Source organism: Meles meles, chromosome 17 (genome assembly GCF_922984935.1).
Source record: "Meles meles chromosome 17, mMelMel3.1 paternal haplotype, whole genome shotgun sequence".
Taxonomy (NCBI): domain Eukaryota; kingdom Metazoa; phylum Chordata; class Mammalia; order Carnivora; family Mustelidae; genus Meles; species Meles meles.
The window spans coordinates 35965017-36105928 of record NC_060082.1 but is presented as its reverse complement, the minus strand read 5'-3'; the positions used below and the strand labels follow the sequence as shown (position 1 = coordinate 36105928).

Sequence of the window (140912 nt, the reverse complement as noted above, 5' to 3'; positions counted from 1 at the left end):
TCCCTTGGTCTGTTGAACAAGACTTCTTGCGATAAAACGGAGCCTTCCTCGAGGCTCCAGGTTTCAATACTAACAATATTGGCGGGGCCGATGACGGGCTGTAGCCTGCAGATATCGGCGTTCTCAGCAATTCCCAACACACAGCCTGGTGTTTGTGCTCGGCCATCGGTTTAAAGCCAATATTTAAAAAAATGCTTACGACCTGCAATCTTTGTACGATTTTAAAAGAACAGGCAGACCTTTTAGAACTATTTTTGCAACTTTTTGTTCCAACTTTACTTTCTGTCCCAAAATGATCAGAATGCTCCCAGTGCCAGTAACAGACATCTTGTTCCATCTGCGTCTTATCCTATCTTCCCTCCTACACACTGCAAATCTCATCGGGCATTTTTTTTTTTTTTTTTTTTTTTTTTTGACCAGCATTGACATTGAAATCTCTCTTCAGCTCAGACCTCCAGTTTATTCCAATAGATGCATTATTTCAATAGCGGCTTTCTGGGGACCTACTGTGTACTAGGCCCCGGAACAAATAGTGATGCTATTATATATAATGTGATTTTAAAAAGTCTTACCTTGAGGTTTCAACCAAATTTGACTTCTTTTTATTGATCTCCTGTTTCCTTTTGCTTCTTTTCTCCCTTTCCCTCCTCCTCTGCCTTCCCTTCTGTTTCATCTCTTCTCTTTCCCTGCGGTTTCCCACTCTTTGGGGAGGGGCAGGATTTCCTGCTCCGAAGTTGGTTGGTTTCTGGGAGGAGCCAGAAGACCTGCTTTGGGCCTGGAACCAGCTGGTCTGCCACCTGATACAAGAAGGTGAAACCCAGGCCAAGGAAGAAGGGCCTTCTGCTAGGACAGAGCTTGCGGCCAGGAGGTGCTGGGAGAGGAGCCCCAAAGGGAAGCCAGAGCGGATCCGTGGGTCAGTCCTGGCAAGCAGGCCCAGGGGTCCAGGGCTCCCCAAGGGACAGAGCACCCCAGGGCTGGAAGTATTGAAAGGGTCCTTGTTGCCCTGGAGACTTAGCCATTCCTGTTGTCAGCTCTACACAGGCCAGAGGCACAAAGGCAGAGCCCCTGTCCCACCCTCAGCAAAAGCTCTTTGCTCCATCCAGCTCAGATCCCTGGCTTTGCCTCAGGGGGAGATACTGAAACAAGAACTGGGTTTTGAGCAGATTCTCCCTCCCCACCGGAAGAGACTTAAGGATCCAGTGTACTCTGTGAGACATGTGTATCTGCACATTTTTCATTTATGAACTCCTCAGGGAGTCATCTAAGTGACAAAAACAATTACGTTGATCACATCAACAGGAGTAGGGAGTAGACAGTGGAGGGGAAGACAGGAGCCTGCCACCAGATCCAGGTGGGGTAGGGGCTCCCAGTAATTCCAGCCTGATTCACACCAATTGATGATGGAAGCTCATTCCTCAGTTTAGAGGTTTCGTTCTTTTGGACTAAGGCATGGACAACCGTGTGCCCATACAATGTTTACTGTCTCTATCCATTTATTTATTTACCATTCAACAGATATTTAATGAGCGCTTACTCGATGCCAGGCACTAGGGTAGAAGCTGGGAATACAGGGTTAGCCAAGCTAGACATAGGCCTACCCTGAGGACGGGTATAATTGACATGGTCGCACAGTGGTGTCTGAGATTTGGGGACAGAAATTTAGAGGAAGGGCTGGAATTGTTGGGTGCTAACATCTCCCTTGAAACTGCATCACTAGATAGATTTTGGTTAGTCATCTTTCTGTTTCTTAGTCAAAATGGGACATCGTTTCTTTCAATAATGTTTCTCCTTGCAATAACTAACTGTAAGTATCCCTCTCTATAGGCTCCCAATTCTTAGAGGATAGACTTTTTAGTTCTGTTTTTCTTTCAAGGGATAGTTGTTTTATCTAGAGAACCTTAAGTCCTATTGATTTCTAGCTTATTTACTTTCTAAGTCTCTCTGAAAATGCCTAGCCACAAATTGGATATTCGGGATTTCAATTATTTTTTTCCTCTCATTAAATCTCCTAATTTATATTTGAGCCCATTAAAAGAAAGAAAAGAGAACTGAAAAAGACTAGTCTCCTTTACTTCAACTCTTGGGTCTACTCCAGAATACTCTTTGAAAATTTCCTGAAGTCTGTTTTCATTTTTATTTAATTTATAATTTTGAATCCTTGTCCACTGTCCCTTTAAAAGAAAGGCTTCTGGAATTATCTTTTGTACTGTATTTTCTATTTTTTTCTTGCTCTCTTAAGGCACTTTTTTCTTTCATTTTACATGACTGAGTTATTTAAATTTCTCCCTTCTTCCCTGCTGCTTTTATGTATTTTTCTCCAGCTGTAGTACTAACAATTAATTGAACTACTTGGTACAAGTCTGTAGCCCAGAGCAATAAGTACCTAATAAAACCCTATTTAACAAATGTCTACTCAACTTCTTTAGGTCTAGAAAAATCTTTAATTATAACTCTTAATATGGCTCTAGACCAGGGCTTAAATTAGATCTTTTTAAAAAAAAATTTTAATTTATTTAAGTCGAGAAATGAAACAAATAAAAATCCCTCAAAACAGTTCACCCAACTTCTCTACGACTGCTTTCTGGTTTAGCAAAGTTGCGATGTGATTGCTTTTTTCCCAGAGAAAATTCTGATGAAAGGATGGCTCATCTAAAAGATCAAGCAAAGATGAGTGGAAAGAGCAAAATGAAATAACGGTGGGTTTCAGAAGGCATGAGTCTTTGAGAGAGACCATAGTGGAATTAGAATTTTGCTTTTTAGGCCTCAGCCTATGAATTAAAGAAGCAAACTATTGATTCTTTAGATTTCTGGAGTCCCGCTTAACCTGTTATAGTTTATTCTGGGGTTTCTCTTAAATGAATTAATTTACTGATTTTGACATGTTGAAGTTCCTCCATGATGGCCATTGTTGTTCTAACTCAAAGGTTTTGTCCTTTATCAAAGTAAGCATAAGAGTTAAGATTACAGTGCAGCTTTACATGGGAAGGAGGAGTTCTTTCTTCTAAGAGGAGGTTGCGTTTTGACATGAAAGAACACAGAAAGACAAAAGAGGCTGTTTAGCAACAGTGTGTGCCTGCAAGTGGTATCTTGCATGCCCTTTCTAAGCAAAAGGTTAGGAAAGGGCCATGCAATCCAATGACCTGACAATGTTTGACCCCGGAATACAGACTGAAAGTGTATTCCTTCACACATTGACAAGACAGAGCGTGCTTTCCTGAAAGTTTTTTAGGAGACCCAAAGCTAAGTTTGGCCAATTACCTTTTCCTGAATTGGGTACCAGTCTAATGGATCTCCAGCTCTGATCCCCTAGGTCAACTTGGATTGGATTAGTGATTCATTGGGCCATTCCCTTTGGAACACTCCCTTATACATATATCAGAAATAAGGTATTCCAGAACAAAACAAAAACACAGAAGACAAGACATTACCATATAGACAAACAAAAACAAAAGTAAAGCGAGCAGCAGAGGAATAAGCAGTTTAATGACACAAATAGTTATCAAATAGTATACCTCCACACAAAGGGTCTAATGACATGTATGAGACCGGTGTCTAATTACTCAGCAGTAGACCTCCTAAACAAAATGTCTAATGACCTTATACAAAGGCCTAGGTATGATTATCTACCAGCATCAACACCCATCCACTAAAATATCTAGTTACTTTGTACCAAGACTGATGGTTTTATACAGAGGCCTACTTGGTTACAAATCACAGAGGTGGTGAGAACTCAGTTGAAACCACTGGCGTTCAGACGGTCCTCGGGACTGACTTAGCTGGCAGCAGGTATGAAGGGCAAATAGAGTTTGGGCACAAGGAACCTAGGAAGCATACTTGTTGGTTTTTGGGAAACACAAAATGCAGAGATTGGCATACTTTTCCAGGCGTAAGTGGGCTGACATTACCTTAGATGCATACTTATTGTTTGACTGCCCGGCACTCTGGAATGTATTTATGGGGTATTTCAGCTCCCGGTTGGTTGGCCCTCGGATGTGATGGTCTATCACTGGTTGGTTGGCTTGTAAGAGTGTGTCCGCTGAGGTGAGTTGCCATTGATGGAGCCAGTGGGTTTAAACTAGTTCTGGAGACCAGGGTTATAGAACAATCAGATTTGTCCTAAAGATGTGGCAACTTTTTGGTGTTCTCACAGTTGATACCAACTATGTGCTTTCATTAAAACATAGTAAAAGTTGGAATCTGATATAACACAAAATTATATATTTATCTATATTAATAGATCAGAGTTTTATAATGAACAAGGTGTCTTCTAAGTGTTGCATGATGACAAAGTTTGAGAACCATTAGGTTCAACCACCAGGTTAAGGTATTTTTTTAAAAAATATTTTATTTATTTATTTTACGGAGAGAGAGAGAGAGAGATCACAAGGAGGCAGAGAGGCAGGCGGGGGGGTGGGGTGGGAGGTGGGGGGCGTGGGGAGCAGGCTCCCAGCTGAGCAGGAAGCCTGATGCCGGGCTCCATCCTGAGGCTCAATCCCAGGACCCTCAGATTATGACCGGAGCCGAAGGCAGAGGTTTAATTCACTGAGCCACCCAGGCACCCCCAGGTTAAGGTATTTTTTAAGAGGCAAAAGCCTTTGTAGGATGAACTTAATTGGGAAATAGGGTTTTTTTTTTGGAATTAAATTCATTATTATTATTATTATTATTTACATTATAGTTAGTTAACATATAAATTCATTACTTTTAATAATCATTTAGTAAAAAGGAAAATATTTGTCAACATGCTGAGAAAAAGAACAAAATTGCATTGGAAACACAGAGAGGGTGTGTGTGTTGGGGGCGGAGGGAAGGGTTCAGAGAAGCAGGCTGGAATAGGAAATATATCCCCTATTTGGTGGTTGTACCAAATAGAATCCCAGCATCTTATAATTGGGTGGGACCTCAGAGGTCATTAGCCCAATCTCCTTTCCAAGTTCAGAAATCTCCTTTCCAGTTTATATCCAACTTCTGCTTGCATGCTTTTAGTAATGAGTTTACTGTACATCATAAGGAAACTCCTTAGGTTTTGAATGACTCTGATTTCTTAATGACCTAAGAACTGCTTCCTTGTGCTTCTTTTTGCCTTTAGTTTTGCATTTTCAAGCCACATAAAATAAGTCTATTTATTGGAATTTACTGGATCAATATGGCTGCCTTTCAACTATTTGGAGGTAAGGATGTGGCAGGGTTGTATTGTAATTTCTCTACTCCTCTATTCAGTTGTTCCGAATGTGACAGGGTTCTTGGATTTTTATATGCCCAAGTCCCTCTGATCCAAGTAGTTTTTGTTTGTCAAGGTCTCTCTTGAAATATAACAACTATCATTGACCAAAAGCTTACTGTTTGGTAGGTACCTGCTATAAGCACTTTACATGCATTGTCTCAGTTACTTTGAAAAATAATCGCTAGGGAGGCACTATTTTATAGATGGTGCTTAACTTAATTAACCTGAGGCAGAGAGTTTATAAGTAACTTGTCCAAGGTCTTAAATAGAGCAAATGGAGGAGTCAGAATGCAAACCCAAGCAAATCCTCGGGTTCTCTTAACTTTTTTGGTTTTCCACCTGCCAGATTATAAAGTAAAATAAAACTACCTCCTCGTCCCCTTTTCTGGACATACCACTCCTACTAATAAGATGTTAGGGTTTTTTCATTTTGTTTTTGTTTTTTTGGCAGACCCTTGTTAGCTTATATTGAGCTTGTAATCAGTGGAAACAGCTAGGTCTTTTTCATGTGATCTGCTGCTAGAACAAGCGTTCATAATTCTGGGGCCATGCAAGTGGATTTTTGGAACTAATTCTGTACTGTATTCTTCTTCTCTGTTCAGTTTCAACTGTGCTTCCAGCCTGTTGAGTCATTTTGAATCCTGACTCTACAACCTCAGCTCTGCATCAGTAACAGAAATGATATGTATACCTTCTGTCACTTCTCCTAAGTTGATGATAAAATTGCCAAGCAGGATAGGGCCATTTTTGTCCCTGTGCGAGGAGAGGGACTTCTACTGATAACTACTACAGTCTCTGGAGACCGCTTCAAAACCTTGATTCTGAAACTGTTAAGCAAATCTTTTTCCTTTCCTTTCCTTTCACCCAGGGCTTCTCGACCTCTCCCCTTCTGATTGACATTTGGACTGGGGAGTGCTGTGTTGTGGGTGGGTGTCCTGTGTCTTAGAAGATGTTTTGCAGCATCCCTGGCTTCTACTCCCTAGATGCTAGTAACAGTGCTCCTCTCCCCCTCCCAGACAACTAGAAACATCTCCAGACATTTTCAAATGTCTCCTGGGGGGACAAAATTGCTCCTCCTCTGAGAATCAGTCTCTGACTTCATAAATACATTACTTGAGCCATCAAGTATTTACTAAGAACCGATTATTTGCCTGGGATTTAATAATTTCTATGAACATTAAAGAGGAAGAGGAAGACAAGGAACTTGATCACAAGATTATACTCTGTTCCTGGAGGAAGAGGACTCAGATGGGAGATAACCTGTCTTTTCTCCTTTTTTTTTTCACCGTGTTTAATCTTCAAATAGTAAAAACATAAAGCTTTATGGAAAGCCAAATAATTAAGACTCCAAATCTGTACATATTCTGCAATGAAGAACACAGAAGTGAAGGCTATAGTCACAGCGCTTTAGCCAAAAAAAGCTACTGCCATCTTGGACTCCTCACATCAATAAAGTGATGCAGTATCTAAGCCAGGACAGCACAATAAAAAGTAGAATTAGCAATTGTCTCATCGACCTCAGCTGCTAATCTGAATGCTTAAAACCCCAAGATTTTAATTTTTTTAATTTTTTTTTTTTTTTTACCTGTCTTTTCTCCTTCTAACCTAGAGCTTCTTACTATGATTTGAGTTGAGGAGGGGGAAGGCTGGGTAGAGCCAGAGATCCATTTGGGCATTTTTGGGGCCTTGCCTTCTGTCTTCTGACCAGCTAGCTAGTTTTCTTTTTCTTTCCTCTCTCTCTGTTAAAATACAGTTAGGAAGAGGGGCATCTGGGTGGCTCAGTGGGTTAAGCCTCTGCTTTCTGCTCAGGTGATGATCGCAGAGTCCTGGGATCAAGACTCACATCAGGCTCTCTGCTCAGTAGGGAGCCTGCTCTCCACTACCCCCCCCACCCCCGGACTACTTGTGATCTCTGTCAAATAAATAAATAAATAAAATCTTAAAAAACAAAAACAAAAACAGGAAGAAAGAGGTATCAATCAAAGGAGCCTCTGGTCAGGTGTGAAATGGCAAATAGGTTTTTGCCTTGAATTAATCAGTATCTGCTATTAGTGTACTGTAGCCCACAAGCTGATTTGTCTTCTGATCCTAAAGTGCTAAGCCTGGTGGGACTCAATAAAACTCTTTCTGCCTCCCCTAACATGAAACAAAAACGAATCCTCCACATACTTATAAGCACGCAATATGAGTATCAGAGTCCCGGACAGTGACGCAAATGCTGCCTGCGGCTCAGGTAGCTGCTCTCCCCACAGGGCTCAGCTAAGACCCCCTTTGCCAGCGTGCTCACCCTCTCTGCTGTCCACCCCAGGGAAACATGCCCCTCAGGAATCAGATACTGAGACATAGTATAAAACGAGTTTTATTTCAAAATGCAAAATGGTGGTCACTGTAATAATTAATAATAATAACAAGAATATAAAAAGCATTCCCCACCTTGCACGCTAGTGCAAAGTGGTAGATGCACTCAGATAGCTCGAAGACCCGTAATTTCGGACATGTTATCCTGCAATGCTGCACAGCAGCAACACTTAATCCCAAACTCCTTTTGGTGGATCCGTGTGGTAGTTCAGGTCTGGAAGCGGGTGGCTTCTCAGATCTAAGTCCAAACAGCACAGGACTCCTGCTCTCTCCCTCTTGACCCCGACCCTACACGCGCCCTCTTTCTCAGGCTTTCTCTCCCCACCCTCCGCGGGCTCCCAGGGGTCCTAAGAGGCGTGCTGCCGGATGGAGAGCGCCCGACTGCAGGGGACCGCCTCCTGCTGCTTGCTTTTCTCCCGCAGGGTCTGGGTGGAGAGGCTCTTTCGCTCTTGGGCCTCCCGGAGCTCGGCCACAGCTGCCTCCTCGTCCCGCAGGCGGCTAGCGGCGGTGAAGGGGCTGCACACAGTCTCCACCAGGCCGATCACCACGCCGACGAAGGCCAGCACGCCGCCCAGCACGTACAGCTTCAGCACCTTCCGATTGGGCCTCTGGGCCATCAGCTCCCTGGCCAGCGGGATCAGCTCCTGCACCGTTTCCATCTCGGGGGCGGGAGTGACCTGCGGGAGGGGCGACGCAGGAAAGGGGACCGTCAGCCACGGAAGGATGGCTCCAGCCTGCCCGAGCTCCCCTCACGCGGCAGTCCCGCAGGAAGGGGGGCCCGCCCCGGACCCCGCCCCGCCGCGCTCTCTCCCGCTGGGCTCACCTTGGGGGCGCAGCGCGATCAGGAGGCAGCGCGAGCGGTCCGCGCGCGCGGGGGTCTGGCCGGCCGCTGCCTTCTCCTCCTACGCAGCCGCGGCTCTTCCAGGTGGAGACTCCGCAGCTGGCACCTCGGCGGTGCCCCGGGGCCGCTTATATCTTTTCCTCCGAGACCCGCCTCCCGGGCTCCCCTGGCCCGGGGCCAGCGCCACTAGCGCCAGAGGAAGGAGGGGGAAGTAGGGGGCGGGGGAGGGGCGGAGAAGGACCTAGGTGGGGGCGGCCAGGAGCTGAGCACGCCTGGGTCTTGTGAGCTGGGAGTCCCAAGCAGGGGAGACCGCGGCGGGCGTGCGGGGGGTGGGGGCTGCCGGGACGCAGGAGGTCCCCCTCCGGGTGCGCACCCCGGTGAGGACCCGGAGCCCTGGGAGGAAGCGCGGGCACACCCCATGTGACTCTTCCTTAGTGGTGTGGGTGGGTGGCCCAGCTTTCCTTGCCCTGGGTGGCCTGTGAGGGACCCCTAATGAGGACATCGCGGGGAGGGGGGCGTTCTACCTAACCGGAAGTTTAGTTTTTATTTCTAAGTGTTGTCATTTTACCACAGGTGTGGGGACCGGAGGGGAGAAGGCAAGGGGGAGGGATCCTGGAAGGAGCAGAACCAGGTTTCTGGGCTCTGTACGTTCTTGTGTTTCTTTCCGGCTTGACTGGTTTTACTCACAGGTGCTAGCCCTAATAGGGTCACTTGATAGATTACTACTTATTGAGGGTGCCCTTTTGCACAGGGTGTGTGTGTGTGTGTGTGTGTGTGTGTGATGCCTCTCTGCGCTTGCGCCTGCTTTTATATGTACTTCTGGGTATCATTAAATCCAAATTATCTCCACCCCTACTTGAGAAGTGCAGCTGGGAGTTACAGGGCAGAGAAGATGGAAGGGGACTGTCGATAAATTTCTTCTGCCGGTCTGGAATGCAAATAGCTCATGCTCTCAATAAACGCTTGCCACTTCCCTGGGTCTGGCGGTGCAGCACCACTGTGCTGGCTCCTAGAACCGGGCAGAAGGGTGAGAGTAGAGGGTTTGGGTAAGAGCTAGAGAGAGAACTCTTGGTGGGGGCGGGGGTAGGGGGTGGGGGGTGGTGGCACCTGGCTGGCTCAGTTGAAGAGCTTGTGACTCTTGATCTGGGGTCCTTAGTTCAAGCCCAGGTTAGGTGAAGAGATTATTTAAGTAGGACTTAAAAAAAAAGTCACTCTTGGAAGCAAGGGACGGGAGAAAGATACATTTTGACTGGGATTAAAATCATCCCCATGGGGTGGAGGGTGCAATAATTTAGCTTTGGTTATCCATTTACCAGAGTTAACTAGCAAGAGGTGAAAAGCAGAGGCAAGTGGGCCAAAGGGCTGCCAGCAGTTAGGGGGAGGAGGGGGAAATCAGACTGACCAGAAAATTGTGAAGGTCAGTGATGCAATCTTGCAATAGCCTCCTGTGGGGAGGGACTGGGAAAGGGGCTGTTTCAAAGATCAAGTGTTGGAGTCCTTGCATATTTTAACAGTAACCTTTTTTGGGGGTGGGGACTGAGGCAATTTCCCCGACAATTCAGTTAAAAAAGACAACTCTGCCAGCTACCCTTAGCCTTGGCTATTAGCATTTAAGGTAGTAAGATTTGTGTGGGCAAGGTTAGTTACACGCAGGTTTTGTAAAATTCTGCCTTTTACTCTGCACCTAAGCAGTCAAGGTGACATGGGGCCAAATAAGGGTTATTCCTACAGGTTGGTGAACACTGCTTATTGTTCTTTTAATGTTGCCAGACAGGAAATTTCTGCAACAAAGGACCAACTTGAGATTAATATCAATCTTGGCTTTTTCTTTCTTCTTTCTTTTTTTTTTTAAAGATTTTATTTATTTATTTGATAGAGAGATCATACAAGAAGTGGAGAGGGGCAAAAGGAGAAGGAGAAGCAGACTCCCTGCTGAGCAGGATCCTGATGGGGGGCTCCATTCCAGGACGCTGGGATCATGACCTGAACTGAAGGCAGAAACTTAACTGACTGAGCCACCCAGTTGCCCCAGTCTGGCATTTTTTTTTGAATCTTTCTTAAAATTTTGAAGACGTCTCTAATAACCTGGCAGAAATGATATGCAAACCTCAAGATTTGTGAGTGTGCCAAACACTGTGGCTTCTGGAAGCGTATATGATATATACCTTATTACCGGGGCTTTCACTTGGTTCCTTCTCTGAAGGTGAGTTAGCCCAGCATTGGTCGCAAAACTCCAAAGTTGACCTGAAATTGACTCCATCATAAGCATTTCCGGTATTTCTATAACTCAAAGAGGAAATCCACGTGCCTTCCACCGTCAGCAGACTGCAATTTATCCGGGGTTCCCCTTTTTTGTGATTTACTGTGGTAGAGCATGTTACTACCTGGATGAGTTCCCCTCTTTCCCTCTTTGATAATCTGACTTTGACCTTGACCCCCAAACCCACCAGCTTGCTGGCCAGGGCTTCCCAAACAGAGCAGCAGGTGGTACAGATTGGGGGTGCCAGGGCATTTGGTGTTTCTGGTTTAGGTGGTAGCTGGAGCTGAGGAGGAGGTGGTGGGAATAGAAGGGTGAGGAATCCAGAATCAATTTGTGTTTAGGAATTTCTGATGGCTCCTCTGTCTAGATGGGGAAAGAGAACCCAGCTTCTAGGGTAGAGGGTTTATGTAGGGCTTGGTAAACTAAGCACGTGCTTTAACAGTGCTGATGTCACTTTAGAGATGGAAAGCCTTATGTTGCATCATGCAGGTCAGACCAGCTGTAGGGTAATCAACCATTTCAGGGAGTCTAGGGCTGAGGGGTTTACCTGAGTGCAGGACTCACAGGGCTGAAACTCTGTGCTAATTGGGGTAGCTGGTCACCCAACCCTGGAGTCTATCCTAACATTTAGTTGTGCCATTTCTAGGAACGTAGGAAAGGTCAGTTTAAAATTTATTTTGCTTTCCAAATCCCTTTCTCCCAAACATTAAAATTTCACCCAGAGCCATCTGCAGAGGAGCAGAGGGGCAGCAGGTGGTCCTAGCAGGGAGTGCAGAAGAGAGAAAGCTGTCCCCACAGCTGTGCCTTGGGGATTGAAGGAACAGGAGACAGAGGCCTTCTGGATGATTGATTGTCTATGAGCCTCAGTCAGTAGTAGCATTACTTTGTTACCAGCTCTTTGCCGCCTACCAAAGTCACTGCCCACCCAGGTACTATGGGGGGGGAGGATCATCCATCATAGGAGACAAGATAAAATCATTTGTAAATCTTAAACTCCTCATTTTTTTTCTCGAGTTACTTTCATTTCATGTACACTACTTTTGGAGAGGTTTCTTCTCTCTCAAATATAAGTGGATGATTTTTGAATCTACATGTCCAACCTTTGTCTGGTTCTGGATTAGAGTTCCAGAGTCTAGACATTTCTGTGTGGATCTGTTGCTTTTATCACAAGCTTAACACACTCTAATTAAGATGCCCTGTATTCTCTGTACTCTTACAAACTAACTCACCCTCTCAGTATCCTTATTGCTAACAGGGGCGTCTCCACTGTACCTGTTCTCTGGGCTTGAAATACTGTGGCATTTTCGTGGCCTTTCCTGACCATTCTCTCTCACCATGCCCTACCCAATGCCCTGCTTTATTTTTCTTCATAGCACTTAGTACCTGACTTTATATGGATAGAACTGTTGCTTTGTTTTTATTTCTTTTCCATGCTCATTGGAGCCACCAGTGAGGACTGCCAAGCTTCATGAGGGCTGGGACTGTATTTTGCTTTTCACTGTGTTTCCAGAACCTCCTATGATCCTTGGCATATGGTAGGTCCTTAAGAGGTAACTATGGGGGGCACCTGGGTGGCTCAGTGGGTTAAAGCCTCTGCTTTCAGCTCAGGTCATGATCCCAGCGTCCTGGGATCGAGTCCCACATCGGGCTCTCTGCTCAGCAGGGAGCCTGCTTCCCTCCTCTCTCTCTCTGCCTGCCTCTCTGTCTACTTGTCAGCTCTCTCTGTCAAATAAATAAATAAAATCTTAAAAAAAAAAAGAGGTAACTATGGGATTAATGAATGTCTTCCCCATTGGACTGGCAGGAAGGGACTGTGTTTATTGGATTTGCATGCAGACATTTAGCAGATGCTCAAAGAAGCATTCAGGTTTTTTCTTTTTCTTTTTTTCTTCTTAAGTAGGCTCTGTGTCCAGCATGGGGATTGAACTCAACAACACTGAGGTCAAGAGTTGCATGCTCTACCAACTGAGCCAGCCAGGAGTTCCATTGTTTTTGTTTTTCGATAGTTTTCTTTTCTCTTTTGTTGTTGTTGCTGTTCTTCTTCTTCTTCTTTTTTTTTTTTTTTTTTGCCTTTAGTCCTCTTCTCTGTACTCTATTTCAGACACTACAACCAAATAAATCTTCCCAAAATTAAATTTTTATTCTTTTTCTTTGTTTAAAAAAAATTTTTTTTATTAACATATAATGTATTATTAGCTCCAGAGGTACAGGTCTGTGAATTGTCAGGCTTACACACTTCCCAGCACTCACCAAAGCACATACCCTCCCTAGTGTCCGTAACCCAACCAACCTCTCCCCCGCCACCTCAGCAACCCTTAGTTTGTTTTGTGATATTAAGAGTCTCTTATGGTTTGTCTCCCTGCTGATCCCATCTCGTTTCATTTTTTCCTTCCCTACTCCCCAAACCCCCCATGCTGGCTTTCAAATCCCTCATATCAGGGAGATTATATGATAATTGTCTTTCTCTGGTTGCCTTATTTCGATTAACTTAATACCCTCTAGTTCCATCCACGTCGTTGTAAATGGCAAGATTTCATTTCTTTTGATGGCTGCATAATGTTCCGTCTTCCTTATCCATTCATCTGTTGATGGACATCTAGGTTCTTTCCATAGTCTGGCTATTTTGGACATTGCTGCTATAAACATTCGGGTGCATGTGCCCCTTCGGATCACTACATTTGTATCTTTAGGGTAAACACCCAGTAGTGCAATTGCTGGGTCATAGGGTAGTTCTATTTTCAACTTTTTGAGGAATCTCCACGCTGTTTTCCAGAGTGGCTGCACCAGCTTGCATTCCCACCAACATTGTAGGAGGGTTTCCCTTTCTCCACATCCTCGCCAGCATCTGTCATTTCCTGACTTGTTAATTTTAGCTATTCGGACTGGTGTGAGGTGATATCTCATTGTGGTTTTGATTTGTATTTCCCTGATGCCGAGTGATGTGGAGCACTTTTTCATGGGTCTGTTGGCCATCTGGTTGTCTTCTTTGCAGAAATGTCTGTTCATGTCCTCTGCCCATTTCTTGATTGGATTATTTGTTCTTTGGGTGTTGAGTTTGATAAGTTCTTTATAGATTTTGGATATTAGCCCTTTATCTGATATCTTCTCCCATTCTGTCATTTGTCTTTTGGTTTTGTTGACTATTTCCTTTGCTGTGCAAAAGCTTTTGATCTTGATGAAGTCCCAGTAGTTCATTTTTCCCCTTGCTTTCCTTGCCATTGGTGATGTTTCTGGGAAGAAGTTGTTGTGGCTGAGGTCAAAGACGTTGCTGCCTGTGTTCTCCTCAAGGATTTTGATGGCTTCCTTTCTCACATTGAGGTCTTTCATCCATTTGGAGTGTATTTTTGTGTGTAGTGTAAGGAAATGGTGCAGTTTCATTTTTCTGCATGTGGCTGTCCAATTTTCCCAACACCATTTGTTGAAGAGACTGTCTTTTTTCCATTGGACATGCTTTCCTGCTTTGTCAAAGATTAGTTGCATAGAGTTGAGGGTCTATTTCTGGGCTCTCTATCCTGTTCCACTGATCTATGTGTCTGTTTTTGTGTCAGTCAGTACCATACTGTCTTGATGATGACAGCTTTGTAATAGAGGTTGAAGTCTGGAATTGTGATGCCACCAACTTTGGCTTTCTTTTTCAATATTCCTCTGGCTATTCGAGGTCTTTTCTGGTTCCATATAAATTTTAGGATTATTTGTTCTATTTCTTTGGAAAAAATGGGTAGTATTTTGATAGGGATGGCATTAAATGTGTAGATTGCTTTAGGTAGCATGGACATTTTCACAATATTTGTTCTTCCAATCCAGGAGCATGGAACATTTTTCCATTTCTTTGTGTCTTCCTCCATTTCTTTTGTGAGTACTTTAAAGTTTTCTGAGTACAGATTCTTTGCCTCTTTGGTTAAGTTTGCTCCTAGGTATCTTATGGTTTTGGGTGCAATTATAAATGGGATTGATTCCTTAATTTCTCTTCCTTCTGTCTTGTTGTTGGTGTGTAGAAATGCAACTGATTTCTGTGTATTGATTTTATATCATGACACTTTTCTGAATTCTTGTACAAGTTCTAGAAGATTTGGAGTGAAGTCTTTTGGGTTTTCCACATAAAGTATCATATCACCTGCAAAAAGCGATAGTTTGACTTCTTCTTTGCCAATTTGGATGCCTTTAATTTCCTTTTGTTGTCTGATTGCTGAGGCTAGGACTTCTATTACTATGTTGAATAGCAGTGGTGATAGTGGACATCCCTGCCGTGTTCCTGACCTTAGTGGAAAAGCTCTCAGTTTTTCTCCATTGAGAATGATATTCGCTATGGGTTTTTCATAGATGGCTTTGATGATATTGAGGTAAGTACCCTCTATCCCTACACTTTGAAGAGTTTTGATGAGGAAAGGATGCTGTACCTTGTCAAATGCTTTTTCAGCATCTATTAAGAGTATCATATGGTTCTTGTTCTTTCTTTTATTAATGTGTTATATCACATTGACTGATTTGTAGATGTTGAACCAAACTTGCAGCCCTGGAATAAATCCCACTTGGTCTTGGTGAATAATCCTTTTAATGTACTGTTGGATCCTATTGGCTAGTATTTTGGTGAGAATTTTCGCATCTGTGTTCATCAAGGATATTGGTCTGTAGTTCTCTTTTTTCATGGGGTCTTTGTCTGGTTTTGGGATCAAGGTGATGCTGGCCTCATAAAATGGAAGTTTCCTTCCATTTCTATTTTTTGGAACAGTTTCAGGAGAATAGGAATTAATTCTTCCTTAAATGCTTGGTAGAATTCTCCTGGGATGCCTAAATTTTTGTTCTTGATTACCTGCTTAAAGCCTGGATCATTTTTTTTTTTACGATTTTATTTTTTATTTATTTATTTGAGACAGAGAGCAAGAGAGAGATCACAACTAGGCAGAAAGACAGGCAGAGAGAGAGGAGGGAAGCAGGCTCCCTGCTGAGCAGAGTCAGATGCAGGACTCCATCCCAGGACCCTGGGATCATGACCTGAGCTGAAGGCGGAGGCTTTAACCCACTGAGCAACCCAGACGCCCCAAGCCTGGATCATTTTTTATTGCCTTCATGGACTCCTGGATTCTGCAGATTGGATTTACTTGATTGGTATTCTTGGAATCCAAGACTTCTATGATCTGCTCTTCTCTACTCATCTGACTTTATATTCCATTCTTCTCCAACAAGAATCCTTTGCTCCACAGGCGGTTTCTCATGGCCAGAGAAACAGTCCATTCTCATTTCAGCTGCCTCACCTTTGCTCATAATCTTCTTCCTACCTGAAATGCTGTTCTCATTCCACTCTGTCTTCCTCTCTCCCATTCATGTGCTCCAGGAAGCCAGCAGCACACCCTGATCTCTCCTTTCTGTGAATTTCAGCCGCCTTTATGGCTTGTCCTGCACAGGTCGGCACTGTGTTGTGTGCTGTTTATACAGCTCTCTCACTGTTCCCTGTGGGCTTGCCTTGCCTCTATGGAAGACCAGATCTTTTTACCTTTCGTGGTGTAGCGTATAATCGGGGCTTAATCAATACTAGTTCCATTGACCTGAAAGTCACTATTGAGATAGAGATTGCAAAATGATCAGATTCTCTGGGGAGGTTATTTTAGGCACGGTGGCTTGTCCTTGGCATGGAGCCTGGGGGTGAAGATTGCCCAAGACCTGGCAGCTTGGCTTAGTTCCTTCCACTCTGGCTTCCTCACCTTTCACTTGCATTCCCAGCTTAGTGTCTGACATTGCAGCGATTGGCTTACTCTGGGGTGCTCCTCCAGCCTGCTCCTGGGACCCCAGGGCCTTGACAAATCCACACTGGTGAACAGACCCCTTGTAGACAGTTTGCTTTGGTCCCTCATGGCTTCTGGCTGAGCAGAGCCACCATCTGCTGAACCACATGGCGTGTGCCCGGAACAGTAGCACCCTACAACCCCTGTCCCACTTCTGAATCTCACTACTCTACTCTGCAAGTTAGAATCAGCAGAGAATTTTCCCAAAGCTTAAATGCCAGTGCAACTTAAGAGGATAGGGCTCTGGCGTCAAATAGACTTGGGTTCATTCAAGACCTGGTTCCTCTTACCAGCGTCTGACCTTGGACAAGTGATTTAGCTTCTCTAGTCTTGTTCATCATCTGTAAAGTGAGGGTGATGATCACACCTATTAAATGAGGTGTGGGGAAGCCTGAACGAACTGGAGCACTGGAAAGGGCTTAGCAGGCTGACATGAATGAAAGCAGTCAGTACATGTTACTGATTCAGTCATTATTCTGTTGTCTTTGTCCCTTGCTCAGGTCAGCCATTCCTGTGGTCTTTTATCCCCAGGCCCAGGTCATTCACATTCCCTAGGTGACATACAGGCAGGGATAAGGTCCAAAAATATTTGTTAAAGTCGGCCATGTATCTGATACTGTATTTAGTTACAGAAAGCAGAATACAACACTGTTTTTGCCCTCCTGAGGCTCATAGTCAAGTAGAGGTCTCAGACCTTAAGTAAGTTATTACAGTATACTGAGATAAGCACAATAATAGAAATAGACACCAAGTAAACAAATTGAATAGAATGAGAAATATATTGAAATATATTGACTGATTCAGTTTGGGGATTCCTTGACCAAGGAAGGCTTAAAAGTGGGTGATGCCTGAGCACCTGAGCATATTAAAGGATGGATAATGTTTACCGGGTGACTCTGGAGGGAGTGGGGGTTCAGGGTTAGGGGAGGCCTGCAGTGAGAGAGGGCTGCATATAAAAAGGATGGGATGCATGAGAATACATTGCATGGTCCAAGAGAAGTTAGACAAGACTGGAGTCAGAGCATAAAGGATGGGTTTTGGGAAATGGCCGGAAATCAGGGGGAAGTAGCAGGCAGGAGCCATAATGAACAATTACCTAAATGATGGCCAACATATGTGGTGTCTAGAAAGACATTCTCCTTGGCTTCTATGTCATCATATGCTAATTTTCCTCCTGTTCTATTCTGGACACCCCTTAGCTTCCCCCCCCCCCCCCGCCTCAGTTTTGCCTTTAAAAAAATTTTTAAGTAGACTCCATGCCTAGCATGGAGCCCAGTGTGGGGCTTGAACTCATGACCCTGAGGTCAAGAACTGAGTTGAGGTCAAGAATCAGACAGTTAACTGAGCCACCCAGGTTCCTCATCCTTTTGCCTCATATATGACCTCTAAATATCAGCAGTTCTCAGGACTCAGTCCTGGAACCTCTTTTTAAACTTTACATAGTCTCTTTAGGTGATTTAGTTTACTTGTGAGGCTTCCATTATGCCTCTGTGCAGATGACGTACATGTCAGAGCTCTAGACCTCTATATCTTCCTGCCCAGGAAGATATCTTCCTACATCTTGACTTGGAAAGCTATCAAACTTTCTATGTCTGAAGCCAAAGTCAATATTTCCAACCCTCAAATTTGCACCACCATCTTGCTTCATCTAGACTTCATCATCTATCTGGTAGACCAGGTCCTAAGCCTCAGAGCCACCCTTTTCTCCTTTCTCTGTCACCTCTCATACACAATCTCCAAGACTTGTCATTCCACATCTTAAATATCTCTTGACTTTATTTGCTTTCTATCCCCCTTGCCACCCTCCTAGTTTAAGCCCTCATCATCTTCCTGGACTAATGCTGTGGTCTCACAATTGGTGTCTCTGCCTTGGGTCTTGAACTATCCAATCCAATCCAATGTAAACTTTAAAAAAAAGAAAGAAAGAAAAAAGCAAACCTTATCATGTCATTCTTCTCTTTAAAACCCTTCAGTGGATCCCCATGTTGCCCTTTAGATCATGGCCTGGATTCTTAGCATGGTGTATAAATTCACCATGATTTTCTCCTTGTCTGTTTTTCCAGTTTCATTGTATGTCCCTCAACCCTTGCTCTCTTGATGCCAGCCACACTGTTTTGGATCTTTCACAAGATCCTTCCATGTTGTTCTCTCCACCTGGAACACTTATCATTTCCCTTGATCTTATGAACTTATACTCACTCATCCTTCAAGTGTCACTGTCCTCTCACTGCCTCAGGGAGGACTTCCTTGATGCTTAGGTGAAGGAAGCTCCCTGTGCTGCATTTTACCACAGCCATCTCACTTTCCCTTTCATGACTCTGTTGTGTGTCTCCATCACCAGACTGTAAGCTCTGTGAGGGTGGGACGATCTCTGTCTTGTGCAGTGTTCTTAGAGCTAGCACCATGTATCATCTATTGAATTATCTAATCACAGCTATCACTTTGTCTTATATTGAATTGGTTATGCTCTAGGCAGTTGGAAAAATTGATGAATCCCAGGCCGCAGAATGGTTCAATAAGACTGTGTTTTAAGGAGATCACTATTGGCAGAGTGAAGAATGTATGAGTGGAGTGAGAGTAGAGGCAATGAATAGGATGTTGTTAGAGTAATTCAGGTGGTGAGGGACTGGGCTAAGACATAAGTAATGGGGATAGAGGGAGACAGATTTGAGTGATGCACTGTAGGTAAAACTGGAAGGCTTAGTGCTGTAGAAGAGAAAAGGAGTCAGTGATGACTTCCAGGTTTGGAGAAGGAAGAAGGAACACATTTAGAGAAGAAGAGAATGAGTTCCATTTTAGGTATATTGAGTTTGGGCTCTTTATGAGACAAAGGTGGTCATTAAGCAGTTGTATATGAATCATGAATCTGGAGCTCTGGAGAGAGACTGGGTTGTGAGTTGAGGATCTGAGAGGTTTCAGTGAGCTGGGGGTGGCTGAGATCTTGGGAATGGCGGAGATAACCCATGAGGAAATAGAGAGAGGAGATGAAAATATGGGGATCAAGGAATCACTGATGCTTGCCTGAGGCTGGTGGTGAAGCAGAGCAATAGGTCTTATTTCCTGAATCAGCTTGCAGAGTAGTTCAGTTCTAAGAGTATTTAATCACAAAATCTGATTTTCTTCATTCACATCCAGAATCTAGGCCAGAAGCCCTCTTGGACTAAAGGACTCATTTTTAATGTAGTAGATAGAATTTTAAGATGGCCCCTGATGTACAAGCCCTATAAAGCCCCCCAGGATTTGCAAATATGATGGGGTAGTCACTCCCATGATTAGGTTATATTATATGGACAGCTGATTTAATAAAATTAAAAATTCAATTCATCAGTCACTTGAACTACATTTTGAGCACTCAACAGCCATGAGTAGTTAGTGGCTACCATATTAGACAGTACAGATACAGAACATTTCCATTGTTGCAGAAAGTTCTATAGGAGAGCACTGGGTCTCAACCCATGGAACTGTAGGAAACATCTGGGAAGTGGTTCTCAATTCTGGCTATAGATGCTGCCTGAATTCTTTGTTTCTCTTCATATCTAAAACTGTTCATTAATAGTTGTCTACAATCACTGTATCCATTTCTTCATCAACCATTCCCTCTTTTGCCTACCTTCATCTGGCTTCCATTATCACCACCCCCACCAAAAGCTAATGGGATGTTTATTGAATGAACTGGATTTTATCATTCAACAGATAATAACTCTTTCTTCCTTCTAGAAACACCTTTTCTCTTTGCTTTTCTTTTTGCTAGATCAGTTATATCAGAAATCTCTCCAAGTAGGACCCAAAGATCAGTAATGTTTAAAGCTGTAAAAGTGATTCTGCCACGGTAGTGAATTACTGCTCTTAAGGTTGGGGGTATTCTAGGGTCTTACCATGATCCCTCTTCTCCAGCTACATTATTTCCCTAGGTCAGTGGTTCTCAATCCTGGCTCCACTTTAGAATCATCCTTGAGGGTTTTAAAAGCTATCATTGCTGGGGAGTTCCCAAGATGGATCAACTCTGAATTCCTGGGGATGATTCTAATATCTCCTGGGGCTGGAGAAAGACTTTAGAAAGCCCTGAAAAGATTGAGTTTTCTACCCTGCCCATAGAAATCAAAATAACAACAATATTAAATCTTAAAAAAAAATATATAGGGCGGATATGCAGCCTTCTAATTTTGCCTTAGGTGTTTATTTCCTTGTCTTAAAAAATATTAGATATAAAATTTTTCCAAAATAAATTTTGGTACTTCTACCTTGCTGGCACCTTAAATATATGTTTAGCCTGTCCTAGGAAGTCCGGCCCCAAACCTCATCCCAAGGTCACCTCCTAGGAGAGACTTCTCGTATCCATTACTTTTTTTTTTTTAAAGATTTTATTTATTTATCTGACAGACAGAGCACTCAAGAGAGCACAAGCAGGGGGAGAGACAGAGGGAGAGGGAGGAGCAGACTCCCCGCTGAGCAGGGAGCCCAATGATGTGGGGCTCCATCCAGGACCCTGGGATCATGACCTGAGCTGAAGGCAGACGCTTAACCAACTGGGCCACCCAGGTGCCCCTTATCCATCCTTTCTAAAGTGGCACTTTATGGGTCATCCCATTAAAAAATATTTCATAGAAAGTATTGACATTTATAATTGTTAGATTTATTTTTTGGCTTACTTGTTTATTGTTTGTTACCTCCATGAAGGCAGGGTCTTATCTTTTTTGCTGCTCATCTAGCACAATGCCTGGTACAAAATAAGTGTTCAATGTATATTTCCAGAATGAATGAGTGAATGCACCTAATGTATGGCAAACAGCAGTGAGTAGAGGAATCCCAAGGCAGGTAGGCCACCTTGGGTTGTTACCCTGTAAACGACTGTCTTTGTAGGGTTGGATGGGAGAAGTGAGTTCATGAAGGGAGGTCCTTGTTTCCAGCAACCTGATCAAGGCTTAGAGTAGCAGGCACATGCCATGATGTTGATGGATGCCAGCTGGTATTTATTTTTAGGATGTAATTTCTCTGTGTCACCTCCAAATTTTCAGTAAAATTTCTTCAACTCAAGAGCTATGTGTTTTGTTCTTAAGGGAATGGAGGAAGGACTATGTGTTCATGTTTGGGGTCAAAATAGGCTGGCGAGATGCTTAAAAGGGAACTAGGAGTTCTCGAAGACAAACAGCAACTGGAATGAATTTGTATTAACTGCTAGCATCTCCCTAGAGTTGTCAGCATTATGGTTATTTGAATAATCGACAAAAGGGTGATTTGGATAGCTAAAAAGTTGAGATCATTCTGGTTACATAATTAATAAGTTATTTGGTAATTCTGTGTTCAGTGCCTGTGTCCTATGAGACAATGGCTTGCCTCTGGGCAGTGATTCTGTGTGACTTGTTTATTCCTGGTCAGTGGATGCCTTGGCTTGGTGGGTGCTCAGTAAATATTTGTTTTGCAAATGAATGGTTCTGGATGTTTCTGTGTTTCTGGGTCAAAAGTCAGAAGGGTCTGCTGACACATAATGAGGAGAACTGAAAGAAAAGCCCAGGCTCTGAGAATGAGGACCCGGTAGAAGCTGGGGGTGGGGAGGGGTTATTCTGTATGGACTGGTTTGTTGGGAGGATTCAGATCCAAGCTCAGGCCCCCTGGATGGCTAGAGGGATAACAGGACACTATTGATCCCTAGTCAGTGGACTTGAGAACCAGGTATTCTGAGACCCTGTTGGGTTGTGGGAAGGGGTTTCTTAATGTCTTGGGCTTGGTGCTCATTGGCCCAGGGTTGGGATGGGCCTAAAATGACTGGTGGGACACATTATTTTAGATGGCACAAGGATAGGCAGGAACTGCCAGACCTTTGGCTGCACATGTTCTCTGATTCTCTGAGAGTGACAGAGAACCCTTAAAGATGTCGAGGAGTTCTTGTGTCCTAAGACCCTCTCTCCATTTGTGCCCTCCTCTCCCCTGACCCCACTTCCATCACCTCTGCAGGTTCTAAATCTGGGTCTTGTATGCTTAGAATGCCTAGGTTGATGGTCTGACCACAGAAGTATTTCAGTTCCCCAAACCAAAAATACTGTGATTTTGATTCCTGGCCTTTCTATCCCCAAGGACCAGCCATGGTAGATGGAATAGGAGGCCTAACCTTGGGAGCCTCTTGACCAGTGGATTAATTCGTCATGAATTTTCCCAGGTTCTAGATCTCAGGAGAAAAAAAATGTTTAGGGCGCCTGGGTGGCTCAGTGGGTTAAAGCCTCTGCCTTCAGCTCAGGTCATGATCTCAGGGTCCTGGGATCGAGGCCCGCATCAGGCTCTCTGCTCAGCGGGGAGCCTGCTTCTCTCTCTCTCTGCCTGCCTGTGTACCTGTGATCTCTGTCTGTCAAATAAATAAATAAAATCTTTTAAAAACAAAAACAAAAACAAAAAAAAAAAAGAAAAAAATGTTTATTTTTCTGTATGATTTTCTCTGTATGTTGTCTTGACAGAGAGTTATGCAGTAATATTCATAGGATCATATTTTTCAACACTTTTTGTTAGGTGTTCCCTTTTCCCATGGATCCATACTAATAAATCAGTATTTGTTTACTGAGCATCTACTATGTGCAAACACTGGACTATATGCTCATCCAGGGGTAAAAAGAATGGTCAAAGGTTGTTCCTGTTCTCCAGGAGTTTATAATCTGGGTTTGGGGACAAATCACAAAATAACTAGAAGCTGAATAACCATAAATATGTAAATTTGACGTGAGAGGGATTTACAAGCAGGAGAGAACTGATTGGTACTTGAGTTGCATAAGCGCTGCTGCCGGAATTTGGAAAGAATCTATAAAGAATAGCAGAGAAGTCATCACTGGTCCAGGAACCGGATCCCAGTCTTGGATTTAGAGCTTACCCAAGTGCATGAAAGGTGGAGACATCAGTGTAGACAGGCAGAGCTGGATGAATTGAGCCTAAGTGCGGTCAAGAGAATGGAATGGCTGGATCAGAGTATTGTGTGAAGGGGGCTGTGGGAGATGAGGTCAAATGTGCCTCTTTTTAAACAGGACCCCGAGAGCCTAGCCTGGCTGTGGACTTGAGATTTTAATCTGATGATGGAAAGCATACAGGTCAAAGTGCAGTACCAAATCCAACTCAGCAAATGAACCACCAGGCCAATGCTAACAGGATGAAATGTACCTTGGAAGAAGTGCAAAGGCGTGTTGTGCATCTGTGTGTGTATGTGTGTGTATGTGCATACACCTCTTAAGAGGAGCACAAATTTGAGACGGGGACAGCTTGTTTTAGTAGTATTTGACTTGAAACAGATAGAGGTGTCTCTCTCTATGTCTGTCTCTATCTCTAGCTGATGTCTCTGTCAGCTCCGTTTGGGTCCTTGGTGTGATCTGGCCAGGAAAAGCCTCCTGCACTTTGGGCTTCAACAGCAGGAGTAGAATCTCCAGAACCAAAGTCATACCGACATGCTATTTTCTTACCCCAAGTCCTTGAAGAGGACTACTTTGGTAAGATGGCCGATATTCATAGAGGAGCTTCCTGAGTTCTCTTCTGGGGGAGAGTCTTATTCTCGTGTGCTATTTCCACTCAGGTTTCTCTAGGACTTAGAGCCAACCTGACTCCCTCAGACCATGGTGCATCACCATGCAGAGTTCACTGGGCCACCTGAGGTGACACATTCACACCTTGTCTGGGAGAAAAAGGATCGATGTAGAATCTGGTGAGCAAGCATTTGTGTGGGACGAAATGGTGCTCTGAGATGTGGAATTCTAGAACTAAAACAGGGAGAATCCTGGAAAACTGCAATAGTTGGTTACCTACAACATACCAGAACCTTCTTGAAGATTTGCCCCCACACCCAGTGGTTTTTCTCTCAGAAACTGGAGCAACACCTGCCTCATAGATGCTTATCCTCTAGGTACAACTCGCAGAGAGCTCATGGTCTGTGTTTCTCTGGTTTTCTAAGGGGGCAATCTTGTGATGCTTCAGGTTTGCAAAGCTGAAATATTCACCAAGGCCATTTTTCCTGTCTCCTTGAGGTGTCATATTCTACAAACTGTCCCATATGACTTTCCCTTTTTGTGAGGGAAAGGGTCTTCCCTTAATCTTGGGAAGACCAGATATTGCAATGGAAAGACTATGGATTTTTGATACTTTAAGATCTTCTGGAGGATTCTGGTTTCACCATATACTAGTTGTGGTAGACAGTGCTGTGTGTTCACACGTTCTACTGTGTTTTTGTCTTCTGAGCACATAGGAAGATCACTTAGGCGCTCTTGAACAGTTCTGGCCAAATAGGTTGTAAGCGGAATGACTGTGTCACTTTAAAGCTGAAGCATGGAAGAGGAGAGAGCGTCTCCATGCTCCTCTATCCCTGCTGTCATGAAGCCCATGTGTCCTTGTTGGTGGGGCTACAAGACGGCAGAGTCACTGAGTGACTGTAGGACAGAGGACCTCTCGCCTCACCATTGCCACCCATCTTACTCTGTGCCGCAACAAATGAGTGTTTTTTGTGTTAAAGCTGATGAGATTTTGTGGTTATTTGTTTATTACTGAAGCATAACCTGACTCAAACACTAGTTCCCTGTCTTCCTCCCCTTGGGTTACCCTAATAAAATGCCATGGATTGGGTGGCTTAAACAACAGACATTTATTTCTCATGGTTCTAGGGGGCCAGAAGGCCAAAATCAAGGTGCTGGTGAGAGCTGGCTTCCTGGCTTCAGACATGTAGCTGCTTTTTCTCTGTGGAGGCAGAGCTCGGGTGTCTCCTCCTCTTCTTCTAAGGGCAGTAATCCCATTATGAGGACTCCACCTGCATGACCTCATCTAAACCTAACTGCCTCCCAAAGGCCCCATCTCCTAACATCACACTTGGGGAAGGGTTTCAACATATGAATCTGGGGAGGACATATTCAGTCCCTAACACCTTGTAAGCTTATCAAGCTACCTTATAATGCTGAGGTTATAAAAAAGGGAAATAATATCTCTTTCAAAGAACCATCTTGGGGTGCCTAGGGGCTTAGTCGGTTAAACGTCTGTCTGCCTTCTGCTCAGGTCATGATCCCGGGGTCCTGGGATGGAGCCCACCTCAGGCTCCCTGCTCAGTGGGAAGCCTGCTTCTCCCTCTCCCTTTGCTCATCCCCCCGCTCCCGCTCTCTCATTCATTCACTCTCTCAAATAAATAAAATCTTAAAAAACAGGAAAAAGAGCCATCTTAGGGGCTGCATAAATGAGATACTTTAGATGTGTTTAGAATGGTTCCTCCTGCATACCAAGAGCAGAAAAATATTTTGTTCCCTTCTTTTCTTTTAGCAAAATATACAGGTGTTTTTTTCTGGAGTAATACTTAACCACAGGAGTGAAGACGACCTCTCCTGTCCGGAGAAGCATACACAGTCTCCAGATGACGCAGGTAGGCCCTTCTCTGTAAGCGGAATGACTGTGTCATTTTAAAGCTGAAGCATGGAATAGGAGAGAGCGTCTCCATGCTCCTCTATCTATGGTGTTTGGTTCTTGGTCTTTCACCTGGAGTGGTCTTTGATCAAGGGACCCATGCCCAGAACATGCCACCATGATGTCGGACATTGGACACCAGGACTCCCTTCTGTTCACTTTTTTTTCTTTAAGATTTTATTTATTTGTCAGCACAAGTAGGGGGAGCGAGCAGCAGGGAGAACAGGCAGAGGGAGAAGCAGGCTTCCCACCGAGCAAGAGCCTCAATCCCAGGGCATTGGGATCATGACCTGAGCTTTAGGTAGCTGCTTAACCGACTGAGCCATCCAGGCATCCACCCCCCTCCCCGTTTCAATTCTAAGCATCAATGTTAGGGAAATTGTTGACAGGTGGGGAACTTTTAGAAGAAGGGGGACAGGTTAGGAAAAGCCTGGAAGCCATGGGGATGGGTGGACCACCTACTACAAGTAAGGTTGTCAGATTTAGCAAATAAAATGTGAGAAACCCGGTAGCATTAGAATTTTAGATAAACAGTGGGTCCCATTTTAGTATATAAGTGGCATCATGCAATCTTGGGGGTCTCCTTATACTAACAAGGTATCCCTTGTTTATCAGAGATTCCAGTTTAACTGGGATCCCTGTGTTTTATCTGGCAGTGCTAGCTGCGAGGATTGTTGAGGACAGTGCACACACCTCAGACAGAGATGCAGCATCATACTCAGGAACACAAATGTGTATTTATACTTGGCTACCGGGAGCTGCTGGGTATGCAGATTTCTGAGCGAGCAAGGGGGAAGTTCAGAATTGGGTGTGCTATTCTGGGAGAGCTGCATGGGAGAGGCAGATCGGGGTGAGGGTAGGAATTTTGGTCATCACCACTTCTTCCTTCCCCTCAAAATATAGATAGATACTACATCTTGCTTTTGATTTGCCCTAAGACATACACACGGGAAGATAAGGTGCTGATAGTTACATAGTACTTCTGCCCCTCCCCCTCTCTTTTGGTCTGTCCTTCCTTATACATTTGTTAGTACATGCATTTACCGAGGCACTATGCTAAGGGCTTTCTTTCTTTCTTTTTTTTTTTTTTTAAGATTTTATTTACTTATTTGACAGAGAGAGAAATCACAAGTAGGCAGAGACGCAGGCAGAGAGAGAGGGGGAAGCAGGCTCCCCGCTGAGCAGAGAGCCTGATGCAGGGTCTGATTGCAGGACCCCAAGACCATGACCTGAGCTGAAGGCAGAGGCTTAACCACTGAGCCACCCAGGCGCCCCTGCTAAGGCCTTTCATGACAGAAGAAATCTAATAGCCCCAAGAAGCAGTATTTCTTAAGAAGGGGAAACCGTATCTTACAAAATCAACAATGATTTAGACAACTTCTAGTGAACTCCCTGGCAGACTGTGCGTCTAGTGGAAGGGGTTCAGGGCACAGGAAGGAGCAAAGAGAGGATGATTCATAACTTGTAGAGGAACAGAAATTATCACCCTTATCCCGACACTTTTAACTTCATGTTTACTGATTATTCTAGGAAAAAATTCTCATTATGGAAGACAAGGGCATGAAGAGAAATAGGAGGAGACAGGAAATATTATTGTGTGGATATTTTCTCCCTGTCTCTCTGTGAGTATTAGTTTTCTTTACAGTTAAGAAGATTTTATGTACATTTATTTTCTAATTTTTGCCTCCCACTTAACAGTATCCCATAAACATGTCCCTCTTTATTGGTATTAAGTCTTTTCTCGGTATTTTAGGTGAGAAGGGGGCAAGTTTCGACTCAGTTTTCAGGGGAAGGAATGAGATTGGATAAAGACTCATCACTCTTGTCTTCTAGGATATGGACCAGATATTGAAGCAAGACCCCAGGAAAAGTAGGTGCCTTTTATCTAGAGCCCTCAGACTTGCAGGGCAAGTTAAGAACAAAACTTCTGTCCAGATTTGCGTAGACTCCTATCTTTATCAAGTGTTGGACTCTGGTTTTACTAAATCTTGATGGCCATAAAATAATAAGTCTGTTTTGCTTATGCCTGTTCCTCTGCTCTCTGTCCTCTGTTTGTAAACATTCCCCACCCCCTACTGTCTGTCCTTCCTTCTCCAAGAATGCTGGAAGCACCCCTGCTCTTGGGAGCTTAGCTTTGTTGGCCCCCAGAGTGTCCCCTCATCCCTTCTGGTCCAGGTCATGGCTCCTGAGGAGTTTGCGGCCCCTAAGGAATAGAGGGGAGTGCCCAAAGCATTCTCGGTTTGGGCCCTGGAGCCTTCACGGATGGCTCACTGCCTGGTAAGTGAGCTATGGACTATCGGGGTGGGGGTGATATTTGTTTTGATAAGAACAACTGCAGATTCTGCTAATCAGAGTCCTTGACACCTGCGTGTGATGCACACGTGGGTATAGACACCCTTTATGGAGGAAACACCTAGCCAAGCCAGAAGTTTGCATTGTTTCCCTTAATCTTTACAAGGATCCATGACGTAGATGGCTAATATTCCCTGTGGAGGCAAGTAGCTTTGGTTGTCCAAAGGCATGCAGCCGGTGGGTAGAGAACCAAGACCTTCATCTTGACCACGCTCACTCTGAGGTCCAGGCTTTAACCACGGTCCATCTCGGAGAGCAGAGCATTCTGGAGCTGGAGGAGGCTTCAGAGGAGATTCAAAAACATTGACTCTCCCAGCCGCTCTATATGCCAGTCACATTTTTGAGTGGGGCCTGGCTTAAGCGTACAATTTTGTAGGTTCTGCAAGTAATTCTCAGAGGCAGCCTGCATTAACAATCAGTAAAATCCAACACCTTTTTTATAAATGATGAAAATGCAACCCAGTGAGGGGCTTGTTGATGCATTTATTGAATAGCAGGCCCAGAGCTAGGTCTAGGATTTCCAGGATGTCCAAGTCCATACTCAGACCCTGTGTGACCGTGAGCACTGTAGGGAGATGCTGATTAAAAACCGTGAGGGGGGGCTGATTCCAGACATGAAGCCAGATACACGCACGCTCCCTTTCCTCTCAAACCACAAGGTGCTCATTTCCCCAGACTCCGACAACAGACGCTGATTTGAACATTTGGATATTTAGTTTGTCATTCGACTGGCCCTTTCAGGGATCTCCTGGTGCAAGTGCCCACGTCCCTCACAGCCATTCCTCCCTCTTCTCCAGATGGTTCTGGCCTGCCACGTGGCTGCAGGTTGCCCCCTTCAGGCATCTCTCCCTCACCTCTCAGGCTGGGCCACGGCCACAAGGCCAGCCTTACATGGCAACTCTGTGGCCAAAGGTCTCAGAAGTGGACTTGGGTCCTGAGGGTAGAGAGACAGAGGTGGTCAGGGCTTGTGGAGGGTGTGTGAGCAAGAGCTGGCCTGTCTGCTGGAGGAAGGTCAGGAGTCTGGGAGGGCAGTAAAGGTGGTAGAAATGCCAGCATATTCTTCACTCTGCTCTGGGAAGCCAGCCAACAATACGCCAACCATGGGCCAGCGTTCTCCTCCAGCAAGCCGCAGGGTACCCTGGGCTGCACCCCTCGGGAGGGAGGGGCTGGGGCATTTGGGGGTGTGCCATGGGAGGTAGAACAGAAGGAGCTGAGGCTCCTGAGGTGACCTGGGAGCCTGACGTTGGGAGGGGATTCCCCCTTCCTGTGGTGAGGCAGAAGTTGTGTCATCCTGTCACAGACGTTTTGTTTAATCTTGCTAGGTCACTGTGACGTTTGTCCGGCTACCTTCTCTTTCCATTCCTTATGAGGCGGTCCTGTCGTTAGTCAGAGCAGCTCCAGTCAGCGTGACAGGGAACCTGTGCCTATAGGTTTCTGAGCCTCCGAGGTGAGGGATTTGGAGGCCAGCCCCTCCCCCATTTCTGCCCACACAAGAGAGACTGTCAATTTGAAAAAACAAACAAGAAGGCGCCTAATGGTGTCTTCTGGATGTTCCTACAGCATCAATGTCTCCCCAGGAGTCCCCAGCTGACACCAGTCCTCCAAGAGCTGGAGCAAGAGCTCGAAGAGGCCTTTTCGGGGAATGGGCCTTGGTTAGGTTTGGGGAACATGAAGTTCGGAGTCTGGTGGAGTTGGGTCAAGGATTAACAAAGGGAGAAAAGGGGATCTGGAGGCAACGTTAGTATCTAAGTGGTGGTTAAAAATATGAATGCTGGAGCAAACTGGTCTGGGTTCAGGTGACCCCTTCGTAGCTGGAAACAAGTTACCGAAAATGTGCCTCATTTTCTTCAGTTGGAAAGTGAGGATAATTAAATGTTACCCCCCAGGGATGTAGTGAGTATTGGTCGAGTCAGTACATACACAGTGGCGGAACGGTGCTGGGCACACCCCGGAGCCCCAGGTAAAATGTTAGCTGTAGTTCATCCAGACTGCCTGCCTCATTCCTCCCAGAGCTCAGGCCCGAGCTGATGTGTGCCCTTGTCTGCTGGGCAGATGTTCAGGTTGAGGAGGGAAGGGTGGGGGGACAGAGAAGGGCACCGAATGGAGTCCCCCAATGATGGCAGGCCATGCTCCCCAGGCTCCCATTCTGGTGGCTTCTGCCCCAGGCTGGGTTCCTGTCTGTGCTCAGTCACACAACAGAGGCACTTTCCCCCTCTGGTTTTTGGAGAGGAGCGCAGAAGAGGGGTCAGTGTCTGGGCTCCTGAGCTGTTGTGGAGGTGTGGAGGGCCACGCCAGCTTGAGTCAGGTGGCGAATCCCCAGGGATGTTCCTGGAGCCTACCCTGTCCCACAGACGTGGACTCAGGCGTGACTCATAGTACGCAGGTGGTGCCTGGGCCTGAGTCACCCAGTGCCCCTTCCTCCAGCACCTGCGACCTAGCCTGGACCTGGCTCTCCTGGCCTCTTTAAACTCTCCTCTCCCTTCCTCTCCCCTTCCCTCCTTTCCTTGTTCTCTATGCCTTGATCTCATTGATCAGATCTTGGCTGATCTCCCTGACAGATGGATAACGGAGACAGGAGCATCTGATGCCACCCCCACACCCTGTCATGCGTTGCCAGGAATGACTGAGAAGCGTACAGCATTCTGCCTCTAGCAGCATGGTGGCTGTAATCTGAGGGTAGGTGTCTCCAAAACGACCCCTCTCTGCGGCTGGCTGCTGCCGGAAATGCCGCTCTCAGCCACCCGTTCTGGGGACAGGGCCCCCAGCCCGTCCCTTCTGAGAATGCAAGTTCGCCCGCAGTGCATGGGGATTCCTAAAACTACCTCAGATATTTACCATGCATTGTGAACCTCTTCGCTGCACGAAGCGGGAGCAACTACTATGTGCCCAGCACTACTCCCGGCCTTGGAAAACAGTAGAGACAAAATGGACAAGAGTCTCTACCTTCCTGGGTGTTATATTCTGGAGGGAGGAGTCATAAAGTAAACAGGATAAATAGGTAAGTTATACAGTTGGTTTATAGGTGGTTACGTGTTGCAAACAACAGCAAAAAAGATCCAGCCTACCCAGAATGAGGGCAGGTGGAGTTGGGAGTGGGATCTGGTGGGGAAGTGGGTCAGAGTCATTGAGAAAGTAGCATTTGGACAAAGACTTGGAAGAGGTGAGGAGATAGTTAGCCTTGCAGAAGCAGATGCCCAGGCCCACTCTGGGCCCAGGGATACAGTGTTCCGAGGTATCTGGGGCCAAAGCCCGAGGACAGAAGCAGCCCGGTGATTTGAAGGGCATGCATCTGGGGTGAAGGGAGCAAGGGGCAGAGACAGAGAAGTAATGGGGGTACTTGGGTCATGCAGGGCCTCACGGACTCTCTCCGAGTGCTCTGGCATTGACCCTGACCATAATGGGGAGCATGTGCAGGGTTCCAAGCAGGGGAAAGATATGACCTATAGTGTGGGGTCTGCTGGAGACCAGTTGGAGGCTGTTGCAGAAGTCCGGGGAAGACAGGCTCAGGCCCAGAGGGTGGAAGCTGCCTTTGGAAGGGGAACGAACATTTCCTGCAGCATGAGCGGGTGCGAGAGAAGCAGGAGTCAGGGATAACTTGACTAGCCACTTCCCTGAGCACAAGTTCTGATGAGCCAGGTCTGGGGCCTGGCGGTGGTGGTGCTGAGGCTGAGGGCTCCACAACGGGGTGATGGGAAGACCAGAGTGGGGGGGGGCTGGGCACTGTTGTGGTGCCCCCACCTGCCCTTTAGCCCTGGCCAGGTCCTAACCCAGCCTCTGGCTCTGTTTTAGCCTTCTTGTCTCTGAACAAATTAGGTTCTGAGGTTCAAAGCCTGTCTCTGGGGCCATGCCATCCCTGGGGGGTGTGGGATGTGTCTAGATCTCTCCCTTCCCTCCTGGGGAGTGCTCAGTGTCCCTGGGGAGGGGGGCTGACTGGGCTAGCCTTGGGGTCTGCAGAAATGCGGTGACTGTCCCGGATTGGGCCCTGTGTGTGTGTGTGAGGCCCAGACAGAGCAATTGCCACTTTCCTCTGTGAAGCCAGACCCCTGCTGGGATCTGCCCTGGCCTGTGAAGTCTGAGACACTACAGGCTTATTTACCTGGGTTCCTGGCCTCCTGAGAGAGGAGAAGGAGGGGGATTTGAAGGGCTCCATCCAGTCAGTGTGCGGCCCACTACACACCAGGCCCCGCCTCGTCTGCGGATCTGGGATCACCACACCCGCTCCTTCTGCTGGTTAACTATTAATGAATTCTTTGTCACATCCTCTTTCCTGGTAGTGGGCTGGGGAGGGGGCAGTTCCAGGAGGGAGAAGGCTTCCTGGAAACCTTGAGTTCAGGGAGCTGGAGATGTGGAGAGAAACCAGACCGGTGGGCTCAGAACCCCGGGGTGGGGGTAGGTTTGGCAGCAGTGATCTTTCTCTGGAGGATGTGATGGGGGGGGGGGGGGGTGTCTCTCTGGGGTCTTGTTGCAGCGGCTGGTGGATGAAGGAAAGCTGCTCGTGCTGATTGGGGCTGGCCGAGTTCAGCCAGATTTCATTGGAATTCTTACAGGGGGTCTAGACACTAACATTTAGTGGCTTGTCCTTTCCGCATATAAACAACTTAATGCCCATTTGCTAATTACACTACTTCCTCTGCCCATCCAAACTTAGGGGATTAAATTAGAACCTAAGGATTAGAAATGTACAGTTGAATCCACAAAAATCCTCCATTTTCCTCTTAAGGGTTCTCAAACCATTTCTTGGACTTAACCCTCAAACCATAGAGAACTTTCTGCTTGGCAGCCACTGAAGCCTGGACTGGGTAGTTAAGAGTCGTCTCCATTAAACAGAAACTTGGAGGCAGTGGTGTTTCAAAACCATACCATGCAGGCTCTTCTGCACTGCAGGGCCAAGACGGACTGGGGGACCTTCCAACCTCTCTCTAAAGCCCCCTGATCCTAACCGGGACGAGTGTCCTCTGAGACCAGCCTCTCGTTCTAGGCCTGTTGCCGCCCTGTCCCTTGGCCCTCAGGCAGCTGTGCCCTCAGAGCCCCACACAGGGAGTTGTGTTCTCAGGCCTGGTGGGGGGCAGGCAGAGGAAGTTGGTCCGGTTATGCTTCAGGTCAGGTCTGTTTTCTGGCCCTCCGGGCTAGCATTCCTGCCAGGGGAGGGCAGGGCTGGGAGACCAGCCCTTAGGAAGCTGGGGGCATGACTCACAGGTAGTTACCTGTCCCAGGGCTCCCTGCCAACCTGCGGAGGGATCTGGAGGGGAGACATTTAGAGTTTACTCCTGTTTATTCCTCTTAAGCTTTCCGTGGGTGAGTTGGGTTTTGACCCCCTTCCCGATGAACGTAAAGCTCCTGCAAATTCCCCCAATGCAGGGATTTTCCATTTTTTTTAGTTTTCCCTTGGGAGGGGGTCTGGTGCTTTCCAGGAGTTTGCAGCCCAGTGACAGGTCTGGAGCAGCCCAGTGACAGGTCTGGGCAGTAACAGCCTACATACGAGCTTTGTGTCCTCTGCTTAGTCTTCTGTCCAGGGCTGCCCAGGACATAGGACGAAGCTGACCCCTGTGGGCCTTGGAGAAGTGCCAAGTGCAGTGGCTGTGGCAAAAGTGGGTGCCCTTCCCTGGCCCCTGGGAGTCACTGACATTCGTCTGGGGCTTTCAGTTTGCAGTGGCTCCCTTCACCCCTACTCCCACCCCTGCCCACCCCCGCAGGCACCCACAGGCCGCTGGGACTGATGAGCTTGCTGTGAGGCCTCTGAGACGGACCCACCTGCCCAGTCCTGTCCTGGGGGGCCGGGGGCGGGGGGGTGCAGTGACGGCACATGGGCGTGCCAGACGCTGGATTCCTGAGACTCGCCCTGCAGTGGGTGACGCCCAGCCGGGGAGTCTCCAGAGGTGAGGCCTTTCTTTAAAAACTGGGAGCCAGGAGAAGAGACCCCACATTCAAGGGGTGCTCTTAGAGGCCACCTGGAGAACGAAGAGCAGCGGCACGGAGCAAGGTACGGACCGACCTTCCCCTGCGCGGTGGGGGCCAGGTACGGGAGCAGGGCTGTCTTCGTCTGGGGTGCCTGGGGCCTGGCTGCAGGGCCCGATTCATTCCTGATTCCTTCCTCCTTCCGGGAGGGCACTGAGCAGGCGCACTCACCTGCACAGGCTAGGGTAAATGTCTGCCATTGTTTGGGTTGCTTTTTCACATCTGGTAAGTGTTTCAGTGACTGGGAAGGAAGCAGCTTCAGATCTGGGCTGAGCACAAAGAGAAGTGGGAAAGTGTGGGCTGGCCCGGGCTAGAGCTCTTCCCAGGGCCACCAGTACCTGGCTGTGCGGGATGGCAGCCTGGGGGCAGGAGTACAGAGATAGCACTGCATGAAAACCCAAAGTGGGTCTTCTTGCCGGGCCAAGAGGCCTCAGCCACCTGCCTCTTCCCAGGGCCCATGAGTCTTCCAGGAGAGGTTTGGAGGGCATGATTTCCAGGCACTAGCCTGTGTAATGTAGATGCTGGCAGGGCCCCAGCTCCCTCTCTGCTCCTGCCTTGCCACCCCCCCCCCCCTGCAGCCAGAGGGCTCTGTGGCTGTCCCTGGAGCAGAGCATGCGTCCCAACCAAGTCAGAAGTGGGCCCCGCAGGAGCAGGGGTGGGGCCTGCCTCCACAGCCTAGTATCCGGCCTCAGCTTCCAGAATCCCAGGTCTGCACACCCCTGGGCCATATGGGAGACATTTTGAGATGCTTCCAGTTCCGATGAAATCCTCACTCCTTAAATTCTGCCAGGCTCATCTTTCTCCCCATCGTGTCCCAGCAGCCTGTTTAGCTCTGAGTTGTGGTCACCAGAGCCTCCCCCTCAGGGAGGCCCCTGGTGGTACTGGAGGCCATGCAGGTGGCTGAGAGGCTTCGCCTCCAGGCCCTCAGCCACTCTGACCCACTCACCTTCAGGCCTGCAGGCCTGAGAAAGGCCAGTTCTGGGGGCGGGGGCTGGCAACAAGTCCTTGGACATCTTAATAGCTCCTCTCCTGCGAAGGGCCCAGCCCTTTTCTGCTCCCCACATTGTCCTTACAAATGTGTGGGCCAGGAAGGGCCACTCCTCTTTCCCGTCTCCATGGGGGAAGATGAAGTCTGGGAGGGGATGGCATTTTCCCAGGGTACAGTATGCATCACCTGCCAGCTGGGACAGGGGTCCAGGGCTCTGGCATTTTGCAAGCTTTTGGCGACAAATGAACCTGCTGCTTACAAGTATCCTAGGTCAAGACCCTAAGTAAAGGGGGCTGCTGTCCCTTAGGGTTTGTATTGTTTTATCTAGGCTGCTTTGCTCTGTCCCGGGTGAGGTCCTCTGAGGGGAGTCCCCTGTTGGCTGAAGATGAGGCCATTCCTTCTCCTGTGCTTTGGTAAGTCTCCCTTCCCATCCTTCCAGGCCCTGTTGTGTGGCTGGGAGGGGACAGCTACGCAGGAGGAGAGTGTACCAAAGTGTGAGCATCATTTCTCGGTCACCCCGTCGTCCTTCAGTTTGGAACACTTGTCTCCTGGGGCCCCCATGGCGTGTCCCTGCTCTTTGGGCCTTTGGGAAAGACGATGGCCTCTCTTGAGAGGCTCCCAAGTATCTTCTTACTGCTGTGTGAGGTTCCTGTGGTTCCCAGGTGCCCTGCACAGCTCATTGCCCAGTCTTTCACTCTCTCGCGGGTTCCAGAGCCAGCACGGCTGGGTTTTACAGGGGACTGTTGCTGGGTAGTCACAAAGTGTGGCCGGGTCCCCGTGGCAGGTCAAGGAGCAGCAGGAGTGCCAGCATCTCCCGGCGGTGCACGCGGTGAGCAGCCAGCCCCGCTCTGGCCACTGACCGAGGCGGCTGCAGGTGAAGGGACGAGGCATGTGTCCCCGTGGCCGAGCATGGGCCTGCGACATGATCCTCAAAGCCACATATGGAGGCCACATTTCAGGATCATCTAGGGTTTCCTGTAGCCAGTGCTTCTCCTCCTTTCCTTTTTAAATTACAGGTTACTGAACATGAAATCAGCTTCTTCTTCTTCTTTTTTTTTTTTTTTTTTACACCAAACAGCATCAGGATTCCAGTCTTCAGAGCTACCACTGGGTGGGAGCATTAGGGAAAGGGTCTAGGTTTGCTAATTTATGCTTCCCTGGGGGATACTGGGGTGGCCTGGGGGGCCCTCCTTTCGCTAGGCTATTCCCCAGCTCCCCTGTGATTTCAGTCTGGCCCAGCCTCCTGTGTGCCCAGCAAACCTGCTCCCGTGGGGCCTGCTATCCACCTGTTGGGGACCTGCTCCTCGGAAGAACCCGGTTTCTCCGAGCTTCATCCACCTGCGGACTGACCAAACCTGAGACCTACTGCACCCAGTATGGTGAGGTAGGTCCTAGCACCATGGCCTCCAGGGCTGGAGAAGACGAGGTGGGGTAGGGTGAGGGTGCCCTTTGTTCACAGAATGCCTGAAGTGTGTTTGGGATAGCCACAGCTCCATGCTCTGTGGAGAGTGCAAGAAAAGCCCAAGGCCAGATCTGTGCCTCCAAAGAATTTTTTCCTTCACTGGGCGAGAGAAAACATCTTCAGAATCAGCTGAATGGCTCGATAAAGCTGGAGTCTTTCCTCAGTCCTCGGGTATGGGCAGCATGGTTTTTCAAGTCTTGGGAACAGACAATCAGATGAATGTTGATCTTTTAGCACTGAGAGCTGGCGTGTCGTCTGTGGGGGACGAAGGCAAGGCTGACAGAGCAAGGTGGTGGAATGAGTGCACTGGGTTGTGTTATTGCCATGAGACGAACTGAGTGGTGCCATGGTCACTGCTGGCCACCATCTCTTTGGCCAGTGTTGGGAAGTGAGTGTAGACAGAGCTAGCGGCAGAATATTTGATTGTCGGCTGGAGTATAAAGAGCCAACTTACTTACCTCTCAGCCTTGTTGGTCCCCTCGGGCAAGTAGGAAACGGCCCGGCTGCTGTTAGAGGACATAAATCAACAAGATAGATGCGGAAGTGATGAGGCCAGCGAAGGGGTTCAGCGACTCAGCTGATAAGTAAGAACCTGAGCTGCACAATCGAGAAACCCAAACACTTTGACCTAGGTCAGTTAACATTCCCTGTTTAGGCAACCGAGTTCTCCAAAGACCTGTTGTGATTTTTCTTCTACACGGCTCTGGACCTATTTTGGAGGAACGTTGACTTCCTTTCTTTTCTCTTCAACAAGGTGGGGGTCATTCTTGGTGCCTCATGTTTACCAAAGTTGAAACCACTTAGTGTTAACTTGTTTTCCAACTGCATGTCTCATTTGGCCATTTTTCTGCCCTGAAACCAAAGGTTTGGACAAAGGAAATGTGTGAGGGAGGTGTGTTCCCCAAGTCTTCTAGTCTTTTCAGAAAAAGAGAGAAAGAGAGAAATACAGAAAAAAGGGAAGTGAGAGAGACTGGCTGCATGAAGGAGACTTGGGTCGTCTGCAGTCCTCTTTTCAGACTGTCCTTGTCGTTGGGACAAGGGAGGTGGCATCGGCTACTGCCGCTGGGCCCCACCGCGCCCTTCTAGTCCAGTGTTCTTTGGCTACTTTTAATGGCAGATGGCGCTGAGTCGTGGCTTTGGAGGTGCAGAGCAGAGATAGCTATGGTTCCTGACTCTGACACAGCTGGACGTGGGAAAGCCAGTCTGACAGTATTGGGTCAGATGGCCAGTGTTAGGCCAGGCCTCCCTGTGGACCCAGATTTCTCTACAGGCATCAGGGGGCCTGGCCGTACTGAGCTTTCTAGGCAACATAATGGTGTTCTCTGCTCCCTTCCCACACATGCCCTAGAATCTGGTGCCACTGAGCCATGTCTAGACCTTGCAGGGAGGCTTCTGCTGATTTCCTTCCTGGAGCCGACCTGCCTTCTGGGAGGGGAAGCAGGAGAAATTCAGAGCTCCTGTGCTGGGACGTCCCCTCAGCCCCTGCTCTGTCTGGACAGCCTCTTTCCCCAACGCTTTTGCCTTTTGACTTCACCTTGGCCTGCCCTCTGCCTCTGTCAGAGGCTGCAGCCCACCGCCTCCCTTCCTCGCTCTTAAGCAGGCCCCTGAGGACAGAACGGTGCTTGCAAAAGAGAAGTCTAGACTTTTGCAACTGTGGGGATGGAGACATCCTAGCTATTTTGGCTGCTCTGAAACTGGGGACACATTGGCTTTTCCCCCTCTTTTCTATGAGAGGGAAGAAAGCCAAGCAGCCTCTTCTTGCGAGTAGAAGGTGGGGCATCTTGAACGCATGTGATCTTGGGCAACGCAGACCCCCTCTCTAAGCCTTAACTTCCTCTTTCGTGAGTGTTCGATGAAAAGGTCTGAAGGTTTGCTCTTGGCCTTGGGTTTCTCTGGGAATGAGCCGACTGCTGAGAGGCCCCCACCCTCCACCTCTCCCTTCTTCCTTTGCCCTTTCTCCCTCTTTTCCCTGCCTACTTCCTGGAGGCTATTGGTTGACAGCAAGGAAGACACACCCCCAAAGCGCAGGGCTGCACCCTGGAAATCATGCAGGGCATGAGGCAGAACTGCATTCCTCGTGCCTGCCCCTCTCTCTTCTCGCCTCACCCCTTCCTACCAGCTCCTGGCCCCATATACACACCTTCTTTAAGTTGAAGCTTCTGGTTAGTGCCTCTGTTCTATTTCTGTGACACGGTGAGCACTGAGCCAAGCACGACTTCATCCCGCACCTGCCGTCTGCCCACGGACGTGGTGCAAAGGCAAGTGCACCAGAGATTTACAACTCTTGGACGTTCCGCACCGCTCATTCCTCCGCTCTTAACCCCAGCAGGACTCCGTGGAATGAGAGTTGCAGGAGCCATGCGGACTCCTTCCAGTTCCAAAATTGTCTCTCCCAGCTCCCGGTGTCAGAGCGTGGCTCCTATTCGCTTGCCCTCTCCTCTGCCTGATTTGGTCTCAGTGGCTAAGTCCTATCAGCCTCGAGGACTTGCTTCTGTGGTTTTGGGGTCCAGGTTGCAACCCTTGCAATGACGTAGGACTTGGTCAGCTTTGCCTTGGGGTACCCCACCCCCAACTTTGCCCCTCGTAGGACTGCCTGCCTTGACTGCTCTTCAACTATCCAAGCTTGGGCCCAGGCTGTTCTTTACCAAAATGGCCCTGTCTCCTTGTTCTCCTTCCTTTAGTCCCTAACTAACATCTGGGTAGACTCACTGTTCCCTAGAGCTTGAGGCATGTCTGTGTTGGCTCCTTGTCCTTGTCCTCTTCTGTATTTTCTCTCAGCATTGGCTCCTCGTTTGAAAACTGAGAGTCATGACAGTACCCAGCCCAGTGAGTGGTTGTGAGGAGCGTGTAAAGGAAAGAGCAGAGTGACCATGGCTGGTGTCTGCAAGACACTGAATGTTCCTTTCCCCTCCCCTTACACAGAGCCACGTCCTGGCGCCAGTGTCTGCTTGCAGAGGCCACCCCATCTGTGAATCACACTCCTGAGCATTTCTGCCCTGATTAGGATACTCACTTGCATACTTATCGAAATCAACCCATCCTTGGGCCAGCCCACTCTGCTCTCAAGGTGGCCGCTGTAGGTCTGGTCTGCAGTGGACTGTTGGAGAATCTGGAGGCAATCCCGGTCAGTGAGGTTGTCCTGCCTGGGGGTGGGGACTCTCTCAGTCTGATCCTGGTCTGACCCTTAGATGAGGGATGTGACCTTGCTAGCTCCTGGGTTGTCTCTAGACCACCGTGTCTCCATGTATGAAATGAAGGAGTTGGGTTAGTGGGCCCTTGTATTTGCTCAGCTCTAGCATCTCTGCCTGCCGCTCAGAGATAGCTGGGCTGTGCGTGACCCCATGGGTTCAGCATGGTCTCTGTCAGGCAGGGGCTTCCCCACTGGCAGGGGCTGAGCTGTGTGTGCCCTTCCGGTCATCTCTGGGCTGCTTCAGGCAAGAAGCAGTGCGTTTTGCCCGGAAGCTTTCCAGCCCTGATTTCTGCTTCTGACAATGTGTCCTCCAGTGTTGTGTTTGCTCCCCTAAATGCTTTATTTATCGCCCACTCCCTCCCTTTCTGGGGGAAAACTTAATTACCCAGCTGTCTTAATAATAGTTTTACACAGTGCATTCCTCAGGTTAATTAGCTGTGTAAATCCAACAGCTGTCATTTTTATCTCTTGGAAACAAGCTGAGGAGCAGTAGCCAGTTGCTATGCCCTTCACCCCAACACACACACACACACACACACACACACACACGCATGTCAGTGCACCCACATGTACATTCCCCAACGACCACTGTCTTTCTTTGTTCGATGGTTATCTGTTTTCTGGACCTTTGGCAGGGCTAATATGGAGGCAGAAGATATATGAGCTCCTTATGTCTCTGTACTTTGAGACTGCCTCTGACTAAATTGTCTGTCCCCCTGTTTCCCCAGAAGTTCTCAGCAGTTCTGAAACTTCCAAAGCTCCTGCCATTGGCCAGCCACTCTTTTGGATGAAGCATTGTTGCGTTCTTTGTTTGAAATACAAATACTCTTGAGAAAGACACCATATCAGTCTATCGTAGACCACTATATCTCAGCCAGGGTTTGCTTATCAGAAAACTAGCTGTGTTGGGGAGCCTGGGTGGCTCAGTGGGTTAAGCTTCTGCCTTCGGCTCAGGTCATGATCTCGGGGTCCTGGGATTGAGCCCTACATCGGGCTCTCTGCTCAGCAGGGAGTCTGCTTCCACCCCCCTCTTTGCCTGCTTGTGATACCTCTCTCTGTCTCTGTCTCTGTCTCTGTCTCTGTCTCTCTGTCTCTCTCTCTCTGTTAAATAAATAAATAAATAAAATCAAAGAAAGAAAGAAAGAAAGAAAACTAGAGGTGGCTTTTGTGAAGGGTTCCAAGAAAGTAAAGGCCAAGATGGGTAAGTTTTGAGGGATAGAAGGACATGGAGAGGGACATTGGGGGAAAGTGTTACCATCAAAAGGAAGAAAAATGGGTTGGTGGCATGTGAGAGTCTTGGGTCCTGGTTGTTATGGGCTTGGGAATACAGCTCGTGGGGCTAAAAGGATCGAAGAGGGGGAAAGCTGTAATGGGAAGGCCTAGACAAACCCAAGTGGCTTCAAACTTTTCTGGCCCTTTGCTTTTGGGGTTCAGGCCTCCAGAAGTTCTGGCAACATTTTGCAGACCTACTTTGCTTCTTTGTCCTCGGGAGCTGTAGGAACCATTGTTACTGGCAGAGCCTGCAGAGGTCCGACAAGCAAAGCAATTCTCTGCACTCGGGTCTAGGGAAATATCTCTGCATCTGGAGAGGACCAGGCTGGGGCCGAGGCTGTCCTTCCCAGGGAAGAAGGGAGGGAGCATCCTGACAACCAGCTCTGGTCTCTGCCAGTGGCTGCCAAGTGACCTCTGTGTCCCTTGAATTAGAACTGGCCGAGAAGGTTTAGGTGCAGACATCCCGGGACAGAAATCCCTGCTTTGTCTCTTCCCAGCTTTATGGACTTGGACTCGTTTCTTAAATTCTGTAAGACTTGCTTTCCTATCTGTTGAATGAGTATACGCATATTTTAGTGGAAAATACCGACCTCAGAGATTTGGGGAGGAGGCAATGAGGTAATGTATGCACAGTGCCCAGGAGAGAGCCTGGTGCGGTGTCATTTCTGGGTGTGTGGTGCCCATCATCTCCAGCCAGCTTCAGAGTCAGCCTACTGAGCTTGGTTGGGGTGCGAGAGGGCAGCGCGGAGTGAAGGCTTTGGTGAAGGTGTCACTTCATGACAAGAGAAAAGATGAAGTTGAAAGTGCCTGATAGCCCTGGGGCTTTCCTCCTCAGCACCCGGCGGAACCTGACTTTTGACCTTTGTCGCCAATATCCACTGATCTAGAAGGGCTGAGGCTTGTGAATCCCAGTGGGGGCCAATGGAACTCTTGCTGACCGAGGGCTGTAATGGCTCCTTCTTCTGTTCACTTAGCTGAGAGGTGCATTTTTCCAGTACGGCATCTGGGTAATGTCCTTTGGGGTTTTTTTCTTCCTTCCTTTGCATTCTTGTTCGGAGTGTTTTAAACTTCTGAGCAGATAAGCCGGAGTAGGGGAGAATTCCAATAGCTTGTTAGAGCAAGAAGGAACTTCATTATCTTATTCCATGCCTGCATATTACCAGTGAGGAAGCTGAAGTGGAGAGGATGCCTTTTCTTGCAGGCAGCTGGATTTTTTTTTTTTTTTTTTTTTTTTTTTTTGGTCCTGGCTTCCTTTCTTTAGGCCCTGGCTGGCGGCCATGACCCTGATGCTATCTCCTTAGATAGACGCAGGCATTCTCTGGCTTGCTCATGGGAGGGAGCTGGGCGGTGAAAACGAGAGGCTGTTTCTACTTCCCCCTCGAGTTCGCTCTGTGTTCTACAAAGGCGCAGTGCTTAGATTCGCATTTACCTGCCTTTCCCACCGATTTCCACTGTGATTCAGGTTCCTGCTGGCTATCCTCTCCTCTGCCCTCCCCCAGCTCTCTGGGAGGCTTTGTCTTCTGGCCAGACTGCTGAGCTTCTAGAAGGCTCCAGGATAAGGGAAGAGGCCCAGCCTTTCCAGATGGAGAGCAAGTAGGAGCCAAACTGGCTGGAGGCCTGACAGGCTGAATTGATAATAAGGCCGCGTCTCTGAGGTAGCACGGCCGGGAGAACTGTTGGCCGGTGGACGCCAGAGATGGGGGCTGCTGCCGCCGAGGCCTTCCACCTCTGGGAAGGACGGAGGCACGAAGCCCACGGGAGGGGAAGAGCCTCGTGTGGAGAGTCACGCACACGCATTGATATACATCCTCACGCAGGCAAATGAGAATAAATAGAAAGGGAAACTGAGGCCCAGAGGGAAAGAGAAAGTTAGCAGCTTGTCTTCCTGTGGGCGCCTGCCGTAAGCCTCTCTGCTTCAGGTCTCCAGACAGCTGGCTGGCTGACAAGCAGAGCCACTTAAAATACCTGTCCCCAGCCTGTGGGCTCAGCCTGTCTCTAAGGATGGCAGTAAATCCCTCCTTCAGCTGTGTTTCTATGATAAGCAGCACGTAGGTTTTAAGCCCACGAGGGCATCTCATCTCCCATCAGTGCCTGCACACGTGGAAGGACGGTGGGGTGGGGGTGGGGCACCCCTGGGCTCACTGGGACGCCTGAGCCAGGAGGCAGGGTGAAAAGCCCATATGGATATTTTTTAGTTTTCTTTACTTTATAATAATGTCTCTTTTCCTGAGTATAAAAGCGAGTATATATCCATGGTATTAAAGTTGGAATATTATTAAAGAGTAAGGAAAAAAAGCTCCCTGTCATCCTATTACCCAGAGATATTCGGGTCAGCTGCTTGTGGTGGTCATTTTTGTAGGTCAGATTGGCTGAATAGCAGCCATTTCATATGGTTCAACCTAATCTTTTGGGTGTTTCCTTCCAAACACTTTCTGTTCCTTTTAATTGACGTATTTGAGAACATGACAGATACATGTTTATGCCCGCCTTTGTTCTTCATAAAACACTAGAATGTCAGCATTTCCCCCAAGTAATGAAAGGCTTTCTGTGAGCAGTCTTTTTAATAGTTACATAATATTTCATCCTTTGGGGACCATGAAGGTCATTTCCAGTTCCAGGTTGAGGCGTTCTAGCTCCGGTGCCCCAGGCCTGAGGAAAGAAAGAGCCTTGTTTCTGACGCGGTCTTGGCCAGGGAACAGGCCGGGATCAGGTCCCAGCAGAGCTGGGGAGAGAGCTCTGGTGACAGGCGGCCGGAAGGCAGCTGGCCCTTGTCTCTCAGCGGGACATGTGCTGAGTGCATACAGAGGCTGGGCAGTGGAAAAGTTTGCCCCCGAGAGGCTGTGCAGAGTGGGGAGAAGGGCACGCTCCCTGCCAGGGACCAAAATAGGATTCTGGAGGAGAGTCAGATTCCAGCAAAAGACTTCTCTTGCCCAGAAAGGATTATTTTATGTGCTCAGGTATTTATTCCAGCACTGACACATCTACAGTTTCTGTGTTAACTGAGCCGGGTCAGCCTGAGGAGCCAGCTTTTTTCCCAACGTGCTCTCTCCACCTCAGCCTCCCCCATGGTCAGCAGCGGGGTCAGGCCAAGCCCTTTGAGTGAGACAGACATTGTCACCCTTTACCGTGCTTCCTGTGATGTCTGTGCAGCCACCTGGTTTCCTAGCAGAAGTGAGAGGATGACACGGAGGGAGGGGGAGGGGGAGAGCGGGAGAGAGAAGGGGGAGGTGGTAAGGGACCCTCTCTAGAGTTGGTTGGTGCTGGGGCTGACATGGCTGTCAGTCAGTAGAAGAGTCACTAACCTTTTGAGCCCCATCTTTTTGATTTGAGTTCACATATATAAAATGGGAATAATATTCCTTACCACATAGGGCTGTTGTGAGCCTTAAATAGGTTTTCATATTCAAATTCCTAGTGCGGTACCTGGCCCGTAGTGGGCTCTCTGTCCTGTCATGTTGCTGTTTTGTTACCACCCTCCTCCAACCCTCCTTTTAAACTCGCCGCCTGCAGGAAGAGAAAGTTTAGGGATAATTAAAATGTTAGCACTTACTGAGTATTTGCTACTCATTCAATAAGTATTAAGGGCCTACTCTGTGCAAGGGACTTTTCTAAGCACTGAAGATACAGGAAAGGAAGCCCTTGTGGAATATACATTTGTAGCAGACAGTAAACAGATAATATAAGCAAATATATAGACAATAAATGCATGTATTTCAAGTGGAGATATGGACTATGAATAAAAATGTAGCAGGACAGGGGTGCCTGAGTGGCTCAGTGGGGTAAAGCCTCTGCCTCTGGCTTAGGTCATGATCCCAGGGTTCCAGGGTCCTGGGATTGAGCCCCGCATCGGGCTCTCTGCTCAGCAGGGAGCCTGCTTCCCCGCCCCCCCCCCCCCCCCGCCCGGCCCCGCCTGCCTCTGCCTACTTGTGATTTCTGTCTGTCAGATAAATAAATAAAATCTTAAAAAAAAAAGTAGCAGGACAAAGAACGGATGAGCAGGGTGGGAGGGGCAGTGAAGGGGAGGGAGAGACAGTGGAAGGGAAGGGAGGAAGCCAGTGTTCCTTACAGGGCACGTGGGCTGGCCATTATCTGAACATAAAATATCATACAATTATTGTTTAATAAAGCACTTTTGGACCTGATGAGGAAACCTCCAAGCAGCAGGAAGGGTGACGATTCTCTTATTTTGGAGGCGAGAGCTGGAAAGTGGGGTGGGAAGCAAAGGCTCGAATGGCCGGGACTCTGGGTTCTGCTCCTGCTTCTGCACTGCCTCAAGCTTTGTCAGCCGTGGAGAGGCACGATGGGTGTTGGGCAAGGAGTTTCCATCACCCCAGGCTCAGGCTCAGCATACCAACTCAATCCCTTTGGGACAGACCTGTCTGTTAATCAGTTCCGCAGACACTACCCTTTCTAAGACATCAGCCTTACTGGCTTATCACCTTCCCGGGACAGGGCAGAGGTTCAGGAACTGGAAGGCCTTGGAGAGGCCAGAGCTCTCCCCTGGTTCTGGTGAGTGGAGGCCTTAGAGGGAGGCAGAGGCTTTGGTATTTGGAGTACAGTTGTCCCCACCCCGAAGGAGCTGCGGGCCAGTGAAGTTCTTGTCCGGGCTTCTACTTTTGGGGGACTGTGGAGCCCTCTGAACAGTGTTCTTTACTCTGGCACAAGATCTGGTAGCATGGTAACTCAGAGAAAACAGAATTTGTTTGTGTTGCGTGGGGGAGCTGAGGCAAGGTCATGCCGTCCCTGTGGGGGGTGTGGGCATACACACATACAAACTAAAAGAACAAGGGCCATGTACTCGGGCACGGTTCTTTTGCTTGGGGATCTCTGCCTGGTGTGGGGCCCATGGGGTTCAATTCTCTCTTGTCTCACTCCAGGGCATGGGCAGGGCAGGCGAGCTGTGGTTTTCGGGGGAGCTCCCCAGTGAGGTTGTTTCCTTTTCGGCTGCCTACCCTAGCCTTGATCTTCACGCAGGGACTCTTGCTATCAGCCTCAGGGCTGCGGATTTCCTCTGGTCCATGCGTTCGCGGCCTTGGGACCCCTTAACCACAAAGCTTCTTTTGATGGGGGACCCTCAGATTCTTTCCCGTGGGTAGGGAATGCCAAACCTGGGAAGTGTCCTCAAGTCTCAGACATTGGTGCTGGAAGGCCTTTGAGATCATCCAGATGTTTCTGTAATGTTGACTCCCTAAGGCAGGGTCTTTATTTTGTTCTCTCTTATAACTCCGGAGCCCAGAGCAGGGCCTGGCACATAGTACACACTCCACAAATATTTGTTGAATGTTTCAATGAATGATTCTAGTCCAACCTCCACTCAATCTACAGAGGAGAAAACTGAGCCTAGAAAATGGGGTAACACAGAGCTAGAACTGGAACCCCAAATTCCCTTGTCTTTTTTTTCTGTGCCCCATCTCCTTGATGCTCAGAAACTCAGTTTACCCTAGAGTTGCCAGGATGAGGTGAGAAGAGATACAAAACTCTCTAACGTTTACCTAGCACACAGCAGATGCTAAATTAAAGTGAGTTCCTCATATTTTCTTCTTTTGGCTCTTGATACCCTTTTCATGTTTCTCTTTTTAAAAAAAATTTGTTTATTCATTTATTTGTTTGTTTGTTTAGAGAGGGAGAGCAGCAAGGGGAGGGGCCGAAGGAGAGTGAGAGAGAGACTACCAAGCAGACTCTGTGCTGAGTGTGGAGCCTGATGTGGGGCTTGATCTCACAACCCTGAGATCATGACCTGAGCCAAAGCCAAGGGTCAGATTCTTTTTTTTTTTTTTTTAAGATTTTATTTATTTATTTGACAGACAGAGATCACAAGTAGGCAGAGAGGCAGGCAGATTGAGAGAGGAGGAAACAGGGTCCCTGCTGGGCTGAGAGCCTGATTCAGGGTTCGATCCCAGGACCCCGGGATCATGACCTGACCTGAAGGCAGAAGCTTTAACCCACTGAGCCACCCAGGTACCCCCAAGAGTCAGATTTTTAACCGACCGAGCCACCCAGGCCCAGGCACCCCTCAAGTTTCTCTTTGAGGCAATGTTCAGTACCAAAGTTTTTCTGCCACCTAACACTTCTTTCCTGGCAATAATGCCTGTTCATTATTCACTTATTTATATGTTAGGAGGAACACAAAAGAATTATATTCAAAGATGACCAGTAGCCTTGTTTTAAGACGCTAATCCTTCCAATGGTGTGAATGAAGCCAGTGGATCCCTGGGGGTAGGATTTTCACATAGGGAAAGTTCTAGGCTCTCAGAATGCAGGGGGGAACCCTGTCTGGACCCCACTCACAAGACTCTATCGACTCCCTCTCCCACAGTGGCAGATGAAATGCTGCAAGTGTGACTCTAGGTTGCCTCATAATTACAACGGTCACCGAGTGGAGAATGTGGTTTCGTCCTCTGGCCCCATGCGCTGGTGGCAGTCACAGAACGGTGAGCTCTGGCCACCTCCAGGGGCCTAAACTTGTGGGAGGTCCCACAGGGTGGGAGGTGGTTGGTGGGTATCTGGGAGCCCTTTTGGGTGTCCCAGGCATTTCTTACGGCGGTAGGACATGCGTGGTTGACAGACCTTCTGCCTCTGTATTTGAGGTCCCTCAGATGTTGTAGGTAGAAGAACTTGCTGGAAGTTGAGGAAAGGGTGAGAAGAGTGAAGAATGCCTTTATTTCCCCCCACTTAGTTGCAGTGAGCTTGTTGTAGGAGTTGAGCTTGTAGAACAGACACGTTGAAATCCTTTAGTGTGTTAGGGTCATCAAGACATGATGGGAAGGAAATTTGGCCAAGGACAGGTGGGATCTTGAGCAGGAAAAACAGGGAGAAGCACGTTGGTACCACTCCTCTCAAGAGGGAAACCAGAGGATGAATGTTAGCATTTCCGACTTCCCAGAGCTAGTAGAGTCCAGAGCCTTTTTTGGGCTGGGAAGGTAGAATTTCTCTGTTCTAAAGTTTCTACTTTTGGTCCTTCCAGATGTGAACCCTGTCTCTCTGCAGTTGGATCTGGACAGGAGGTTCCAGCTTCAAGACATCGTGATGGATTTTAAGGTTTGCTTCCTGGGGATGGCAGTGGGTAGGAGAGGGGGACCCTGGGGCATGTGGGCAACTTGGGCTTCAGGAGAGCACAGTGTCCTTGTCTCCCCAGGCTTGGGTGATGAGGAGGTGGGCTCCACTTCTCCAGGCTGAGGGGACACTTAACCCTGAGTCTGGGTCGAGGTGACAGAAGAGGCCCACTGCTGGGATCACAGTGGCACTTCCAGGCCCCCGGTCCTGGCCATGCTGGGATCACAGTGGCACTTCCAGGCCCCCGGTCCTGGCCATGCTGTGGTTATGGATCTGTTTCCTCTCTGTATCCTCCATCCTCAGCCCATCTGATTCATTCGGCTCTGCTAAGTACGAGTTCCACTGGGCCTGGTCAGTTATCATGCAGCCGTATACGTATATTCTTGGTATGTTTAATGCTTTTGCTGATGAGATTAACAAACAGCCAGTGACTGGCCCATCCTTATGAAAGATATGCTTTGGGAGCAGCACCCTTGGTGGGCCATTCACTGCTGTCACATCTCAGAGTAACTTTCGGATTCTGCTTTTAGACCAGCCTCCTGAGATACTCCTTTGGGAGGGAACATTTTTGTTCATTTGTCATAGGCCCCCCCCCTTTTTTTGAGAAGATTTGATTTTATTCTTTCTCCAGAAATAGTCAAATCTTTAAGGATCAAGCTCAGTTAATAAGATTAGGTGAGCACGAAGAGTGATATCATTTTCAGGAGCTAAAATGAGCTGTGCATAAAAAGCGATAGGATCTAATTTCTTCCTTGGCTCAGAAAGTTAGCTCTGAGATCCTCTCTTTAAGAAAAGGTCAAAAGTATTTTGAGAAATGGCAGAACCACTTGAATAAATGCCATGTCTAAAGGGGACACCTTTGAAGGGCAGCATTCATCTGGATGGATGCTGTTAGTTACACTGCATGTGCATCACTCACTCACTCATTCATTTCCTTGTCCGTTCTTGCTACACACATACTGAGCACTGGTTGTATGTTAGGTCAGGGGACAGATGCCAGGGGTGGAAAGATGAACAAAGTTAAGTCATGGTTCTCACGTTGCTCTAGTTTATATTGGGAAGATAGGACTGACGAGGAGGTATGACAGGTGCTCTGATATTGGTAGGAAATGGTTCTGGGAATACAGAGGGGTGTCCAACTTGGTCTGTCTTTGGCGGGGGGCATTGCAGAATGCCCAGGAAAAGGTGAGCCTTTGTAGGACACTTATAGCCAGGCAAAGGGTGAAGTTCATTCCTGGCAAAAGAGGACCACCCATAAAGTGCAAAGGCCTGGAGGGGAGAGGCAAGAGGCAAGAAGGTATGTAATGGTAGGGGGGTGGGCTTGGGCAAAGGAAAGCATATATAGGGTCAGCAGGGGGAAATGTGTATATGGTGGTGAGAAGTAGGGACCTGGAAAGCTACAGGCTGGTGAGAGATGAGTTTACAGACATAAATGGGGAGGAGGGAAGTGGACTAAAGCTTCGTGCATTCATTCAATGAATGACTGAGTGCCTCGTGTGTGCCAGATGTAGGGGGTGCACCTGGAGCGAGACAGACAGGAGGACCTGTGGTTTACTGTAGTGGCTCTCAAACAGGGGATATTTGGCAATTTCTGGAAATATTCTTGGTTGTTACAACTATGGGTATGTTATTGACATCTCCTGTGTAGAGGTCAGGGTGCTGCTAATCGTCCTGTGATGATTGGGACAGCCCCACAGGAATTAGCCAGCTCCAAATATTAACAGAGCCAAAGGCTGGGAAACCCTGGTCTAGGGGGAGAGGAATCAGAAGCAGCAAGCCAGCTGATTGGAAATTGTGGTGACATTTATGAAGGAAACAAACAAAATGCTGGAATGGGGTAAGGTGGGCAGAGTGTGGGCAGAAGAATGTGTGCTAGATCGGTACGAAAAATCTTGGGAGGAGGTGACATTTAAGCTGAGAACAGAAAATGAGAAGGAGCCCACGAGGGGGAAGAGCATTCCAGGCAGAAGAAACAACCTAGACGAAGTTTCTGAGGAGGGAAGGAGCATGGTGCAGCTGAGGGCTTGGGAAGGTGGAGGTGCAAAGGGCCTGAGGTTTGCTGAGGAAACAGGCCCACATAGCACAGGACCTGGTCAGGAGTTCAGACTTATTCAAGAACGGGCAGGACTTGAATAGACATCTCTCCTCAGAAGACATACAGATGGCCAGCAGGCCAGTGAAAAGATGCTCAACACCATTAATCATCAGAAAAATGCAAATCAAAACTGCATGGGTCTATCACCTCCTCCTTGTTAGAATAGCTACAATCCAATAGACACGATGTATGTGTTGGTGAGGATGTGGGGGAAAAGGAGCCCTTGCGTCCTGTGGGTGGGAGCGTAAATTGATGTAGCCACCAATGAAAATAATACAGAGGTTCCTCCACAAACTGAAAATAGAACTATCCTATGATCTGACAATTCCACCTGGGTATATGTCAGAAGGAACTGAAATCCCTGTCTCGAGGAGATATCTGTACCCTCCTGTTTATTGTCACACCATTCACAATAGCCCGAGACATGGAAACAAGCTAAGTGTCCACCAGCAGTTGAACAGACAAAGAAAATGTAAGCCCTATCCATACGTCTATCCACAATGGGATAGTCAACTATAAAAAAGAAGGAAATCCTGGCTTTTGTGGCAATATATGTGGACTTTGAGGGTATCCCGCTAAGAGAAATAAGTCAAAGAAAGACAAACACCAGGCGTTCTCACTTATATGTGGGATCTAAAGAAGCTGAACCCACACAAACAGAGACTAGAAGGGTGGGTGCCAGGGGCTGGGGGGCAGGGGGCAGGGGATGGGGAGATGTTGGTCAAAGGGTACGAACTGCCAGCTATAACATGAGTAGATTCTGGAGATCTAGTGTATAGCGTGGGGACTGGACTGAACAGTGTCTTAGAAAACTGGAAATCTTACATGTTACCACCACACACAGAAAGTGGGAATCACGGGAGGGGATGGATGTGTAACTACAACAATAATCATTTTGCGGTACGTACATGGGGCAAATCATCATACCGTACCTCTGAAACTTACATATATGTCAACACTCTCTCAATGAAGCTAGAAAAAGGAGAGCAGTGGGAAGCTGGTCTAGGTTTTTTTCTCAGAGAGGTGACACCGTCCATGTTGTGTGTGGTGGTGGGTGTGACCAAGGTGAGAGGGAACACCAGGAAGGTTGGGGGGGGGCACCTGCGGGAGAGAGGTGAGAGGATGGGCCGTGAAGCTGGAGACAGGGCCTGGTGTGGGATCTGTTTGGAGACTGGTTTCCGAACCTGGGAGCCATCAGTGTAGAGATAGCATTGAGAGCCCCAGACATGGGTGGTCTCCCCCGGGGGAGGAAGGACACCATGCGTCATGTTGAGAGGCTTGTCCTTCATCTTTAGTTAATGCAGACCCATGGGGGAGGGGTCAGACAGTCAGCTAGGAAAACCTGTCCAGTGAGGTGGGGAGAGAGGGTTGGAGGGCCCGGATGTTTGGCTGTGGGATAATTTTCTGGCTTGACCACTGCGTGGTGGACTGAGCAAGGATCACATTCTTGTGGAGTGTAGATCACCTTTCTCTTCGTGTCCTTGGTTCCCCTGGGGGATATCGGAGGGGGCCAGTGTTTGTCAGGAGAATTGGACCCAGACGCCCTGAAGCCCACTTGCCCCTCTTGCACCCCTTCTCCCTCCCTCACTGTGATTCTTTTGGGGGAACCACCCGTGCATTTACCTGACCATTTTGGTGATGTGTCTCTCTGGTGGCCCCTTCCGGCCAGTCCTCAAGGCCCCTACCCGGTCTTTGTCTCTGCAGGGGCCCATGCCCGCTGGGATGCTGATCGAGCGCTCCTCGGACTTTGGAAACACCTGGAAGGTGTACCAGTACCTGGCAGTCGACTGCACCTCCGCCTTCCCCCGGGTCCGCCAGGGCCAGCCCCAGAGCTGGCACGATGTCCGGTGCCAGTCCCTGCCCCAGAGACCCAGCGGGCGCCCAGATGGGGGGAAGGTAGGTAGAGAGGACTCTGAAAAATAGGCACATGGTTGTGTGTGTGTGTGTGTGTGGCGGGGGGTGTCCCTGACACCATGTTGCTCCCACAGTCCCCCAGTCCCTGGAGAAGAGATGGCCCCTTGGGGCGCCTTGCTGTCTCCTGTGCTCCCTAGCCACTCCCAGAATATTTGCTGTTTGTCCCCTTTGGTGCTCGGGAGGCATATTTCAAAAACAGGTTGAGGGCACTGCGTCACCCAATCCTGCCCTCTTCCTTAGCCGCTGCCCCCGGCTCCTTGGCACCTCCCATTGTGGAAAGGGCAAAATCCATTCTGCTGCAGTGGGAGGACTTTGAGATGGTTAGTTTAGATTCAGGTGAGCAAATTACACAAATTGAGTTCAAGCTCTGATTTCACCTGGATAGGGCTGAACATAAGAATGTGCTTTCTCAGTTTAATCCCTCCATCTGGCCCTTGGGGAAATTCAAGTACAAGCCATAGGTCTGGGTCACTGGAACTTAAGCCCTGAGCAAGAAACAGAGAACTTGCCTCCAGAAACAGCTCAAAACTCTCTCCCTGACTCCTCGCACCTGGGGCAGGATTCTTTCCTAACTGCCTTTCCCCTCCCCAGCACCTGAGGAAGGCTGTGGGTTCTGTCCTCCCTTCTCTGGTTCAGGCTCTCTCCCCGCACCCAGTACTCAGCTCCCCATGGATGGTGCCTCTTTCCTTCATGGGAACTAGTCCTCCTGAGTTACAGCACAGCCCACACCCATGGTAATTAACCACATTCCCTAGACTCCAGAGCGGAACACAGGACTTTTTCCCGATTCGTGGAGGGCTGATATGAAGACTCTGGAGTCCCACAGAATGAGCTGTTTTTATGAAAAAGGGAAAGCATCGTGGAAATCGGGGTTGTCTGGAGAGTGGTGGTGGTGATCACATCCATGAATCCTTGGGCCCTGAGCCTTCTCATTCATCTGAGGTGTTTGCAAAATTAGTATCCCCTAAACCCTCATGTGTACATTGTACATCTTACTATTATTTCTGACCCAAGGAAATCAGGAAATTCTTGGGATATCCCTTTTTTCAAGTGGAGAGAAGTTATCGACACTTGTGTGCACACACACACACACACACACACACACACACACACACACACACATTTAGGGCCCAGTGATCATCTCCCTCCCTCAGGGTGCTTGGCAGGCCTCACATCCATGGTCTGCTCAGGGTTCCAGGCGAGAAGGATCTTTGAGCCATGAGACGGGATGGAGTATTGGTGGGCAGGGAGACTTCCTCTGAGCTTGGGGTCTCCCAAGTTTACCTCTTCCCCAGGCCTTCCCTCCCCCTTTCTCTGTAGGTTCAACTTAACATTATGGATTTAGCATCTGGGATTCCAGCCACTCACAGTCAAAAAATTCAAGGTCAGTGTGGTTACTCCTCCTGCTTGTGGTGGGACTATGGGTAGGGAGCAAAACTTGAAACTTGGGACTTAAAACAGTTGGTTGGTTGGAACTTGGGTCGCAGAAATTCCCTGGTCTTTCTTGTTTCTGTCACATGGTTGGATGTAATAGTCACCCGGCTTATTCCATTGAGCAGATGGGGTGGTGAAATCAGAATTCCTTTCCTTACTCATCCTGCCCTAGGAGACTTGATTTTGCATCTAACTTCCTTTCTTTACTTTCCCTTGCCCAACCCCCTCCCCCTCACTGTTTGCCCCCTGTCAGAGCTGGGGGAGATCACCAACTTGAGAGTCAACTTCACCAGGCTGGCCCCTGTGCCCCAGAGAGGCTACTACCCCCCCAGCGCCTACTACGCCATGTCCCAGCTGCGTCTGCTAGGCAGCTGCTTCTGCCACGGCCACGCCGACCGCTGCGCCCCTCAGCCGGGAGCCTCCGCTGGCCCCTCTGCTGCAGAGCAGGTGACAGCCCCTGGTGGGAAGGGCTGAGGGGAGAGAACCAGACCACAGCGGACTGAGGACATTCTGGGGGTCCCTATAAAAGAGGGGAGGGCGCTCAATTTAAGACGTGGGTCTTTAACATTTTAGTGAGAGTGGAAAAGAGTCTAAGTGATGATTCCTTCAAAGAGCAGAGTTTTGTAGCCCTTCCTAAGCCTGCCGTCTGGCTTGGGACGGTTTGATTTTCAGTCACCTGTAAGCACATCTGTGGGTCTCGCGGGGAGCTTAAGGCGATGCTGCTCAGTCCTGGCTACACGCTATAATTTCCCGGGGAGCCTCTGTCCTTAGATATTCCGTGGGGTTTTTTTTTCATTTTTTATTTTATTTTATTTTATTTTTTTAAAGCTTCCAGGGGATTCTGAGCGCTGCCAGGGTGGCGAGGCACTAATTTGGGGACTCTAGTCCCATCTAGTGGCGAGGTCTGGGGCTGGGTGAGAGAAGAGAGTCTCCCATCTTGCTAAGTCTACCCCAGAGTCGCTGACTCAGATGCGGCGGCGATGGGAAGGGAGGCTCCAGCTTCACCAACAACCCTACTGCTTTTGCTAGGAAAGGAAATGTGAGAACCATTAGGAGAGGGGAGAGAGCCTTGGGCCCCAAGGCAGAGGAAGCTGTCATTTTGCTTTTCTAGAGCATCAGTTCTTCCTTCTTCGGGAGAGCTCATTTGCCCTGGGGGTAGAGGGGCACAAGGCAGTCATGGTAAAATGGCCTGTGAGAGGAACACAGGTGCTGGGAGCCCTGGGCAGCTTCGTCCTTCCCACGGCTGGGCCAGCCCCTGCCCAGGGCTGCAGAGGAGGCCAGAGGGGGACTGGCTCCAAGAATGTGTCATCCGTTAGGGCCTGGAGATGAAAGAGCAGAACGCAGGCGGCAGAGGACTCAGTGCTGACAGATGAGGAATACAGTGTTCCCGGGGCTGCAGGAGGTGGGATGGGGCACGCCCAGCCCCAGGGGCTCTCGAATCTGGCCGCACCCCCACCCCTTGAATCACCGCTTTAAAGAGTTCCCCTGTCTGGGCCTTGTCCCTGAGGTGTGGATCTGAACTGGGCCTGGCAATGGTATTTTTTAACAAAGCTTCCCCCATGGCTCTGGAGTTAGTTACATCCAGGGTTGAGATCCACAGAAGGGGGGGAACCAGGGAGGCCGGGTGAAGAAGGTGCCCTTCCAGCCGGCGGGATCTCACTGGTGAGGGGAGGAAGAAGGGAATTCCCGGCGGGAAGAAAAATATCAGTAAAGGCCAAGAGGTGGGGAAACACGGCTTGTGCGGGGTACCACTGGAGGGGCAGCTCGGCCCTGCTGTTCCGAGGGGAAGTGAAGATGGGGCAGACGCCATCCACGTCCTTCCTGCCAGGCTGAGGGTGTCGGGCTTAATTCAGAAGACAGTGAGCACCTAGTAGCTATTCTGTCTTTACATCTTAATGAGGCTAGTAACAATTGATAATAACAGTCCCGTTAGCCAAGCAGCCGTGGTCAAAGATTGTTAGAACATCAATCTCCAGAGGGCCCACAAAGTTCTGGAATCAGAGTTTGCCAATAAGGGTATCTGGGCACCTTCCAGGTGCTGCTTTGGACTGGGCGTCAGGGGGACGTCCAAGGGCAAGGAATGAGCTTTTGTTTCGTAATTTTTTAAGATGTATTTATTTATTTGAGAGAGAGAGAGTGAGCCCCGGGGGAGGGGCAGAAGGAGAAGGAGAGAGATTCCCAGGCAGACTCCGCACAGAGCTCGGAGCCCAATGTGGAGCTGATCCCACCACCTTGAGATCAGGACCTGAGCTGAAACCAAGAGTCAGAGGCTCAACTGACTGCACTATCCAGGTGCTCCAGGATGAGCTTTAGAAAGCCTAGTTAGAGTACAAGGGCAAGCACATGCATGTACACGTGTGCACACACACAGTCACACATACACAACAGCACACAGAAAGGCAGCCAGGAGTGTCCTTGGAGCCCAGTGAAGACTGGAGGAGGTGGGGAGTCTGGACCCTGACTGGTGGGGGGTAGAGGGGGAGGGGAGCTGGCTGGGACTTTCCTTTGAGAATGATTCTTGCTAATTGGTGGCCCCTTTCCCAGGTCCATGATGTCTGCGTCTGCCAGCACAACACTGCGGGCCCCAACTGTGAACGCTGTGCACCCTCCTACAACGATCAGCCCTGGAGACCCGCAGATGACCAGGACCCCCATGAATGCCAGCGTAGGCTCCTGGACTCACCCCCCGCCCCTGTAGTGGCTGGGGGGGTGCTGGCACCTCTGGGCCTCGTTGATCTCACCTGGACACTAGGAGAAACTGTTCTTTACTATTTAAATCTAACCTTGATCACACGCCTGTAAGGGAAGCTCTCCTTATTCTGTGGGAATGGAGAGTTTGGGTTGCAGCCACTCTGCTTCCCCAAACCTTCTCAGCCACGCCCATAGGGACCAAGGCTGGTCCATGCTCCCGATGCCACGTGGCCTTCATGGCATCCCCAGATCCTCCCTCTTCTGTCCCCTCCACTTGCCTTGTCCTGTGTACAAGGGCCTCCTGGAGTCAGGGCCTTTCTCTGCACAAGTGGGAGAAACAAGGGTCCCTAGCCCAGAGAGAGGCTGTGACCCAGCAGGAGATCCGTGCTGGCAGTAATGGTTGGGGGTTGGGATGGATCATTCAAAGAGCTCCATTTTGGGCCCCACATGGTTGTTATTCTTGGGTTGGTCCCCACATTGGGAGTTAGGAGGCCTGCGTTCTTACTCTAGTCGCTTTCTTACTGGACATATAATCTTAAATGAGTTACACAAGCCTCCCTGGGCCTTAGTTTCCCCATTTTCTAGACCTGAACGTCTTGCGGAGTTGCAAGAGATGCCAGTGTGTTAGTGTGGAACGTGCTTTGTGGACAGAAGCAGGGCTGCTCTGTGGGTCAGCCCCGGAAATCTCCTTTTCCAGGGTGTGACTGCAACGGGCACTCGGAGACCTGTCACTTTGACCCAGCTGTGTTTGCTGCGAGCCAGGGGACACACGGAGGTGTGTGTGACAACTGTCGGGACCACACTGAGGGCAAGAACTGCGAGCGTTGTCAGCTGCACTATTTCCGCAACCGGCGTCCTGGCGCGCCCATTCAGGAGACCTGTATCCGTGAGTAGGGGCTCTGGGGACCCAGGTATCGTCCATCCACACTCTCCCTGGGGACACATGAGCCCTCAGGAAGCATGAAGCCTTTTTTGTCAGGACTTGGGGGCAGTTGTTTTGACTTAGCTGTGCACTTCTAAGCAAATCACTTAGCCTCTCTGGGTCGTCTATCAGTCAGTCAGTTGATAATTAGGTAGCTCTTATTTTGGACATAGGAGAGACAAAAGTAAATAGAAGAGATAGTTCCTCCTGTCAGGAAACACCACACTGTTTGGCAATGGAAACCACATACGACAAAGGCAGACGAAGCCCTTTGTCCACATTTATGTGACGCTTTTACCATATGGTAGTGAGGTTTGCTCTGTATTTTTCTCCCCATCTCCCCCCAATATTGAGAACTCCTCCAGGCAGGGATTGCGTCCTCTGTCCTCTCACACTAGCACCATGACCGTCACATAGCTGATGCTGAAGAAATGTTTCCCGAAGGAACGTGGAACAGCCAGGAGTGATTTAGCATGTCCACAAGGCCAGTGCGTTCACACGGGACAAAGCAATGTGGACCAAACTGATCTGAATCAGGCGAGGTTAATCACAAAGGACTTTTCTGATAGAAGAAGAATCTGCGTTTTGAAAGGCCTGCAAGAGGTCTGGGTGTGGGGGAGGAAGAGCGGTGCTTGCTTCCGTTGCTGTCGCTGGGGTATGGAAAGAGTGAGAAAGGCAAGCCGACTTCTGTTTCCCGCACTTACTTGCTCTGTGACCTGGAGTGTGTCCCCACCTTTCTGGGCTGTCATGAGGGTTACACAGAGCAATAGGCAAGGGTGCCCAGCTCAGCGCTTGGCACACAGCGGTTGTTTGGGAAAGAACTTCAATAGTATTTAACATGCACCAAACACTGTTCTACCTGCTTTTCATTTACTCATTTATTCCTCAGAGGGAAACTCTGAGAGTTACATCATTGTACCCATTTTAGAGATGTGGTAACTGAGGCCCAGAGGCTTTAAGTAACCTGACCAAGGCTGTAAGCTTGTAAGTGGTGCAATAAAGATCTGAACCAGGCAGTCTGGCTTCTACAGTCTGCTCTTCACGTTCTGCTTTTCCTCTCTATGTTCACTGTGGTGGCTGCTTTTGTCTCTCAGCCTGTGAGTGTGACCCCGATGGGGCGGTGCCGGGAGCTCCCTGTGACCCAGGGACCGGGCAGTGCGTGTGCAAGGAGCATGTGCAGGGGGAGCGTTGTGACCTGTGCAAGCCAGGATTTACAGGACTCACCTATGCCAACCCGCAGGGCTGTCACCGTGAGTAGGGGGACCCAGCCTGGGATATCATGGGGAGGGTGAGGTGGGCCCCCAGCCACCAGACTTAGCTCACAAGGCTGTATGGTGGGGGCCGGGTGCCGTGCCCTGCACGTCCAGCAGGTGGCAGCGCAGGACAGGTTTGGAAGGTGGTACTGAGCGCTGGAGGGAGGGAGGGCTGGTGGTTAGGTGCCAGGCAGGCCTCTTGAGCCAGCCAGGTTATCTGGAAAGAACGACCCTGCCTGGTTCTTTCCCCAGGCGGGGTCCTCTCCCTGATGTGTGTCCTCTAGGGGTGTGCTTTGGTGGTCTTGTGAGCTGAGTAACCCTCTGTCCTGCAGGCTGTGACTGCAGTGTCCTGGGGTCTCGTCAGGACATGCCGTGCGATGAGGAGAGTGGGCAGTGCCTGTGTCTGCCCCACGTGGTGGGCCCCAGATGTGACCAGTGTGCTCCCTACCACTGGAAGCTGGCCAGCGGTCGGGGCTGTGAGCCGTGTGCCTGTGACCCTCACAACTCCCTCGGCCCCCAGTGCAACCAGGTACAAGAGGGGGTGGTCCCTTGGGTCCCTCCACGGGAAAGGGGGCCTGCCCACCCGCCTCTGTCTCCCCTGCATGCTGCCCAGAGTCAGAGTGGCCTGCTTCTGCCCCATTGTCCTTGGGGAGGCCACGAGATTTCCCTCCTGGTGTGGATCGATCTGAGCCTGCCTCGAGCCATTCGGGACTTTGACATCCCAGCCCATCCCTGAGTAGGTGCCCTTGTTTTGGGGGCACACCCTCTCTGCGGGCGGTCAGCGCGTCGACCCTGTGTGCTGACCAGGGATCTGGGACCCAGGCCCCGATACCAGGACACGGCCGGGCCTGCGAGGGATGCTCCCTCACGGTGCTCTCCCCCACAGTTCACAGGCCAGTGCCCCTGTCGAGAAGGGTTTGGTGGCCTGACGTGCAGCGCCGCAGCCATACGCCAGTGTCCTGACGGGACGTACGGAGATGCTGGCACAACGTGCCGTGGTGGGTGCCTTACTGAGTGGGGGGACGCGGGGGCTCCAGGGGCGATCGCATGGGTGGGCAGTGCGTAGAGGCGTGCGGCAGGGTCTGTGGTATGGGAGGACATCCTGTACTGGAGTGTGTGGGGTGGGCCTGGCAGCCCCCTGAGAGCGTGTGCTCCCCGCCACTGCTCCAGCCAGCCCCAGGGCCCCCTGGCGTCAGGCCAAACCCCGTCCTCATGACTGGAGGGTGGGGGGTGGCTTCACTCCCTGTTTCCCTGAGGCAGCACTTCCCAGAAGCCATCTCCAGGGCAGCCGCAGGGAGGGGAGGAGTTTCCTCCTAGATGGAGAAAGTGAGTCCTGAGGGGAGCGGTGTGGTTTCCCCAGAGTCTGTTTGTCAAGCAGCCACAGGAGCTTGAGACCTGGAGTGTGCAGAGCCGGGTCTGGTCTTAGCGTGGCCTCTGTCTTGCCAAGTGGCCGGGGCCAGCAGCTGTCCCCATGGCCTTGGGTTCCTGAAGGCCCATAGCACTTAATATCCCTGTGCCTGTTGCTGTCTACATGTGTGGGGGAAGGAGCGTGGTTGACTCTGTCACAGAGCGGCTGTGCGAGCTGGCGGGTGTCTAGCTGAGGGCGGTGTCTGGCACGCAGTAGGTGCTAAGTGAGGGCATGCTTTCGTTGCTGCCCTTGCCTTTTTTCCTGCTTTAGCCTGTGACTGTGACTTCCGGGGAACTGAGGGCCCAGGCTGTGATAAGGCCTCGGGCCGCTGCCTCTGCCGCCCTGGCTTGACCGGACCCCGCTGTGACCAGTGCCAGCGAGGCTACTGTGACCGCTACCCGGTGTGTGTGGCCTGCCACCCTTGCTTCCAGATCTACGATGCCGACCTCCGGGGGCAGGCCCTGCGCCTCAGTGGCGTCCGCAATGCCACCGCCGGCCTGTGGCTGGGGCAGGGCCTGGAGGATCTTGGCCTCACCTCCTGGATCACGGATGCGAAAAGCCAGATGGAGCGGATCCAAGCCATTCTCTCCCGTCCCTCGGTCACCGAACAGGAGGTGTCCCAGGTGGCCAACACCATTTTCTCTATCAGGTAAACTTCCCATTCCCTGCCCAGCACCCAGAAGAATTCCGTCATGCGAGTTCCCATGGTGGCGCACGCTGGTCCTTCGTTCCACTGGCATAGCCCTTTACGGTTTACAGAACATTCTCACATGCACACTCTCTTTGAACTATCACAGCAGTCCTGTGAGGCTGGTGTGCTGGGTGACATTACTTCCATTTTGCAGGTGGGGAAGCAGGCACAGACAGGTGTGGGACAGTCACGTGGCTACTAAGGGGCAGAGCTGGGACTCCGAGTGCAGGCGAGCCCCGGTGTTCTTTCGAGTGCCCGGTGCTGCCCGTGGGAGAGAGTCAGCTTGGGATTAGTCACCCTGGTGCAGGGCATCTGAGAGGCAGGGGCTCTAAAAATAACTCGTGTTTGCCTTTGGAATGGGAGCGGTCCCACCCACGCCTCCTTCCTACCAGCAGAGGCGCCGTCTTAGGTTTGGTTCTGGAAGTTTCTATAGTTAGTTTGCATTCCCCACGCATTAGCTGATTTTTCAGTGCCCAGAACCATCCAGGTGTGGGATTGACCTAAGTCTTAGAACCGAGTTGGTGTTTGGTAGGCCGAAAAAGCAGGCATGGAAGTGTGTCCATGGAGGGACATTCTGCGCCAGAGCAAAGCCTGTGGGTAAAGAATGCAAAGCTTGTGGGAGGGTGTTGGCGGTTGGTAGACCAGCAAAGGGGATGGGGAGAGAGGAGAGCTGAATGGTTGTGGGCCAGGGCTTGTGGATCCTGACCCCATTTGGGTGGAGAACCCCCCCAACAGCTGTGGGTGCTCATGGGGAGGTGTGGGCTGCAGAGGAGAGATCTAGGAGCCTGGCAAACAGGTGGTGTGGGGGGAAAGCCGATGTCAGCCTGCAGCGAGTCAAGGAGGAGGGGCTCGTGGAAGCCAGCTCTGGGAAGGTGTGGCAGACTCAGGATGGTAGAGTCACACAAGTTGGGGAAGGAGAGGTTTTTGTGATCTGCCCGCCAAGGGATGGAGGGAACCTGGGCCGGCTCTCTTGGCCTTTGTCTGGCAGAATCCTCCTCAGCCTGTGGAGTCTACATTCTGTGACCTTTGCTGAAGACCTCTCTCTTTCCTGATGCAGAGAGCTTTCTCCAGGGGCTGGCAGGTTCTGGGGAAGCAGCCCCTCTCCCAAATTTTCGTGAAATCTCTTCTCCCATCACAGGCAGACTCTCCAGGGCCTGCAGCCTGATCTGCCTGGAGAAGAGGAGGCCTTGTCTCTCTCAGAAGACGTGAAGAATCTGGACAGAAGCTTCAATCGTCTCCTCATTACATATCAGAGCAAGAAGGACCAGTTTGAGAGGATAAGCGGCGCGAATCCTTTGGGTGAGGAGGGCTGCCCAGGTGCCCAGGAGGCTGAGCCCCGCCTCAGCCCTGCACCTGCTGCTTCTCCATCTCCAGTCCTGTGGGGCCAGGGTGGCTCAGTTCCCTTCTTGTCTTCCCCCAGGGGCCTTCCGGGTGCTGAGTGCAGCCTTCCAGCGGTCCTCCCAGGCTGCCCAGCAGGTCTCCGACAGCTTCCAGCTGCTCTTAGAGCTCGGAGACAACCGGAGAGAGGCAGAGAGGCTGGAGGGTCAGCTGGGAGGAGGATCTGGAGTCAGCGGTTCCCAGCTTGTGGCCCTGAGGCTAGAGATGGCTTCCTTGCCTGATCTGACACCCACCATCAACAAGGTGACTCAAAGCGTGGAACCCCATGTCCCAGATCTCCCTGCTCCAGCTTGTCACAAGCCAGCTGCTGCCATGCCTCCTCCTGGGGCAGTGTGAACCTGCCCCAGGCCCCCACCCGTCCTGAACTTTGGCCCCTCACGGTGTGCTCAGTGGTTGCCAAGGAAACACTTTTTTTTTTGGTGCCTGGTTGCCATGGAGACGTCTGGCTGTTTGTTCCCTGGGTGTGGGCTGGAAGTGGTTGTTGAAGAGTTTTGGGTACCCTCTTTGACACCCCCTTCTCTCCGCAGCTCTGCGGAGGCTCCAGGCAGACGGCCTGTACCCCAGGCGCGTGCCCTGGAGAGCTGTGTCCCCCCGACAATGGCACAGCCTGTGGCGCTCACTGCAGCGGTGCCCTCCCCAGAGCGGGTGGGGCCTTCCGGAGGGCGGGGCAGGTGGCCCAGCAACTGCAGCGTTTCAACGCCCAGCTCCAGCAGACCCGGCACATGGTGGGTGAAGCCACGGCAGGGCAGGCACACGTCCGTCAAGGCTAAGGCGATAGGGCCCCCAGGGAGACAGAAGTCCAGAGAGGTTAAGTAGCTTGTCTGAGGCTTCACAGCAAGTGAGAGGTTGAGGAGGGGGGCCAGCGATTTGGGCTTTTTAACCTGACTCCACATCATTGCTTCCAGAGCCAAATCAGGTTAGCGCCCCGTGTTTCCCAGGTAGATCGTGGGTAGCAGGTGTCCACAGAATCCCTGAGAGCTGCTGAGAGGCGCTCGCGGGGCCTTGACCGCGGCTGACCTATGGTGTGTGCTGGCAGATCAAGGCAGCTGAGAGAGCCGCCTCGAAGGTGCAGTCAGACGCTCGGCACCTGGAGACCCAGGTGAGCGCCAGCCGCTCCCAGATGGAGGAGGACGTCAGGCGCATGCGGCTCCTCATCCAGCAGGTCCGGGACTTCCTGTCAGGTGAGCCTGGCCCTTACCCTCCTTTGGCCTGATGTCTGGACTCCCGCCTGTGCTGGACCCTCCGGTCCCTCCATCGAGCTCGCTGCCTCCTCCCGTTGCCTCCAGGCCACCTGGCCGGCCCCCCACCCCCCCCACCCCCGCCCCCGCCGTTCACCTGGTTGGCTGCCAGAGCCCTTCAGGTGTTCTCGCTCTTCATTCCGCTCCTGCTCCGAAACCTTCCCTGTCTTTCCCTCATTCTTGGAGTTACTGTGGCCTCTGCACCCCTCCTGGGTGTGGCCTTGTGTCTTCCCTGCTTCACTCCCTGCCCATCCTTGACCAAGCTGGCTCTTACTTGCCTCAGAGACCAGACACGTGCTTTCTCGGCCTGGAATCCTCCTTCCAAGGATGCTGATTCTTACCCTCACGGTCTCCACTGGAAGGCCATCTCCCCAGAAGGGCCTTTCCCGACCACTCCATCTAGTCCTCCTCCTCCCCTCCGCCCCCCCAGCGTCCGACCCTCATCATCTAACCTTCATCACACTGCTCCAAGCCTGTGGTTGTTGAATCCGTTTGTGTACGAGTGTATCGTTAGTCTCTCCACTAGATTCTAAAGTCCAGGGGGAAAGGGATGGCTGTCTGCCTTGTTCACTGTGTCCCTGGCACCCAGCATAAGGCCAGACACAGAAAAGCACCCCATCTTGTTGAGGGGATGAATGAAGCAGATCCCCTCTCTTGCTGGCCCAGGAGCGGAAAGCTCCCTGGACAGGACTCAGGGCGGGTTGCTTTTCTCTTGGCCTCATCTTTCGCTTTTGCAAACTGGGACGGTAGTATTTCACGGTTCTTCTGGGGACCTAGTAACTGATGTAAAGCGTGTTTTGAAAAAATTAAAGTTGCCTCAGGAATAGGAGCTGATATTATTAGATTTCTGGTCCCTGCCCCAGAATTTACTTGGCCAGGAGCCCAGTTCCTAGGAGCCGAGGCCTTGGTGTGATGATAAGACTCTTCTTTGCTACTATTGCGGTGCCTTTGCTCCCAGCAAGCCCCAGCCCCTGCCTGGTTGTGGGGGGCAGGTTGGAGAGGGGTGGGGAGGGTCTGCAGCCGTGGCTTGTCCGAGGCCAGGCTGGAGTCAGCCTCCCGGTGAGCCCCAGAATGGGGGAGAGTGGGTGCAGGGAGATGGTGCTCCGGAAACAAGGACGAAGGGGCAGGCCCAAGTCTGGGGCTTGGACTTGCAGATAAGGAAATCCTCCCCAATGCAGAGCCTAGTGAGGCTGAATGGCATTAGCCTTGACCAGGGGGTGGGAGGCAGGTTAGGAAGTCTCTGGGCTCACATGGATGGGCGGGGAGTCCCTCTTGTCCTCTAAACTGTACGTGTGTCTCAGGTCAAGTCCTTTGACAGGGCCAGGGGCAAGGAGAAGGATCAGGGTCTGAGAGAGGCCCAATGCCTCCGAAGGGCCCAGGACAGTTCTGGCAGTCTCCATGGCAGTGGGTTTTGGTGTGCAGAGAACTGTGCAGGGGCAAAGGTACTAACCAGATGCTGCTGTGCGCAGGGTCAATGTGGGTTATATGTGGGAGGCCTGTAGGGGAAGGAGGACACGTGGTCTTTCTCAGGTCCTCAAACGGAGTTCATAGAATCATCGCTCAGGCTCACTGAGTTCTCCCTAAGTGCCCAGCACCATTCTAAGTGCTTCACGCGTATGACATGACGTAGTCCTACTTGCCTACCACTTTGCAGAGGAGGGTTTCGGGCACAGGGAGGTTAAGGAACCTGCCGAAGGGCATCCAGCTTGGAGGGAATACGGGTAAGAGTCTTCTCACTCTGCTGTCCACACTCTAGATGATGGTACTATTAGATGGATACACACACACACACACACAATTTTTGCTTAAGTTTTCCCTCTCTCTGGATTGCTTCCCTGCCTCACCTCTCTAGATCTGCCTAAGTCCTATTCCCCCTTTAAGAATCCTCTAGATGACCCATTCTCCAGAAACCCCCCCCCCCCACCCTCCCATCAGACTGGGTTAGGGCACCCTTCCAGTAGCCCTCTGAGGTCCCTGTGCTTGCCCATGGCACTCAGGCTGGCCGTCCTTGGTTATGTGCCTGTCTGTTCTACTAGATTTTGAGCTCTGTGAGGACAGGGATTGAGTCTGTTTTGATTTTCATGCTGTCACAGTTCCCCACATGCTGGCCTCAAGTCCCAGGACAAACCATCTAGGTGGTCGGGTGCCCCCTTCCCCTCCCACGTTGGTCCCTCGATCTGTAAAAGTGGACGGGAGAGATGGGGGGAGATGCATCTGTACTTCTGACCTTGCTCTCTGAGCCAGAGTTGGCTTATAAAATCCTTGCTGACCGGTTGTTTGATTTTGCTCTTTCGGGTTGAGGACCCGATTACCCATTTCACGGGTCTGAAAAGTGAGCTCACAGAAGCCATTTGACTTGAAGCCAGTTTGCTTGAAGAGTAGAGGGGAAGCCTGGGTGTGGAGGTCTTTGAATCATTCATTCGCTCTACAAACACCAAGTGCCTCTGAGGGTCAGGCACTGTGGCCGGGGCCGAGGATATGGAGGACACCCAGTCTGCCATCACAGGGCTTCTAGTGGGGTAACAGAAGACAGATGCGAGCAAGGGTTCGGCACGTGGGAGGCGACAACTGGTAGGGAGAAGACAGGAGAGTAAGGGGTATTGGCAGGGGAAGGTTGTGATTCTAGAGCGCGTGGCCAGGCTTGGCTTCTCTGACAGGTGATGCTGGAGCAAAGACCTGACACTCTTTCTCTGCCTTTGCAAAAGGAGCACGCTGGCCTGGAGAGGGGTGCATGGAAGGGGTCTTCTTGCCAAGGAAGCAGTTCGGCTCAGGCCGCTCTCCCCAGCGTAGGGCTGCTGCTGTTTGCGCTGTAGGCGTTGTTCAGTCCCAGCTGCCTGGCAGCTCCTCCTTCTCTCCAGCCAGCAGTTTCCTGTGGCATCAGACACTGAGCTGCCACAGCTGTCCCCACAGACCGCCCCGCCCCCCACCGCCTCCACAGCGTTCCCGGAAGTTCTGAGAACGGGCCCCTGAGTGTCCCCTTGAGGGTGCAGTGGCTCCTCCGGTGGCTGGGGGCAGAGAGGCACGCGGGTGCTTCCCATGGAGCCGCTCAGCTCGGAGAAGCCTCTGATCTTTGGGGAGGTGGCGAGGCTCCGGGGTCTGATGGACGGCTGTCTTCCAGACTCGGACACCGATGCGGCCACCATCCAGGAGGTCAGCGAGGCCGTATTGGCTCTGTGGCTGCCCACAGACTCGGCCACGGTCCTGCGCAAGATGAATGAGATCCAGGCCATTGCCGCCAGGCTACCCAATGTGGACCTGGTGCTGTCTCAGACCAAGCAGGACATTGCTCGGGCCAAGAGGCTCCAGATGAAGGCCGAGGAGGCCAGGTATGGCCCGGGGCCCTGGACCTGCGCTTTTCCCTGCCCGGGGCTGGACTGGGGTTTTGCTTCCTGACTCCTTGGGTTGCTGGCAGAGGGTAAAGAATCTGTACACATCAGAGGGGTGTGGAGGGCTGGGGGACAGGAGGGGTGCTGACTGTGGTGGGGGTGGTGAAGTGAGAAAGTGTGTCCAGGGTCACCCTGTCTTCCATATTGGTGATGCCAAAGGGTGTCTCAGACATAACACTCCCACTGCCCAGGTCTGCTTAGTGGGATCCCGGGATGGAAAAGCTACTGTGTTAGTGCTCCCTTTTTAGTCTTGGCTGGGAAGGATAGTCTCTTGAGCTTGTCGGTGAATGGAGCTGAGTGTCTCTTCATTCACTGGTCCCTCATTCCCTCATCTCTGCTCCCTCCCCCCGCCTCAGGAGTCTAGCCCACACGGTGGAGGGCCAGGTGGAGGACGTGGTGGGGAACCTCCGGCAGGGCACGGTGGCGCTCCAGGAAGCTCAGGACACTATGCAAGGCACCAGCCGTTCCCTTCGGCTTATTCAGGAGAGGGTTGCGGAGGTGAGGGCGTGTGACTTCCGTCCACTGGATTTGGGAATGAGCAGACAGATTCAGGCCCAAGATACAGAAAATGCCAGAAAGTGACTCGGAAGGGGACCTGAAGAGAGAGGACTATGAGCTGTGGGTCTGGCTTTGAACCCTTGGTTTTCTGGTTGTGAGGCTTGATGGAGAAGGCCAGGGGTGGGCCCTGGGCTGCAGCGGGGTGTGTGTGTGTGTCTAGGGATTGGCTGAGCTGGGAGGGAGGGGGCTGCCTGGATGCCAGGGGACAGAGAGAGAGGGGATCAGCAAGGGGACGAAGTGGTATCCTGCTTGGAGAGAGTTTTGCCACCTGATGAGCTGGGCCAGAGAAGGACAAGGCCCCTGCTTAGGAGATCTGCCACAAGCCAGGTCTCTCTCCCCACCAAGGTTCAGCAGGTCCTGGGGCCGGCCGAAGGACTGGTGGCTGGAATGACGTCGCAGCTGAGAGACTTCCGGGCGCGGATGGAGGAGCTCAGCCGCAGGGCCAGGCAGCAGCGAGAGCAGGCAGCGAGGGCCCAGCAGCTCACGGAGGGTGCTGAGCAGCGGGCACTGAGTGCCCAGGAGGTGAGGGCAGGTGGAGGTCATCCTGGGCAGCACCAGCAAGGGTGAGGGTCCTGAGCAGGAGAGGATTCTGTATGCTATCTGAGACCCTGGGCTCAAAAGCGATTGGAACATGTTATTCTAGAATCATCAGAAAGGGCTTCAGGACTCACCCTGACCTGGCCTGGCATCTGGACCCCACCTTGGGCCACCTCTGGGGAGTCGGTTCAGTGGTGTTGCAAGTGATCTAGTCCAGTCCCTCTCTGTTTACAGAGGGAGGGGTCACTTTGTCCGGCCCCAAACTCACCTACAAAGCAGGTCCCTTGACATCCAATCCAGAGCCTGTCCCCTGCCGTGGCTGCCCAGCCCAGAGAGGCAGTCTTGACTTAACCTAACCTGGGCCCCGCCAGTGTCAGAACTGTGTCAGAGAGGCAATCAGAGGGCCCTCCCCTGGGTCTCCAGTGTACCAGGAACTTTGGCATTCATGGTCAGTGCCAGTAGCGGCCCGGTTGCCGAGTACGCTGCCGAGACCACTAGGTGCCTGGCGCTGGGTGGGAAAGGACAGGAGCAGACGGAAGGAGGGACGTGCAGATGAAGTAAGATACGATTTGGGGTCTCGGGGTTTTCATAGGCCAGAGCCACCCCCGGCACGTGGATTTGAGTACTGTCGAGTGCTTTAACCAAAGGTCTTTAGGACGTCGGGCGCTGCTGCTTATGGCCCTGAGATGGTTTTTGCTTTTTCAGGGATTCGAGAGACTAAAGCAAAAATATGCTGAGTTGAAGGACCAGTTGGGTCGAAGCCCCATGCTGGGGGCGCAGGGCAGCCGGATCCTGAGCGTCAAGACGGAGGCCGAGGAGCTGTTTGGGGAGACCATGGAGATGATGGACAGGATGAAAGGTGAGGGGATGCTGCTGGGGCTTGGACTCCTGGCATCCCGGGAGGCAGGTCCCAGACCAGAGCTTCTGAGGCCCGGCCTTGTCAGAGCTGGCCATGCTGAGGGGGCGAGAGCAGCGGGGCTTCCCCAAGTGCCCAGGGAGTAGGAGTCACGGTGATGGGGCTGTGGGGACTGAGGAGATGCTCGTAAGATTCGTGCTGCCCTCAGGAGCTTGTGGTCCAGACGGGGCCATTTTCCTGGTCCCTGCCAGACGCCTGAAACTATCCAACAGCACAAGGGGTTCTGTGACGGGAGCCCGCATGATAAGCACTCTGTGGACGGACGTTTCTGTCCGAGAGAAATGCTCAGTGAAGGTAATATTCAGAAAAGATAAGGCCTGACGTAGGCTGTGAGGGAAAGCAGGGTGAGAGGCAAGCAACAAGACATGTTCTGGGGCTGGGGGGCAGGAGCACCCAGCAGGAGAGGAGGGATGAAGAGGGTCAGAATGGTTGGGAGAGAAGCAGCATGGGGTCAGTGTGGCCGGGTCCACGGGGCTGGCCTCAGGGCCCGCACGAGAAGGGAGAGAGCAGAGAACCATCCAGAGGTTTTGAAAACAGCAGAAACAATAAAAAAATTGTTGTCAGAAGGGTTCTGAGGTTCTTCCGATGTGAGAGCAGGGATTTCCAGGAACTGGGCTCAGTCTCTAAGACGTGATGACGGGTCACTGCCCTGGTGTGCCCAGCGAACGCCGCAAACAGAATTTCTCTGAATTTCAGAGAAAACAGACAAGAATCTGTTTGGCCGGCAGGGGGACACCCTGGGGAAGGTTGGGCGGGTGAGTTGAGGAGGTAGACTGGAGGCTGCGGCCCACCGTCCCTGAAGGGTGAGCTGCTGAGCCTGAGGGGTTGCCGCGGCTTGCGTCGGTGCCTGCCCTGCCCTTGTCCATCAGTGTTTTATACGAAGATAAAGAATTTGTTCATCAAACCTGTGGACAACAGGTTGTTAATCCTCTAGGTAAGAGAACCAGTCATTCTAAGGCTCTCTCAGACCGCTGAGAGGATGCGCTGGACCGAGCAGGGTAACATGAAAGAGAAGCATTATCTTTCACTCTGGCCTTATTTGGACCCAGGCTCACAAGTACTGCTCGGGTGAGGCCTGGCTTCTTAGTGGCTCACGTACCTGAAAACATTTTATAAGCGCTCAAAAGATAAAACGTTTCAAAACTGGTGAATAAGAAGCAAATAGGAATTGTTAGTCACCTGGAAAAAACCCAGGGGTTCCAAGTGATTTTAAGTTCCATGGACGTCGGGGGTGTTTTGCTACCACCCAAAGGGCAGATAAACACAAAGCTTGCGAAGTCTTCAGTAACTGGTGTGGCACACACCTATGAATCAGAGAAGGCTCAGATTGTAGCAATGGAACAGGCATTTACCTGTTGGCAGAAATTCACCTTTCACTGCAGGATTTGGGGGAAGATCATGTGTGGGGGTTGGGGGTCCTGGGGATGGGGACCTGGGAACACAACCGTCGCTGCGAAAATTTCAGTATTGATCAGCCCGCGGGCCCGGACAGGTGGCCAATGGCTGAATGTCTGGCCAGCAGCACCACTGTTACCAGTGCCTGTGGAATCTAACTAGGCGGGTGGTGTTCAGCGGGGGCACTGACAAGCCTGTGCCTATCGGGGGAGCGCCACCAGGGCTGAGGGGTCGAGAGACTCCGTGGTGACAGCAGGTGAAGAATGGGTGAAGGAACTAGGGAGATTTCACTAGAGAAGGTGTGGCCTCAGACATCTCTACGACTTCCACATGGGAGACAGAAGAGATACATTCCCCATTTACTCCTGGGAGACGGACCTGAGACAACTGAGTGGAAGCGGAAGTGGTCAGATTCTGGCTTCGTGAGACTTTGAGCAGCTAGAGCTGCCTGAAGTTGGAGCCTTGTGAGGCTGCACGCTTCCTCCCTATTCCTGGGGGAGTTCAGGCTGAGGCTGGTGCCAGTCCCCGTGAGTGTGGCAGAGAGGCCTCTCGCCTAGGCTGACAGGATGATCTGGCTGCGCTCAGTAACTGTGGAGTCCCCCACATCCCCCGTGCATAATCTGTGGTGGCATACAGAATGGACCAGAGCGGGGGCGGGGGGGACTAGATTTATCTGGAGTGGTAATTAGGGAAGGGAAAGTGCAGGGGAATTCTGGTGCCCCAGCCGGCTCTGTGGTCGTGGTGCCTGCCGGAGGATCCCTGGTGGGACGGCAGCTGAGCCCAGCAGTCATAAGTTGCTAATCTTGATGCCAGTGGTTTGCTTCGTCAGTCTAGGACAACTGAGAGAGCCTAGAGCAGAGGAGAAGGGCAGGGGCTTCCTGGGTCTGGTTTCCCTAAGAGTGCGTAAGGGGTGGAGAGCCAAGAGCTGCCTCTGTGTCCAGCTGCCCTTCCCCGATGCCAGCAGGTGGTTTCTCCTGCAGGTGTTGCCTCTGGGTGAGTGGGAGAAAAAGGAAGGGTGGGGAGGCTCTGGGTGTCTCACTAGCTCTCCGCCCCCCCCCCCCCCGCCCCCGGCCTCCATCTGCCCTCAGACATGGAGTCCAAGCTGCTTCAGGGGAGCCAGGCCATCAAGCTGCGCTCGGCAGACCTGATGGGGCTGGAGAAGCGCGTGGAGCAGATCCGCGACCACATCAATGGGCGTGTGCTCTACTATGCCACCTGTAAGTGACGTGCCGGCCTCCAGCCCCTGGCTCTGCTCATCTGCCCTCTTTACTTGGGCTGGATTCCGTCCCGGCTCCAGGAGACTTTTCTGCAGCCTTGAAGCACAGCCCGAAACCCCCTGTGTGCAGCTGGTAAGATCTTTCTGGGCTGCTGCTGAGCCTGAGCTGATGGGAAACTGTATTGGAGAGACGGAGAGGGTGGAGGCGGGCCGTGGCCTTGGGACAAGGAGCTCTAAGTGGAAGTGCACTTGGCCGGCTGGTGTCCTTGCCCCTCAGCTTCCATGCAGGCGGAAGCCTGGATGAACACAAAAACTGAACCAAAAAATGACACACAAATGAAAAGCCCAATAAAAACTTTTGGCAAGAAGTCTGGAGGTTGAAAGAGAGAAATTGGTCTGTGTCCCATAAGTAAACCTTTGTCACTTGTTCCTGTCTCCCACCTGGGGTTCTGGGGCACTCCTCTGCTCAAGCCCAAGGCCCAGTGGTGTAAGGAGCACAGGCTGCCCCACGTGGCTCAGTACAGCTTGCTTGTCACCCAAACTTAGAGGGACTGGACCCCTTTGTCCCAGGACCTAATGGATCCCATCCTTGAGAGACCTGATGATTTTCATCTTTGAGCAGTGATCCAGTTGCTCCTTCACAGATGAGGAAATAGAAATCCAGAGAAAGGAGGGCTTGTGTCCACATTCCCTCAGCTCCAGAGACAGAATCTGTGTCTCTTGGGATCTCAAAGAGAAGCTGCCGATGGATGTGCGTCTGTGTGCGCCGCCGATAGGGAGACGGCACGGGTGTGTGTGTGCTAACCACGGCCTGTGCCATGTGCTAGCCATTTTCAAAACTAAAAAAAAATTGTCTTAAAGGTTTTACTTATTTATTTGAGAAAAAGAGAGACAGAGACAGAGAAACAAAGCACAAGCAGGTGGAGAGGCAGAGAGAGAGGGAGAAGCAGACTCCCTGCTGAGCAGGGAGCCCATTGTGGAACTCGATCCCAGGACCCTGGGATCATGACCTGAGCGGAAGGCAGGCGCTTAACCAATGGAGCCCCCCAGGAACCCCATGCTAGGCATTTCACCTACATTTTCTTGACATTATTAATCATGTTGATTATGTACTGAGCACTGTGCAAGATACGTTGTCTGCGTTATCTCATGATGCTGGTTCCATTTGACGAGTGAGGAAATCAAGGCACAGATGGTTGTGTCACTCCCCGAAGGTCACAGATGTGGCAGGGCCAAGGGCAAAGCAGGGCTTCAAATTCACCTTCATCTAGATCATCAAATCTCGTTGTTAGGAGACTGGACTGTGTGGGCTCTGACAGAGCAAGCCCGGGAGCTGTGGTGAGGAGGAATGAGTCACCAGCGGTAACTTAAGTCAACCACTAGCGGGCACACGCTATGCACTTAGTCTGTGTCCGCCTGCACACTGCCAGGTTCCTCCAGACCCCAAGGCCCCAGCACACTCTCCACTCTGCACAGGCGCCGCAGTCCCAGAGCCACATCTGACTTTACGAATAACCAAATGAAGTCTCATAGAGAAAAATATGTTCATTTTATTGAGCACAACACCGAACGTGAAGCTGGAGGGGACGGGGGTACAAGAAAACGAGGGAGGGACAAGAATAATGTTTCTGATTTTCTGGGAGAGAAGAGCAGAAGCAGGATGAGAATTACCAGCTGAAATGAAAACAGTCAACTTCCAACTTTTACTTAATCGGGTGTGGATGAGGCATCCGGCCAGGATGAGAATTCCTTACAGCCCCTAATCACTGATTTCTTTTTTTCCATCTGGAAGGCTGTGGTACTGCTCTTGGCCTGGGGCAGGAAGGGAGGTGTGCTGGGCCAGTTGGAGCTGATCATGGAGTCGAGGACTGGAACTTGAGAGCTCACAGGCAGAGCAGGAGCCCCCGGTCATTCATGCAGATGGGCAGGCGACTACATTAATGAGCCCGTGCTGGCCACGGGCATCAAGGCCTCGAGGCAGGAGCATGTGCTGAGCAGGAGTTGGGGGTTGAGGCTCCATATGGCTTTGCTCAGAGAAGGTGACACAGCCTGGCCAGCCCAGGAAGCTTTTCATCACAAACAACACAGACCCGGGCGAGAGCTACCTAGTTCACTGCACAGAGCCACGGCACGTAGGATGTGGGGGCACAGAGCAGGCAGTCCAGGGAGACCCCGGGGGCGGGTGGCCTCCAGCTCCTCCTGCCCACAGCTTCAATGAGGCCTCCGCGCCTTGGGGACTTGCTCCTGGGCCTTCTGGAAGGGTCTACCCCAGGCGGCAGCAGCCTGCTGCTTCTCACCGTCACCCACTCCTGCCAGGCCCTGCTCTGCCCGCTCCGCCTTCCTCCCGTTGCAGGGTGGACGCCGGGTTGGGAAGGCAGAGAAGAGTTGCACGCCTCTCCTGCAGAGGAAAGGGGTTCAGGGTGGCTGTGGGCCTGTGGGTTGAGGGGCCCTCAGACCTGCTCATTCAGACGGTGATGGGGCTGGCCTTCTGGGACAGCAGCTCTCCCTGAGCCCCCTGTGTTGTCCCTCCCACCCGTGTCGCCTCACCTGAAAATCGACCCAGACGCGGGCTCCAGGGATCACATAATGAGACAGACTCCAGTCTGCCCTGCCCGGCAGTGGGAACCGCCACCTGCTTTAACTGGCACCATGACCTCTGATTTGTAGTTCCTGGAAAGCAAGCGCGGTGGGGGCTGTGACGTGTTCGGGGGAGGGACAAGAGCTGGGGAGCTCTCCGTGCCTGTGGCCTCCGCTGGGCCCTCCCTCCCTCAGGTTCACAAAGTACAAGCCCTTATAGAGAGGACGGAGATGACAACGAAGAGCCGCTTCCCCCACCACCCAAAACACAACAGTTCTGGAAGCTCGAGAAATCGACCGCCCACCACGGACCCGTACACAGTTTTCTGCAGACATTTGTAATTCCCGTTGCTTCACTAAGTTTTTAGGTAGCTCTGTGAGGTGGGCTGAGCAGGCGAGCGCGCTCTCACAGATGAGCAAACCAGAGACGGGGACATCCACTGATCCGACAGCAGCCACACAGCTAGGGGCAGGGACAGGACTGCGGGCACTGCCCTCACCCCCGGCCCAGAGCTCTTCCCGCCCTGCGGAGCCGGCTCCCTTCAGCTCCAGCACCCGAGCGGGACGAGGCCTCTGTCTCTGGCGGAGGATACGTACTGTTTCTTGTTGGCTTTTTTGAGCAGCGCGGGCTCGGAGCTGTAGGAGGACTTCCCTTTGCCCCCGATGCTCAGGCAGCTGGAGCAGCAGCCGCAGGGCCTGGCGGCCAGGGGCCCCTGCTGCATGGGCACCAGGCTGCTGCTGATGCGGAGCGAGCCGTTGACCAGACAGTTGAGGGACCGGCCCCCGGGGGCCGCCGGCCGGGCGCCGAGCTGGCAGGGCAGCCGTGTCAGGGCGGGAAGGGCCGTGCTCTGCTCCAGGGCCGGGGCCTCGGGGACGGTGATCTCGGAGGAGCCGGATCTCGAGGCTTCTGAGACTGGGGTGCTGGGTGGCCTGTTCTCCACCTCCGGGCGGAGGCCTGGGCTGTGCAGGTTCATGTGCAGCTTCCTCATGTGGTGGACCACAGCGGCCGCGTTGAAGGCTTGCTGAGGAGACACGAGACCCGCCTCTGACACTCTGTTCTCGCAGGGCCACGGGGCTCAAGCTCTCCCTCCGCCTGGTGACTTCGGCCTCTCGAAACTGATGTGCTCACATCTCACTTCAGAGAGGGTCCAGGGAGGCCCAGTGGCTGCCGGGAAGGCCCAGGGAAAGCCTCTAGCCAGCCCCACCCCAGCTCAGCCTCCAGGGGCCCAGAACAGCCCACCTGCCTCCTGCAAAGGGTCACTTACCCTCCACTTGCTCTTGGCAAAGTTCTTCTGGATCTGGAGACTGACTGACGGGTAGATGTCCCGGTGGAGGGCTGTGTTCCCATCAATCCTGTGGGTGTAGAAGGGAAGCCTGGCTCATTGGGGGCCGTGCATGCAGGACCAGGTTAAGTTGAGTGCTGTGCCTCAGAGGAGGGGTGGCCCATGGCAGGAATGGGCTGGAACCAGGGCTCCTCTGTCCCCTTGGGCAGGCCATTATGGGTTCCATGCTTTGGCAAAACTGAAGTATTATTTTATAGTAGGTGGGAAAACTATGACCTGTGGGGCAGATCTACCCACGGCCTGTAATGAGGTCTCATTGGGACCCAGACGCGCCCATTCATTCAAGTACGAGCTGTGGCCACTTCCATGCTACAAGGACAGACTTAGTCATTGCCATATAGACCGTATGGCCAGCTAAGCCTTAAAAACTTATTTTTTGGCTTCTTAGAGAATAGGCTTTCTGGCCCCTGTGTCAGAGGGTGCTTGGGTTGTCACTATCCTTTAGCTCAAAGCTTTCCTCAGAACCACCTCCTCCAGAAGACTTCCTCGGGGAGGCCTCCCGATATACGCCGCCTTCCTCCTGATCATCCGTCTCTATGTGCTCCTCAGATACTAGCCATTACATGGCCCAGGACTTTCTAGGTACTTGGGACACAGAGTAGTAACAGATGGGACCTTTATCCCTGGGGTCTTCCAGTGGAGCTGTGGAGCCTTGTTCCATGCCATGAACTTGAGTGATTCATGGTAAGCTGTGTAATTGCTAGAGGGAAGTAAGGAGGTGAGCCTGGCCTGCAGGACCCAGGGCAGGGCAGAAACTGCTCTGGATCCTGAGGGATGCTGCATACAAGGCAAGAGGCAGGGCATTCTAGGTGGTGAAAATGTTGTGACCCAAGGTGTAGGTTGGAAAGAGCTTGGGATAGGGAGTAGGGGAAGGCAGGAAGAGAAAGAGAGCTTTGAGGCTTTTCTGGAACAGACAAGGTATGTTGGGACTTTGGGGAAATGCAGGTGGAGGGAAAGGGTCCGGCCAGATTAGGGAACACGTGAAGAGGCAGAGGAAGCTAGGCTTGCTGTGGCAGCGGGTGGGGCACTATTACGAATCCTGAGCAGGGGTAGAGCATGAACAAGGGGTAGAGCATGCTCACTTTACTGTTCAGTTCCTTTGTGATTCTTCGCCAATCACCCCACTTAGAGCAGGTTTCAACCCCACAGTGAAACGATGCTCTTCAGGACAGGGCAGAGCTGCCTATTCCTGTGGCCTCTTGGGTGCCTAGGACTGAGTACTGCACCCTAGTACCGGTAACAGTGCCTGGCTGTGTCTGTCTCCTGCCCTTGACTAGTGACACAGTGGTCACTCTGGGGTCGGAACCCACTTCCTTAAATGCCGTCTGCACTTCTAGCTGGACCGGACACAGGCGTCCGTGCTCCTTGCGTGCTGCAGAGTGGAGAGCTCAGGGAAGCCGACTCTTGGGAAACACCGTGTGAATGAGTCGTCGTGGTCTCTGGGGAACCACCAGGCTAGGGGCCAGAGCTTAGCCCACCCTCACTCACCACGGGTGCCTCAAGGCCTTCTCGCAGGTGTACCGTTCATTCGGGTCCTTCTCCAGCAGGTGGCAAATAAAATCTTTGGCTAAGGGGAGCAATCAAAGACACAACAGGGACCAGGTTTCATGACTGATGGAAACTCACTTCCGGACTGGTGGGTGGCAGTGAATGTATCCTTAGCTAATCTTCCAAAGAGGCAATTTTAAGTCTCTTAAAAGAGAAAAAAAAAAAAATCCAAACCACCTAACAGCAGCCCACCATACACCACCAAAGAGAGACTCTCCGTGGCCTCCCCCACACAGCACTGCTGATACAGCTCTTCTCACGAGGCCCCACCGTGCCTGCAGGTCGCGGGGGTCTGCCTTTGCACCATCCAGGCGCGGGCAGCCACGAGTGGGCACACGTGATCGGCCCGACACGGATCTCCACTTAATGGACCCAGTGACTTGCAACGACCGCCTCCTCTCACACACGCAGACGTCGCAGGCTCTCAGTCTGGTTATATAATAAAGGCAAAACTTGGCCTTGGTTTTGCCACTCGTGCCTGGAACACTCCCTTGTGCAGGCTCTGCCCTCCTGGCTCCTCATCTAAACTCCCCCGCACTCCGCCCCCTCACCTTGCATCCTGTGGTTCTGTCTCCAGGAAAACAAAAGCATGAACCTGAGATGCGAATAATTTATTTGGCCTTTGAGCCAGATGAAGATTTCTCCACTCTCCTTGGCAGCCTGTTCTAGAAGATTCCCAGAGGACTTTCAAGAGCCAGGACTGTCATTCGCTGTTAAGCTCTTTTTCTCTTGGCAGCCTTTGCCTTGAGCCTGTTATCTTGTCCTTCACACCTGCTAGCCTTACCTGACTCAGAAATGTCATCCCAGAATGGAGACTCAAATTCATAGTAGCCCTCCTTGATCTTCTCGAAGAGCTTCGACTCCGTTTCTTCATAGAAGGGGGGATACCCACACAACCTGCAGTGAAACAGGGAGTTATGTTGTTAACAACCCCAGTTTCTCCCCTCTGCCCGGCCTCCACTGCAGATCACAGGCAGGAAACAGGACCCCCAACCAGCAGTAGGAACGGGATCTGCCTGATTCTGGAATGATGCAGGCCCCATCAAGCAACTCTGGAGGGCCCCTTTGTGCGTTATTCCCCGCAAAGCCACACTGCTCCTGGTATACCTCCCCGACACTTAGAGGATATATAAAATACCTTTAAGAGAGATAACAGAACATCTGCTCGAATGTACATTTTGTGAGGCATTTTTAAGGCTATTTTGTTCTTTAGTACCTACACCAGTGATTAGCGCAGAAGAGACGGTCAATGAATTTTTGTTGAGTACCCGTATAAATGAGAGAAGTTATTCAACATAAGCTTAGTAAATAAAGAGTTGAGTCCCTGCTAAGGGATAGATATGGTATTTTCCTAAGAACAGAGTCATCTGGAGGTGAGGAGGGATGGTGGGGGAGGGTGATGAATAGGTCTGGAAAGGAGAGGCCAAGACTATGTGGACAGGAACTATGTCCCGGTTCATTCAGGCCATCACTTTGCTTTGGGCAGACTTGCCCAGAGAGAAATCTGAGATGGGAACATTGTGCCCACTTGGCTTCTAAGCTTGGCTTGGCCTTTCCTTTCTTCACTGCTTGTTCCATAGAGCAGGACTCACCACAGTTATAGAGAGTAAATGGGGGTGGTGTGCAGGAAGAGGCAGAACCATATGGCTGAACAGTGGGTTCACACTGAGCTCTGTTGTAATAACCTGGTGGAGACCAGGACGGAAACCTTTGGAGCTGTGTGCATGTAAGTGTGTGTGTGTGTGTGTGTGTGTGTGTGTGTGTGTGTATGCACATGTGTACATGCACACGCTTTGGAGGTGGATGTTGCTTGAGGAGCTAAGATAGGGGAGGGGAGAAAAAGGATGAGCCGTTCTGAGATTTCCCAGGAACTGAGCCAATGCCAGCTTCTACTCACAATATGTAAGTGATGACGCCAATGGACCAGCAATCCACAGCCTTGCTGTAGGGTTTCTGGGCCAACACTTCCGGAGCTGCAGGAAACCAAAGGTAGAGTCAGGGATGGAACAAGAAGAGAGGGCTGAGGGGTGGGGGTCAGAGGTGGGGAAGAGGATTAGAGAAGTGGACTAGGAAGCCCCTGGGATGGTAGTGTTTCTGTAAGAATGAAAACTTTTTCCCAGGGCAGGGACTGGGGCTCTCCCATCATCCTGAATCTTCCTCCGTCAGCCTGGAAGGTTCTCATGACAGGACCTATGACTCTTACATCAGACCGGGGCTACATCTCTTCCATCAGACTGAGAACTCTCTGAAGGCAGGTCTTTGTCTCCCCATGCAGATAGTGTGTCCCAGGGCTGGGGCTGTGTGTCTCTGTTCAGACGGGGACATATGTGAAGTAGGGGCAGTCTCTCCCACTAGGCTGGGATCTCCCTAAGGGAAGAGACAGTCTTCCACATCAAATGAGGAGCACTTAGAGGGAAGTGATAACTGTCCCATCCATCTCAGGTAACTTCTGCTGTATCAGATCAAGAGCTCCACGAGAAAACAAGCCATGTCTTCCCCTGACTGGGAGAGTAGAGAGTTACCTTCTGAATTCATCCCAGATACCAGGGCTTTGTACTCGGTGGGACTCAACACCTACTGACTGACCTCTCTTTGAGGGTGAGAGTAGGTATTTCCTCTGTTAAGCTAGAGGTCACCTTTCTGTGTGCCATCCTCAACCAGGTGATGAGTGGCTAAGAGGGAAGTAGGCAGGAGGGGATGCTCTGAGTATTGGTTTTCTCTCCATGGATCTCAGGAATGTCTTCATCTGGTAACTTGCTGGCTTTTACTTTTTTGGGGACCTTCAAAGCCTCCTGTTTAGGGAGGAGGCCCCATCTCTACCAGTTTCTTAGGGAATATGTTTGGGGGAGCACGCCTGGGTTCCTCAGCTTTGAACTCAACACTATTCCTCCAGGATACTAACAACTGGGGCACTGAGGTCTCTTCTGGGCATGGGAGAAAGGAAAAGGGGTGCCTAGTGTCAACCTCTTGGCAATCTAACCATCTCTGGTTTTATGCTCTTGTCTCTGCCCCTCATCTAGCCAGAAAGACAAAGCAGGATGTCTGTCTGCAAAAATGAGAGCTAAGTATAGGCAGGGGCTGTGGGATGGCTCAGGGGTAGGCTGTCTTTTAGAGATGTCTTTAGGATGCAGGGTTTGGGAGCAGGGAGGGTAGTTTCAGAGATACATGATCTACCCTAAACCTCATAGATAATGCTCTACTTGGATTGCATTTGAAGTTGAACCCTGTCTCCCAATAACCACCCCTCCCCATGAAATAATATCCATGAGGTTGAACACAGCCAACTGGTCAACTCTCAACTCCTCCTCCTCCCAGACTCACCCACATAGCCTGGGGTCCCACAGGCAGTGGACATGACTCCACTCTGTTCCATCTTGGACAGACCAAAGTCTGTGATCATGATCTTAGAGTTCTCTTCAGGGGTTAGGTACAGCAGGTTTTCAGGCTGTGGGAGAAGAGCGATATCATGCAACGTAGGATATAATCATCTGAAATGCAGATTTCTTTTTCCTCTCCTGATATATAATTTCTTAGGAAGCTGTGCTCTGGGCTCCTGACTTCAAGGTCAGGCTCATCTCCCCCAGTTCTTTCCTCCTTCCTCCTACCTACAGCCCCCTACTCCATATCCAAGCACTCTGTATTTTGCTCATGGCCCTCATGTTGGTCAGCTTTATAGCCATTAAGGTACTATGCCCACCCTCCCCGCATCCCTAACTACCCTAAGACTGTTTCTTGAGGGGAACAAACCATGGTTAATTGTCTCTGATTTCTCTAAAGTCTAGTACATGCTTGGTGCAACGTTGACGACCCCCCCCCCCCCCATTAAGTATTTCTTACATTTGATTTTGACTGTGGCTAGGTTCAAGAAACATGTGGATTATCTTGGTATCCTACTAGGGTGAGGCCCCATGGAAAGTTCAGGAAAAGGCTGAGATAAAAGTTAACAATGATTGCTCAGTCATTTAAGTTTTGTTTAAGGAATCTGAGGGCAGAAGGGACCTTAGGAATCTACTGCTCCTTCCCTCTCATTTTACGTGGCTTAGGCTGCCCATGACCCAAGCAAGCTTCCTAAAGGGTCATTCTCTGTGTCCCACTGAGGTCTCCCACTTTGGCACCTTTAAGTCTCTGTGAACGATGCCATTCTCGTGGAGGTATTTCACTGCTGACAAGACCTGCTGGATCACCAGGCTGGCATCCTTCTCTGTGTAGACACCCCGCTCCAGGATCCGGTCAAAGAGTTCCCCGCCAGAAACACTGTGGGCATAGAGGCAAGCGCAGGAATCCAGGTCTTATTTCAGGTCAAAGGGACATAAGTGTGTTTGCTCTGTAGCCATGAAGACACAGCTGTGGTGGAAGAGGCAGGTACCCATGGCCTGGGCAGGGAGGTCTACTTTAGTCTGAGAATAACTCCTTTGGATGCTGGAATAATATCAGGAGGGAATCATTTCTTTGGGCCAACCATTGCCCTCTCCCTGGACCCTTCCTTAAAATGCAAAATGCTCCTGGTTAGAGTCAAGCAAGTAGCCCATAATCCCTTTGTGGACACATTCTTAGCTGCCTACTTTCCTGGCTTAGGACCCAGGGAATCATGATGAGAAGGAGAGATGAGACTGAAATCAGGCCAACAGACAGAGACAGTGTACAAAGGAGACCAGCTGTGCTTGTGTCGGGATTTCTTTCCTCATTGTGGAAAGCTGGGCTACCTAAACCAGAATCATGGACGGAACTGTAGCTCAGTGTGGGAGACTCTCGTGGTATGGCATCTTAGGACTCAGGGCTTTAAGATGCAGTCTGCCCCCTGTCTCTTGAATGCCATCTACACTACTTTTGCCAAGAAGTTCTGTAGTCCATAGTGGAACCCTCAGAGGGAAACCACTCACTACCTCCTAGGAAAGACTGCTTTATCTTTCACCACCATCCCAATATTTCTCTATATTATGATGGAACCCACTCCTTGCAGTTTCTACCTGGGGACACCACGTCCACCCATGGGGCCACACAGAACGAGAATACCATCCTTTCGGGGCCCCTGAGTGGCTCAGTGGGTTAAGCTTCTGCCTTCTGCTCAGGTCATGATCCCGGGGTCATGGGATCAAACCCCGCATCGGGCTCTCTGCTCGGTGGGAAGCCTGCTTCCCCCTCTCTCTCTGCCTGCCTCCCCTTCTCTCTCTGCCTGCCTCCCCTTCTCTCTCTGCCTGCTTGTGATCTCTGTCTGTCAAATAAATAAATAAAAAATTAAAAAAAAAAAAAAAGAATACCATCCTTTCACGTGAATCGTTTCCAGTATGTGAAGGCAGCTGAGGCCCTCTCCAGGGCAAACATTTTAGCCTACATCAACCATGAACCAGGGCTTCCAGTTCTGTCACAGGCCTGGCCCCTTCTCATTGTCCCAGGACACTGGCTACGGACAGGCGCGTGTGATAGGACCAAGCGGTAAAGAGGAAGGAGAATTTCTTTAATCAAAAGGCACACCACCCTACTCCTTTTGTTTTTGTCAAAAGCTCTTGGCTCTGCCACAGGAGCTAGAGGCCCAGGGAAAAGGTAGTCTTTATGCACAAGGAGGAATTGCTGACTTGGAGCAGCCTGGGTCCTAGCGCTGGTACTCCCGTTGGCTTTGCCACTCTTTGGGGACAGCTCAATCTGCCTGCTTTCCTGCCTCCCCTACTGTCTCAGTGTGGGCTAATCCTGTTGAACTGGCCTCATTAAGGTGCCACATGGTCCCTGCTCACTTGTTAGTGCTGTTCTGCCTCCCCGTCATCCCCCCACTCCCTTGACCACGTGCTCCCTCTAGTCAACTGCGCCTCAGGTGAGCTGAGGAGTTAATAGGCTGCTTAGGCCTGAGTTAGCTCATTTGAGTATCTGAGGAATCAGCCTGTTGGTCAAAAATACTGCATCTAGCTACAGAGATTGCAGAGTGGGGTGTGTGTGTGTGTGTGTATGTATGTGTGTGTGTGTTTGTACTTTATAAATAGAAGTTTCTCTGAGTCCAAGGCGGAGCCCTCAGAAGCACCAACCAATGCCTATAGCGTTCACTCTCAGGCAGAACTCCTAGTTATACGTGACGGGGATGTGCAGACTTTTCTAGTGAGGTGCCATCTCTGTCCCACAGATGGACACACACACGGTCACAGCTTGTTTTAATGTTGGGTGGATCTCTTTCGAGAAGGTCTTTTCTTTAAATATCAAATTGAAATCTAGGTACCTATGGTTTCTAATCCCACAGTAATTTTACCCTGGTGGCATTAAGACATTTATTTTTATTTCTTTTTTAAAGATTTATTTATTAGGGAGAGAGAGAGAAAGCATGAGCAAGCAGGGGGAGGAGCAGAGGGAAAGGTAGAGAGAGAATCCTCAAACAGACTCCCCGCTGAGCATGAAGACCAATGAGGGGCCTGATCCCAGAACCCTGAGAACATGACCTGAGCGGAAATTAAGAGTTGCCCAGGGGCGCCTGGGTGGCTCAGTGGGTTAAGCCACTGCCTTCGGCTCAGGTCATGATCTCCGGGTCCTGGGATCGAGTCCCGCATCGGGCTCTCTGCTCAGCAGGGAGCCTGCTTCCCTCTCTCTCTCTCTCTCTCTCTGCCTGCCTCTCTACTTGTGATCTCTCTCTGTCAAAAAAAAAAAAAAAAAAAAAAAGAGTTGCCCACTTAGCTGACTGAGCCACCCAGGTGCCCCGGCATTAAGACATTTAATATTCAGGGTGATGGACACAGACAGACTGGTCAAAATGGACTTGAGCCATGGTAGGTATTATCCCTTCTGCTGTGGGGTTGTGGGAAGGTCCAGAAAGTCTGACGGGTGTGGCTGGGACAGCAGGGGAAAATGAATGAGATGGAGTCAAAGCTATGCACTGACTTGTAGAAAATATTTTTAAACAACTGGTAAGGCTGTACTGGTATAGACTGTTTCAATCATCAGTCCTAGATTTACCCCTCAGTCCACACAGAACATGTTTGTGACCAGAAGCATACTTAGCCTGAGAGAACTCTTGGCATTTGAGAGCTTCTTTAGCTAATTTTTGGTCTTATCTGTTGCATCCCCACACTCCCCTCACCACCTCTAGGCCTCCCAGGCCCCCAAGACACCTGTGGAGGAAGTGGGTCACCTTTCACTTACAGCTGCATGACCAGGTAGTAGTGAGTGGTGCTCTCGTAGATGTCCTCTAGGGTCACGATATTTTCATGCTTGATCCTGGGGGGACAAGTAAGGCTCATGGTGAGTGGTATGTGGTGTAGGTGGGTCAGACAAGGAATGGACACCCAGCCCACCGGACGTTTATTTCTGCTAGAGACTTCTGATGACAACGTTTAGGAAGAGCAGATCCTCATGCATCCTTCCTAATAAAAAAGCAGTCGCAAAGAAATCCTAGAGAAAAGATCCCAGGGTTGTATTCAATCCATATTTTTGAATGGATAATTGATCATCCTGCCTTCAGGGAACCAACATTTTGTCACTTCCCCAGAAATCTCTTCAGGCTTTACCAAAAGAGAAAGTTAAAAGAACTGAAGAAGGCTACGAACACACCCCAACGAAATTATTTTACAAAATGGGTATCAGATCTCCTTCAGAAACATCCTTGAAGAAAGTGGATTGCAACAGAAGAGAATCAGGTTAGCTAAGCCTCCTCATGAGTGACCATGGAAGGAGTTTTGCAAAATTATTATTCCGGAATATTGTGAGGAGCAAGGAAGGTGCTGATTTCTGGGGTCAGTTCTGTGGGATGTTGTGGATCAGTAATTCTCAAGCAGGGGCTCTTTTGTTCCCCGGAGACATTTGGCAATATCTAGAGACATTTTTGTGGTTGTGACTGGGGAGGAGGGTAGTGCTAACTGGCATCTAGTGGGTAGAGGTGGGAATGCTGGTAAACATCTTACAATGCACACAGAGTAGCCCCCCAACCCAGTAAAGAATTATCTCGGCTACTATATCAGTAACACTGTGTTCGGGAAAATTTGCTCTAGGTTCTCTCTGCCTGGGATTACTCAGGGGCTAAGGCAAGCAGAATAATCATATTAACTGGGGCAGGCTTGGCCTCGTAGGCAGCAATTCTATGCATGCCTTTCCAGGAGGAACGTTTCTTTTTCTTTTTCTTTTTTTAAAAGAATTTATTCATTTATTTGACAGAGAAAGGCACAGCAAGAGAGGAACACAAGCAGGAGGAGTAGGAGAGGGAGAAGCAGGTTCCCCACTGAGCAGGGAGCCCTATGTGGGGCTCGATCCCAGGACCCTGGGATCATGACCTGAGCCGAAGGCAGATGCTTAATGACTAAGCCACCGAGGCGCCCCAGGAGGAAGATTTCTAGGAAGTTTAACTCATGGCCGTGCAGCACACACGTGAAGAACTTGGACTCTAAGGTCACGTGGGCTTGAGTGTGGATCTAGCTGATATACTCAGGAACTGGGTGACTTTGGCTGGCTTTCTCAAATATTCTAAAGCCCACTTTTTGGCCTGTAAAGTCCATCTCTCTCATAGGGTTATATCAGGATTAAAAGAGAGAATGCATGTAAACTGCTAAGCACAGTGCCTGGGGAATAGCAAACACGTAATAAAAAGCTATCATGTTTAAGTTTAATTTCTAAAAATACAGACCTGTTACAGTGGTTACCTGATGCATTCAGCCACATTCACTTGCTGACAATGCTAACATAGTTTATCAATGGTTCATTACAAACAGATACCGGCGGGGCACCTGTGCTGTTAGGGACGCTAATAAAAGCAGGGGTAAGCAGGACGACCATAGTCCTTGCTCTCAATGAGTTCACAATCTGTCTCGGCTCTAATCTCCCTGGAGCCCAAACTGGTATCCCCAGCACCCTCCCTGTAGTGACTGGGGAATACATAGATTCAATATATTCCAGCAAATGTCCTATTTCCTCCAAGCCTATACCTCCTTTTGGTTTCCTTTCCCAAGCAATGATATCACTATCCACTGAATTGCTCAATCTCAGCTTCATTTTTTAAAAAATAGACTTATTTCTTTGAGAGAGAGAGAGAGAGCAAGCAGGGGTAGGAGGGACAGAGGGAGAGACGCTCAAGTGGACTCCATGCCAAGTATAGAGCCCAACATGGGGCTCAATCCCACAACCCAGGAGACTATGATCTGCCAAAATCAAGAAGCAGACACTTAACCAACTGAGCCACCTATATCATTTTTAATACTTTTCTCTTTTATACTCTTACTGGTCTACCTGAACCCAGTCACTTCTCTTTCTTGAATCCAGTCTTCCTGCTACCACATGATCTTGCTATTACCCTCGCTTGTATCCTCATCCTTTGCTGAGATTATTGAGGATGTGTTAGAATTGGTCTCCCATCCTCTAAGCGCTAATCAAATCCATGTTCCACCATCCTTAAGAGGAATGGCTCTAAAGTATAAATCTGATCATGTGAGCCTTTCCTTAAAATTCTTTGATGACTTTTCTTTGCCCACAGAATAGAGTCAGCACTCTTTATCATGGTACCCAAGACCCTTCATCATCAGGTCTCATTTGATTCCATCTCCTGCTCCTTGATGGTCTTCACTCTAAGCTCAGGGGGTCCCAACACTGACTCTTCCTTAACGTCCTCTGTGTTTTTACAGTTCTATGTTAAAGTTTATATTACCCTCAGCCTGAGTTCCCTTTCTGCATTGCCTCTTCTGTCTCCATCAAACTCTACTCATCTATCAAGGTTTATTTTCTTTGAAAATGTACCTAATAACCCATCCTCATTAAAAAAGAAAGAATGTAGGTAAAACCTGTCTTCTCTAGACTTTGTCTTCTGCTACCACTGGCTCATGCTCAGTAGGATTAGAGTTTGTTATGGGCACTTCTGTCCGTGCCCAGAAAATGTGAGCTCCTGAAGGTAAGGGATTTTAGCGACCTTATTCTTGTGCTCCTGATGCCCAATACACTTTTGGCACACCACGGGGTACCACAAGGCTTTATATATGGGTCCTGCTGTTACCATTTGATGGTTTGTTAGTGTGGCCTCTGTCATGACGGTTGGGTGCTGAACCTACATTTGCTTTAGTACAATCCAGGCTAATTTCCAAATCTTATTCTGCTTCCTTAATTACTGATTCTTCTTGGTATTGGCCCTCAATTGATTTTTGTGCCTTCCAGCTAATTACTCTCTGGTGTACATGCACAAACCAGGTCTGGCGCCAGCTGGTTTGCTGATCAATTTGCCTTACGCCTTTCCCACCATGCCCGCCCCTCCCCCCCAAAATCAGCCAAGACACCTGTCTGGCTAAGCTTAGCCGACTGATCAAACGGACCCATCAAAGCGATGAAAGAAAGCAAAGCCTTTAGGTGTGGAAATCAGCTTCAGTCCTTCTCGAAGGTAATTTGTGAAGGAAATGTTGTGATCCCACAGTTGTACCCGGCCAATCCTAGGACCCACTCACTTTTTCAACACGGCAATCTCGTTCTCCAGACTGCTGTCCCGGAAGGCAGGTGACTTCTTGATGCACTTCAGGGCAAAGAGCTTCCCCGTCAGCCTTTGCTTCACCAGGAAAACTTCTGAAAAAGCTCCTCTAAGTAGAAGACACCAAGAAATAATTAGAACTGGCTGGCTTGGGAACACTGTCGGAAGCAAAACCAAGGGGTAGATGAAAGACGGCGTGGCTGGTAATTAGTTTCCATTGTTACTGTGGGGACCTGAGGAGCTGTATGGAGGGCAGAGCCTATCTGACAAGCCCTGGGTCCTTTCTTTCCAGAAGGAAAAGTTTCTACTACAGACACAGAGACTAGCCGGGTGCTATTTCCTGATCCTATAATTTGCGAAGGACTCCCAGGGACTCGGCTTTGGTTATGGAGAAATTTCCATCTGGCCGAACCATTAAAGAGGGGCCACTGCAGAGCCAATTTACTTTGCTTGTTCCAGCACGGTGGAGTGTGGCACACTGGAAAGGCAGCAGGAGGTAGCACTGGGGACAGGGCTCAGGCAGGGATGGAAAAAAACTCCAATCTCTGTTTTCGAAGGTGATCATTACCCTGAACTCATTATCAGATCCTAAGGGGAGCTGAGCACCCTCTCATTCAGTAGGATCTGTGAGAGAGAAAGACAGGACCCCAGCAGCTCCGGGCAGGTTTCCTGAAGATGGAGAGGCTGGAATCCAATGGAAACACAGGGTAGGATTCCAAAGAACAGCCTTTTTTTTTTTTTTTTTTTTTTAAAGGGACCTCCGAGACCAGGCTGGAGCTGGAGCTGTAGTTAGTTAGCAGTGGGTGCTGGAGCCCAAGTGCCTGTAAGTGAGGACCTCAGCTTTGCGGGTGACAAGTCACTTAACTTCTATAAACCCAGTTTCTTGATCTGAAAAGGGGGAGTGTCAATAGTAGCTGATTCACAGGGTTGTTTAGAAGATTAAATGAATTAACATATGTAAAGTGCTTAAAAGCCTTGCTGACGGCTGTTATACTGCATGTGTCAGACACTATTATTGTTATTACTATTATTATTTGAATACCATTAGGGAGGACACCTGGTAGTGACAAGAGGCCATAGCGTGTAAGGGAGGAAACAGCTGAACCATCCTCTCCCAGGCCATCTGGGGATTCTAGAATGGAGGCCCAATAGCAGTGAAGCTTGTGCAAGGACTTTGAGAATCTGCATTAGAAAATACTTGGTGTTTCCTGGGTCTGAGCTTCCTGTTTCCCCCAGCTGCACTCAACTGAGTTAATCAGAGCCTTCAGAGCTTCCTCTATCCAGTCATTCATTCCTTCACTCATCCCTTCAATCAAGATTTATTGAGCACCTACTGAGTCAGACACTGGAGATAAAAAGGTAAGTGTTTCTGGTCTTAAGAGGCCTGTAGACAAATGAGGAACACAGACAAATGAGCCATTAACATTTGATGTGAAAGTTGTAATTAAGCACTCAGTGAATGCTTTTTCCGCTGACAGACCCTCTGCGCTAGCCCTCGGCTGAGTATCAGTCTAGCGCAGAGTCTGGTGTGTGAGATGGACACGTACGGAGAAGTAGGGGTGTGGGGAGACCACAGACAATGAACACTGCAGGCAGGGTCTCTGCTCAGCTCTGCTATCAGCGGATGCCGGTCACCTTGGAACCACTGCACATCTTCATACAATCATTATCACAACACTTCTCCCCAGCGGATAGCAAGCTGGAAACAAGGGCACTTTTTTTCCTCGTGTGTACAATGTGGTTGCTTGGAATAGCTAAGAAGCACGTAATTAATTCCCGGCCTTTGAGCTTCAGAGCACCCTGAACCCAATTTTAAAGGGTGAATGGGAGTCAGCCCAGTGAAGAGCTGGAAGGGCTATCTCAGGGGGGTGAGAGGGACTAGCACGGAGGCACAGGAAAGCAGGGCGGGATGGGGCTACTGGGGGCCCAGCACCATTTGTGAACTATGAGACAGGGAACAAGGGGAAGAGTCATGAATGTGCAGAACCCGGTCCTCTGCCGGATCACATACGGAAAATGCTAAAGAAATGCGTGGTGGATGGCTGGATGGAAGCCTGGAAGGCTGGGTGTGGGAGAAGTCTGGCCTGGGACTAACTGTGTGTTCTACTCATCTGCAGATCCCACTTGCCCTAGTGTGAAAGGAGAGAAGTGAACCACACAGCCTTCAAGGTTCCTGCCAGCTGTGACTTTCCGGGACCCACTTTCAGAGTCCCCCCTTCCACCTGTACATACAGGTGGCCCCCCATTTCAAAGCTGATACCCACCCTGGGTCCTCTTGTGGAATGAGATCAAATTGAGGCCTTCCTGGGGGTGTCATTTCTATTGCAGTGTGTGCGAACGGCGCTGCCTGGAGTTGTGCAGTGTCGTGGCAATTCGAAATGGTGCTACTGCCCTTCTGCCTCGGCTGCTTTGTATAGTGCGAGTGAGAGAGTGTGTGAGTGTCTGTGTGTGTGTTGCATGTGGCCCAGGTGGTGGGGCAGGGGAGAACAATTACAAGACTTAATTGTGCTGTTGGTCAGACTGCGGAGCAGAAGGAGCGGGGAGCTAGTTTTGAGCAGTTAGGGTTGCTGGGGTCAGAAGGCAAGACAGGTAGAACCTCTAGAGCCAGGAATGCTTTACTGCCGTAGAACCTGGTCTGCCTTTCCTGCTCTGAGGAGCTCTCCCCTCTTGCTGGGAGAGGTGACGGAGGCCCGAGGAGAAAAGCCTCTTCCTGCCAGTGGAAGGAGGAGGGCCGGCAGCTGGTGACATTCTCCCTGCTACAGACTAGCTCTGCCCAGTCTCCCTCCCTTAGGGCCCTGGAACTGTGGGTGACCTCGGGGCAGAGTAGCAAAAGCCTTCTCTCCCTGGTGGGTTGTTCCAGCTGAGCGCTACAGAGAAGGAGGCTTTGTCCTGAGATTCTGGGGCATCGTGCTCAGGGGGGTCTGCTCTGCCCACTGCTCCCTTCCACTCGGCACCTCCCCTTAGTGACGACATGGGGTCTGCAGCCTGGGGTGGCCTGGCCCCCTCCTGGGTGCTGCAGGGTGTCTACTCTTTAGCTTTTTTTCAACTGCTGCAGCAGCTGTCACCTGCCCCCTGTCTTGTCCCCTCAGTTCCCCATATCAGGGCAGGGCTGGGTAGGTTAGAGCAACTGAAAGCATGTAAAATAGAGATTCCTGGCTGCCCTGTCCTGCCCCTGTCCCCTTCCCCAAATCCCAGGGCGGTAGGTCTGGGACTGGGAATCTGTATTTTTTTGTGGGTTGGGGGGACCTACATAAGCTAAAATGCTACTAGGGAATTATGATTAACTCTCTTGAGTGTGGCAATACCATTGTGCATATAGAAGAAAATGCCTTTATTTTTAGGAGACGCAGACAGAAGGATTTCAAGGTGACATGTCATGATGTTTGCAACTGTTTACAAGTTGTTCAGGGAAGTCAGTGTGTGTGTGTGTGTGTGTGTGTGTGTGTTTGTGTGTGACGTGCATATGTAAAACAAATAGAATGAAATGTCAGCAATTGTTGAATTGAGATGGTGAGTATATTGGTGGTTCAGGTACTATTATTTCGCTTACTTTTTTTTTTAACTTAGATATTTTCACAGTTGCAAGTTAGAAAGCTAAGCTCCCCCGGTGACACTGCTGTCCCTCCAGGTTTACGATCTCTGTGGTTGAGCTCCACGAGAGCAGCAAGTGTCTGGCTTTGGCCAGTCCCACAGCCCGCATCTGAGCAGACCATGAATAAGCACCTGTCAACCTGGGCATCTTCCCTTCCTTCTCTTGGTTTTTGGGATTCTTAGCAAATCATTTCTGATTCACACATGAGTCTTATCCCTCTCTCCTGCCAAAAGTCCCCTCTAGCCACCCCCGTCTTGGCAAGGGTCCTTGATGGAGGGCCAGCACTGTGATGACCCGCACCAGCGCTGAGATCTTCCTGGGGGGCTCAGACCCCGACACTTGCCCGAGCAGGGAGAGCTCTGGGGGGTCTTGTCTTGGGGCCGGGCCTGGCTCCTCTGCGTCTCAGTGAGAGTGTGGGCAGCTGTCACTGCCCGAGGTCACTGACTCCTGGCCAAGGCAGAGGGAGCTAAACTTAGCCCGAATTGGCTCAAGGGAAAGCTTGCTTGAGTGGACAGCCTACTCACTGCCCCTCACTTCCTGGGGCCCAATTAGCCCAGGCTAATTAGCTGGCCAGCTGGGGTCCTGAGGCTACGGAGCCGGGGGCCTGGAGCCGTTGGCAGCCTGCGTCAGAGCCTGCGCCCCCCCCCGGGAGGAGAGGCAGGACTGAGCGGATAGTCAGCTCCAGACAGGCTGTCTCTGTTCCTCCAGCCGTGTAATCGTTGTCAAGGGGCAGGCGCAGACACTCCAGAGGCTGGTAGGAGTTTGGACTACGGCGTGATTTTATTTTTCCAACATGGCACTTAAATACAGAGCAGAGAGGATGGTGGTGGGGAGCGGACTCCGGCGTGTGTCCCGTCAGCTCTCTGGGCTCCAGAAGCCCCTTCTCTGTCTACAGCAGACCGTGGGGTTGGCTGACCTGCTTGCTGCCAGGAGAAATAAAGAAGCTGGAGGAGGAGGCCCAGGAAAGTCCTAGGGCCACTGAATCTCTGGAAGGGCTCCAGAATGCTTCTTTCCTGCTGCTAGGGCAAGAAGCCACAGGTTGTCCCAGACCTAGAAGCAGGGTCCCTGGGGGTGGGCCAGGGCAGAGAGCCTAGGGAAAGGGCTGGTATGAAACCACGGTAGCTTCCTCTACTCTACCTACCTAGTCCTTCCGAGCAACTGAGATGATGTCCCAGCAGCCTCAGTCCCAACTTGTCAGCAGCTGCTGACCCAGAACAATTCTTTCCAGTCTCCCCCCACCCCTACCCAGTGCACAGCCCCATCTCTCAGCCCCGGGACTCACGATCCCAGCACTTCCATGAAGATGAAGGTTTTCCGGATGTTCGTGGTCTGTTTCTTCCAGGAGCTGCAGTCATCGTCTTCCTTTCGACCCATCGCCTCCAGAGTTGAAGCTTTGGGGGAAGCTTTGAGGAAGGGGAGAAAAGGTCTGATCAGCTAATGTCTCAGACAGGATGAGAACATGGCAAAAAGAATAGAAAACACATCTTTCACGTAATAACTAGAACGAAGGATTAGGAGCAAAACTTGGATAATGGGCAAAAATAACACTGTTCTCTCCAGTTGCTTTTTAAAATTACTACAACAGGGGTGCCTGGGTGGCTCAGTGGGTTACATGTCTGCCTTTGACTCAGGTCATGATCTCAGGACCCTGGGATCGAGCCCCGAGTTGCCCCCAACCCCGCACTGGGTGCGCTTTCTTAAAAAAAAATCTAAAATGACCAAAACAAATGTGTTGCACGTCTACTGCCCGCCCACTGTACTCGCTGAACACTCGAGGAGGTGAGAGTTAAGTGGTGCAAAGTCCACTTCGTACGTATGTTGTTAAGGGCAATAACGCACACACATGTGGATTAGTACACGAATATCCACCTTGGGGGGATCTGAGCGAGCTGTTTCCTGTGTTTCCAGGAGATACCAACGTGTTGATTCAAACCCTGGAATCAGCCCGACGTCCCTTCTGTTCCCACCTGTTGTATCCGTTCTCCCACCTCCCCAGTGATGCTTACTGCTACCTCTCTCCTATGTGTTCTGGGCTAAATGAAAGGCATCATTCAACGAACGAGCATCGTTTCCTCCCAAACTCCCACAACATTAGTACAGGGCTGGAGAAACAGCTATTCATTAAAGTCGGAACTGAATCTTGTCCTCTTTGTATCGGGGTTCCAGAATTGCCATATTCATTCACCCGAGTCAGCAGCTGTGATGCGCCGGGTGCCGGCCACGTACCAATGATGGTTCTGTCTTGGGACCGGCAGGCTCCAGGGGGCATGCAATGAGCAAGGGAAGTACCCCACGTGCAGTGATGGAGTGTGGGAAAACCGTGGAAGAATAGAAGCTAGGTTTGTAAGAGGGGAAAATGGGGATGGTCACCTTTAGATAAAGTCATGGAAGAGCCTATAGTTGGTCATATTTAAGCTGGGATCGGAAGTGCGTGCAGGAGCCTGCCAAGGACGGAGTGTGTGTGAGGGAGCATTTTGGCAGATGGAGTGAAATACAGGAGGTCAGCGTGGGGGGGGGGGGGGTAGGAACAGAACCCGAGCGGACGGGAGGGACAGTGTGGCTGGAGCCGGGTGTGCTCTGCATGACTTGGGTGGTGAGTGGGCAAGGGAAGGAGGCAGGGGACAGACCACAGAAGGCCTTAGCGACTCTGCTAAAGATACTGGATTTTCTTCTACGGAGACCACAAAACATGGAAGGTACACCCCTGATGTTTCAGAGCTGACTCCAGCTGCTCGGAGGAGAATGGGGCGGGACCCATGGAACATGGAAAACGGGTGGGGGACAGATGTGCAGGAGAGAAATGGCGGTGGCTTAGATCATGCTGGCAGTGAGGGAGAGAAGGGGGCTCAGGATACATTCTGGGGTTCTGATTATACGAGATCAGGCGATGTGCCCACAGAGGGTGAGAGGGGTCTAGGCTAGCTGTCCTGTTTCTGGTAGGAGGATGGGGGAGTGGTGCCCTTAGTGAGTCAGTGAATACTCGACAGAAACATGTTCTTGGGGTTGGTTGGGTGGGTTGGGGGGAATCTCTGTCCCTTTGGGCCCTCTCTGCCCTAACAGCCTCTACTACAGGCTGACACTGCGTGTCTGGGAGGGGTGGGGGAACATTTCTACCAACACCCTTTCCCCATTCTCCTTGGACCTAAGAAGTAGGAAAATATGTCCAACGAATGCACCTCTTAGGCCACGCCCTTCCTTCCCCATCAAACAACAAATAAACAAATGCCTGCAGAATCCATGGTCTTCTGATAGCCTCACACAAAGAGGTTTGTGCCTCCAAAATTTAGCATTGGGTAAAGAGCAGATTCAACCTGAGTTCAAATTCTGCTGTGGCTAGTTGCCACTTGAATGGCCATAGGCGAGTTATTGACCTTTTCGAGTCTATTAACTCATCTGTAAAATGGGGACAGAGCCCTCTATGGTCATGGTGCAGGGTAAATGAAATAGTGGACATAGAGACTCAGCACATTGCCTCCTGTGTACTGTACGATTGTGATAGAGATAATTTTGGGGGGATACGGAGTCTATGTAACCCCCGTCTGGAGGACTCATGACATAAGTAGGTTCTAAGGGATAGAGGGAAACCACTTCTGCATTCAGACACAAGTGTGAGGTGTAAGCCCCTGTGCATAAGAGGAACATGACTTGAGTAAGGGCCTTGCTGGGCAGGAACAGGTGGAGACAGACTGACAGTTTTGGTCCGAGTGGATCCTGGGAAGGAGATGGGGGAAAGGGGTGCACACACCTTTGGTTTCACCCATCCAGGAATGGGGGAGGTTGGTGACACAGACGGGTGGCTTCTCAGGACCCTGCTGGGGGGAAGCCATAAGCAAGGGAGGGACTCGGATTGCAACCACACTGAACAGGGCAGGATGTAATCACCGGGCAGGCCTAGAGGGAGGAAGTGAGTGAGATGGGGTGGCTTGACCTGCACGATTCCGGAAGTTCCCCAGGGCCTGTGGGGGGCTGGAGCCTGCTGGTTCCAGAGCACGGTAGCTCAGTATGTGGGTCTCCCCAGCTCTGTGTCAAGTGTCAGCTTGAAATTGGCTACAGTGGGAGTAAATGCCACAATCAGGCTTCTCCCCCACTCATCCTTAAACTCTGTCCTGAAACATTTATCATCTCACTTCTGCCCAGGGCCCTGGTGAGGGGACACAGAGCTGTTAGAGGGCCTGTTCCCTGGGGTCCAAAAGAAGACAGCATTGATCAGGGCTTCTCAGGAGAAAGCAAGTGGCTGGGAGCTGGGCTTTTAGTGGAGGGTGTCAGCAGGATGTACCGCAGCCCAGATGGGACCAGCCACACCTGAGGCCAGCAGTCATCCTTGGGTGAACTCCCAGACAATAGGGATCTGAGGTCCCCTTCTCCTCTATCTACAACCAAGTCTAGTAAGCACCTTATAACATAAAATGCCCCCTTGAAGTAGAGCAAGAGGAGGAGAAGCCATCTCAAGGCTGTGTGTTCTCCTGGAAGAAACTGAGTTAGCTCAGTGAGACTCTGTGGAACCTGAGGTGCTATAACGATCGAGTTCAAATTTAAAGTTCTCCATTTCCCTTTTCTGCTGCCTGGTGAGGGTAGGACTTAATGAGAAAGATTTTATAGGAGATGAAGATGCTCTATTCTCTTTGTTCACTTCCATATTGTGTGTAAACTTGCAACCTCACTGTATACTAACTGGTGGTGGATATTATGAAAAACGTGAGAAAAGTTGCGAATTCCTTAGCATTTGGTATGTTCCAGTGCAACCCTGGCATTTTGTGCTTGTCTCTTCAAGCCCGTTTGTGGAATTTGCTCCCCTGGGAGGGTGGTGGCCCAGAGGGACATAGTGACCCAGGACCAGCCAGAGGAGGACCTGCCAGCAAGGCCACGGCAGCCTGAGCCCTGATTTGGAGGGCATAGTCCACAAGGCAGAGATAAATGAACCATGGCTGGCAGACTGCTTTGGGGAAGACGAAATACTGGAATCAAGGGCTATCTTTAGCCAGACACCATTCTGCAGATTCTTAGCCCAAATCTGGCAACTTCCACTTATCAGTGCGGCTGGCATCTGCTCTTGGACCGAGTGCTTATTAGCGTACACATTGCAGCAGGAAGTCTTGAAGAATGTAGGGGATCGGAGCATAGGGGTGGACATTAAAAGAAGTCAAATCAACGGGGTCAGTCTGTGTCCCACTGTTTCTCCCACTCTGTCTCTCTTCCCCCTACAGACTGGCAGGGCTGCAGATGACGCTTTTCCAGGTAAGGACCCAACCAAGACTCTTCTTTCCAGCTTGGGGACCATCCTCTGGGTGCTCATTACTCCCCCTGCTGGAGCCCCATGGAATGACGGGCTGCTCTCCTGAAGGCACGACCACCTCATTAGCAGCTCTGTACTCACTGTTCCTTCTCTCCCATCTCTCTTAAATAGCTTAAAAACATAGTATTCTTAGCTAAGCTAGGCTATAAGAAAACATCTTTCCCGCCCACCCCTCCTCCCATACACTCAGTACCAACAATTTAGCTCCATCTTCAGAACAACGTGGAGAACTCGGGGGCCCGGATCTGAAACCCCCAGTCATTCCCGCCCCTCCCTGACCTCAGAGAGGTCCCCAGGCCCCACGCCAAGCACGGTGGAGGTCTAACCATGGGCTCTCAGAGGGGCGGCCCACAGTGTTTCTGCATCCTGTTTCTGTCAAAGTCCTCCCCCTGCTCCCATGACTCCTGTAATCTAGGTTCTTTCAGAGGAAAAGAAAACACATTCCGAGCAGCTTGCAGCCCCAAGATTGCTGTCATTGTTCCCAAAGTACTCCCACCTCTCTCCTTCCACTGGGCTTCAAAGCGCAGGAAGAGCCGCGTTACCGCTGATTTCACAGGTGTAGCTCAGGAGACGCCGTGGGTGTTGGCGCCTGTGACCTCCACTCCTCAACAGGGCAAGGCCCTCGAGGACATTCTGCAGAAATCACTCCCGGCCAAAGAGAAGACCTTATTCATGGGGCCATCTTTGAGGTGTGGAGATAACACTCCTTCGTTCCCCACTGGACAAAACGCGGACATTTCTCAAAAGAACGTGCACGTGGCTCTCTGCCTGGGGCCAAAGCTGTGCAGCGGTCAGTTGTAGGTTGTCGGTGGATGTCTGAGTTTCCCTCCCCTGTGAGTGCTGCAGGCGCCCTGTGCTACTCACCCGGAATCCCTAGTGCCTAGTACTGAGCCCAGAGAGCTCAGCCTGCCTGTGTTAAATGATTCAGCGAGGAGGAGAGGCCAGGGACAGAGAGTTGGACTTAAAATAGGGAAGTGGTGAAGGATGGACTCTTTACTTGGCTCTAGAGAGACACCTCTCTAGAGAGGCCTTGGGGCCTCCTCTCTCAAGTTCTCAAGGTCAGTCTCTGTTTAGACCACTGCAGCAGGACGGGGCCGCATGGCCACAGAGAGCCGAACCACCTTGTCTCCATTGCCAACAGCACCACTCAGGGCCTGGGCCTGGTTCTTAGTCAACAGCACTTCCCTGGGACACTCGAAGGGCCTTCCCTGACCATTCTATCTGGAGTCAGCCCCTCTACCCACCCAAATCACTCTTCCACATGAGCCTGCCCCTTGCTTCTGTAAAGCCAGTGACAATCTGAGATGCTCCTGCTTATTTGTTTGAGGTCACGTCCTCAGGAGAAAGTAACTCCAAGCGGACCAAACCTTGCCCATCTTCTTGTCTCCCTGAGGCCTAGTGCAGCACCTGACTCCTAGGCAGTGCTCATCATAGTTTCCGGGGTGGTCTTCCTGCTCTGTTGGGGGACAGTTCCACAGCTGGGGAGGAGACTGTGGAGGGAAAGTCATCCTAAAGGGCAGGCCAGGTAGCTCTGAGGGGGATGCAGCCTCTGAGCGCCACCCTCTCTGTGCTTCTGGGGACAGGCTGTGTGATGTGTGGCGGCATCCAGTCGGGCTGTTTATGAGGTGCTGCCGACAGATGCTTAGGCCCAGAGCCCAGGAGGCAGGTGCCCTTCTTGTGCTTCTTCCACGGCAGATCCCTGTCCTTCTCTCCTTGCCGGGCTCCATTTGGTTACAGGAACAGCACTAGCAGCACACAGAACTCTAAGGCAGATGACGCCTACCTTCAGTGTCCTCCTCACTGTCATCACCATGTCCCAAAGATGCCAGGTCACCTCATGACCCCACACTGCCCTGGAGCCTCATTCCGGCCCCTCGCTCCTGCCCACCATGCTCCACACAGCCTCTTCACTGAAAGTTTCCTATGTGGAGTCCCAGCTGCTCTGAAGTGCTTATTAAAAGAATCAGCTGGACGAACAGCTTCAAAGTCACCCTTCCTGATAATATATCTGAGAGCCTTGGGTGCACCATGTTTTAATCCAGGAATTCCATTCCATTCCATTCCATTCCATTCCATTCCATTCCATTCCATTCCGTGTATGTTTCCCAAACCCGCAGCAGGGTCCCTAAACTGGACAGGAACCACCCAGAGGAAATGGAGGGAAGGGGAGAACTTGGAGGAGCACTTGCAGCCCACAGATAATGGCTCTCAACTCTACCTATGGGAAGAGCCACTGTGCCTTGATTTATGCCCTCACTTGGGGCTTCTGGGCAAGCAGGTATAAATCACTCAGGGCATGGTAATCAGGCTTCTGAGCCTTCCTGAGGGACCATGTCTGGCTCTCTTACTGATCTTAGTAGAATCAGCCTACCCTAAAACTGCTTTGTGGTCTACTTCCAGGCTTTTCCATTTCTTGGGAGCATGACTCAGAGAGGCTTGTGGGTCTTGGGAGGGAGGTTATCAGTTGGATCATCTTTCATAAGAATGTGCTCTGTGCCTCCAGGCTGAGGCTCACAGAGTCATGGCAATATATAAACCACTTGCTTATAAAGGGTTAAAAGGCTAACGCTGGGATGTTTTTTTGCCCTGAACTCCAGTTTCCTGGACTCCGGCCTATATTGGACTTGGCGTCAATCCTTTGGATTGAGAGGGACATTAGAAAGAGCTCAAGTTCTTGTCCCAGTTTTGACTTGGTACTGAGGAGCTGTGCAGCCCCAGGCAGATCACTGTCCATCTCTGGTCTGCCACATTTCTCCTTAGAAAAGAGGAGATTGGAATAGATTAAGGTTCCTTGAAGTTTGTTTTTCAAAATCTTAGTCCCAGAAGACTGTCCGTGTGCAAAGCGGATTCGCTGCTCCTTCTTAGAGATTCATGGCCCACGCCAGCTTATTAAATGCTCTGACAACTCTTACAGACACTTGGTTTGTGCTGTTTAACCTGGCATCCCCCCTAACTTACTGGACTGTGGAGCTCTTTCCTTGGGTAACACCCACTAGCATCCAGGGGATCTAGGGTTGCCCAGAGCCTACTGTGGAAAACAGGGAGACTGGCCATCTCTGATACTTAGTGATTCTCCATGGGTTTGAGCAACACATGAAATTTCCAGCAGCCTGCTGCCCTCAGTCACAGCCCTGCTCTCCTCGTGGTGTCAGAGGCACACAGCGGGGCCTGTGTGAGCCGTCACAACCCATTCCCACCTCACTGGCTGTGGCTCAAGCCCAGGCCCTGGATCTGAATGCCTCCTGGAGACTTCTGGACAGACAGAACCTCCCCAGAATAGGGCCTCCAACTCCAGCACCCCCACCAGGCCTGTGTCTCAAAGGCCAGCACTGCATGCCAGTTTCGGTTCACAAAATCACTGAGGAAGGAAGTTTTACAATGGCCTCCTGCAGTTTATTTCAGGCTCAAACCCACATTTAAGTTTAAGCAAATCCCTCCTGCTAGAGTGACAAGCCAGAATTCACATGTTGCTTAAGATTTATTGTGTGCCTGTTATAAAAGAAATGAACACCCTCTAGGGCTTCATTTAGTGGTGGAGAGGTCAACACACAGGAGTCCCTGGAGAGAGCAGGGTGTGCAGCTGATTCCTGCTGTGCTCCTAACCCCAGGGGGCCTCAGTTTCCTCCTCTGCTGAATGGGAATAAGGATGCCTGCTCTATCCCCCCCCCCCCCCCCCGCATTCCTGGTGCATCAGGGGGCACAGAATCAACTGCTCTGATGCTATGTAGTGGGTCCACATCACGGGCGCACGAATTAAACCACATGTGCTGGGGAGAAAGAGAGGGAAACAAATAAGACTTTAAATAGACCTCAAGACGCAACAGAGGATGTGAAACTACTGCTCCCTAACCCGTCACAGCTCCCAAGTACTCCTCACAGTGTGGGCAACGCATCTCACTGTGATTTTAAAATGTTTAAAAATATCTACTTTTTCATGCATCATGGTCTTGAAATGCAAACCAACTACTTCATCTGGTACTGAACCAAGAGAGCGAGTTCTGCCGCCAGCCTGGGAAACACCGCCTGCCAGCATTTCTTCACCGGCGTCATGCTGGTCTCCCTGGGGCACCCTTCTAAGGAGTTTTCAAGGGTAAAAGTGTTGACTGTGTGCCTGCCGCAGGCTGCCCTTAAGCCAGACCGTGCAAGAGGTGCCTCCTTTGTGCAGGTGCAGGGCTCCTGACTGGGAAGGCCCCGCCAGGCACGCTCAGCCCTGGGAGGGGCGCAGAAGGCGGGCGGCGCGCACGAAGCCCTGCGTGACCAGCCCTGCCTCCCCGGACACGGGCCTGACCCGCGTGGACAGCGGCACTGGGCCCAGCCCCACAGGCGGAGACCGCGGGGACGCGCCCGAGGTTGTAGTGGCGCGCGCTGCCGCTCCCGTCTCATTCATGCCGCAGCTCATTCACCCGGCGGCCCGGCACCGGCACCGCACGCGCTGTGCGGGGCAGTTATTTCTGGCCGTGAGCGCGCTTGTGAGCGTGGAGAGGGTGCCGGGGCGCGGCTCTCCGCTGCCCGCGGGGATCTCTCCTCTCCGGGGGCCCCAGTGCTCCCAGGCCTTGAGGAGGAGGGTGGGGGGAGGGCGGTCCGGGCTGAGCGCTGGGCAGGGCATCCTGCGGGCGCTTCACCTGCATCATCCTCCCCTCGTGCCTGCCTGCCGCCTTTAGGGGACCGTTTCATGGCTGCGGTACTGATGGGCAGAAGCGGTAAGAAAAATGCCCCAAATCAGGGAGTAAATGGCAGAGCCGGACTGGGAAACCCCAGTCTACCAGCGCTACCACAAAACCTGTTGCCTCTTTCCTGGCGGTGATTATTTGATTTCACTTACCTTGCTTCATCTTTAGGAGGCTTTCCTGCAACCCCAGCACCTGACCGAGTCCCCCTGGAACACGTGACTTGGATGCTCCGAGAAAGGCCCTGAGACCAGGCCAACCACTGCTTCTCCTGGCTCTGACCTCAGGCTTCTTTCCCAAAGTTTTGCCCTGATTTTCTCAACAGTGCTGTTCACACACACCCGCACCCCACTCAGACCTCCCAACACACTCTAGCTATCTGTAGTGTCACGGAAAGGTCACTGATGATGTCAGAAGTCTTGGGTTCAAATGCTCATAGAGACCAGCCATATCCTGCTCTGCAGCCCTTGGCAAGCCTCTCTGAGTAACTGTGGTCTCATCTATAGGAGGGGAGAAATACTATTCGCCTCACCAGCTCAGTGGGTTTGTCCTAAAGACAACTGATTAAAGGCACATTAAAAACCATAACTGCGGTCCCCATATCAGGTATTACTAAGCACTTTGTGTTATGGACCTATCGGATCTCATCTTTGGCCCTGGTTAAGCCTGGGTCAAAAGGACTGCCAGGAGCCGGACTGTTTCCGGCTTCTGCTCTGGGAAAGATCATCTCTTTCCCCAGGAGAAACCTGCCTGACTCTTTGACCCTTCTCAGAGACTTTCCTCATGATCAATTTATCCGGCCCCAGAGCAAGCAGCTGGCCAGCCGTGCACTGCCGCCAGACCAGCGCGAGCCCGGGCAGCTGCCTCTGGGAGCCTCGGGGTTAATGCTTGTGCGTCAAAGTTACGTGGAGAGAAGGGGCCACAGTGCGATGGGGGTGGTGGAGAATCCAGACCTCCTTTTGCCATCTTTACCTGCCAGCAGAACTGGGGAAGTTTAAAGACAGGAGGGAGCTGGACGCACCGGGGAAAGGTGAAGGAGCGGTCTTGTGACTGACAGCAATGAGTCTTGCATCCAAAGGCAGCCCAGGCAGGGCCGTGGAGCTGGAGCCTGTCCAGGGACCCTTGCCGGGAGGGACCGATACTGGTCCATTCTCCTGGGGGTTACAGAGCCACAGGCTGTTTACAAACTGCCCTTTTTGCCCACCGGCTCTCTTAATCCTCCCAATAACCCAGAGAGGTAGGCAGAAGGGCATTGCTCCTTGCCAGATGGGGTCAGAGAGATTAAGAGATGAAGGACGGGCAGGAGTTAGGGGTGCAGGCACGCTGGAGGTCCTGCCGCTCTGGAGAGGGGCAGCCCCTCCCAGTCTGCGAGCCCTGAGGATCGCCCCTAGAATGCAGCCTGCAGATGGGCATCGCAGGAGGGGCAGCCACCGGTATTTCGCTCCCCTCTCCCTGCTCAGAAGTGCAAACGGTCCCCAGTCACGCCAGCCTTGACGTGACAGCAGATGGCTCTATGTGAAGGTGCCACCGGGCCCCCATTCAGACTTATTTCCCAAGGCGGCTACAACTTACCCTTGATACCACAGGAGTCAGGCAAGACTGGAAATGGGGTTGAAATGAACAAAATACCCAAGTTCCTTGCAAAAGTGTTTCTTCACATACATCTCTAGGCGCCACCTGCCTCCCACTAAGCCAGGAAACCTCCCCACAGCAAGAAAAGAATCAGACTCATCTTACCCGAGACCCAGAAGGAATGGCGCTCCTGGTGCTCCTACTCCAGCTCCTACAGGTCTGTGAGGGTTAGCCGCTCCAGTGCCTTCACAATAAACCGAATTAAAGGGGAGGAGTGCAGGGGTTTTCTTTCCCAGGACGGTAACCAGGCAGTCTTAAAGGGGAGGAATTGCATCTCCTGCCTTTTTCTCTGCTTTGCTTTCCCTCCCTCCAAGCAGCATTAAGTCTGGTCCAGAAAACTGCTTTTGCAAAGGTCCCTTTTATGCCGTGGTGTGTGTGTGTGTGTGTGTAATTGTGTTTGCACTGATGTGTGTAATGGAAAGAGAGGGAGGAAGAATAAAAAACAAAAATAAAGCCTCATATTACAGGTTTCCATTGGCCTGAATGGGGTGATAACAGAAAATCAGAGAAGCTTTCTAGGACTGCCTGCCTCAGTTTCTCTTTTAACCACTCAGCTGCTGGAGCGTACTGTGTAAAAACACCTTCTGGGGCAAGAGCCTATCTACATCGGTTGAAATGAAGGGATTGAAGACCCTTCGGTGTCTAGTTGTCTCTTATAGAATGGGAAGAGAAGCAGGGGGACTCTCTGTTGGGTGGTTCCTCCCTACATCGCTGATATGCCTCCTCTCCCCTGTCTCTAGAAGCATAGCATCCTGATCCCCAAATTTACCATCCTCTTGTCAGTCCTAACCCATTAGACCTTAGGAGATCACTCCCCTTCTTCTGGAAGCTCTTGCTGACTCTGCTCCCCTGTACCCACCTCTCCATCCCACCCTTGATCATCTCAGCCTCCTCTTGGCTGTTCCTTCGGTATAGGTTCCTTGAACTTCTGTCTTCTGTCCCCTTGCTTTCATTTTCGCTACGCTTTCCTTAATCTCAACATCCACACACGGGGTCTGTTACTGTCATCATGTGAATGTCCCAAATCAAACTCCCATCTGGGTTGTTGACCTTAACCTTAACATCCAAATGTCTGCTTCCATCCACAAATAATCCTGAACATGTAATAGTTTCCTTCAAACCACTCTTTTCCTGTTTTCTCAGCTAGGCTGCCGAGCTACCATCTTCCCAAACCCTCAAGTTAGAGAGCCAGGCACTTTCTTTAGCTCTTTCATTGTTCTCTTTTTCATTGCCTTCCAAATCCAATCAGCTGTTATGCGCTTTCAGTTATTTCTTTGAATTGGTTTTTAAATTGTGCCTTTTCAATTTTTTAAAAAAATCATTTGTGTTTTTTGAATAAATAGCATGTTCATATGGGCTAGAAATCAGAACTATATTGAAAGACATACACTGAGGTGTCTCGCCCCACTCCACTTCCCATCCAACCCTGCCCCTCCCTGCCCTGCCCCCTACAGGTGGCCATTCTTACTAGTTTCTTGTGTATCCCTCTAGTAGTTCACATGGATGCGAGGAAGAATAGATACAGATACACAGATACAGATAGCTATCAATAGATATATATGGATAGTCCCTGCCATCCTTTTTTACACAAAAGGCAGTAAGTAAATGCTGCCTCTTTATATTTTCATCACTACAGTTTTAATTCAGGCTCTCCTCCTCCTCTTTCTGGTACTATTGTGATGACTAGGCTCTAATTGGTCCCTGGGTGAGGTGGTCCATTGGGATAGCTAAAAGTGGCTCTGGAGAGGTTTTCTAGGTTAGACTCCTGGACGACTGGAGCTGTGGCCTTGGACAAGTGACTTAACCTCTCTGTGTCTCTTTTTCCTGTCTGTGAAATAGGATAATTCCTGAAGATATGTCATAACTAGAAGGGAGGAATGAGACAGAATGCTAGTTGTTTAGAACAGCCAACAAGTATCTGGTAGGCAGTCAATATTACTATCTTTTTTCTCCAATCCAGCTTTAGTTCTTATTAGAATGATCTCAATAAAACATATTGATTGCTCCCACCTCAAAAAAGGATCTATTACCTACAGAATAAAGGCCAAACACCTTAGTCCATCACTGGAGGCATTCCAGCACCTGGCACAAAACTATCCCCTCTCCCCCGAGTCCCTCTGTGGGACTCCATGGGAGCTGACCCTCCAGCCATACCATCTGAGACAATGATTTCTAACACGCCACTTTTCTCAGAGCTCCTGACCTTTGCTCGTGCTGGTCTACCGATACAGAATGCCCTTTCTTCATTCTCTGCCTATGGCAATGTTACAGATTGGAAAAATCCTCATCAAATACTAACTCATCCATGAAGCCTTCCATGATTTCCCGACTTCCTTATTACGAGTCACTCCTTCTTCTGTGGTGCTCCCCAAACTTTGTCCACAGCTTTCCTAGGTTCTTTATGTTTTTCTGTCTTGAATTTCAGCCTGTGTTGCCAGTGCTTAGATTCCCTGGTACAGCATCCCCGACTAGCCGCTGTCCTCCTCCTATTTGAACCCTGGAACTGGGGAGTTCATCACAGCCTGAGACAGTCAGGTGGTGCCAAAGGCAAAAGGTATGTCAGAAAGTTTATTTCCATAGGGAGCTGAATGCCGCCAGCACACACACATACACACATTTGTTCCTTAAATATTTATCAACACTGACTGTGAATTAGGTAGTGGGGACACAAAACCAGACCCAGATTCTACATTCATAGAACTGCTGTCCACGTCGATAAATCAGCCAAGATTCTCCTCTGTAATGTGCCCTAATACAAGTTTGAACTGCACAATGAACTGCCAGTCAGCACCAGCCCACTGGAACCCTCTCCCGCCCCTCCCCCTTTTCGTCCATCCACCTACACGCTGCTGGCCTCGGTTGAGCCACTGAGCCAGGGATGACTTCTCAGCTGTGGAAACAGAATAAGTTCCATGTTAGGTGCCATGGGAGAAAGTGTTACCTCTTTATGCTGAGTTCCAAAGGCAGATACCCTCACAGGTACTGACCAGGCCAAATGCTGGACATCAGGGGCTGGAGTAGGGACAGAGCATCCATGGCTGGAGTAGTAGCATGGGTGTTTAGAGAACTGGGCGGACGTTCCAGAACGTGCCGCAGGGATCTGGAAGAGAGCTTTTAGTATGATCACACATGCGCACTTGTGCATAGAGACACACATGTGCACTTGAGCCGAGACGCATGATGTGCACATTTGCACATGTGTGTGCGTTTTTCCTGGTTCAGGTCCTTTTAATGGCTTTATTGCTATGATTTCCCCAATCAACAATCAACCGAATATTTATTCAACATCAATATGTGCCCAGTAGAGGAGGCAAGACACAGAAAGCAAGTGGAGATGAATCAATAATGAAATCAGGTCCTGTTAACCCCCATTGTCACCAGAGACGGGGCCCCGGCGGGAAACTGTGTGCTGGAAGCATCAGGAGTGGAACGTGGAAGGGTCGTGGAAGTCGGCCTGGGCTTTATGGATGATCTAGGATCAGATTTAGAAGGTGTGGTGGGCGAAGTGGGATTAGGGAAACACAGAGGAGGGAATAGCTAAAATGCGTGTTGGACGTGAGGAGTTGGTGGGGGACAGGTCTGGCTGGGCAGGGCTTTGGACTGGGCTGTGAAGGCAGTAGAGGCACGGCAGGTTCCCCAGCACTGTGCTTGTGGGAAAGCAGTGGCAGAGTGCCTGAAGTGGGGAGAAATTAGAGACTAGAATGGCTGCAGGGAGGCTCTGCTGTCATGGAGACACAAGGGGATGAAGGTCTGAACTAAGGGGGTACAGGAGAGAAGGGGGGCCCCTGCCCATCAGGGAGCATCCTTCTCTCACCTAAAACCACCTGTGCATCTGAGCCTGTCACAGGTGATGTTGGCCAAGGGAGAAGGTGTACTCACTGGGTGCTCACCTCCACGGCTCCCATGTGGTCGTGACTACCCCTCAACTGGACAAAATAAGGTGTCCTCTTATGGTTTGAGGAAAGAAGGAGACAAGGGAGGTGTGCTCATGAGAACAAAACAGTCTTTCTCTTTCAAAGAGCATTGTCTTTTATATTTGATTAGCTTCCAGACTGAGCTTTTTGGAGAGCTACCTGACAGCAAGACCTAATGAGGTGCCAGGGTGGAAAAGGGAAGGGAGAATGATGTCTGTGCATCCGAGCATCCATCCATCCATCCATCCATCCATCCATCCATCCATATAACAGGTATTTACAAAGCACTACTCTGTTTGGGGGCAGTATGTTAGGCTCTGAACATACAGTAATAAATAAGATAAGCACAGTTTCTTCCCGAATGGGTCTTGCATTCCAGCAGGAAAGTCAGATTTTAAACACATACGGATAATTGCAATTGTGATAAGTACTATGAATATTAAGGGCACTGTGAAAATATGTGTTAGGGGACCTTAGGCAGCTCTGGGAAAGTGCTTTTCAAACTGGAATCAGAGACAAGGAGATCTAGCTATGTGAAAAGTCAGAGAAACAGAAGAACAGAATGTGTAAAGGCCCTGCAGTAGAAAGGAGCCATATCTATTGGAAAGACAGAGAGAAGTGCATTGTCCCTGGGCAGTTAAGAGCAAGAGGGAGAGAAGTCCTGAATGCAGCTGGTGAAGCAGGTGAAAAAACATCTTTCAAGGCCCGGAAAGTACCATAGTCAGGGTCTTGTGGGGGGGAGGAGCCACCAAAGAACAAACACCCCTTATTTCATTTCCAGTCTGGAGTTGGGTAAGAGAGAATGAACGGGCACAGGAAGTGAGGGCGAGGGGGAGGAAATGGAAATTATAGGACAGTGGAGACAGGCGGGCCTGCAGGCATGAATCAATGTGATACTTGCTACTTTAGTGTTTATTCGTTTTAAAAATAAGACACCAGATTTCCAGTACTTCCAGGAATAGACGCCACTACGTCTTGGTCTGCATTGTTCCTGTAGGCTGCCATGTGCTCATCTTTTTGTTTGAGCTGTTTGAGTCTCTCCTCAAACCCCGTCCACCCCGATTGTTCTTCCGTGGGTCCACAGGCGAAATGGGTGACCCTCTCTGTTCTCCCAGAGCTCATCTCTGCAACAACACACGTCCTGCTCTGCTGGCCGGAAACTGGTCTGCCGCATGTGAAGGGTGCCCATTAGTGACGAGCTCTCTAAGCATAGAAACCATGCTTCCGTGACCCCTATGCTATCATATCACCTGACAGAAAGCATGTTCCACAAAGTTCTGAGAAATTGAAGGACAGAAAAAAATCCTAAAAGGAGAGTTTTCTGGTGTGTCTGGAGTAGGACACTTTTCATAGCCGAGGGAGGAGCTCAGTGCATTAGTAATGGGTTTACCATGGGCTGCCCCTGACACATGCAGAATCCAAAAGAAAATGTTAAAACAGCCATTTCTTCAGGTTCGTGCTCTAGCCTCCAATTTCTTTAGAGGGTGCTGAGCATCGGGCATAGGTTGGATGGTCAGTCAGGACCTCTGGCTACTTCCACGTGACCCCTCCATCTAGGGAAGGAAGTATCAGCTCATTCCACCTGGACTTTCTCTTTCTTCTCCTCTTTTTCCATAGCTTCTTCGTTGTATATACCCTGTCCTTAGCTCTTTTTATTCTTCTCTTAGCCCCTGCCAAGGTTCAGTAAACATTCAGCTATATCTAGCTCTGCCTTGGGCTCGGGTGGGGGGTGGGGGTAGGTGTTGGTGTTGGATCATGCAGGTGAGATGTCTACAAGGTGAATAGATTTTCCCCAGCTCCTCTTGTCATGGGTTTGCTGTGTGTCTCTGTGCTAAAAGAATCTATCACCTCCATTGCCCCGAGTCACTTTCCCAAATAAGCCCAGCCTTAGTGTGTGCCGTATTCCAGAAATAAGTAAGGGACAGGACAAAGCCCACCACCCTGGGCTTCAGGTTTTAGGCTGATGACCTCATCTGTTCCCTTGTGAGAACCTGGTTCTGGTCCCCGGCAGAGACTGGAGAAACTTTCCCTTCTGTGTCCATCATTATTTGCATGTATTTGCCTATCCACAGCTGGAGGAATCAGTCCTGACTCTCCTTGGTCACCAGCATTTGACCTTGAAAGACACTAGGGGTGGGAAGGGGTCAAGTGCAGTGAGTGGGTGGTCACGTGTATCATTTGCCTCATCGAAACTTTTACCAAGGCTACTTACAAAGTGCCTGATTGTCCAATTTGATTGTAATTTCCTTTTTCTGTTTCTTCCTAAGCCTCCAGGAAATGAACAAATAACAAAAGAAATGGCGTACAAAGGAAAAATTATGGTGAGAATTTCAATAAAGAACCTAGCCCACATTATTCTGTTCTAGTAGTGAGGCCTTGGAATTGGCACTGAATTGGGGTCTGGAGAATCTAGCCTTTATTCCCGCACAATCTTTATTAGCTAGGCAACCTGGGGCTAAGTCTAAACCTCGGGATTTTCCTGCTCTGATCTGTCAAATTGGTCTAATGATGTCAGTCTTCCCCAACTGTTGGGGTCACATGTAAGGAAAGGATTGTATGAACCATGAGAAATAAGGTTGCATTTATTCTCCTTTGAAAATCGTACGTTTACCTCCAGGCCCCGCCCCCACGTTGGACAGGGTTAGAAGGCTGTCGGATTGCTCTCCGCCTCTCCTCCAGAGCGATGGGAATCCGGGCTCCTTCACTCCCAAGAGCAAGCTACTACTGCCCTCTAGTGACAGCAAAAAGCCAGCCCTCAGACTTCTCCATTTTTTTGGGGGGGTGGGGTTGGTGATTTCTGCTCTTTTCTATACTATTCTAAGAACTAACAGGTATTTTTCATGTGTCTGCTATGGAGGATGGGCAGTATGCCAGCACTGAGGTGACATCTTCCCCCTCCTCCCACCTCCCTTTGCCACCCAGTCTCCCGTAGGAGGGGGACGTCTCAGACCAGTCATGCCCAGAATGTCAGCCTTCTGGAAACATTCCAGGGATGATGACTGAGCCTCCTCCCCCCTCTTCCAATGGGAAGGACCCAATGGGACTAAGGACACTACCTACTAATCTCCTCTGTCCTCATGGTGCCTAGCGCAGAGCAGCCATTCTGGAAGGATTTACCTATTGAAGAATTTGTCTGCGGAATGAATAGTTGACCTTCAGAAGTGACTCCTGGTTGGATCCTAAAATTCTACAATTTGTAAACATCTCTGAGAGCTACAGTGAAGAGGCTAAGAGTCAGACAGAAGAGCAGACTTGGGGTTGAGTTTCGGGTGCTTTATCACTGGTAGTGTGATCCCAGACAAGTTTCTTAGGAGTTCTGAGCCTGTCTGTCATGAGTCAGATGGGCATAAAGGAATACTGCCTCAACAAGAGGGTTAAGAGACTTAAATGACAGAATGCACGTGGAGTGTTTGGAAAATGGTAAGTGTCAGGGAGAGGCCCTTTTGGGTGCATGACTCAGTTTGAGACACCGCAGGGACCCATACGGGAGTCTAGAGTGGAGGCGGCACACTGAGCCAAGGGGGAGGCAGTGTCTGCAGCGATGGGCAGGTGTGTGTCCCTGTGAGCGCACCCCTATAAGCCAGGTGTCTGGGACAGAAGTTTTCCACTGTCCCACTGTGAGGTCTCAGCTTAAGAGCTCAGGGTGTAGAGGTGACAGGTCCTCTCCCCTCCTGGCGTAACTGTCTTTTCCAGGAAGAGGAGTGCTCCTGAGCACTCTAGCACCCAGGGAAGTCCTAAATGTGCGCTAGTTATGGATTTGGTGGGGAGTGGGGAGGCAGCGAAAGACAAAACCTTTCCTTAATAATGGGAGGGTTGTCACTGGGACTCTTGGATAACTGGGATACTAGGACCTGGGAGCTAGACAGCATTCTGGGGACATATCTACCCCCAGTGTTCCTGGGGAAAGTAGCAGCAAGAAAATCCCTTTTCCTGCTCTCCCTGGACACCTACCAAAGGCAGGTGAACCCCTTCTCTCCCTCCTCTCAGCCCCCCAGCCCAATCCAGGCTTTCAGGGGGAGGAGGGCTCCCGAGGCTGCCAGCAACATCACGACTCAGATGTTCTCATCCACTGTTGTTCCTGAGATGGAACATTTAAATAATGGAACTGATGATAAGCAAAATTTAGCAGCAATGATTTGCTTCTAAGGAAAGAAAAATTGCTTGATTTAGACATTAGATCTCTTGTTTGACTGTTCTCAGCTCTGTGGTCCAAATTTGACCTTCAGAACGGATTGGCAGAACCTGGTGGAGGGAGAGATGCAGGCACAGAGTCTCCAGGGCAAGGTCCGCGGGCTGAGAACAATGGCTGGCTCCAGCTCCGTGCAGTGCATTGGGAACAGACACGATATGCTCCAGAGCCAAGGCTGTGTCCTGCACTTCTGCAGGAGGCGAGGCCGCAGCACGCGGATGGGAGCAGGCTGCTACTGACTCTGGGCATAAGGGATCGGTGTGATCTCCCCCCAGCTGGTGGGAGGAGGCAGAGAGAAAGTGGTCTGCCGAGGCTTTCCAAAACCTTGGAGAAAGCAGCCACACTGAAAGATTTCAAAGAGGACAAGGGCTAATCTTTTTGCCGTGGTGGCAAGGCCAGTGGGCTCTGTAGCACTAGAAAAGTACTGGTTGATCTGGGGTCTCGAGGACCTGCATTAGCCTACTAAAAGTGTCGTGTTTGGGGGCCAGGCTTGCAACATGGGGTGTGGAAGAAAAAGGGGAAGACATTTCTTCCATTCATCGGGACTAGAGCATTGTAGCTTCCAGGGACTGAAGAAGAGATCAGCATTAACGGGAGACAGCATTCCTTTTACTGCCCTAAGAAGCCTTGGAAGTATCAGCCTCTGAAACCAAGCCAAGCCAGTCATTTTGGACATTTCTCTGTAGGCTGAGGTTGGTCTTATCATAAAACCTGGGACCCAGATGAGAATGGAAGGATTAGGGGCTGGGTAGGGCTCAGTATCTGGAGACGGTGGCAATAGCAATGGCTGGGATGGCAGCAAATTGTCACATCCCAGAGTACCCACGAGAGGTCATGGGGCATCGCCAGTGAGCGGAGACCCCCGAGGTGGAGGTTCTAGGAGAAGCCAGCGTTCTGAGATTGTCATACACGGGAGCTTGCATGGGCTTCCTCCTCGTCCTGGGGTGTCCTCTCATTTTCTGCTGAGAAGCTTACTAACCAACCCTCCAGAACAGCTCACATTTGACCTCCTCAGTGAAATCCTCCATGCCAGCATAACTCACTCATTCCACAGTATTTGGCAGTACCTTATTGTTTCTTCTACTATATCCAACATTTGTAATGATGATATTAATTTATTTCACTAAATTTGGGGCCCTTAGAGTAAGTACTGTCTTTAAGTACTTTTTATGTATATAACAGCTAGTAATTTATTCATTCATCCAACAACTATGGATTAGGATTCAGGAAAGTAGGCTGAAAGACAGCATGGGGGTGAGATTCGGTGGGAGATACCAGGGTGAGACTCCAAACCCGGGTTGGGGGTGCAAAAAAAAGCAGGAAATTGTCCTTGTCCCAGAGGAATTGAGCACAGGACAGAGCTGTAATGTGGGGATCCCAGCCCAAGAATCCAGTTTAGAAATGGGGTTCAGGGAGGAGCCTTGGCAGCATGAATGGTTGGGGACTCTGTCTGAAAGCCTGGCATGGCTTACCAGCCCAGCAGGGCTGTGGTGGCCACCAACAGGCTGGACTTGTTCAAGGGCAGATGTGAAACAGCCACTGAGGACCTGCAGAAGTCCTTGGGGCAAGTTCGGAGAAGGCTTTAGGAACGGTGGAATGGGAGGGGTGGGGTGGAAGAGACAGGGCCATTTGGATTATTACTCAGTGAGGTTTCTAAGCTGTGCTGACAAGCAGGAAGCTGAAGAAATTAGGTCTAAAATCTAATTAATGGGTGATTTCTTCTTCTTTTTGTTCCCTGGGCATCAGCACCCCCACTGGCCTGACAGAGGGGATGGTGGTTGGAGGGGCGCATGCCTTGCTGTGACGAGTTGCATTGTGTCCCTATCGAATTCATATGTTGGAGTCCTAACGCCCAAGCACCTCAGAGTGTGATCTTATTTGGATGTCAGGTCCTTGTAGTTGTAATTCGTGCAGATGAAGTCACTAGGATGGGCGTTAATCTGGTATGACTGGTGTCCTTACTGAAAAGTGAAATTTGGATACCGACCGACACACGGGAAGTATACCATGGGAGGATAAAGGTAGAAATTGGGGTGGTGCTTCTTTCTACAAGCCAAGGAATACTGAAGCCTGCTGGCAAACCAGCAGAAGCGAGGCGAGAACCCCAGAGCCCCCAGGAGGAACCAACTCGACCAACACCTTGATCTTGGACTTCCAGCTTCCAGATCCGGGACACAGAACCCTTTGGGATTTAAGCCATCAGCTTGGGTACTTTTGTCAGAGCAGCTCTAGCAAACTCACACACCTCCACAGGGATGGTGAGGAGTGAAGGCCGGGGGTGGGAACTTGTGCGCCGGGACAGGGCAGCAGTGAGGAAGCATCCGGGTTAGCCTGCCTCCCCTGCTCTCCCCAGCCCTGTGGCTGGAATGCGAGCCACAGAAGACCCCAAGTCAGCCTTCACTGCCCCCTCAGAATATGCATTTGCTGACAGTGTGAGACCCTCAATCCCGTTTCTGCTCTTCCAATCTGGAGGCAGAGCCCAGGGGGTGCCCCCCAGGAGCTGTGTATGCAACACACGTTCCCTGTCAGAATTAGCTGAGAAGTGAGTATTTATTGCCTGTTTTTCAAAGCACAGTTCCATTGCTGGTCCATCTGACAGGGAGTCTGGCGAGAAAGGAAAGATACGTTTCCGTGCCTTTACCCACCTGGGGCCTGGGTCAGAAAGAATTGCTGTAGTCACCACTTGGAAGAACTATGCCTTGGGAGTGCGAGGCACACCCTTGAGCAGGTTGAAGACCCCTCACCATACAGATCTTCAATGCAGAATATCTAATCTGAGCACCCCGTTAGTAAGTACCAACCGTCCACCTCCTGGGTCAGATCCCTGGCTGCAGACATGGGTTTGAACTCTCAGGAGAAAACGTGAAGGTTGAGTGAATGGGTGTGTGTGTGTGTGAGAGACAGAGACAGAGATGGATGGAAATAGTGGGCCACAGATCTTTGATAGCTGTGTAAACAACACAGCCAGTACTTTTCAGATGGCCTTGGACACTGTTGTGTTTCAAAATCATTGCCAAAGAGATTTTGAACTTCTATTCAGAAAAACAGGAAATGAGAGGATTGTAAACCCCAGGGAAGAAATCTGACATTTTGAGGCCAAAGACCGACTCCCTTTGATGCACTGACAAGGACCATTACGTATCCTGTGTTTTGGTTTAAACAGATCCCTCTTGGTGACCTAATATTCCCCCAGAAATACGGAGTGACCAAGAGAGGCCAAGCCGGAGCTCCGGGTCTGAAACTCTTTGAGACCCTGGACCAGAGCCCTCTGCTGGTCTCTCTTGGCTCAGCCAGAGGCCGTTTCTGCAGTTAAGTCCTACCAATTCCATTGATGAGTTAAAAACTAAACTCATTGAATCCAAGGTGTCCAGGTAGGACTTTTCTCTTCCCTCTTCCAAGTATATATTTTTCTAACTCCTCCTTTCCCTGTTTCTGGTGGAGTGGTGGGACGGGGGAGCTTTGATACGACAGAATAAATAGTTTTTATTTGCGTTAACCCACGAACAGTTTGAGAGTCTCACTGTCCGTGGTAGAAAGGCTTACTTTCCATGTAGATGTTCTAACTGGAGGGATTCAGTCCTTCTCATTGCGACTGTGTCTCAGTTACACTAAAACTTAAAGCCTCCTCCTAGGATTGTCAAGTGAGAACCTGCCCTTGCCCACCAGGGTATAGTGAGAGGAGATGCCCAGATCTTGGGGTGGGGACACTGCAGCTTGAAGCATCTCTCCCTACAGAGCAGGGCCAAGGGGAGGGGCCGGAGGTTGGGAGAGGAGAGGAAGGCAGGGTAAGGAGGACGCGTGGTCCCGTTTCAGGAGGACGTGCATGATCTGGGAGGCAATTCTAAGAGAAAAGTAGAAAAACATCTTGTTCCTTCCTCCTGCTCTCTGGCCAACTACTGGGAAGACTGTGTTCCTTTAGGGGACCAGACACAACCTGCTTGGTCTTCTAGCCACTGTGGGGCACCAGCGAGGGCCTTTGAACACCCCCTGTTGGAACTGGACCCCATTTCCACATAATTGGCTCGACCCAACTCCTTTGTGTATCAGGAGAGCTGCTTGTGTGGGGATGGTCTCTGCAGAGCTGTTTAGATTTAGAATAGTTACGACTAGACTTACCCAGAAGCCAGGTCTTCCCACTCCAGCCTGTCCTACTCTCTCTTCAGAAATAAAGGGAATCACACAGTGATGGATCAGAGCAGGCGTTAGAAGCAGGGACTCTCGTGTCGGGCTGGCCGGGGGACGGCTCCTGGGGCGTCTCTTACTACCTGTATGACCTGGGAAAGCCTCATAAGCACCCTTTGCCTCAGTTTCCTTATTTGTAGAGTGGGAATATCAGTGGTGCTCACCGTAGAGGATCCTCCTGAGGGACAAGTGAGTTAAGACACAAAAGCAGTGAGAAGAGTTCGTGGCGCATGGGAGCGCCCCGCGGTTGTCTCCCACCACCGCCGTCATCACTCTGCGACCGCATGGAGCAGATGGAGAGTATGTCCCCAGGAACCAGCACCGTCTTTGTACTTGGCTGCCTGTGTTCTCAGGAGTGGAAGGGGAGATGCTTGGGTGGTGCGTCTGTCAGCACAAAGGGTCACCAACCCCCAGTTCACCTGCCCTCATAGGGACACAGAGGCCTTCTATCCGGAACACGCGCAGGGCCACGTGAGGCGTTCTGGTCGATAAAATGTGAATGGACATGATTTCTGTCCTCACTTCGGGGCTGAAGAGTTAAAAGTCCAAATATTAAAAGTCCACGTTCTCTTCCTTTGTCCCAATGGCTGTGCGGGTCGGAGGCTGTCGAAGATGCAGCTACAAGATGGCGGGGACTCCGGTTAGCCTGGGCCCTGGGGACTGCGTGGAGCAAGGCCACACTGACTCTTTCTCCATACGTGGCATGAACAAGAAATGAACTTTTGTGGTGTGAAGCCCCTGAAATCCAGGAGTTGTCACCACAGTACAGCTGAGTCCAGTCGTTCTCGTTCTGGTCCCCTTGCTCGGGGACTGTTGGAAATGCAGATTCTCAGGCTCCACACCACACACCGTGAGTCAGAGACTGGGGCTGGGGCTAGCAATCTGGGTTTTAACAGCTCCCCAGGAGATTCTGACACAGGTCAAGTTTGAGAGCCATGCTCTAACCTATCCCAAATGCTTTCTCAGAGGCCCAGGCACACAGGGACTCTGCCCCCATGGGCAGCCACTGCTTGATCTGTTCTGTTTTACCCCTTTCTGTTGGTCGAGATACTTAAGCCTCAGTTACCTCAGAATGGTGAGCCGTGAGCATGTCAAGGCCTAGGGTATCTACCTGAGGTCAACAAACCACCTGGAAATGGGTTCCCTGTTGCTTTAAGAAGGTGAGTGCCTTCTGGTTCTTTTCGGGTGTGTCTGAAGGCACTGGGTTTATTGCACTCCTTTCCCCCCAGGGAACAAAGAGACTGATGATCTCTATTTCACCAAGGAGGAACAGGAGGCTCCGAGTGGCCACGTTAGGTGTCCACAGCCTGGGGCTAGGTAGCTTTGCCCCATGCACAGCCCCGGTGCGGGGCTTCACACAAGCACATACTCAGGAAGTGGTCCTAGAGAAAAATGACGACACAAAGGCCTTGGCTGCCGTGACACATGGTTTAGTTATCTGAGCTTAGCTGGATGTTAGTCCTGGTGCCCACTGCTGTGTCGGGGTGGGTCCCGCCACCATCCCGGGGCGCCTAGGCCAGGGGTAGACACAGGAGGAACAGAGCAAAGGCCAGGCCCCTGCAGTGGGATCCTGCCTTCCTGAGTCTTTCGCCAGGCAGAGCCGTCGCAGAGAAGTGGCAGCCTGTGGCCAGCAGAGGGCAGTATTGCTTTAACAACTGCTCTGATTCCTTTTGGGGGAAAAAGACTGCTCAGGTGGGCTTTGACAATACTGACGGAAATGACAGAGGCCAGAGGGTCGGTTCATTTGAAGAACAAAAACAGCGAAAAGATGGATGCCTACATGCCCACCACCTGTATTAGACAACTAGAGTTTCCTCTATAATTCTTTGAGATTTTCTGTCTGCGAATTCCCTATTAAAAGGTTAGTAGAAACTCCGCCACCTCTGCCCTCCGGCTAGTGGGGCCCTCACCTGTCTGGGCCAGTCCCCGGGCAGCTAGGGGTGCGCGGCGGCGTCAGCCTTCATTAACGGTCTTATTCATCATACTGTTGCTGTTCGGAGATGTGTGCCCGACCAGCTCCCCTTCTCACCGGCTCACTTTCCTTCCCTATTTTTCTTCCTTCTCGCCCTCTTCCTTCGCACTCTCTCTTTTACATGTATCGAGGCATGGGTCTAAGTGGGTAGCTGACGGCCTCGCAGGGCCAGGTACTGGGAAACGGGGTAGGTGTGAAAGACACAATATATCCCTTAAGAATTTATAGTCTTGGAAGGACAAGTCCACAGGAGCAGAATTTAGAGGAGAAAGGCAGGGAAACATTTAAATGGTGTTCTCCAAACCAGAGAAAAAGTGCACATTTGAGCCTCTAACTCAGACCTTAGCAAGAGGTTCCAAAGTTTTTCAGGATGTCTTCATCATGAACTTTCTAGAATGTATCTCTTCCATGGCTGCAAACACACTGCAGGGTTTTCCAAGAGCCCATTCCTATACCCAAGAGAAAAAGGGGACAGATTCCTGAATCTGGCTGTGAGAGGGTAGCTCGGCACATCTAAGAGGTCCCAGGAAACCCTCCCCCAGGTCACTGGAACCCATTCTTGCACCCACCTGAATCATTGGGTCAGGCTCCTTAGGACCACTCCAGCCAGGGGCAGGGCTTAGTTTCTAAATCAGCCCGGCTCCATGTCCCTAGACACTGGCTTAGCCTTCTGAGAAGGAAGCTATTTCCTACTGCTGTGCTGCCAGAGGGACCCAGGGTGCCCCACTGGGGCCTAGGTGCTGGGAGGTGAGAGGCACCATCAGCAGACATGGCTACACTGGCATTAGGAGATTAATGAGGCTTTTTGAATAACAAATGTAGCTATAGCCAACTGTTGCCAATTAGTTAGAGCAAAGCCATGCTGTGCTCTGGATCTGTCAGCTGGGACCTCTGCAGGAGCAGAACAGCGGGGAGAGCTAGACAGAGAGGAAGGAAGAGTTGAATTCTCCCTTCCTTGTCCTAGGCCAGCACTCTATGTCTATAATGATCCTGAGTTAAGCCTTCCATAACCATATGAGTCTGATACCTCTTTGATTTGAAAGACATATATAAAGCAGCAAAGGGCCTTATGGAGTCATCTTGTCTACCTTCCTGCCTCTGCATGGGACCACACAGCAGCGCTTCTCCAAGCTTATTCTGGGTATAGTTCACCTGGGAACTGTTCCCGGGTGATTGCTGATGCTTCTGATTTGGGGACTACACACTGAGTGACAAGACCCATAGCTAGAGGTTGGGGGCGGGGGAGGAGAGGGAAGAGAGAGACAGAGAAAGAATTTATTTCATTAAGTTGAGACCTTAGTCTTTATACTTCATCATTTGTATGTTCGTTCATCCAGCTGCATTCATATGTATTGGTACAGAGAAGGGTAAAAATAGCCTGGAGTAACCAGAGAGATGCCCTGGGGCTAGGAAGAGGCGACTGGGGGCTGGGGCAGAGTGGGTACAGGACTGAGTCACACTGGAGCAGTGGAGGCCTCTGGGAGCCTGTGCTCCTCCTCCCTACGGAGGGTGCCCATCTAAAGCAGCAGTGACAGCAGCCAAGGGCCAGGGCAGGCAGTGGGGAGAGAGAAGTGTTGCTTACACCATCTTCTCTTTAAGAGAGAAAATGCATCTTAAAAGCAGTGGGCGCTAATTTGCTCTCCTGTAATCAGTCACCCCGTACCGCAAACGGAAACACACTGCAGCAAGCCTGCGGAGAGGGGCTGCGGCTGGCAGGCCAGCGGGGGAGGGTCTGCGGAGAGGATGGGTTTCTCCTTAGGAGTTGAAAATGAGACGAATCTTAAAGACATATAGCATGTGTGTGCATATGTCTTTATGCATATGCACAGCGCAGGTTGTGCGGCTGTATGCCGGGGGTCATGTCTGCAGGGGTGCCAATCGCCGGTTCCCAAGCAGCTCTAGCCTGCCCTGTCCTTCCGCCTCGTTCTTTGATGTGTATGTGGCGCCCGGGAAACGAGGACTTCCATGAAGACTTCTCTGCGCTTCTTCCTTGGGAAAGGGTCCCCAGCAGCATGGAGCTTCCTCTTTCAAGGGCTTTCTCTCTTCAAACTCATCCCTGAATAGCTTCTCTTCCCTCCTGGGTCTTAGTTCCCTTCACTGTAGAATGGGGAGATTCACTCTCCCTTTCCTATTCACATCGCTGGAGTGAGGAAAAGCGGGACGTTGCTAAAACTGATGTAACATAAACTGCCAGAGAAGCTGTTGCTCAGACTTTTTCTATCTGGGTCTTGGGATGGGGTGGGGAGGATAGCGCCAGCTGGTCTTAGAGGTCATGGCGCTCAGAATTGCCATGTGGAACCATGTGTGTCTCTAGCTGCCCCTGTCTCACTGTTCAGAGACGTGTCCCCAAGCAGCTCCGGTCCTCCCTTGCTCTCTTTCCTTCCCTGTCTTTTCTTCGTCTTTCTCCTCCTTTCCCCTCGTACCCTCTCCTTTACCCCTGTATCTAGCATGACCATATTTTTCAAATTAAAAGTTGGAATACAGCCTGATAATGGGGCAGAGTATCTGAAATCTGGATGTTTACACATTCTAGAATGTACGATCATTCTAAACACCCTTCTTTATGCTTCTTCCTTCGCCTTACTGCTGCTCTGGGCTATAACTACATGGTCATAAGACAACGAGTTGGGGTCACCATGATGCCAAATATCCAGATGTTTAGAAATGTCCAGATGGTAGATTTAATTCTGCAGTTTTGTTTATTCTGGGTGCTTAGTGCCCTGTGGACACAATTCAACAAAAACAAAATAGCTGAATAAATAAAGATGACCTCTATAGTCTAAGAAGTGAGTTGTTTAGCGTCTTGTCTTCAAAACAATTGGTAGACAGACTAGGAGTTTTTTTTCTTCCTGCTGACGTTGTTTGGGTGGTGTGTTGTGCAGACTTCACAGAACCTGTCTCTGACCATGCTTTCTGGGGACCCTCCCAGGAAAGACACTCTTTCAGTGAAAGAACAACCTGAGAAAGAAAACCAGGGCTTGATTTTCTGGAGCTATAGGGTCTGTGTAATAGTGAGTGGAGTCCCTATTACATTATCCATCATCCGTCATCTATCCATCCATCCATCCATCCATCCATTTACCCATCCACCTACCCATCCATCCATCCATCTGTCCATCCCTCCACCCATCCATCCACCCATCTGCTCACCCATTTCTTCATTTACCCACCGGCTTCTCCCTGTTTTGCTCCCTCCCTCCCTCCTATCCTTCTTTTCTTTCCTTCCTCTCTCCTTCCCTTCCTCCTTCCTGCCTGCCTACCTTACTTTGCACCTTTAAAATTTATTGCCTAGTATTTGCCCTGCACTGAGCTAGATACTAGTCTTGGCCTGCTATCACTGAATTTATTGGGTGAGACAGATGTGCACACAGCTGTTAGAATGATGTTGTAGAACAGACAGGAGTGCATTTCTTTCCTAGACCCACTCCTGGACATTTCCACCTTCTCCAGGCTTTAGGTTTCCCTCCTCCCCAAGGTTGGGGGCATTATGTCTAGGAGTTCAAAGAATCACAGAGAAGGGCTGCTCCTTTAGGTAGGCAGGTCTCATTCCAGACAAGGTGGGTGGCTGGAAAAAGGAACGATTTGTATATAAAAATTTGAATGATATCCTTTTATTTATTCTCCCTCTAGAGCTCTTAATTCACATTTCTTCACCAAATAGCCACCCTCTAGTCATGGGGAGCAGCAAACCTCCGATGAGTTGGAGGACATTTCTTCCCTCAGAACGGTCCTCCGCTAGCATCATCACCCCCCAGTGGGAGCAGATGGACAGGGAAGCACAGCCATTTATTTATTTCAGTTCTGGCTCGTGTCTGGCCTGGTGGGAGAGGGCAACCAAGAAGACAGAACGCTCATGGCTTTTGGAGCTTTATTAAACATATTTACAAAACCCAGGCCCGGTTAGCTAGTGAGGCACAATGAGACAGAAGCTGGTATTGTGTTGTAAGAATCATAAACCAATTAAATAAAGATTGCAGCGGCTTGGCAACCCCATTGGGGGCAGGAGGCGATTTTGACAGCTGTTGTTTTCTGATGATTGCCACAGATTTTAGGAGAAAAGACAGCCTGGGCTTCCCCCATTCCATGAGAGAATACCCCAGGCTGTTGTCTTGTCTAACGGCTCACACTGCAAGTCAGGTTGTTTCCCGAGCCTGTGGGTCGGATGTCATGTTTAGCCAACTGGGAAAAAAGAAAACAAAAGCTATTTCTTCCCCTCTAATCCTTTAAAAAATATCAAACCCCACCACAAGGAGACCATTTATTTCTCTCTGCAGTCTACCATTTTCGGGGGCAGGGGAATGGAGTAGCAGGGGAATTGTGGGAGTCCCAGCAGGAAACTGGAGAGGGGGTCCCTGTGGGTGGAGGCCCGCTCCAGCTGGCCTGTCTCTTGTCCCCTCTCTCTCAGTGTTAGCATGCTTCCTCAGAGCTCTGCTTCTCTCAGGGTCAAAGCACTGTTTGGATTTTTATAAGTGTTATATTAGGTTCAAATGTGCCCCCCACCAACCATTGCCTGGGCAAAATTAGTAAAAAAAAAAAAAAAAAGCCCCTTTTGCTAAGTGCAATGAAGTAATAAGCAATAAGTAGCCTTATTCAGGGACTTGCAGTGAGGAGCGAGCCCCGCACACTTTTCCCTCAAGACCTGCAGGCATGCCCTTCTCTCTGCTGGGGGCCAGGCCCAAAGGACTTCTGCTTAGAACCCTGAGTAAGACTGTGGCCAAAGAGGTCCCCACCTGATGGGACATGTCAGTTATGAGCCCTTGCCTTCAGGGATATCCAAGAGCATGAAAGAAAGAGTGTTAGGAGCTTCCTACCCTGACCCAGGTGTGGAAGCCCTGGGTGCTTTGGGGGGCCTGGTGTCACACCAGCTGCCTTGGCTTCCTTCCCATAGCTGTCAGAAGTACTCTAGAGGATCAGGACTTTGGAAAATGTTGACGGGGCTGGGCAAGTCAGAAGAGATTCTGAGCATTTTAGTTTCCTCATTTGCAAAAACAGGGGGGAGGGATAGTAATTATGTAATTATAATAATAAAATCAATTATAATAAATAATTATAATAAAAAATCAATTCTGTCCACTTTATAAAATTGGCAAAGAAGCAAGGCGAATAATGGACTTGGAGAGTTCTAGATAAATGTAAATATTTGCAGATAGCTGGCAGTCCCTTGATTCCTTTCTGGAACAAAATAGAGAATGAATGAATCAGACTCCTCTGGGACGTACCAGTTACGATCTTGCCCAGTTGTTTAAACCCTGAGAGCTTCATTTTAAGTAGGTGTGGCTTGAGGTCAAAAGTGTGGACTTTGGCATCATGATTAGACCTTACTGGCTGTTTAACTGCAAGATTTATTTGTGTCTCATTTTTCTCATCTGTACAATGGGAATGAGCATAATTCCTGCCTTTATAGGGTTATTGTAAAAATTCATTAACATCACTAATGTGAAGATTACAGGTCAGTGTCTGCTACTTGGAGGCCAATATAATAGTAATAATAGTAATAATAATAATAAAACAACAACAATCATGTAGGATAACCTTAATTATTCTCATTAGAAAATGAGATGATGTCTGTAAAGCATCCTACACAGTGTCTGGCACAGAGCAGATGTTCAATATATAAGCAGGTCCCATCTCCTCTCTTTCCTAAATGAACAATCCAATCCATGCATTTAAAAAAAAACCAAACTGGCTTTAATAGAAAGGCTGTTGTAACGTAGAGTGAGTGGATAGAGTTAAACAAGGTCCCATGCCTTTGAAAACTCTGGCCAACAAGGTCACGGATTTCTCCAGGAGAAAGAAATGCCTTTAAGGAACAAGCTGGGGAGAACAAGCATAGAAGAACATAAGCCCCAGGTAGCCCCAGGGTGGCTGCTGAGGTCAGGATGCCCCCGCCACCACCACATGGCAAAGGCATTCCCCCTACCCCCGCCCCACCTTTGGCAAAGGCAGTGAGTGCTCTGCAGATGTGTTCACTTGCCTCCCACCATATTCTAAAATCTAGGCAGCCCCTCAAGCACCCTTAAGTTAACATCTACAGTTTTCTCCCTAAGTTGAAATCATTTCAAGATGTAATTTCAGGGCATTATAAATATTGACTCTCTAAAGTGAAACCATTATCCTTTGTTAAATGTATCTGGTGGAATCCAGAAACCACCGTGATTTGATATCCATCATCATCCAGTTAAAAAGCGTGGGAGCAAACCGTTTCTTTAACATCAGGAGATTTTATTTCATTCTCTTCCTTAAACTCATCTTTCTCTTCTATCTCTCACAGAGAGATGCTACCACATTATTCTCATATAGTATGTTTTTATGTTTGATAGTTCTTGAAAGTCACCAAATATGCATTTTCTAAATATTACACATGAAATTATATTGTGTATGCAATATAAAATATTATGTAAATACCCAAAAGTTTTTTTTAATTTAAATTTTAGATAACATACAGTGCAATATTGGTTTCTGGAGTAGAATTCAGTAATTCATCACTTACAAACAACACCCAGTGCTCATCACAGTAAGCACCCTCCTTCATACCCATCACCCATCTAACCTGCCCCACCATCAACCCTCAGTTTATTCTCTATGGTTAAGAGTCTCTTATGGCTTGTTTCCCTCTTTCCTTTTTTTCTTCCCCCCCTTCCCATATGTTCATCTGTTTTCTTTCTTAAATTCCACATATGAGGGAGATCTTATGGTATTTGTCTTTCTCTGACTGACTTATTTCACTTAGCACAATACACTTAGCTCCATCCACATTGTTGCAAATGGCAAGATTTCATTCTTTTTGATGGCTGAGTAATTGAGTAATATTCCATATATACATACATATACATGTATATGTACACACACACATACACACACACACCACACCACACCACATCTTCATCCGCTCATCAGTCAGTGGACACTTGGACTCTGTCCATAGTTTGGTTGTCATTGATGCTGCTGCTGTAAGCTCCAGTGTGGCCCTTCAGACCTGCATTTCTCTATCCTTTGGGTAAATACCTAATAGTGCAATTGCTGGATTGTAGGACGGTTCTATTTTGAATTTTTTGAGGAAACGTCAAGGTGTTTTCCAGAGTGAGCTGCACCAGTTTGCATTCCCACTAACAGTGCAGGAGGGTTCCCCTTTCTCCATATCCTTGCCAACAATGGTTATTTCTTATGTTAATTTTAGCCATTCTGACAGGCATGAGGTGGTCTCATCACGGTTTTGATTGGTATTTCCCTGATGCCCAGTGATGTTGAACATATTTCATGTGTCTATAGTATGTCTGGATGTCTTCTTTTAGAAAGTATTTATTCATGGTCCAGTTTCATTCTTTTGCATGTGGCTGTCCAATTTTCCCAGGACCATTTGTTGAAGAGTCTTTTTTCTGTTAGATATTTTTTCCTGCCTCTCCGTCTACTTGTGATTTCTGTCTTTCAAATAAATAAATAAAATCTTTAAAAAAAATGTGTAGATTGCTTTGGATAATATAGACATTTTAACAATAATTGTTCCTCTAATCCACAAGCATTGAATGCTTTTCCATTTCTTTGTGTCCTTTTCAATTTCTTTCATAAGTGTTCAATAGTTTTCAGAGTACAGATCTTTTACCCCTTTGTTTAGTTTAATTCCTAAATATCTTACTGTTTCTGATTCAGTTGTAAATGGGATTGATTCCTTGTTTTCTCATTCTGCTGCTTCATTATTGATGTATAGAAATGCAACAAATTTCTGCACATTGATTTTATATCCTGCAAATTTGCTGAATTCATCTATTAGTTCTCACAATATTTTGGTGAAGTCTTTTGGGTTTTCTACATAGAGTATCACATTGTCTGCAAATAGTGAAAGTTTGACTTCTTTGCTGTTTTGGATGCCTTTTATTTCTTTTTTTTTTTAATTTATTTATTTGACAGAGAGAGATCACAAGTAGGCAGAGAGGCAGGCAGAGAGAGAGGGGGGAAGCAGGCTTCCCGCTGAGCAGAGAGCCGGATGTGGGGCTTGATCCCAGGACCCTGGGATCATGACCTGAGCCGAAGGCAGAGGCTTCAACCCGCTGAGCCACCCAGGTGCCCCAAGGATGCCTTTTATTTCTTTTTGTTGTCTGATTGCTGAGGCTAAGACTTCCAGTACTACATTAAATAGTAATGGTAAGAGTGGATATCCTTGTCTTATTCCTAACAGTAAGGAAAAGGCTCTCCGGTTTCCCTGCTGAGGATGACATTAGCTGTTGGGCTTTTATGTATGGCCTTTATGCTCTTGAGGTATTTCTCATCTGTCCGTACTTTGTTGAGGGTTTATATCAAGAAAGGATGCTGTATTTTGTCAAATACTTTTTCTGCATCTATGGATAGGATCATATATGGTTCTTATCCTTTCTTTTATTAATGTGGTGTATCACATTGAATGATTTGTGAATATTGAACCACCCCTGCAACCCAGAAATGAATCTCGCTTGATCATTCTGAATGATTCTTTAATATGCTGCTGAATTCAGTTTGCTGGTGTTTTATTGAGAATTTTTACATCTGTATTCATCTGGGATATGAGCCTGTAATTTTCCTTTTTTAGTGGGATCATTGTCTGGTTTTGGAATCAAGGTAATGCTGGTTTCGTAGAATGAGTTTGGTCGTTTTCCTGCCATTTCTATTTTATGAAACAGTTTAGAAAGAATAGGTGTTAACTCTTCTTAAATGTCTGTATATCAGAAAATTTTTTAAAAATATTTTTAAGTATGGTAAAAAAAAAATTATCATTCTAACGATTTTTTTTTTCTTTTGGCTCCATACCCAATGTTAGGCTTGAACTCACCACCCTGAGATCAAGAGTTGCATGTCTACCGACAGCCATTCAGATGCCCTTCCATCTTAACCATTTCTAAGTGTGTAATTCAGTAGTGTATGTACACACACAATGTTGTATATAATCAGAAATGTTAATATTAAAACATTTCCATATGGTTCAGATGTTAAAATTACTTCTTGAGTAATTTTATATTTTTTTATATTTTATAATTATAATTTATATTATAATTATTATACGTTTATAAATAATCAAAATAACAAATGTAACATTTTAAAATACTAAATTAAATAGAAAAAAATGTATTGGGACTATAGTTCTCAAGAAATTAAGATGATTCTCCCAATTAGATAACAAATATCACTTACTATAGAATAAGGAAGGGTCCAACATCGCATCTATTCTTTTTGGAAAACTTACCTGTTTTGTTTTGATAGATGTGAACAGTGACCAGTCTTACCTGAACAAATTGATAGCAACACAGAATGTTCTATTGTAATAAGTTTACTAATTATTTGAACTATCTTTGGGTTCAGTGCCCCAGATTACAAAGTGGCCCATCATCAAAAATGATTTTTTTCCTTCAATTTTGTTGAAAGAGAAAAATATTTCCTAAAGGATCTGTTATCCATCATTAGAACCATTCACTTTCTCAATTTCTGGAATATCCAAAAAGCCTTTTGTAAAATGTATTCAGAGAACATTAATGGCATTTTTTATGTTTTCACCTTGTCTAATCCAATTTATGAAGAAAGGGTTGGAAAATTAAAATAGTGTTAATTTCAATCCACTTTCCCAATGCATTAAAAAAAATAAGATGCTTTTATTTTATTACATGCTTAAGTATCTTTTTGTCAAATCTTAGAACTCAGATTTAGTTCATTCAATTTATGGAAAATGCCTGTGCATAATCCATTTAGCAAAGCCAGTCTTCCTTGTCAAACCAGTTTGCAAATCAGACTGACTTCTCTAAGAAAAAAGTCTGACTTAAATTTTTAATTTAGATCAACATTACAGTGTATTTTGAGGAATATTATGAAAACCACCATAAGAAGGATTACTTATAATCTTATAAAAAAGATTACTAGAAGCAGTCAAGATTAAAATCATGAAAGATATAATTAATCTATTTTATGACAAGTTATAAAAGCAAGAATAAATCTATGTTTCTCATCACTTAGTTTCCATAATTCAATGTTACATTGTAACATTGTAAATTGTAAATTGTAAGCTGTTTATGGAACAAAAAACATGATAAAAGATATGTCATTTTTAGGCGAATGTGCACACATGTGTGTACTAAATCTTGGGGTTGACTTTTGGGAATAATCAAATAAGAACCTTGTATGAAAACACAGAACTAACTCCTTTAATTTCATTAGACATCGAGATAAGCGTTCCCACATATTCATGAAAGAGAAAGGTATATATTGCTGACAATAAATGTGTCTAGCAGCTAGTATTTAGTTTGCTTTTTTGATTAATAGGAGGTGTAGGAAGGAAAAAATTTTAATCATTTCATGAGATAAAATAGTTGCAGGATTGATTGTAATTGGAATACATACCTCGTTATTTGATAAAATAGATTTTAACTACCTATTGAATAATGCATATTGCATTCAAAAGTAATCACATAAAATTTTTATCCGTGGGTTTTATTCGGTACAACTTGTCAAATTTAGTATCCCCTGAAAACATTTCAGTTGTGTTTAAAAGAATTAGCAAACCCATTCTCGTTTGACTGTTCAAAGATTTTTTTTTCTTTTTTTTGTTCCTCCTAGGGTTGCATATTGAGAAGAGCTGAAAAGGATTGCTTATGTTTAACATGGGGAGGCATTTTTAGTCTTTATTATTCCTTACAGTGTTGTCTTTTCTCTCTTCTCCCCAGACCCTGTCAGAAGCAATGCATTCTTTGACAGGGCTTGAGGAATGCAGACATGACATCCTTACCAGAAAATTACCACCAGGCCCACAGCCCGTACTCTGTAATGTATTAAAGACCACTTCTACGAAAGCCAATTAACTCAGGTTGTGGCTTTCTCCTAGCTAAAGAAGGGGTAAAACAGGAGAGGAGTGGAAGCCCCGAAGTGGGCTAATTGCACCCTAAGTCATCTATAGGGAGACTCACCCCAAAATAATTTAAAAGATTTTTTTATAGGGGTCTTATTTATTAATTTGAGAGACAGAGGGAGAAAGAAAGCATGTATGAGTTAGGGGGGAGGGGAAGAGGGAGAAGGGAAACCAGGTCCTCCACTGAGCAGGGAGCTTTACATGGGGCTCAATCCCATGACCCTGAGATCATGACCTGAGCCAAGGCAGACACCTAAGTGACTGAGCCACCTAAGTGCCCCCAAAACAATATTTTTAATTGTCCTTTTTGTTTGGCGCCCTGAAGGATTTTACATCCTAGGAGAGTACACCACAGTAAGGCTGGGAAGAGGAAGGGAAACATCTTTCTTCTGTAACATGGGACAATGGCAGTTAAGAGGGGACAGAGGGAGAAAAGGAAACCCATATGACACCAGGATGTAGCCTGGGTGGGATTTGAAATCCCGCGCTTGTTAAATTAGCCCCGTCCGCAATCCCCTTGGAAAGTTCTACTGTATGGAAAGTCTCTGTCCACCATCTATACCCCACACCCACACCCACGCACTCACACACACTCACAAGCTCACACTCACCAGGTACTCCCACTCTCATACACCTTCACACTTGCACTCTTGCACTCACATGCTATATACACTCAGAGACTCACACAGCATCCTTCACACACCCCTCACCCTTACATGCACTCAGCAATCTCCCACGCTGAAATGTACATGGCATCCACACAGCCCGGGGCTCGCTCCCACACTCGGGTACTCACATCCGCATGCACCTACAGTCACTAAGTCACACACATTGCAGAGGTTGGTGGAAGGCTCAGAGATGATTTCTAGTTGCCTGGGTCACACAGTACAACTGTGTGTGTTCTAGTTTTAAAACCACTGCTTTAAGGCAGTATCTATAGCTTCTCGCACTCAGCCTGTGTGTCTTGCTTCCTTTCAAGGAGACGAGTGGTGATCTGATTTCTTGCGGAGATGTTCTGCCCACTGCTCTTCTGGGACGATGAAGTGCCTGGACCTCACTAGTGCCCCCAAATTCCCCTGCTGCGGTGTCAGCAAAGCTCTGCCTGCCCTGGGGATCAGCAGTGACTCTCTCTGAGGCAGGCGGGGAGCCCTGTCCTAACAGCATATGAGCCCAGGAATGCACTTAATTCACTATGGTTCTGCCATCAGCTGCTGGCTGGGCAGACAGGAATCATTACTCATGCGCCCGGACACATTTGTTCCCTGTGTGGTCCTGCCTGCGCAGGGAAAGGCAGCACGGTTGCCTGCTGGGAACGGTCACCTTGGGATATAGTTCCAGCCTTCCTCAGTGGTGCTGTGTGACCTCAAGCAAATAAAAAACCTCTCTGGGCCTCCCATCAACCTCTGCAATGTGTGTGAATGCAAGTTATGTGTGAGCGTGTATGTGCGTGCTTGAGTGTGGGCAGGTGTACATGTGTGTGGATGTGTACATGCATGTAGGCACGAGCATGTCCCAGTTGTGAGTGTGAGGCTGTGTGAGAGAGTTCCAGTGTACGGTGAGTGCACACATGGGAGGGTTTGAGTGTATATTGTGTTAGAGAACAAGAGTGTTTTTAAGTGTGAAGGTGTATTAGCGTGTGTTGTGTGTGCACATGTGTGTACATGTGGATGGTGGAGAAAGGGAGGGTGAGGCAAGAGGGAATCTTCAAAGGAATGTTGAAAGCATCTCAGTATCTCCCAGTGATGGGAGAGGACACATGAGATCATGCTTCTTCCTTCAGCAGACACTGGTGTGGTACATATGGCCTGTGTTTGCTACTGGGCTCAGTGTTGGAGTTTACTGGCAGACAAGACCAACCTGGTCCTTGCCCATATGGGGCCTACGGTCTTGGATTCAGATTGGAACACAGGCTTCAGCAACTGAGATGAGAGTTACAACAAGACTGGGAGCACCGAGGAGAGCACCTGGTCACAAGAGGAAGTGCCTCTTCTGTCCACTGGGGCCTGAACAAGGGGCATGAGTCCTGCGTGGAGCTGAAGCAGAATGTGCTTGGCCGGTGCCATCCAAGATGGCCGCCACTCGCCGGATGCGGCTATGGAGCACGTGAAGAGATGGCAAGTCCAGACTGATCAGTGCTGTAAGTTAAAATACACACGAGATGTTGAAGACTTTGAAAAAAGAATGTAAACGATTTCAGTATTTTAATCGTTAATTAGGTGCTGAAGTGATAACATCTTGGATAGAACGCGTTAAATAAAACACGTTGTCAGTGATAAGATTACCCATTTCTTTCCACTTTTTTTCCAGTGTGGCTGCTAGAAAACGTGAGATGGCATAAGTGGCTTGCACTCTCCTGCACTTTTCCTCTTGGCCGGCGCTGCCCGAGGCAAGGACAGCTGAGAGCCATCTGGCAGAGGCCCAGAGGTGGGCTCGAGTTTGGGTGTTTGGGGACCGGAATTGCCGAGCTTAGGGTTTGAGGGAGGGCTGGCGAGAGCCGGGGCTAGAGAGGTCGTGGTGCAGCGGGAGGAAAGGCTCACTGAGCCCTTGGAGAGCATCACCGTTGCCACAGGAAGGATTTTAAGCAGGGACATGCTTTGAGCAGATTGATGTGCATTAGAAATTCTCCTCTGGCTTCCTTGTGGAATGTGGAATGAGAAGTGAAGGCAAAACTGAGACCAGGAAAACCAGGCAGAAGATTCTAACAGTGGTCCAGATGAGAGAAGACAGTGGCTGGGCTTGGAAGTGCTGGGGGGGTTTGAGAGACGTGAACCTTCAACAGGGGTCCGTTTGTAGTAGACACACAGGAATTATTCCAGCAAGAAATCCTACAAGAACCAGTCTGCAGTGTTTGCTTCTGACAGTCATGGAATCCCCAAACCACAGACTGATAGGGCAGGAAGGGAGCTTGCAGGTTACCTGGGCATTCTTCTTTAGGGGTTCTGATAGATGGGGCCACTTAATCCCCAACCCCCCAAACCAGATGAGGTAGGTGCTTTGCTTCCTTGACTCGAAAGAGGAGATTTTCTTCCCTACAGGGGCATGTTAAAACAGCAGCAGCTTGAGTGCACCCCAGGAAGCAGGCCAGAAAACCTAGTGGGCCCATCTTGTGTGCCACGTCCTAAAGGAAGCTCTGGATGTTTCTGTGCTGCAGAACATCTGGGCTGGTGGCTTTAAGTTCCCTTTCTGCAGAGCTCTGTGGTTTGGCTGATGCTTGGGAATTGATGGGTGCTTGTCAAGACTGGCTCCCGTGTGCGGCCCACTTTTCCAGCCTCTGGCATTTGATGCACTTGACTTAGAAAATTAGACACTGCTTGGCAGCTGTCCTTAACAGTTTCCCAACTGCTTCTCCCATGCCGATCTTTTTTTTTTTTTTTAAGATTTTATTTACTTATTTGAGAGAGAGAGAGCAAGCACGAGTGGGAGAGAGGCAGATGGAAAGGAGGAAGAAGATGCCCCGCTGAGCAAGGAACCTGATGTGGGGCTCCATCCCAGGACCCTGGGATCCTGACCTGTGAAGGCAGATGCTTAACCGACTGAGCCACCCAGGTGTCCTTCCCACTGTGGATCTGGTTCATTGCCCCCAACTTCTGATTCTTGATTTGTGATGCTGATTCTAATTACTTTGTCCCTGCCTCCAAAATCTTCCAGGATGTCCCAGAGATGGAAGCCAGCTCTCCTTCTCAGGCTGTTCAAGGCTCTCTACCACCTGGTCCTCTTTCCTTCAGACGTCATCTCCCGTTGCTCTTTCCAAATATCTAACTCTCTGATGATGCCAGCCACCTGCTAGGTGCAGAACACACAACACCTTGATTCGTGCTGTTTTCTACCTGCTTTTACCTTCCCACTTTCTCTTCCTACATGTTGTCTATACATTTTCCAGGGTCCGGGAAAAATACTTCCTTCCTGAAGCCTTCTCTTCTGTCTCTCATTGTAATTAATTCCGCCTCCTCTGCCCTTCCATCTATACCTCTGTTTAGCACTTGTCCTGGCCAGCCTTGTGTTACCATTTCTTGTTGACATGTTTTCTTTCCCTATTATGCTGAGTTCCTTACAGGCATGGATTCTGCCTTCTTTGTGCCTATAAGCTAGGGCTATATAATGAATTTTGGCTGAATAACTGTATGGAAGCTTTGGGATTGATTGTGTCCCACCCTTAGTCTTGCATTGGTTCCTGGAGCATTCATTCATGGCAAGCTGGAGCAGGAAGCTCCAGCTGGGACCAGGGTGAGGTGAGGAGTCTAGGGGATAAAATTTAAGTTGCTCTCAGTTGCTGACCTTGTGCTTGTCTGACCCTGGGAGTTTGTGCCTCCTAGATGCCTCACTTGCCTTATCGTCAGTCCTGGCAGAAAGGAAAGATTGGAGTCTTGGGGTTTAGAATGAGTCCATCAGGAGGGACAGGCCAGGGTCCACAAGGTCCAGTTTCTCCTCTCATACTGACATGTGTAACTATCTGGACAAGCAAGCCCAGCCCATTCCCAAGGGCCTCCAGAATAATCCCAGAGCCCCCTGGCACCAGCAAAGTGGCAGGGTCCCAACAGATGAGAGGGTCTTGGGAATCTGGAAAGGCCAGTGTTTGGAACACTTTGTAAACAGGCAGAAGGACAGCCCTCATACACAGTCTCTTGAAAAGAACAAGGTAACAGTGTGTGGGTTGGAGCATGGAGCCAGATAACAGCCTTAGGATATAGAGCTCATAAAAGCATAGCACCTAGCTGTTGACTGGGGTCTAGGGCAAGATCAGGTTTAATGGAACTTGTGGTACTAGGGTAACTAGTTAGAACTTACAAGTGGGACCACATTTCCATGAGCTGACCTCAGTGGGGTTGAGGGTGTGTGTAAGGAAGAGAAAGGGCTACATCCTGGTGGGAATGGGATCAGTGACTTAGCCCATGTCACTGGGAGCCCTACACCCTGTATCAGATGGTATCAATGGAGAGTGGGTGTGTCACATGAAACCCAGCACTCAGTTCTTGGCTCTGGAGCCTATCTCTGAGGGTGTGAAAGACTCCAGGTCAACCTGCAGAAAGGAGGGGTAGAGGAAGGGAGAGAGGGTGAAGCACAGGCTGTTTAAAATGGCGTCAATATGTCAGGATTGGCTGGGAGAGGGGGCCTCACCGGGCTTTCACGAAGAACAGCCAATAGGTCTAGTTCCAGGGCTCTAGCAGTGGTCCCCTACTGCTAGGTCATGGACTAGCTGAGTCAGGATACCCAGGGACTCAGGTTAAAATAGAGTCTTATGGGCTTCAAATCTTGGACATTCTGGATCTGTCAGCCTAGAGTTCATTTTACCCGAGCTCTCAGGGAGCTATGCAGCCTGATTTGGGAGCCACTGGCTGGGAACAGAGTTAAAGGAGGCAAAGTGTCTGGTAGTTCATTTGGAGTTAGTCCCATGTTTTCCTCTAGGCCTCATTTAAGCCATGAAAGACTTCAGGAGGAATACCACTGACAGATAAAGCAGAATATTAGGGCACAATTCTGAGACACACTAAATATTTCCAGTTGTTATACTTTCCTTTTCTCTGTATCATGCCTCTTTGAATGTCCTAGTGCTCATTTTCCTGCTTTGGTATAGTGGTTCTCAAACTTTAGTAGGCAGAGGGCTTGATTAAACTCCCAATCCTGGCCCCCACCCCCGAGTTTCTGAGTCATCGGGCCGGGGCTGGAGAGGGGCTTGATTATTGGATTTCTAACAAATTTTCAAGTGAGGTTGACACTCTTGGTCAAGGGAATATACTTTAAGAAACACTGATCCAGTGGAACAAAAAGTGGAACATGCACAGTTGAATGTCAGAAGAAGAAAGAGAGAAAGGAGGAGAAGAAATATTTAAAGTAATAACAACCAGGAATTTTCTCTAAAATTAATGACAGGTACCAAACCACAGATCCAGGAAGATCGTAAGTAGGATAAATATCAAAAAAGGTATACCTGTGTATACTACATTCAATCTTCAGAAAATCAAATCTAAAGAGAAAATCTTGAAAGATGCCAGAAGAGTGGAAGCACCTTCTTGTAGAAGAACGAAGATAAGAATTAATAGGGAGATGTCAGAAATCACACAAAGAAGAAAAGAGCAGCGAAATAATTAAAGTGTTGAAAGAAAAGAACCCCACCAAGCTCGAAGTCTACATCCAGTGAAATTATCCTTCACAAGTGAAGGAGAAACGAAGGCTTTCTTAGACAAAAGCTGAGGGTAATCATTGCCAGTGACTTGCTCTGAAAGAGATGTTAAAAGATATTCTCAGAGAGAAGGAAAATGATAGGTCAGAAACTGAATCTATAACAAGAAAGAATGAGTATCAGAGAAGGAATACGTGAAGGTAAAATAAAATTTTTTATTTTTCTTATTTTCAATTGATCTGATAGATAAGTGTTCAGAGTAATACTAGTGATAATACAATGCCTGGGGTGATTACAGCATATGACTAACGAAATGCACCACAGCAATGCTGTAAGAGACAGAGGAGGAGTGGGGAATCCTCTGTTAGCAGGAACTTACACTACCAGCAAGGTGATATAGTGACATTTGAAAGTAGACTTACGTGAGTTCTAAATGTATATTGCAAACTCTAGAGCAGCTGCTAAAAATACTTTTTTTGAAAAGCGATATAACTGACATGCAAAAGGAGGAGAGAATATGGAATCCTGCAAAATACTTAGTTAAAACTGAAATGGCAGAGAGGCACCTGGGTGGTGCAGTTGGTTACGTGTTCAACTCTTGGTCTTGGCCCACGTAGTGATCTCAGGATCATGAGGTTGAGCCCTGCATCAGGCTACATGCTCAGTGGGGAGTCTGCCTGATATTCTTTCTCCCACTACTCTGCCCCTCTCCCCAGCTCTCTCTCAAATAAAAAAATAAATCTTTAAAAAATAAAATAAAAACTGAAATGACAGAAAAATAACAAAAAACAAAACAAGGAACAACATGTATAACCTTTGCAAACACTTGAAAAAGAGGTAAATGTTAATCGAGCTACATCAGTAATCACTGTAAATCTAAGTAGTCTACGTAAATGAATTGAAATACAGAGATGTCAGAGTGGATACAAAAAAAATGCAAGAGCCAATATGTCATCTACAAAAACTTACTTTATATGTAAAGACACAGATAGGTTAAAAGTAAAGGGATGGAGAACCACCACTGGCAAAATCAGTTCTTAGGAAGGAGCATCAGGAATTTATACTTTTGGTGAATTTGTTAAGTGATCCTTTTCACAGGATGTTTTTCAGCTTAAGCTTTTTATGAAATGAAAGGACTTGTTATCTGTTATAGGAGTTTAAGTGGGGAAGATACAGGTGACCTCCTTGGAACTCTTGAAATGCCCAAATCAAATGTCAAGGCTGAATTAGTCAGGCCTTGGGTGCATAGACACTCATACTTAGTTATCATGAAGGAGAAAGTAACAGCTGGGTGATTTGTACTCTCCCAGGTCTGCCAGAGAAATGGTTTTGTGAACAGAGCTTCATTCTGAAAGCTAGTTCTTGGGCAACTCTGATTTTTGTTTGCATTTCTAGAATCCTTCCAGGTAGTGAGCCAAAGTGAGAAAACACAGGTCAGTAACACATCATGGAGCCGAGAGCAGAAGACAACTGGGAGCAATGGACAGCTGGAGGGAGAAAACTCACCGTGGCCATTTTGGGTTGGGGTTGTTGGAGGTGTTTCTGAGCAGGGCACTTATGACTTTGACTCTTTGATGCACCAACAACTAAGTAGAAAAAAACAACATATAATGGATTGCTCTGTGACATCTGATATGAAACACTTGATGGATGTTTTGTATTGATGCTCAGATGTTAGGCATTCTGGAATTCAGCAGGTGAATATTGATGCATTTGTGTTAGAGATTTTCAAACAGTGCACTGAAAAAGATTAGTTTTATGCAATATTAAGAGATGCTTTATGTGCTATGCTTGAGTGTTTATGTGTTGTGGGTGGTGCGTGTGGGGAAAGCCAGGTCTTGAAACGCCAGGTTAGGTAAAGTGAATAGGCTTCTTTGTTAGGAAACTTTAATATGGACAAATGTGCAATGGGAGTCTTGACAGGCAAGGTGGGGAACTATAATGTGGTGGGCAGTAGTTCCCAAACTTCTTTAAAGGGGATCCCCCCACCCCGCTCCCAGAATGCTTGTATCCGAGTAAAATTACCTTCGATGTGTCACTTAAACAAAGTCAAGTTTTTATTTTCAGTGAAGGAGATCCAGAAGTAGGTAGTCCAAGAGACTGTGACCTCGTGATATCATCTGGAATCCAGGCAGCTTTTATTTCTTGGCTCTGATATCCGTAGTTCATTATTTCCATCCTCCAAGTCACTACACGGGTCCAGGTGACCAATAACATGCTGGCTGTCACGCCCTTGTTCCAGTCAGGAAGTTGGAGGAAGGGCGAAGGGCATAAAGGATATGCTCCTGGATGCACATCTCCCTGCTGAAGGAGCTTTCCTGGAAGTTCCATCCCGTGACTCCTGTTGGCATTTTACCGGTCACATGTGGCTGCCACGGAGGCTGGCAAACGTGAGTTTAGAGCTGGGCACCTGGCTGACCTAATTAAATCAGAGTTTTATAACGGAAGAAGAAAGAATATTGAGTAGACAAATAGTGCCTACACGAATATCTGATTGAACATTCCTTAGACCAGGTCTGGGAAATGTTGATGTGTGTTATTTTCCCATTGGCCTCCGATGTTTTGTCTTTACCCTCATGCTACACATCTTGGTTGTTTGCTATGTCTACCTCTCTCTCTCTCTTTATCTCTGCGTACCTTTGTCTCTCTTTCTCGCATGTATGTATGCACAGAAATACACATATATGTCTTAGATTATCTGTAGAATATAAGAGACTCATAGAATGTTATATCAGGAAGAAGTTTTAGATATTGTCTAGCTCAGTGGCTCTCAACCTTCTAACACACTTTAGAGTCTCTTGGGGGAACTTAACAAAAATATTGATGCCAGAGCCCTCCCAGTTTGAATTGTAATCTTTGGGGATAATGTCCAGATAGTCATCTTATTTTCTTTTCCAGAGTTTCCGAGTTGATTCTAATCTGGAACCACGATTGAAAGCCTCTGGTCTAAACCAGCTTCATCATTTTATAGGGAAATTATCTGCTAAGTTATTTCTTTCATATCTGTTTCCCCCAGTAGACTACAAAACCTATGAAGGCAGAAGAAATAGTATCTATTATGTAGTCACAGTATTCATCCACAGAGCTTAGCACAACACTGGCACAAAGTTGAATGAATGAATGAATGAATGAATCAGTGAATCAATGAATGAGTAAACCAAGGCCCCCAGAGAGGAAGGTCCTCATGCAAGATGATACAGCAAATACATATATAGCAAAATCCAGATTAGAACTCTCTGTTCAGGGCTCCTTCAGTTATCCCAAGACCTTGGGATAGTCAGACCTTGGATCACTTTACCCCAGAACTGATGAATGTGCTTCTGTGTTCCTACAATATTTATTGTATACAGTTGCAATTATTTTTGAGTCTCAGGTTAAGAACCGTGTCTTACTACTTCAGGCATCACCAGCCACCTGCCATGCCTGGCTCACAGTAATGACTCATGGTAATAGCTTATTGGGGGTGGGGTGGGGAGGAAAAAAATAATGAAAAGCCCATGCAAGTTCAGTGCTTCCAAACACCATACCCTCCTTTCAGGATATCCCTTGCCAAAGGCCACTTTCCTGTCTTTAACCTTTGCCTACCATGCCTTCAGCCCAGATTCTATATCTGTATCCAGTCACTCAGTTTGAATGACCTGTCCCATTGAAAATTTTTGAAAATGAGTTCACAGCAAAGTATTAAAGATTGGTAAGGTTTGAGGGAACACACCTTCTTGGTATGTTTGTATGTTTAACTAGGGACAGTGTCCGGACCCAAAAGAAGAAAATTCTAATTACTAAATTTTAAGCAGAAGAGAACAGAACTCCTGGGGCACCTGAATGGCTCAGTGGGTTAAGCCTCTGCCTTCAGCTCAGGTCATGATCTCAGGGTCCTGGGATCAAGTCCCGCATCCGGCTGTCTGCTCGGCAGGGAGCCTGCTTCCTCCTCTCTCTCTCTCTCTGCCTGCCTCTCTTCCCACTTGTGATCTCTCTCTGTCAAATAAATAAAATCTTTAAAAAAAAAAAAAAGAGAGAACAGAACTCCTATGGGGCAATTTGGGGTGTAACCAGGGGGACTTCCTGGAGGGATATAATCCAGTCAATCAGAGGAAAGCAGCTAGGTGTTCATCTTTGAGTAGGGCACCTGGCAGGCACTCCTGGGGGGGGGGGGCAAGATCTTGGGTTTGCCTTGGTTAGAGGTCTGCTTTGAACATGGGGTTGTCATTTAACCCTACCATGATGGTTTAAGAGACAAGCAGCTTCCCTGGGATGCTGCGGGGACTTGGCCACAGGGTCTTTGACCCATTCCCGGCAAGGAGGAAGGGAATGCCTATCCAGTGCCTGAGGTGGAGTTCTTAATAAATGTTAACTCTCCTCTCTGTGCAGGGATTGCTCAGCCAGCAGCCCCAGAGGGAACAATTAGATTGTTTATCCAAACCTCCGCCACTTTGCTATGTAATTGATTTTTCATTGAGTGTATTTAGGAAATGGTTATTTACATGAATACAGGCACACCAGGGACAGAGCTGCATCTGATCATAAGAAATGGGAGGGAACCTAGATCAAAGTGTGGAATCTAGCGGGGGAGGGAGGGTGGGCTTTGAAGGCAGGCAGCCTACCGACATTATGACTCTGCTACTGACTGTACGTATTTGAGCAAATTATGAGCCCTCTGAGTCTTGGTTTCCCTATTTGAAATGGGGTAAATTTACTTCCTAATAGGGCTGCTCTGAAGGTTAAATTAATGCTAGGAGCTGGGCTTTGCTCCATCTTGTATTTCAGTAAGATGCCGTTATTGCTATGAGTATTACTACCGTTACTGCTCTTGCTGGGGAAGTTTCTCTTCCTTCCTTTAGTCCACTGCACCCCTCTCCCCCAACCCCATCTCAGCGCTTGGCCTCAGTCCTGCCTTTTCCCCAACGCCTTCCTGACAGCTCCAGTCTAGTTCCTCCCCCCTCCCATGAACAGCTGTGAGATCGAGTCTGTAGCAGCGTATTTTAAACCTGAGTTATAAGCAACAGGATTTTATTTTCTTTTTTCCTGTCTAGACCAGGGGTTGGCAGACGATAGTCCATGGGCCAAATCTGGTCGATGGACTGTTTTTGTATAGCCTGTGAGCTAAGAACAGTTTTCACATTTTTGAAAAGTTGAAAAAAAAGAGTAAAGTTTTGTGACTCATACAAAAATATTTTGTGACACAAGAACATGATATAAAATTCAAATATTTGTGTCCATAAGTAAAGTTGGATTGGACTACCGTCCCCGCCTTTCCTTGGAAGGTCCAAAGGCTGCCTTCAGGCTACAGTGGCAAAGCTGAGTAGTTCCAGCAGAGACTGTACTACCCGTTATGCCGAAAATACTTACTCTATGGCCCTTTACAGGGACTTTGCTGAGCCCTAGACTCTCAGCTTCTTATGGGCGGGCAGTGTGTACCATGCTAGTCCTATAGCCAGGGCTCCCTAAATCCTGTGTGTTGCTGATTACAACTCAGTCTTGCCACAAGGGGCCTCTTGTCCATCCTTCCTCTGCTCCCCTGTTGGGGCGTGGGTGAAAGATTACTTGTACAGCAGGTGCCGGCGGTGAGTTGTTCCCTGGGTAGATATGAGGTCCTTAAAAGCAGAGAGACCAGTTCTTAGTGCAGAACCCAGAGAAGGAAATGTGTGTTAGCAGATATCAATATGCACTGGGCATTTTGCTTGCTTTATCTCATTTAATGCTCATTCATTCATTCAACAGATTTTTTTCAAGCACCTACCGATGGGCTAAGGCACTGTTCTGGGCATGGAAATGCAGCTGGGGCAAAACAGACAAAACATTTTTTCTGCAATCACAGTGTTTACTTTCTATATTGGAGCCGGTAGGCATTCCAAATAATAAGTAAGCACAATATATTAAAATATATTGCATGTTAGGTGGGATTAAATGGGAAGCATGAAGCAGGAATGAGGGACAGTACTTACCAGCTTTTTATTTTAGGTACAAAGAGTAGGAATTTTAAACAGGGAAGTCAGAGAAGAGGTCTTTGAAAAGGTGACGAGCAAAGACTGAGGTGAACTATGTGGACATTTGGGAAGAAGGGTATTATAGGCAGTGGGAACAGCAAGTGAAAAGGCCCCGAGGCAGGAGAGGACTTGGTTTGTCCAAAGAACAATAGGAAGAGCAGTGTGGCCGGAGCTAGGACAGGGAGGAGAAAGTAGTAGGAGAAGAAGGTAGAACGATAAGAGGGAAGGAAGCAAGGGAAGGAGATAGATTATGGAAAGCTTTTCATGTCACTGTGAAAGCTTTAGCTTTTACTCTGAGCTGGGAAGTCACTGAAGTGTTTTGAATAGAAGTTTGAGGATATTTGATTTTTACTTCAAAGCAACAGCCGTGTGAGGTAGGTGTTACTTGTCTTCATTCCATAGAGAAAAAAGAAAAAATCACAATTCAGATAGGCCAGGTGGTGCGTGGCTACAGGTAGTAAGAGGTAGAGGTAGGATTTGAACCTACGCTTAGCCCATCTCTGCACTCCCCTCTCTGTCCGCCTGGTTGGCATGGAGCGGAGCCTCAACAACCATTTATTAAATGGATTTCAAGGAATTTCCAGGGCTTGGGCCATGGAATGAGCTGCGCAGTCCCACACATTGCTCCATCTGCCAGCTCCGCTTCGGTGCTGGGAACAGTTGGGACCACGGTCTAGGGACTGTCCAGCTGGGCCTTCTGTTTTCTTTTAAACTTGCACCAGCCACGCAGTGGTCGAATGACAAACATTAATCAAATATGAGGCAACAACCTAATTAGCTCCTAATGGTCACATACTGCCAATTAAACACCTTGATGACTAGTTTACTCTGGAGCTTAATTAGGTATTTCTAAATAAATCTAGCTCTGTGCCACCACCTGTCAGTTTAGGAGCCAAATCTTTTCTTGGATGTGCCCTCTCTTACTTGGGAGGGAGTCGGACGGCTGGTTTGCATGGAGAAGCGAAATCAGATATTGGCATCTGTCAAAGTGATTTCATGGTCCTGTTGTGCATTTCAGGCTTGGGGAAGATCACCACGGAAGCAATAGCTCACTTCCTGCCTGTGCTCCTTGCAATCCCTCTGGCAACAGGAAGCTTTAGCCAAGCGCCCTTGAGAGAGGAGGATGGTACGTGCACGGGACTTCTCCCTTCCGCGGGCAGTGTGAAGTCTCACTCTCTGTCCTGTCTGCTGCTTCGACACAGGCTGTCCTCTTAGCAATCATGGAATTGGATTGTTATAACTGAAGAGCCAGAGCTAGCAGCAGCACAGGAGAGCAGGTTTTAGACTCCGGCAAACTCAGTATGTGTTCACAGAACCAGAAACTGCTGGAGACACCAGGCTGTGTCCACTGGTGGAGAAGCGATGATGCCTGGTGGTGCACGGTGCTGGTCGGGGATGAGATGGGTAGCAATTCCCAGGGAACCTTGACAAGGGCAGACA

General features: G+C 49.4%; 3 protein-coding genes and 1 long non-coding RNA gene across 7 annotated transcripts; 2 read left to right on the top strand and 2 right to left on the bottom strand.

The window, feature by feature from the left end:
- Positions 1-7565: 7565 nt before the first annotated feature.
- Positions 7566-8553, bottom strand: G0S2 (G0/G1 switch 2). Its single transcript, XM_045983648.1, has 2 exons — positions 8406-8553; positions 7566-8259 (listed from the first exon to the last, which is right to left on the bottom strand). Exon 2 carries the CDS (start codon positions 8239-8241, stop codon positions 7930-7932), a length of 312 nt encoding a protein of 103 aa, XP_045839604.1. The 5' UTR covers positions 8242-8259; positions 8406-8553; the 3' UTR covers positions 7566-7929.
- A 14291-nt stretch (positions 8554-22844) lies between these two features.
- LOC123928453 lies at positions 22845-25828 on the top strand. The gene is made up of 2 exons (XR_006815706.1): positions 22845-24135; positions 25728-25828. It is a non-coding gene; the product is annotated as an uncharacterized LOC123928453 (long non-coding RNA).
- A 7454-nt stretch (positions 25829-33282) lies between these two features.
- On the top strand, positions 33283-71579 carry LAMB3 (laminin subunit beta 3). Of its 3 annotated transcripts, XM_045983646.1 has the most exons (24): positions 33283-33515; positions 33914-34200; positions 35492-35576; positions 36393-36547; positions 47404-47518; positions 48052-48125; positions 51940-52131; positions 53470-53533; positions 53837-54030; positions 56128-56248; positions 56972-57160; positions 58291-58446; positions 58782-58978; positions 59336-59447; positions 60128-60506; positions 61687-61847; positions 61969-62189; positions 62474-62671; positions 62983-63127; positions 66303-66510; positions 66927-67068; positions 67474-67650; positions 68371-68524; positions 71065-71579. In XM_045983646.1, the coding sequence occupies exons 3-24, from the start codon at positions 35549-35551 to the stop codon at positions 71199-71201; spliced, it is 3519 nt and encodes a 1172-aa protein (XP_045839602.1). In that variant the 5' UTR covers positions 33283-33515; positions 33914-34200; positions 35492-35548; the 3' UTR covers positions 71202-71579. The 3 variants fall into 3 exon arrangements, with proteins under 3 accessions (XP_045839602.1, XP_045839600.1, XP_045839603.1); XM_045983644.1 differs by having other exon boundaries at positions 33283-34200; XM_045983647.1 differs by having other exon boundaries at positions 33283-34236.
- A 1143-nt stretch (positions 71580-72722) lies between these two features.
- CAMK1G (calcium/calmodulin dependent protein kinase IG) lies at positions 72723-102457 on the bottom strand. 2 transcript variants are annotated; one of them, XM_045983376.1, is made up of 13 exons: positions 102358-102457; positions 91943-92063; positions 87049-87177; positions 83777-83851; positions 80776-80914; positions 79982-80105; positions 78558-78633; positions 77445-77557; positions 76601-76679; positions 75035-75122; positions 74367-74791; positions 73740-73862; positions 72723-73590 (listed from the first exon to the last, which is right to left on the bottom strand). In XM_045983376.1, exons 2-12 carry the CDS (start codon positions 92032-92034, stop codon positions 73772-73774), a joined length of 1431 nt encoding a protein of 476 aa, XP_045839332.1. In that variant the 5' UTR covers positions 92035-92063; positions 102358-102457; the 3' UTR covers positions 72723-73590; positions 73740-73771. The 2 variants fall into 2 exon arrangements, with proteins under 2 accessions (XP_045839332.1, XP_045839331.1); XM_045983375.1 differs by lacking the exon at positions 102358-102457 and adding an exon at positions 100776-100917.
- Positions 102458-140912: the final 38455 nt, after the last annotated feature.

Bases quoted from the DNA above. Each gene is read 5' to 3' on its own strand.
- G0S2 (XM_045983648.1), bottom strand. From the start codon at position 8,241: ATGGAAACGGTGCAGGAGCTGATCCCGCTGGCCAGGGAGCTGATGGCC.
- LAMB3 (XM_045983646.1), top strand. From the start codon at position 35,549: ATGAGGCCATTCCTTCTCCTGTGCTTTG. The intron at 47,519-48,051 runs GTGAGCTCTGGC...TGGTCCTTCCAG, and splicing joins CTGGTGGCAGTCACAGAACG to ATGTGAACCCTGTCTCTCTG. The intron at 58,447-58,781 runs GTGAGTAGGGGG...TCTGTCCTGCAG, and splicing joins CAACCCGCAGGGCTGTCACC to GCTGTGACTGCAGTGTCCTG.
- CAMK1G (XM_045983375.1), bottom strand. The intron at 80,106-80,775 runs GTGCCAAAGTGG...CTTCTCCCACAG, and splicing joins TCGTTCACAGAGACTTAAAG to CCTGAAAACCTGCTGTACCT. The intron at 78,634-79,981 runs GTGAGTCTGGGA...GGTTTCCTGCAG, and splicing joins TGGGACCCCAGGCTATGTGG to CTCCGGAAGTGTTGGCCCAG.